This window comes from Podarcis cretensis (genome assembly GCF_951804945.1).
Source record: "Podarcis cretensis genome assembly, chromosome: 2".
Taxonomy (NCBI): domain Eukaryota; kingdom Metazoa; phylum Chordata; class Lepidosauria; order Squamata; family Lacertidae; genus Podarcis; species Podarcis cretensis.
The window spans coordinates 5,837,290-5,956,601 of NC_137171.1; the positions used below are offsets into that span (position 1 = coordinate 5,837,290).

Sequence of the window (119,312 nt, forward strand, 5' to 3'; positions counted from 1 at the left end):
GAAAGACTGGTTTCAGTTGGATTGTGGATTTTATTCTGTTTCTTTTCATCATATATTTGAAAATTTAAAATAATGAATGATAGCTGTGCTGACCCTAAGAAAAATCCCTAAATCTATATCAGGGTAACTAAAACCTTTATTAGCACAACCAAAATATCATAAGGCTCTCCTAGCTCCCTTTCACTTCTACGGGACAGAAGCAAATGAGATATCAACATTACTGTGGTGCTTAAACTCAGTTACTTTCCTCCCCTCCCCCATTTTCTCCAGGCCGACTATTATTAATCTAACCATATTTCTCTCCCACACCACTGACATTTTAAGAACCATCTTGGAATGTAGGAAGGAAAAGTTTGTACAGCTAGGGGATTTTCTCTCTGTGGGGAGTTCCTACTCTGGTTAATGTTCAACGACGACATTGCAACATACATGAAATTCTGAATAAACCAAGCAAGGCTTAGGTGCTGAACTGAAACAAAGCAGGATTTAAGTCTGCCTGGAAGTTACATCAGCTTGAAAATCCTACCCCTAACTCAAAATGAGCTGAACACAGTGAGTTTTCTGCTGAAAATCCCCCCTATTTTTTTATTTTTTATTTTGCCCCTAATGATGCTATTTCCTGTTTACCTTTGCGGGGGGCGGGGGCAAACAGAAGGAGGGAATCATAGATTCCTAGAATTGTAGAGTTGAAAGGGACCCTCAGGATCATCTAGTCCAACCCCTTGCAATGCAGGAATATTCAGCTGTCACAAATGGGGATTGAACCTGCGACTTTGGTGTTATCAGCACCAAGCTCTAACCAACTGAGCTATCCAGGCGGTCGGTGTTTTTCACAAGGAAACTGGTGCAAGGCCCCAATCTGGATTGAGAGCCCATTCTGGATTGGGACCCCCAGCTGTTAGTTTTTTAATTCAAAATCAAAGTGGCCAGCTTAAGCACAATTTGGGTTTCTTCTTTATAGTATGAGAAATATAAGGTGTATTTTGGCGACAATGTTGCTGGAAGTGAAGGCTACTAAATTTGGGGAGAAAATGAATTTGAACCATTAAGATAAAAAGGAAGGGTTGAGAAGGCGGAATTTTGATGTTATGTAGTTGGTTATTATTAGTTCCTATTTCTTTATTTTCACAAAAGTTTGAAATGCAGTTTGCAGGGAACCAATAACCAGCCTTACCATTGGATCACCTTTGGTAGCAGGGAACCAATACTTCTGAGTGCTTGTTCTGCCTTGGGAGATGTATGTGGAACTACTCAGGAACAATGTCCAGAGCCAAATTTAGTGACAAGCTGCCCAGCTGACTGCTGGGGGAGCCAGCTCAGCAGATAGTTTTCATGGGCTCTCTGCTCATCTATGAAGACCTGGAACAAAGCATTTCCTCTATTTCTACCCTGTTCCGACCTGCTACCAGGCATGGAAACCTCTGAAGACAAACCCAACACCCCACAGGTCAAGAACCTTGTGGACGAGGCAGTGTTGAGGCAGTGGCAGGTCTTGGGGTCTTAAATCTCTGCAGCGCCCTGTGCAGTGCCAAATTCTGGCGCCCCTCCACCTGTCGCGCTCCATTGTAAATCATGGTTGTGGCATCCCAGGGGCTGGTTGGACCTGCTGGAGAATCCCTGGGGCTGTGGAGGAGGAAATGGAACCACCCCACTGGTTCTCAAGGATGCTGGTGCAAAAAGGTTTGGGTTCAGGCTGAAGAGCAATGAGGCTGTAGGCCTCTACAGACCAAAGCCTATTTGCGAGTAAGCATTCCCTGAAACTCCTTGACCAGCACCTGAGGTCAGGAGGCCAGAGTACATAAGGCGTCCTCTCTCTTGGAGGTTACCCTTTCTGTTTCTTTCTTAACGGAAAGTTTTGAGATTGGTCTGGTAAGAAACAAAGGAATAAGCCAAAACTTGGCAAAGGCATTTTTGGCTGAAACACCTGAAGAACCCATCCCTTTTCTGGCATCTGTGAGATTCGTTTCTATTTTTTTGCACCTCCTCCCTCTGGAGCTTTCAAGTTGTTGGTCTAGTTTCCCTGCCTTACTGAACTCTCTGGGATATTGATATTGGACTGGTTCCTGAGCTTGCTTCCGAATCATGTTTGAACCTACACTGGTTCCCTGCATTTGACCTTTATTTGATTTAGACTGTACTGCACTGGGAACTTCCTGAGTCAGTGTGTGCTTAGGTGAGAGGCTTACAGTGCCGGATTTACATATAAGCTAAACAAGCTATAGCTTAGGGCCCCACTCTCTTAGGGGTCCCCAAAAAAATTAAAGGAAAAAAGAACTGCATGTACATTTCCAAAATATAAGATGAAAAAAAATAAAATAAAACTTACATACAACAACAGTATTTTGTGTTGTGTAGGCTCCTATGATGTAAGTAATGGGCCCACCTGCTAGCCTGCTCCCTAAAATATCACCAGTTTGCTCATTTCCATATAGCATATATTCAACACAAAAAACAGCGACACTTTGTTGTTGACAAAGGACAGCTGGACATATAAAGGGCCCCATTACCTTCAGTAGCTATGGGCCTCATCAAACCTAAATCCGGCCCTGGAGGTTTATACCTCCTGAAGCTAGGACCCAAGTCTCTGAGGGCACCTTCTGGAGAATGACAATTTCCTAAGTTCAGGGTAGGAGTGTACATCCTTATGCAGCCAAAAACACACAAGAGGGAGGTATCAGTGGGCTCAGTGGAACCCCAGGTTTTGCAGGGGTACAAAAAGTACTGTAGGCAAGAAGCAGAGCCCTCTTTCCTATTGGGCTTACTGGCGCGTTGCGCCAGGGCACTGAACTCTCAGGGGTGCTCCAGCGAGTGGGGGAGCTGCCGGGTTTGCCAGCAGCCTCCCCTTTCCCTGCACGCCCACCAGCTGCGCCCTGCCAACTGTATGGCTGGCGGACGTGCAGCTTGCCTCCTGTTATGTACTGAGTTGAATAGGATCCAAACTGCAGCAGTCTGATTGGTCCTAGAACAATAGGATCCAAAAGGCAGCAGTCTGATTGGTCCTAGAACAATAGGATTCAGAATGCAGCAGTATGATTGGTTGGCAGGAACCACCCAATCATGCTCCAGATAGAAGTGAATCCACAACCTGATTGGCTTACAGTAGAATTCCGGAATTAGCCAGTCATGTGCAGCCCATTGTGTAAATAATGTATATAAAGCAGATACTTTGAGGGGACTTTCATTCATTCCTCCTCACCACTATGAGCTGAATAAAGAGCATGAAATCACTTTGCGACGCTGAGTATATTTCACCTCCCAAGCCTCCGCGGGCTAGGGGAAAGGTTGACAACTCTGGGAATCGGGGTGGGGGTGCGCCGGAGGCATCTTTGCATTACGGCGCCAGATATGCTTAATAATAATAATAATAATAATAATTTATTATTTATATCCCGCCCATCTGGCTGGGCCTTCCCAGCCACTCTGGGCGGCTTCCATAAAAACCAAAAATACAGTAAAATCACACGTTAAAAACTTCCCTGAACAGGGCTGCCTTAAGATGTCTTCTGAATGTCAGGTAGTTGTTTATCGCTTTGACATCTGCTGGAAGGGCGTTCCACAGGGTGGGCGCCACTACCGAGAAGGCCCTCTGCCTGGTTCCCTATAGCTTTGCTTCTCGCAATGAGGGAACCGCCAGAAGGCCCTCGGCCCTGGTAAGGAGAAGAAAAACTAAGGGGAGGGATTGCTGCAGAACCAACCAATCAGCATTGAGCATGCTCAGTGGACACAACATGTTGAGTGAATGTTGGGGGGAGGGGGAGGAAAACCCCAGAGATTGGGAGAGAGAAGGAATGAAGTATCCTGGAAGAAGGTTGTGTGTCTGGGATACTGAACAGGAGCATTCCACGCATTTTGTGGCAGGTCCCACTTGTAGTCCAAATCGTTAATTTTCCCTTGTAAAGCTGGTGGCACTAACCAGTGTTGCCAGCATTCCACTGTTGTTCGTTTATTTTATTTTATTTACATAATCAATGCCTGTTTGAGAACTGGGTGCACACACAAGCAATTGTGATCAGATCAATGTATGCAAATGTGATCAGCTTGTATTTAAACTACATTAAAATCATTAAGTGGGCTGCATATACAACACAAGGTATCCAAAAGTTGAATTAATAGGGACGGGACACGAGATGATTTCTGTACAGTGTGCCATTTGGTCAAAGGCCACTGCTGGCCACACAAAGGAGATTGAGAGCCAGCAGGACTGTTTCTCTCCTTGCCCATCTTCGAAATGGGTCCAAGGGCTAAAGATATAGGAAACAGGTGTCTGTATAATTGATCTCAATTTATTGCCTGTGTGTTGTCGGGAAATCACTTCTATAGCTCTGTGCCTCAGTTTCCCTATCTGTTCTATGAAAGGCGATTCATAAGCTCAACTGTTTGAACAGCAGAGAGCAAGCTCTTTTCATCCGGTCCCCAAATGCTCAGACAGATTTGCAGCCCAGCTGCAAAAGTGATGTGAATTATCTGATGTTGCTAATGACAGGAACTAGACTGTGAATCAACACCTAGAACAGAAAGTGGAAGATGTCACACCTCTTTGACACATGAGGGCCAAATCTGTTTCAAATGACTATCCATGATAAGCTATTTTGGAATTCTGCTTCTTTTTTCTTTTTTTAAAATAATATTTATTGAAATTTCCAAATATGACAGAAAAAAAAGAAAAAATAACATTTACTTTTAGGCCTTATTTTCATTAACGTCTTTCCAGGACTTCCCCACCTCACACCCTCTTATATTCCAATTCCATTACATTAGTTCAGCAAGTTCTTACCCCAAATTTTATGCTCATTATCGTCGACCCATTGTTGAAAATATTTTTTCTCCTAAAATCGACCCCTGTTCTCTTCCACGAGTTCCCCTCTTTAATACGCAGAGCAGAATGAAATAACAAAATAAAGAACAGAATATAATTTTACACCCTTTGGATTCCAAATTTCCCTCCCCCCTTTCCCGGTTATGATCCCCAATGTCCATCAATGTCTGCTGTCAACCTGGAGACCCCACATCTATGTCCAAATCTCTCTCTGTTCCACTTTGCCGTCTTTTTAATAGTCTTTGCCATCTTTTTGGTAATCTTTAATTTCATACACCCAATCTTGGAAGGGTTCTATCTCAAGAAGGTCCATTTTCTCCATCCAGATCTCTATATTTCAAAGTAAAGCTCAAATTTTATTTCTTAGTCCTTTTAAATCTGAATGTCCCAAATGTTCCCACTTCCAGCTTTGTTCAATTTTTGTTGTTCTCTTTCCTCACTTTCCTCTGGTTTCTTTCCCTGTTCCACTGCAAAAACGTTCTAATTCCAAAAGCTTGTAATTCCTCTACAGCGGCTTTATTTGTTCAGGAACAAAAACTTACGTCAAGTCCCTTCCATTCTTCAATAGATGAATCTATTGTCTCCTTTAGTGTAGAGACCTCTGTAGACAAAATAATGTTTCATTTCTGCAGTTTTCCCAGGAGATAAAAAGTCCCATTGGATTCCATGCGTAATTTTCCACTTGTAGCAGTTCTTGTAGTGTTCCAAAGCCCCCTCTAGAGGGATTATGGTAACTCAGTTTCCTTCCAGATCACTCCCAAATGTCAAAGTAACTTGTTATGCCTTATTTTCAACAATTTATATCGAAATTGTAACAAATATAACCGGCAAAGTCATTGTAACAAAGTTCTCTTTTTATTCTTCTACTTTGACAGCTACTTTGACAGCTGTCAAAATCTCTGTGTCTCCTCACCAGGCACTCTCTCTGATCACTCCCGGTTCCCGGGGGGGGGGGGGGTTACGCTTTTGCTCACACATTCCACTTTTCTCCTCCAGCACAGTCTTGTAATTTTCCATCGTGAAATTAATAACTTTATCAATAAAAAGTAGACCCTTCTCTCGATCTTAGTTGCCAAATCCTTGCTTTAAATCCTCTACAACAGGGGGGAGACGGACTTCCTTTTTGCACCTCCCCCGCTTGTTCCGAATTTAAAATTTTTTTTCCTTTTAAATCCGATTTCCCAATTACTCACGGGTTATTCTTTTTAGTCCAAATTTTCAATAGAAGAAGTCAGCGCTCTCCGTCAAATGGCATGTGGCTTCGCTCGGCAGGGGAAGCGGAGGACTCATAGCACCACACCACCCCCCATCCCCCGCTCCGTAGCCTTTAAAAAGGCTCCTTCGCGGGTCGGGGGGTGCAAACGGTGCCCGCCGAGTCACCATGTCCATGGGTTTCAGCGCCCATGGTTTTTGAGGGTCCCCGCGTCGCCGGCGCGGTAGGACCCAGCCCCTGCCGAGCAGGCTCCCTCCGGAGCTCGGAGGGAGTCCGCCATTCGGCGATGGCGCCAACACGGAAGTCCTGGAATTCTGCTTCTTGCTCAGTTAATGGGAAGAGCCACTGGGAATTTCCACGGCATATTGGCTGGCCAGGACCAACCCCCCTTTGCTCTCTGCAGCAACATTGGTTCCCTCCCAAAATAAATCCACTGGGCCAGATCTATTTGAATTTTAAGAAAACGAGTCTAGGCTTTGGGGCAGGGTGGGTAGATGAACAACTTAATATGTTTTATTTGGCTGTTGGCATTATTCTCTTTTTCTTTATTGTTTTGTCATCTGCAACAAAACATTGTAACAACGGGTTGCTGTGTTTCACTATTCTATTTCATAAACTGTTTTGAGCATAAAAATTCATAGTATAAATGAAAACTAAATCATATTACTTTTTTGAAATTGCAACTTGTATCGCACTTTCTCTCCTATGTTGAAAAGAAGGTGGGCAGTTCTGTTTCATTTCACTTGGCACCTCCGTTGAATTTCTTCTTCCTGCCCAAACTTCCTGAAATGACAGTCATGAACATTGCAGTCCTATGCTTGTTTACTCACAGTAAAGCCCCACGGAGTTAGAAACACAGGAAGCTACATTATTCCAGACCAGAATATTTGTCCACCAAGTCCAGTATGGGCTACTGGCAGCTCTTCTCCAAGGTCTCAAGCAGAGGTCTTTCCCACATGACTTGCTCCTGGAAGCTTGTAACTAAAGGCGCCAGGGATTAAAACTACAGCCTTCTCCATTCATAGCATTTGCCTTCACATGGCACTGCAGGCCACCCCCAGTATCAATGTGCAATAAGACATCCTGGCAAGCATGCTTAGGATTGCACCCTTAACCTCCCTGCAACACATGCACATAGTTGGAGGGGATGTCTGGTGTTGGCAGCCACTACTTTTGGTGAAAGTGGGTGGCCCTTTACACATCCTCCAACATTTTTCCAATGAAAATAGGGACATCCTATTCCATAATTATAATAATTTTATTATTTCTACCCATCCCATCTGACTGGGTTGCCCCAGCCACTCTGGGCAGCTTCCAACATAATAAAACATAATAAAACATTAAACTTTAAAAAATAAATCTTATACATAGCTGCCTTCAGATGTCTTCTAAAGGCTGTATATTTATATCTCCTTGGCTTGGGGGGGGGGGGGTCGCATAACTCCATACCCTCCAACATTTCTCTGATAAAAATAGGGACATCCTAAGGAAAAGTGGGACATTATGGTGAAGGACTTCTGGGAAATGATTTATAATGAGATAAAAAAAGGTTGAAATATACATTTGTTAAAAAACCAGAAGCCCTTCTATTGGGTATTGTGGGTACAGAAATTCATAAGAATGATAAAAAACTGTTTTTATATGGAATAACTGCATCAAGGACACTGTTAGCCCAAAGATGGAAACAAAAAGAAATACCAATTAAAGAAGACTGGCAAGAGAAATTGATGAACTATGCCAAGATGGCAAGACTAACTGGGAAAATTCGGAACCAGCAGGACCAGACTTTCCTAAAGGAATGGAAGAAGATTTTGACATATCTGGAAAGCAATTGTAATCAATTGATACCGCTTGTAGGGTTAAAAGAAGTTTTATAAGGAGTAATTTATAAATTATTGTGAAGAGAACTAAGAACAGATGTATTGGAAATCTGAGTTTATAGCAATAACTATAGTAACAAAAACCATAATTAGAAAGACTTTAGAAAACCATCAGTCGAGGTTGAAGGAAGTCTCAGGCTGTGATAGCCAAAAAATTCGAAAGGATGTTTAAAGGATGTTATGCTGGAAAATATGTGTAAAAACTAATAAAAAAATATTTATAAAAAAAGAAGAAAAGTGGGACATTCTGGGATCAAATCAGAAATCGGAATGGCTTCTTTAAATTTGGGACTGTCCCCGGAAGAAAGGGACACTTTGAGGGTCTGTACTTATTCTCTCCTTTGTTCCTTCCTCCCCATAGAAGGGCCCTTCACTCCTAAATAATACATGTCACTGCACAGGGCAATGGGCAGAGCTGCTGCCTCCCTGCCTCAAGGAGAGGGACACAAAACAAACTCGGAGGGAGTTGCCTCTTGCAACATACGTGAGAGACCTAAGGCTAAGGACTTAAGGGGGAAATAACCCAAATCAATGCTCTGCAGCTGGCTATTGTGCGCTATTGTGCAATTCACTTAGCCACCAGCCCCCCCTTGGGTGCCATCAGTGAGCAGCAGTGATATGTGACATTATTAATAAGAAGCTACTGGTCACAGGGGCTTTCAGGATCTGAGGCTGCCTCTGAATTTCAGTGGTTGCAGAAACAAGAATAGGAGAGTACAGTTGGGCTCATGTCCTGTCTTTGGGCTTCCCGGAGGCAACTGGTTGGCCAGACTAGATGTGCCATTAGTCTAATCCATGGGTAGTCAAACTAAGGCCCATGGGCCAGATCCAGCCCAATCGCCTTCTAAATCCAGCCCAGGAATCAGTGTGCAGTACTACTCTACATGAGTAGAATGTGCCCTTTTATTTAAAATGCATCTCTGGGTTATTTGTGGGGCATAGCAATTTGTTCATTTTTTCCCTCAAAATATAGTCTGGCCCCCCACAAGGTCTGAAAAAGTTTGCTGACCCCATCCCTGGGCACCTTTGGGAGGAAAGGCAGGGTAGACATGTAATTCAGTACATTGAACAAACAAATAAACCCAGAAGGACTCTCTTTCTGTTCTTATGATCTTTGGCAGCTTGATGCCCAGCACACACTCAACAGCTCCAGCTTTCCTTAGCGTGCAATGGGGGTCTTGTTGTCTGGGCAACCTTGGACCTCCATATGCACAGCATGGCTTGCGCCCCAGAGAGGTCTCTTTGGTGCTTGTTGTTTGGTCGTTTAGTCATGTCCGACTCTTCGTGACCCCCTGGACCAGAGCACGCCAGGCACTTCTGTCTTCCACTGCCTCCCGCAGTTTGGTCAGACTCATGCTGGTAGCTTCGAGAACACCATCCAACCATCTCATCCTCTGTCGTCCCCTTCTCCTTGTGCCCTCCATCTTTCTCAACATCTTTTCCAGGGAGTCTTCTCTACTAACAGCAAAAACCACTAGGGAGGCAGCAGTTACAGCTTACCGGTCTCCGCAGGCACAGAAGGCACTGTGATTCTCCAGTAGTTTGACTTCACTCCTGGAGATGCATTTCATTGTCTTTCAAGACTGTTGGATGCCAACAATTGTTGTTCTTCAGTAACTCATAATAACTGAATACGATTTTGTGAGACTGGGAAGCTGACCAGTCTCCTGCTGTATGTACAGTGGTACCTCGAGTTAAGTACTTACAGTAATTGTTCCGGAGGTCCGTTCTTAACCTGAAGCTGTTCTTAAGCTGAAGCACCACTTTAGCTAATGGGGCCTCCTGATGCCGCCACACCGCTGTAGCACGATTTCTGTTCTCATCCTGAAGCAAAGTTCTTAACCTGAAGCACTATTTATGGGTTAGCGGAGTGTGTAAACTGAAGCATATGTAACCTGAAGCGTATGTAACCTGAGGTACCACTGTACAGGCCCAGGGCAACTGTGTGTTGGTACTTATGTGTTCTTTTTGACAGGGATGTTGAAAGCAAACTCTGTATAGCTTCTCCTTCTCAGGACGGTGGACGGGGCCAGATGATTTCTCCCTCTGCCATATATAAGGGAACTTTGTAGGAGAATCTCTAGTTGAAAGAATCTAGCTGCAATTTAAAGCCTAGGTAAATTATTGAGATCCTAGGCATACACCAAGACAGCTCTTTAAATTGGGTGACATTATTGTCAAATTACTCAGTTTAGTTAGTGAGTCTCCACAGCTCAGACAGTGAGCCACTTAAGCGAACATGAGTCCAGCAAACATGACACAAATTTGGATTCCTCTCTGCTGGAACATGGGAATGTAAAAACTATCTATTAGAAATGCAACAAAGATTACCTCCCTCTCACCAGAAAGACACTTGGTCAGTTCACAAGCATTAAGCAAGGTGAGAAGTTCACTTCAGCCAGTTCCAAACATCAGTGGCGTTGGGACCATTGACTAAAAAGTGGCAACCAAATGCCCGTTATAGCCTTCAAAACTCAGCTTGGTTCAGTCACCGTTTGTGGACAAGTGTAAGAAGGCAACATTCTTAGATCACTGCTGGGAATAGGATGAGTGTGATCCCCCTAGATTAGAGGCAGGATCCCATTCCGGGTCTTGGTCTTATTGTTTATCCCTGCCCATTCCTGGGCAGTTACATCATCATATTTACCCTGGAGCCATTTAAGACACAAACACATCTAAAACGGTATGTTTTGCTGAGGCAACTTGGTCCTTAGAAGTTGCAAGCTTGAAAACTACACGTCTCCCCACCCCCCTTAGGTAAATGTGTTCAAAGCAATGTGCCATCATCTGCCATGTTGTCATATTACACTTAATTATGTGTATGGTCCTCAGGACTGCTGCTGGGCTCATATCCTGTCTGCCATCCAAGCCCTACATGAGTTCCCAGTAAAGTCTGTTTGCTTCTCCTGCTATTAGAGCAACCCGCTTCCATGTCTGAGACAGAGGTGACTTTGCGGGATGCAGGAGTGGAATTTGCCACGGGACGGATTGTTTGGAGGGGCAAAGAATCAGGGTTTGTTTTGGGGGGTTGCCTGACAATTGTTGGTGTGACAACAGAGATGGCTAACATTACACACATGGCCATAATATAATGGTGCAGCTTGGCCCTTAATCACCAGGTCCTCCAGAATTTCCTTGACAGTGAAGAGGGTTAGAATGTTAGTCTGTGTTTTCTCAGTCACTGACCCAAGGTCCAGTAAAGGTGTTTCAACTGCTTCACATACTGGTCCCCAAAACAAAAAAGGTTGGGACACTTAGTTATTTTAAAATACTGATCTGATTCACCATTCCTAGCCACAATCTGACCACCATTCACCAGTGACCATAAGTCTGACTCAGCATAGAGTTTCTCATGGTATATACGCACTTGGGAACCTCAGATCCTCCAAGTGTCCCTATTTTCAAGGGACATCCCTGATTTAGAGAAGCCGTCCCGGTTTCTGATTTGATCCTGGAACAATCTTGTTGTTTTTTTAATGTTGAATGTTTTATGGTGTTTTTATATATGTTGCAAGCTTCCCAGAGTGCTGGGGCAACCAAATAAAATGTGTGGGGTATAAATGGTGAATTTTTCATTATGGAATGGGACATCCCTATCTTCATTGGAGAAATGTTGGAGGGTATGGAACCTAAAAGGGACGCAGGTGGCGCTGTGGGTTAAAGCCTCAGCGCCTAGGACTTGCCGATCGAAAGGTCGGCGGTTCGAATCCCTGCGGCGGGGTGCGCTCCCGCTGCTCGGTCCCAGCGCCTGCCAACCTAGCAGTTCGAAAGCACCTCCGGGTGCAAGTAGATAAATAGGGACCGCTTACCAGCGGGAAGGTAAACGGCGTTTCCGTGTGCGACTCTGGCTCGCCAGAGCAGCGATGTCACGCTGGCCACGTGACCCGGAAGTGTCTCCGGACAGCGCTGGCCCCTGGCCTCTTAAGTGAGATGGGCGCACAACCCCAGAGTCTGTCAAGACTGGCCCCTACGGGCAGGGGTACCTTTACCTTTACCTTTATGGAACCTAAAAATTGGTTGAATGTGGGATGAGGCACATCACTCACACTATACCTTTATTTTTAACCAAAAGCAGGCATGTGGGACCACACTCATGATCTGGATGAGTGCCTTTGCTATATACTGCAAACAGCACATTCAGCAACCAATCACCACCAGGAAGAGCAATTTTTGGTGGGAAAGTGGTGCTGGGACCAATTTGGATCAGGAGGTCAGCATCAGATTGGGCCCCACCCTCTATGACAGGAGCAAGACTGGTAAAAGAAAAGTAAAGAATAATGTAACAAGTAGGTTAGCTTGCCACAGAAACTGGTATGCATTAACCAGAGCAGCAGAAGGACAAGTCAGGACTTGATCTAATTTAGATCACGTATCAGTTTCGCTTTGTGTCACTCTGCTGTTTCTATGTGTTTCCTACGGGGGGCGGTGTTTCCTTTTTTTCCCTTAGAGCTAAAATGAAATTTTGTATAAATTTCTCAACATTTAGAGAAACAATAGAGAAAACTGAATGTCTTTCTCAAACTTATTTTATTGAACCTACAAATATTATCAAAATATTCTTTCTCGTCTGAAATACAGACTCAGATATTGACAGATTATTATCTGGGAACATCTGGAGCAAAGGGGAGGACCAACCATGACTTTAAAAAAATGTTTTTCATTGAACTGTGAGTGATATTCAACTAAGTCATATTCAGAGTACACCCACTGGTGAATGGACTTAAGCCCACTGCTCTGCTTATAGCCAGCACTGGATATTATTGCCCTGTATAATTCTATCATTAAGGTGAGATCACATAGACTCACACATGCAGACTCACCAAGTATCTCAAAGCACATATCTCAAAGACTGTACTTGAGGCTTACATCAAAAATGAAAATACAAATGCAGATGTTGAGATTTCTAGATTTAGGGGTGGTTTTGAAAGAAGAAAAAGAAACAAAGCATACAAAAGATTACTCAAGACAATACTCCCAGGAAAAGATGTACATTGACAAAAGTGTGATTTGTTGTTGTACAAAGCAAGGCAGATCATCAAAGCATTCTTGACGGAGCAGGTTACAATATTGTGGGGAAACACCTGGCATTAAGATATCCATTGCTTCCCCATCACCTTCCTTTTCCTTCCCTTCTCATCCCACCTAATCAAATTAAATCAAGCCCAAGCCTTCTGTATGTCTGGGTTGGTGTTTGCTCTGCCTCTGCCTCATCGACATACAGAATAAACCTATACCATAAAAATGTTTTGTGTTCCCAGTTCCTCTACCTGCTACATACAAAACAAGTTATGTTTTCCAGCCAGCAAAACAGCCATACCCTCTGAAAACTACCAACCAGCTGATTCTGCCTTCTGCCTCTTTCTATTGTTGAGCTATTTTTAACCAGGAAGCCGGCAGCAAATGAATTATTAACTTGCTATAAAAAAAACCCAGGCCCGAATTAGGACAGATTTCGGGATCTGTGTAAATGAATTCAAAGTTGAGCATTTGAATGACACGTGTTTGGGGAGCAAGACTATTTGGCAGGATGTTGTCCATTTCCTCCTACGTGTGACACTGAAACAAAACAAAAAAAAACAAACATGGTTTGGTCATTAAACCAACACACTTAGTCACTGGTTGATTAAAAAAAAAATCCTGGCAACTCCTAGGACAGCTCAGTCAATAGAGCATGAAGCTCTTAATCTCAGAATCGTGGGTTCGAACCCCATGGTGGGCAAAAAGATTCCTGCTTTTCAGGACTAGATGACCCTTGTAGTTCCTTCCAACTCTACAATTCTATGAATCTAACTCTCTTTCCAAAACCTAACCTTCAAGCCTGCTCCAGTTCGAGCCACATGAAAAAGCAAACACCAAGGACCCCCTTTAAACGATTTACACTTAGAACCATAGAACCTCTAGACCTGGAAGGGAACCCCAGAGGCATCTAGTCCAACCCCCTGTAATGCGGGAATCTCAACTTCGTTTGCCCCACGGTGCCTTGAACGCTCTTCTTTTGCCGTAACCCGCCTCTCCCCCATTTGTACCCTGAGCCCGAAAGCTGAGAAATCCTTCAAGGCCCGGAATGTATCTTTAACCTGAGGAGGAAGGAGGGAAAGAAACTCTGACTCAGCCACCTTGGTCTCTATCACTGGCCACCAGGTTGGAGCTCGGCCTCTCCTGGTTGGCTGCGCGGAGTCCCGCCTCCGCTGGTCATTGGCGTCTCCTATCATCTATAAAGGTAGCCTCCCCCGCCCCGCCGGGCTTAGTTAGAGTCCTGCAGCCGGGGAGGGAGGAGGCAGCGCGCGCCAGCAGCCGGGAGTCGCGCAGGGATTTTCTCGGTTCCCTTTTGCGCTGCAGAGACGTTGGCCGGTGCGCCCCGCTTCGCCCCTCGACGCCGTCATGAGGGAGAGGAGAGCGCCTCAGCCGGTGGTGGCCCGCTGCAAGCTGGTTCTCGTCGGGGATGTGCACTGCGGGAAGACTGCCATGTTGCAAGTGCTGGCCAAGGACTGCTACCCGGAGGTAAGTGGACCAGCCGGGATCGGGGCCTCCGCTTGCAGGAGGCGTCGGGGGTCGGGCCTGGGGCTGGCCTGGATCGCCGGGGTGGGGACGTCGCATCGCCCAAAGCGCCCCATCTTTCTTCGGCCGGCGCGCTGCTTTTCACTTTCGGGAAGCTCCGACGCAGCGGCTCCCGATCCGGCGGAGACCGACTTAGCTTCGACGGCGTGACGGCGTCCCTCGCCTCCAGGGACTACGATGCGACGTTGCCTCCCCGGCTTTCCAGGCCCGCTTCGGGTTCTGCCTTGGGCACCGATTCTCTTTTCTGTGGAGCTGCGCGCCGGAGAGGGCTTGCTGTTTCGGAAGGGGCGCGCGCGTTGCTGTCGTATCTCATCTGCTCGCATAGCGGGCAATATGGCCTCGGCGCCCCCCCCCCCTTTCTGTGAAATGGGCTTGATGCACATAGCTGCGCACTAACCGGCTTCTGCCCATCGGCGTCTGACGATGCGTGGATTGGGTGTCCGGACACCCACAACGTCGGGTGACCCCACCGCTGTTGGTACTTGAAGGTACTGACCTCTCTGCCCTCCAGATCCTTGGATATCGGTAACGCTCTCCTGGCAGAGCTTGACACTGTAGCTGACAGTTCTTCCACCCCCCACCCAAAAAGTTATAGCTAATGCCTTTGTGTATCTTGTCTCCATTGCTAGACATACGTGCCCACGGTTTTTGAGAACTATACGGCGTGCCTGGAGACGGAGGAGCAACGGGTGGAGCTCAGTCTGTGGGACACTTCTGGTGAGGCTCCCTTTCCCCTTCTGGACTATGCCCCACTGCTAAGGACCAAGCTACACCCTTCGGCTATGCTGCAGTCAAGCAGCCTTTCTAGAGGGGGTAACTTGTGGCAATAATAAGAATAATTCAACTTGTATACCGCCCTTTTAATAAGATCCCAGAAAGGTGAACAATACAAGTGAATCAGTTCTGAGAACAGATATAGATGAGGAAGTGAGGACTTCTTAAGGGCTCAGTGTGGGGTGAGGCGTGGGGAGCATCCTGTCTAGTCGATGTTTCTGTCTCTCTACCTTAGCTTTGGGTATGGGAGAATACAGTGATAATAGTGGGTGCGGATTAAATTCTGTTCTACCCACCTAGATCTAAGGGAAGGATCTTGCTAGCCTGAGTAAATGGCTTTGAATCATGTGTGTGTTAGTTAGAAGGGGTGGGGGGTTTCTTCATAATTCAGAGCTTGCGGGGGGGAGAACGTATTATGCACTGCAGTCCTGAGCTGAAAAAGGGGGACATCTAGCATTGGTATGCAGAGCTGATGGCTCCTGCAAAGGAGGGAGGAGTAGGTGAGGCAAAGACTTTAGACCATCTTAGAGTTGGTATTCTGGCCAAAAAAGAGCCAAGACCCCGTGTTTAGGGGATGCTGCCCTAAAAAGCAACTTGTTTGTGTGTGTGCACAGCTGGACAGCTGTGTGCAATATCTTAAATCTGCCCTTCTAGCTGTTAGCATGAGAGGCTCCAGTCCCTCAGGGCTGAAGTAAAAATGCAGTAATCCTCTTTCCTGCCACCCCCACTCGGCTTCCCCAACACTCCCGTTTGTTCCCACATCTTATGCAGCCTCTGAAAGCTGCTGAGAGGTCTGTGATCTTCCAGCTTTGCCTATTATTTCATCCCCCCCCCCCTGTGGAATGCAGAGGGGAGGAGATTTGTCCATTGTGTGCATGTTAAGGAGGAGGGATCCCAGGGCAGAGGGGGCTTGGGGTGGACTTTGGTCGTGAAATTGGGAGGAAATGGACACTAACAATAAGGGGCTCTCAAAGGGTATTGTGTGTGCGCGCATGGAGAGGGGTGTAGTGGAGTTGCCCTAGCAACCAGGGATGGGGGAATGGCTGCAGCATCCCCTCTTTTGAAGGGGGTTGGAGGTGGTGGGGGTCCCTGGCTACTTGGATCCCCCTTGTTGCCATGGTGATTGTGCTGGTGCAGGGAGCCAGGGGCTGCTTGCTATTCTGGGCACGCAGCGTCTGGGCTGCAGAAGCATTTTGGATGCTGCTGCTGCTGCTGCTGCTTCGAAGAGGGGGCTGCTGTGCGATCCTATTCCTCTTCTTCCACCCCTTTGCGTCTACGCAGCAGTTCCCCACCCCCACCTCCAGTTCTTGCATCCGTAACATCCCTTGCACATATGCAACCTTTTTTAAATCTATTCTCGCTGATGAGTGGGTTGCTAAGCAACCCGTTCCTCCCTGTATGTTGCATCCCCCCCCCAAAAAAAAATCCCTGGGAAAAATGGGAGCCCTGCACCCCGCCCCCCCCTCCTGCCCTCAATACTGCTTGTGCAGAAGGGTAGTGGAGAGATGGCCTTGGTTATATAAACCCTGGTGAAGCTATTCCTTGAGAAGGCTGAATATTAAAATGGGTGTGAGTGAGCATGCAGAGCCCTGCAATGTGGAGGGGAGGGTGGGTGGGTTCTTTTTACTTGCACCTAAAAGGCTTATTCGAATCGGATGCTGCTTTACTGGCTTTGATTTGGTGGAGGTGGGAGAGAGTGTCCTGAGCTGGTTTATGACCTTCCTCTCTGCACAGGATCCCCATACTATGACAATGTGCGCCCCCTGTGCTACAGCGACTCAGATGCGGTCCTGCTCTGCTTTGATGTCAGCCGCCCTGAGACCATGGACAGTGCACTGAAGAAGGTGAGAGAGATGTGTGCTCATCCCCATTCCCTGCCTCCCCCTTACGATTGGGGGTACCTGCTGGCATGGAGTTTAATGCTCCACAAGCCAGACTTACATGCCTCCTGGGAAGAGAGGCATCCTTAAGGGGGTCATTGGTCCCTGACCTGCATGGGAAGCATCCATGCTTCCTCTCAGATCTTGTGAAATCCATGAGCATCCAGGCATAGTTATACGGGGGGGGGGGGGAGAGAACTCTAATGCAGGTCCCCCAGTGTAGATTCATAGAACTGTAGAGTTGGAAGGGCTGATGAGGGCAGGGCCTTGCAGAGCCAGGCAGAGGCCCAGGCCAGGTAAATAATGTGCCCCCTCTTTTTTTACCCTGGGGATAACTGAAGTCTTACAAATAAGTAAGTATATAAATAATATTCACAAAAGGTATGCTGACAAATAATTTTATTTCAAGGCTTGAACTGTATCTGCATATAAAGACAAAATGGAAAATTTAGATATACAATAGTGAATATGCTGACCGAGGCCCCCTTTGGAATCGGAGGCCCGGGCCAAGTGGCCCATATGGCCCCCCCTCTGTCTGGGCCTGCATGAGGGTCATCTAGCGCAACCCCCTGCAATGCAGGAATCTTTTCGCCCAATTTGGTCTCGAACCCATGACCCCGAGGTTAAGAGCCTTATGCTCTACCAGCTGAGCTATCCCAGCTGTACTTGTATCCGGATCTCAGAGACCCTTTTGTCAAAGTATGGTACACAGGGGGAATTGGCTCCATGTTAATATTTCTTCCGTTTTAACTTTACATGCAGATATACACAATACTGAGAGCTATTTACGCCTGGGCATACACAAGCACAATATAAACGAGGTGCCCAACTTTATTATGGAGTCTGCCCATTCCGCAAAACTCATCCCTGTGTTTCCTCCCACCCCTCCCCAACCACTGTTTGGAGAAGAATGGCCTTCAAGACTACAGATGGTCTTGGAGATCCAGGTTGTCTGGGAGAATTATGGGACAATAGTTTGAAAGGCCATAAAACACAGCATGGGAAGCTGCCTCACCCAGTGTTGTCTATTTTGACTTGGCATCCGCTCTCAAGCCCTACCTAGGGCTGCCGTGGATTGAACCTGCAACCTTCTGCATGCAAAGCAGGACTGCTGAGCCCAGGGCCCTGCCTAATATCTTGTGTCCCCAGAGCTGAAAGTGACTTGCCACATCATCTAGTTATTCTCTCCTTTCAGCCACCTAAACAAATGCATGTCTGCCTCTCCTTAAAGGCCTCCAGCACCCACAATTTCTACATCCCATATGGACAATTGAAAATGGATAGTGCTGCTGTTTCCCTTACTTAAATTTTCCTCCCTGGTCTTCAATAAATACTCCAGCAAGGTATCCCTAAAGTCCTGGTCTCTATCAGCCTAACATATAAATAACAGTTTCCAACTTGAATTTCTTGCCACTTTGAGCCGTTATATTTAGAAACATCTCTGTTCACCATCCCTTCATGTTTGTACGTACTTGCTGCTTTAAATCTATGTGGAAAGTATTCTAAGCTGGCACTCCTTGGATAGTAAGGCAGCCAATGAGTCCTGTAGTTGAGTCCCATTACTTGTGAGCCATATTGGTAGCATCTAATGGATTCTTTGGTGGGTTAAAACACATTAAAAGCACAAATCCGGAGAAGTCAATTGCAAAAGGAGTATAGAATGGCTATTAAGGGGGAAATGCTATTAAGGGGGAAATGTGAGCTGATCCACTTCTTCAGGAAGCTGCAGAGTATACGCTGCCTGACAGCTAATCCCAAAGTTAGTGTTACTTTCTTCTGTTAGAAATTGCATTTTTTTCATAGCCTATCCTGCTCAAAGAAAGAGAGGAGGTCTTTAAAGTCTTTTGAAAGAGGTTTGGCCTAAGATATTACTATATTAACACCAAACCAACTGATCTATAAAGGATATTAGCTATTTAGGACTGTGATCCTGGTTTTTTAGGTTCTGGGGCTGCTTCTCTATTCTTATTTCCACAAAGGCTCTGTAATTCTTGTCATGCATAACTGTTCGAACTGTTGGATGGTGAGGGGGCTATAGAGATTGCTTCCAGGTGTCTATGGGAGTGTGGGGGGGGAGAGAACACGTGTTTGAATTTTCATACAGAACTCTTGACACTCTGATTTTTTAAAATCCCATGCCCACTGCAGAAATTAAGCAATGGCAACACCAAGTTAGACTTCTCCCAGTTAGCAAAACAGCTTGTTAAGTGAGCCCCAGAGGACAGGACAGCTTGTGTCATGGTGATGTGGCAATATCTCTACCTGGGACACGTTTTGAGTCTTGGAATGCTAGAGGGTTCAATTCCTCTTTGGTATGTTTTTCTAGTGGAAGACAGAAATCCTGGACTACTGTCCTAGCACCCGTGTGTTGCTGATTGGCTGCAAGATAGACCTGCGCACCGACCTCAGCACCTTGATGGAACTGTCCCACCAAAAGCAAGCCCCTGTCTCTTATGAACAGGTAAGGTCTGCATTTATAACCTGTAACATACTCCACACCTATACACCCACCCCAGTATGAATCCCTTCCTTGAGCAGTAGATGCCTTCGTTTTTTTAGTCTTCTGTGCTTAGGGTTTTACTTGCACCTGTAGATATGATGGCACACATGATTAAATTCAAGCTCAAATTCCTTCCTCAAATCGTTATTTTTTATTTTTTTGTTTTAAGTTATCCCTCAAGGAATTTGAGCTTGAATGTGCTTCCTTGCAAACTGAAATTAGCTTTGTATACAACTTAAAAAGGCATTCTGAACATACCCTCACAAAATGATTCCAACTAAGAATGATATTTTCAATCTGTAGATAAGTATAGATATATATCTATGCAGTCTTAGAAGTCCTAAGTTGGGTAGAATAACACTCCAATTGCATATACCAACTACAAACATTTCTTTAAAATCCACTGGTTATATAACCTACAAGCCTCTCTGCAAAGGCTTACTCCAACTATAATAAAGTGGCCTTGCTGAAATACAAATATGCTGAGGAATTTGAAATTTAATAGAACTTCGATATCTTGTATGTTGGGGGTATGGCCCTTTTGTTGGAACTGTCTTGGGAGGATCAAGCCACCGTGGGAACATCCCTCCTTGAGGTGGATATTGGCAGCTTCATGGCACCTGGGCTGTGTTTTGGCTGCACTGGCTATAGGACTGTTTCAAATCCGATGCCCAACTGCTCAAGTGCGATGCATTTCAGAAGGCTACATTCTGGCATCTGCATCTTGGCTTTACTGTTTGTGGTTTGTTTTGGGGAAAGCAAACCATGATCCTAGTTTCAAATGACAATCCAGACTTTGGCTTGTTTCCCAGTGGGGCAGGAGCGGAGTGAGAACTTTTCATCAACATGCGCCAGTGCGCTGCATGTTCATAGTAAACCACAGTGCTCCATCTAACAATGGCTTAATAATTTTATTTAGCACATTTCTATACCACCCTTCATTGCAGGACAGTTTGCAGTATAAAAACACAAAAATATATAGCAAACAAAATCAATGATGTGCCAACCATCTTGACATGTGTGTCCTAATTTGGAGCAGTAGCTCTGCTCCTTGGCTTGGGTCCTCATGCTCTTCTTTTTTTCTTTCCCTTTTCAGGGTTGTGCTGTGGCCAAGCAGCTAGGAGCAGAAACCTACCTGGAGTGTTCGGCCTTCACATCGGAGAAAAGCATCCACAGCATCTTCCGGACAGCAGCGTCCATCTGCCTGAGCAAGCCTGGCCCCCAGCCCCCCAAGAGCCCAGCCCGAAGTTTCCCCAAGAGACTCCTCCGCTTTCCCAGCCGATCTGAGCTCATCTCTTCCACTTTCAAGAAGGAGAAAGCAAAAAGCTGCTCTGTCATGTGAAGGGGCCGCCTACTTCCGGGGAGCAGGGGGTGGCGGTGGCAGTGGAACCATTGCGGACACTGGGCCCTCCAGCTGGCCCTTCTGGGGTGGGGAAGGGCGAGGGCTGCCTGGCTCCCAGGGGCCAGGCCTGGAGACTCCAGAACGATCCCATTCCCAACTCCCTCGCCGGCTTGAGCAAGCCTGCCGTCCCTTCCGCATTGCAATGCTTCCCTCCATGCAGCTGCAGTGTGCGCTTCTTCCAGACAGACGTGAAGCGGGGAGGGGGAGTTTGGCTGGACTGCAAAGGTGAAGGCTGGCCCAAGACCAACCCTGCTCCGGAAAGCCTTGGGCCTTGGCATAGCAACATCGTGGACAGCAGTGGCTCTGGTGGTCGTTCCACATAGATTTGGAAGGTTCTAAAGAATCGCCCCCTTTCTGATGCACAGTTAATATCTTTGTTTGGCCCTGATCACCTCTTCCCATCAACTGCTTGTCTCCATTGCCTGTGTGAAGCAGGCCGAGTGCAGATCACTTCTCCCTTCTCTCCCCCCCCCCCAAAGCCTGCCGAATATTGTGTCCTTCCTTTTACCCTCCTCCCTCTAGCAGAGAGGTGTCCGGGTACCCTCTCCTTCGCCTCTGCAATTGCGGGTGGAGGGGGGTGGAGGGCAGGACCAGGGAGTGGTTGTTTTATAGACATTGTCTCTTTGTGTATGGGAAGGAAAGGAAATGGGGCAAATCTGTTAAATGTTCAGTGTTATTAAAAGAAAAAACTTATTTATTAATGAAAATATAATGCAGATTAACATCCACATTTGAGGGGTTTCTTATTTGTTAGTATCATTCTTGGATTTTCCTGGTCATGGAGGGAACTGGGAGCGATTGACTTGCAGATACCAAATCCAAACCAAAGTGAGCCTTTTAGGGAATCCTCATTGACATGTCTTACGGTACCTCTGTAGATTCTGGGGCATGTTGAGTGAGCAGTCAGTTGGCCAAATCCGCCTCATTGGTGCTATGCTTCAGTGCACTCTAGAACATACCCAATGCTCTGTGACAATGTGTGTTTCAGGAATAGCTGTATTTCTAGGACAGGTTGTCTGCTGCTACAGATCTTCTGATTAGGGAATGATACAGTTCCTGCAGCAGTTTTGATTGTCTTAACTGGCCAGTACAATGGACGGGTCCCCATACAATTTCTTCATACCAAAGCCAATGAATACAGCTAGAATATTGATTGAGGGGCATACCTTTTGCAATCTCTCTAGCTAAAGTTAATGTAAGATGATGCTAGCACTATCTAATTAAGCTGGGATGCTAGAGGTCGTGGCTCCCTTTTAAGCATCAACTATGGAAGCGCACTTCAGTACAAAGTGGTTGCAGGTAACAATGATGTTAAATTGTATATAGCCTCCCTTCCTAGTGGTTATCTAAGTCCTCACCTGGTTGTGTTCCACAGTTAACCCGCACTACAAGAAGCCTTAGCTTGAGCTGGGCTGGAATTCTGCATCCTTTCACCATGCCTAAATTTGGCTAGTGGAATATAGTATGGAAGTTTTAATCCTGTAGTTTCAAGTGGAATGGAGTGCTTTGAGTAACAGAAGCTTCTCACACGAGGCTGTCTGTACTCTTCTCTTTACCCAAAAGAGCTCACTGAGGCCTCATGCCTACCTGACCCCTGCTGCTGGAAGTTAACTTGAGAATGTCTGAGGCCAGCTATTCTGCAGACAGTGGCACGCCTATATAAGTCGTGATCTTGCTGTTACTGCCTGGCTGTGCTTGTGTTGCAACTGCAGCTCTCAGGAAATGGGCAGGAGCCCTACCAGAGTCTCCTGAATTCCAGCTTTTCTCATAAGGATTGAAGAGTCCTAGCCCTCCTTATGATGCCCTACCCAATGTTTGTTAAAAGGGCTCTGCATATCTACAATTAGAGTACCTGAACAAGAGAGTACGTTTGAATAGCTTGACACTTACAGAGTTGTGTTTCACTTGCTGATCATTACTTGCTTAGTTTTTACATGTTTTATTCTGTTTGGAGCAAGCTTTAAGCATTTTGCTTTCCAAGTGGTTGGTTCATGAATATCCTGTAGCAACCTAATTCTGTTACAGGGATAAAAATTATTGAAATCCAAAGCCCTAAGTAATCCCTTGGGTAGACCTGGCAGAGATCCTTCAGAGAGAGGGAGAAATGGTGGCAGAAGGGAGGATAGACATCCCACTCCAGCTCTCTTGGCCCAGGGTTCTTCCACATATCTTAGTTTTACTATGCAAGGCTGTAGCCAAGCAAGATCTCATGCTGTGCTTGGACTTTACCCTCTCAGCAAATAGAGGCCTACTATCACATCCGGCATACTAATTCTCTTAGTTGCAACAGCAATACCGCAGGAGGGAACTATGTCATGGGAAAGAGGAGTCACAGCTTCCACAGGTGTGCCCTTTCTTAGCTGCTGAGGTGAAAGGTCCCTGGTTTTCATTTTTGCTTTTAACAGTAATGATGGTTTTTGGATCAATTGAAAGGACCAGCTAGTCGGTAATGGGAAAGACTGTGACCACGGTGAGTCACTGTTGGTTTGTACAGACAATACTCAGAATGCTGGACTAGCTAGGCCTTGGAGCTGATCCAGCAGGATGAGAAAACAGGCTGACCTGGGGTATGGCAAAGTTAGCTAGACCACCACAAGTGTGTACTCAGAAGCTCAGGCTGCAACAACTGAACCTCATCCCATAAAACAGCACTCTGGGAGCCTCCCTATGCACTGTCCCAGCCACGGCATCAAGCTCTGAGTTGAGTGACTTCCTCTCGCACTGCACTGCAAATCCATCATGGCAGGCCTCCCAAGATTCTGGTATCGCTGCCTGTTCCACTGAATGGCACTATGTAATGTGGATGTAATGGAATAAGTTTTATATGCTGGCATCACTGCCGTACATTAGACTATAAGCTTTAAGCTGTGTTCTGTCAACTTCACTACAGGACCTGCACCACCAGTCATACTTATTTCATTGACCACAGAAAACGAGGGAGCCAGCTGGGCTCCACAGTGCTAGAGAAGGGATTTAGGAGCAGCTGTGTAGATGACGCCTCTCCATCTTGCAATTGTGCAACAAGACTAGGGCCTTGACAGGTCTGTCAAGTCATGTCAACTGGAATCTCAGAAACGTAGAGATGGAAGGAGTCCCAAGGGTCATCTAGTCCAACCCCCTGCAGTGCAGGAACCTCAGCTAAAGCATCCATGACTGATGGCCATCCAGCCTCTGTTTGAAAACCTCCAATAAAGGAGGGTCCACCACCTTCCAAGAAAGACCATTCCACTGTCAAACAGCTTTTGCTGTCACAAAGTTCTTTCTGGCATTTAGTCAGAATCTTTTTTTGTGTGTAACTTTAATCCATTGGTTTGGATCCTACCCTCCAGAGAAGGGAAAACAAGTTTGCTCCAGCTTCCATGTGACAGCACTTTAGATGTTTGAAAATGGCCATTATCTCTTAGTCTTCTCTACCGGGCTAAACAGCCCCAGCTCCCTCAACCATTCCTCATAAGACTTTGTTTCCAAATCCCTTATCATCTTGGTCACCCTTTTTCGCACATGTCAATAATCTTAAAACTGCCCAGAACTGGACACAGCACTCCAGGTGTGGTCTGACCAAGGCAGAATAGAGCAGTACTATTGCTTCCATTGAACACGCCCATCCCAAACATTCAGGAATATTAAACGATCCCCCTAACACCACAAGAGGGAATAACAGCCACTGCAAATCCAAACCTCACCAGGAAATGATACATACATAATGGTGGGGTGACCTGTAGTCCTCACTTATTACCAGATCATTCCCAGCCCCTCCTCCAGCAGCATCTCTAGAAACGTATAGGCCTGGTGGGGGGAGAATCTTAGGGGGGAAATGTGGAATTCCCCCCCCCCAGGCCTTCACATCTCTAACCACCACCAAGACTACCTGCATCAGCTCAGGAAGGAAGGCTGTTGAGCAGCAGAGCAGGCTTTACACCAACCAGATCCCTGTTCAGTCTCTGATCTGGTGTCAAGAAAAAACACCCAATTCCAGATTCCAGACACAAGGCTTCCTAGTTAGATAGAATTCCTATGAACGATGGCAACCTGCACCCAGTGATGGGCTTTGGGCTCTCAAATTTATGCTAAAATTGGTGCCCTCCCACCTCTCTCGGGCTCTGTTCTACAGCATTGTTGTGGCACACTGGTCACACTACCCTGAAACTGCCTCTGCACCCCCAGTGTTGGTGCTGCTTCAAGTATCGGGACGGAGGGACGGTGAGCAAACTGGGTCAGATCAACCTGCCCAGCCCATCCACACAGGTGATACATGCCAGGTGAGCCACCTCATCTACAATCAAACCATGGGTGAGAGTTGTTTGCACTTTGGACTGACTTGGCTTCTAACACCAGGTGAGAGATGGCAGGTTGGCATGCCATCCCAAATCTTGTCAGGTGAGGAATGGCCCTGAAGAGGCAACCGCCTTAATACATTGGATACTCCTGCCCTTCACTGACCATCTGCCATCCCCCAGCGCCATAACACGCCGTGCCTCTTAGAGGCCCCCAAGTTCTCCCTCCACTCAAACACAACCTCCACAAGCAGAAATGCTTTCTAATGCCAGCCCTTCGACAAGCTGAGAAGCCAGCAAACCTCCAAGAATGAAATTAATCATGGTGGCACACAAGAGTTTGTGGTGTGCCATGTTTTTATTGCTATTTTTTTGCTCTGCTTTATGCTGACAGGCACCTTGTGAATCCTTAAGAGTTTAAAGGGGGAAATATGGGGAAACTTCCAATAAACAAAAAATAAAATAAATTTGAACCCGCCAGTGCCCGTAACTTTGATACAGGCTGGGTGCGCCCTCTAATGCCTGCTGCACCAACCTGCAGCTACAAATCAAATTGAACTCACAACCAAAGGTGGCACCTCTGGTTGGCTGGCTATTTCAGACATTTTAACCTATCATTCCGTATAGTAAAGCTATAAAGGTCTGTATAGTTAAAGCTATGGTTTTCCCAGTAGTGATGTATGGAAGTGAGAGCAGGACCATAAAGAAGGCTGATCGCCGAAGAATTGATGCTTTTGAATTATGGTGCTGTAGGAGACTCTTGAGAGTCCCATGGACTGCAAGAAGATCCAACCTCTCCATTCTGAAGGAAATCAGCCCTGAGTGCTCACTGGAAGGACAGATCGTGAAGCTGAGGCTCCAATACTTTGGCCACCTCATGAGAAGAGAAGACTCCCTGGAAAAGACCCTGACGTTGGGAAAGATGGAGGGCACAAGGAGAAGGGGACGACAGAGGACGAGATGGTTGGATACTGTTCTTGAAGCTACCAGCATGAGTTTGACCAAACTGCGGGAGGCAGCGGAAGACAGGAGTGCCTGGCCTGCTCTGGTCCAGGGGGGCACGAAGAGGCGGACACGACTAAATGACTAAACAACAACAACCTATCATTCAAGTCAATTTCAAACATAATTACGAATTCACAATAAAAATCAAACCAGCACGTAGTCAAAGTGGTGATTCAGGTTTGTTTGTCTTTTGCTTGGCTGGTGGGGTGTTTTTTTTGGTGGTAGTTGTGGTTTTGCGGGGGAGGAGGCGGGGCTGGCCCCATTTTGGCACCTGGGGGAACCACAAAAGGAAACCCCTTCCTTCCCACCAGGGGAAAAGGGGTGAGCGAAGATCCGCATCAGGAACAACGGTGTGGACGCAGGGCGGCGGTGCCTCTGCGGGGGGGTCGCTCCAGCGAGTTCCTTCGCAGGAAACCCGTCTCCATCCCCTCGCACGAAGGCAACCCTGAGCGAAGTCCCACGGACCCGGCAGAACAACATTTCCCAGTAGCCCCCATGGGGGGAAGGCGGCGTTAATCTTCCGTCAAGATGCCGAAATGCCCTCTGGGAATCGTAGTTTTCTTACTTACGTTCCGTTTAGAACGCACAGGCTGCGTACCCCGAGAAGCTTATTTGCAGGGCGAACAGAGCGCCTTCCGAGTGCGGTGCATGCTGGGATTTTTTTGTTTTTGTTTTTTCTCTCCCTGCCTCGCGGTTTCTATGGGAAATGTAGTTCTAAGCCTGGGCACTGAGGCGGGACGGATAGCCCGAGTGGACTTGCTTTCCCATGATGCCCCGCGGCAAACCCGCTGTTGTGACCGGAATCAGCTTTAGTAAGATGGCGGCGATGTTGGCGCCGCAGTGAGTTGCTGGTAACGTCAGGAAGGGCTACAGGTGAGGCGCACCCGCTTCTCCCCCGGCCACCGTCGGTCTTTCCAGCGACTCAAGTGGGGAAAGCTATCCAAGAAGAAGGGCTGCCGGCTTCAGGTCAGCGGTAGTTGCGGGCGCCTCACGCCGTCGCTTCCCTCGCCGTGGTTTGTTTCCAGACGCTCAGCCCTGGCGGGGATGGTGCCAGAATAAACACAGAGGTTGGTGCACCAGGGTTCGTGGGAGGAAGAGACGTTGTCGTTGTTTGTTTGTTAATTTTGTGTCCTACTTTTCCTCCCCGTTTTATCCTCACAACAACCCTGTGAGGTGGGCTAGGCCGAGAGTGTGTGACTTGGCCCAAGGTCACCCAGTGAGCTTCATCACCAAGTGGGGATTTGAACTCTGGCCTCCTAGGACCCAGTCTGGCACTCTAACCCAGGCATAGGCAAACTCCAGCCCTCCAGATGTTTGGGACTACAATTCCCATCATCCCTAGCTAACAAGACCAATGGTCAGGGATGATGGGAACTGTAGTCCCAAACATCTGGAGGGCCAGAGTTTAACTATGCCTGCTCTAACCACTACCCCACATGGGCTCCCATGCAGAGTGGGGCATTCCTAGCCTGACTTGAGCTCCACTGTCTTACCTTCTACAACACCAAACCCCCTCCAGCCCAAAGATCAAGTATCCCTCCCTCCTTAGGGAGTGAGCTGGGTGAAATAATTTGAGAAGAGTGAAGTCTTGATTGTTCTTTTGAGGTTTGTGCAGAAATAACAGTGATTGTCATTGTGCATCACATGCCACTTTTTCTGACATAAAATTTTATTTTGTACTCTATTTTTATGTTAAAATATGTTTTATTTGTTACATTTTATTATATCCCACTTTTCTTCCAAAGAGCTCATAGTAGTATTTCCCCCCTCTCCCAGCTTTTATCTTCACAACCACTCTGTGCATGACTGAGGGGAGATATGATCCCGGGTCTCCCTTTTCTCAGTCAGACACTTTTGTTCCTATACCATACCTGCAGTCATAGAACCAGCATGTGGGTCATCAGCTGTAAGAACTGCATGTTCATGTGAACATGCAGCATGCACCTGATCATGACTTTTTATCATGCCTATATGCAGAAGAACTACATGTTGTTGGACATGATGATTTGTGTGTGTGTGTGTGCGTGCATGCATGCTTTTTTCCACTACCAGTCTACAGTATATGAATTTGAAACAATTTCTCATTGGCAGACTTTAATTTATTTCAGTCTATGTGACATTTATAAATTTGTCCTGATCAATTTTTGGGCTTCCCCTCTAAAAACAGGCCAGCTGTGTTAAAACTGGTAGCAATAGCCTGTTTAATCAGTATTTATTTATTCTAAGAGGACCATGCTGAGAATGGAGTAGAAGGCAATATGCCAAGACTGCCACCTTCTCAAAATAGCCTGCCAGCAAATCCTCTTTCAGAGATGCCATCCCCTCCACAGATTCCTTTTTTGTGTCCAAATCAGTAACTGGGAGGGGTTCAGGTTGCATTTCTTTGGGAATCAGGGACTCCAACTGTTGGTCCCTCACCAACTTCCACACCTTGAAAACTTGCTCAGGATTTTAAGAATGACATAATTGGTGTATAATGCGAGGAGTGAGATTTCAGATTCTTAATTAAGCTATATCCACAGACAGTTGGGGCAATTCCATACTTAAGCAGGTCTCCAATCCCCCTTCCTCTTCCAAATAACTTCTGTATACTAATACCATCAACAAAACTTTTTTAATCCAGATGGCTGGGGAAACTGTTGAAAAGAGAGAGAGAGATTCTTCACCCCTCAAGGAAGAGCGGAGACGCTCACGTTCAGCTGAACGAGAGCGAGACAGGAAAGGCTCCCCCGTCACAAAGGACAGGAAAAGGCACCGTTCCCGTGAGAGAAGGAGAGGCAGTCGATCAAGATCCCGATCTAGGTCCAAATCGACTGAGAGGTAAGGCCAGATTATAGGTCAATTTGGTTTGCTGCAAGGATGATGAAGGTTAGTCAGCCTTGAGTGTCTTAAGTAAGCAGGGAATGCTGTTAGCTTCAGCTGTTTTTATTTGGCTATTAGTAGGATTCAACAATCCAGCACTGAACTGGATTTTGGACTCAAACCAACGATTTACCGAGGTAGCATCCAGTTTCTCAGAGCAGTTACTTTCAAATGCTTTGGGGGTGCACTTAGTAACAGAGTCACAATCCATTCCCAACAGGAATGGTGCTTACATAAGTTTAAGGACACCCAGTGCATGTCCTTTGTGGACATACTATTCTGCATCCCTTGTTACACTGGGGCTAGGTAGTCGGTATTGTTGGTTTTGAAATAAAAAATGGGTACAAAGTTTTCCTAAACTACACTGATAGAGCTTGGTTTCTAAGACCTGCAAACATGCATGCTAAACAGATTACAGTGTATCACTTTACTTGATATAACGCATCTGCTGTCTTTGGGGAAGGGAGCTAATAATAATTAATAATTTATAATTTATAATTTATACCCCGCCCATCTGGCTGGGCTTCCCCAGCCACTCTGGGCGGCTGTAAAATGCTGTAATACATCAAACATTAAAAGCTTCCCTAAACAGGGCTGCCTTCAGATGTCTTCTAAAAGTCTGGTAGTTGTTGTTCTCTTTGACATCTGGTGGGAGGGCATTCCACAGGGAGGGTGCCACTACCGAGAAGGCCGGCTGCCTGGTTCCCTGTAACTTGTCAGACTGCAAGTTATTGAAGCCCAACCAATGAAAATGTTGCTCTGTCCTAATTCTCTCCTGAATTTGAGCTGTGGCTAATCTTTTTTTTCTTTTCATTTTTAAGAAAGAAAATGGAGGTTCTTATGATGCTGAATTCAGTGCTCTGTGCCAAATTCAGCACTTAAGAGGCACTGTTGCAGAGTTACATCCACTCAGTCTTGATTACATTTATTGTCAATTTCTATGCCTTTCCAGGTCTGCTGTACAGATAAACCACAGCTGTACCCTTTATATAAAGGCTGAGTTGATGGGTGTGAGCAAAACATAAAGGGACTATATCCATAGGAGGATGCTAATTTAATTTGGTGGGACTGAACAGTTTCTACAGTTGGTTGGTTGATTTCTATTGATTCAGGTTTCTGCTGTCTGATGGAAGGGGTGGCTTGATCTATGTGCATTGAAATCAGTTATTCGCATGTAAACCATTTGTTTGTAGAGAGCGGCGATATAAAGAGCGGGAGCGAGACAAAGAGCGGGAGCGCAGCAAGAAGGACCGGGATCGTGAGAAAGATGGGCACCGGAGGGACAAGGACCATAAACGGTCCAGGTAAAACACTGTTTCCTAGACCTAGATGATGAATGCAGTTACTTCTGAGGTGTCGCAGCTGTTGTGGAATATAGCATTGTTTCATGGGTAGCTGGGGTAGAAACATGATGAAAAAGTTACCTACAATTTCACCATTTTAGCCTTATGTTTTAATTTAAAGAGAAGTTTCATCTAAATTTTTGGGTTAACAGGTTACTATTACGGGAATTGGGCTCAAGGTACAATGCCTAGGTTGCTGTTGAAAGGGCAGTAGCAGCTACAGTTACCATGAGTGACTGGTGCTGAGGATTTGTTCAATAGATTTATTTAGATTTGGATATATTTAAATATTTATAATCCATACTTTCATAAAGTAGATCAGAATGGTGAGTAACATACAAAATATAATAAAATCAGCAAAGTAGTCCATAAAAATATGATTAAAAACATCAGTGAAACATCAGCAGATACTAGTTGGTTAAAAAGAGAAATTCATATTTCAAAGGCCTGTCTAAATAATTGAAGACATCTAAAAGAAGGGAGGGAAAGTTCCTGCTGAACCTCTACTAGTAGGGAGTTCGACAGGGCAGGGCTTGCCACACTAAAGGAATGGTCCGTCACTGAGGCCAGCTGAACCTGAGGGGGACTGAACCTAGATCCACCCAGTGAAATATGGTAACCCCAACTCCTGACTGTTCTATCCCTCTGGCACAGGAGCTCCTCTCCAAGTCGGAACAAAGACTCCAAATCCAGGAAGAACAGAGATTCTCGCAGAGATGATGATGATGATTCATTGTCAAAGAAGGAGAAGGTAACTGCATGTACCTTCTAGATGTCCAGTGCTTGTCAGAACATGTACACTTTGGGTGGGTGGGTGGGTTTGAATTCCCCACAGCACCCTGATTCTTTTAATTTGAGACCTCTTTTTATTAAAAATTACAAGTCCATTTATATTTTTCAAAGTGTGTTTCTAGGATGGCATAGATCCTTTCAATCTTTTGTTGGTTGAAAGGCCTTATACTATAAATCTCTGGTATGTTTCAGTTCTCTGCTTCTTTATACAGTACCTCTGGAAAGTGCTTACTGTGAGATGAAAGGGCAGCTCTTCTCAATTAATCAGGCTACTTAAAAACAGTTTTTTACATTCTCTTTCAACCTTGCTACTTTGGAACTTTATAGCATAGCACTTTTTCCGTACAGCCAAAAGTATAGCTTCAGTGACAGCAATTCCTACTTTTTGGGTTTCTCTCTCCCACCCCACTCACCTCCACCCCTGATTTTAACGTTCACTTATTTTGTTCACAGGCCCAGCCACTTTCTCTGGAGGAGCTTCTGGCCAAGAAGAAAGCTGAGGAAGAGGCTGAAGCCAAGGTAAGAGCATGGGGCATGCCTCCACTTTCTTTTTCCCCACCTACCAATTCCATTTTTGCCCGGGTGAGACCAGCAGGTGGGTGTATTGGATTACAGCAAGCTGTGTGTGTCTAAAGCTGAGCTTTGCTTCCTGACATCTTTAGCAATTCTTGATGTGGGAAGTACACAGGGTTTCCTTGCGTGCTCAACATCTTGCTCTGATTTCTTGCAGCCGAAGTTCCTTTCCAAGGCAGAACGAGAGGCCGAGGCCTTGAAGCGACGGCAGCAGGAGGTGGAGGAGCGGCAGCGTCTCATAGAAGAGGAGAGGAAAAAGAGAAAACATTTCCAAGAAATGGGGAGGAAGATGCTAGGTAAAGATTACCTCCCAGGAGATCGTCAGGTACAGTGGCACCTCGGAAGTTGAACAGAATCCGCTCCAGAAGTCCAGTCGACTTCCAAGATGTTCGGAAACCAAGGCACGGCTTCCGATTGGCTGCAGGAAGCTCCTGCAGCCAATCGGAAGCCACATCGGACATTCGGGTTCCAAGGAACATTAACAAACCGGAACACTCACTTCCAGGTTTGTGGCGTTCAGGTGCCAAAACTTGCAAGGCATTCAGGATCCAAGGTACAACTGTATTCAGCTTCGGGGGCATGATGTGATTCCCTACTCTGAGCATGTGTCCTGATGCCACATTTCCTGACATTCTGCCATTTACTACAGAAGATCCCCAGGAGAGGGAGCGGCGTGAGCGGAGAGAGCGCATGGAACGAGAGACCAATGGCAATGAAGATGAGGAAGGGCGGCAAAAAATCCGTGAGGAGAAAGATAAGAGTAAGGAACTTCATGCCATCAAGGTAATGCTAGGCCATTTCATTTTCTCTCTGTAAGAAGTATGGAGATGAAGATTAATGGGTTTGAGCAAGGGGACTGGGATAGGAGAGTGTCTTTGATGTGCATCCAAGTGGCTGAAGTTGAATTCATTGATCAATTTAATGCAATCATACCAGTTTTTTGAGTGAATCATCACAGTTTTCTATGTCCTGAAAAATATATTATTGGTGTGGGTTGATTGTCACAGTAGACCCACTCACAAAATCAACCTGACAGTGCCAACGTACTTTCATTCTCCCTAAAAGCCAGCTTTAGAAAATGGTCCGTAAAATTGTTTGATCACTTTTCATCACTCATATCTTGTCCTTTACATGACTTCATAACCTTAAGGCTAGGCTACTGTAATGACTTTTCTTTGGGGGTTCCTGAGTTTTTGAAATGTACATCTGAAGAAGAAAGCAACAGCCCAGTTCTTAACAGGAACACGTCTTCAGACACAGCTGTTTGGAGTTTTCAGCACTGGAATAAAAGGCTTTTTTTTTTCCTTTGCTGCGGCAAAACTGGGCTGCGGCAAATTTATTTTTCCTGCTTTTTCCTGGGTCTTTGTTCCCAAAGTCCAATGATGATACACATGTTTTCTGGGCTGGGAATGAAAAGGATGATCTGAATATGAGCCCAAGTGAGCAAAAAGCTGATTTGGGAACCAATGCAGAGTCTGAACTGTTAGCCAGGGTGTCCCTTGTTCAAAGTGCACTTCTGTCGCTCCAGGGCCTTAGGGAAACTCTTGTCTTGTCAGCCTCAGGGACTTATCAGAAATATGAGGAATAATAATACTGACCCACCTTACAGGGCTGTTATATATGAAGCGTCTGGAAAACTTAGAAAGAGCAGCATACGTGTTTATTGTAACTTTGATCCAACCGGTGTGTGTATTGGATTATAGCATGCTTTAAGGTATATTTTGCTCCTTAGCGTGTTCAGCAACAATCCTTGTCTCTTCACGGTCAGACTGAATTCTTGCAAAGGGAGGCACATAGAGTTTCCTTGCAAACTTCCTTTGTGTTTCATTGGGAAATGTTGCCTTGTTTTTCCTTTGGAAAAGTCTGAGAGGGTATGAACTGAATAAATACCATGTCCCCTTAGGAGCGGTACTTGGGTGGGGTCAAGAAGCGGAGACGCACTCGGCATCTGAATGACCGCAAATTTGTCTTTGAGTGGGATGCTTCCGAAGACACTTCCATTGACTACAATCCCCTGTGAGTATTGCTGTGGGAGGCGGGTTCCGTATGGGATGCTACTTCAGAATAGAGAGACTGGTGTCCGCAGAGCCACATATCTATCCTTGCTCCTGGGAAGAATCTGAAAATCCCATTTCCTCCTTAGCCAGTATAGCTGACACAAATGAACCAGGAATATTCCCAGCCCTGTGAGAGGAAGATGACTAGAGGTCTGGGATTTGGGATTTGTAGAAAAACTACATCCTTGTACCCTAAAAATACAAATTCTCACATGGCAGTGAGTTGTGCAAATTAAGTAGGGCTTGTGGAAAAAATTGAGATAGGGTTCTGGGAGTTCCTAAGCAAATTCTAACCACCTACAGTTTGGAGTGTATACAGTACCATCTGACATTCTGTTCAACAGGTACAAGGAGCGACATCAGGTTCAGCTGCTGGGACGTGGCTTCATTGCTGGCATTGACTTGAAACAGCAGAAGCGGGAGCAGTCGCGTTTTTATGGAGACCTGATGGAGAAGCGGCGCACGCTGGAGGAGAAGGAGCAAGAGGAGTAAGTTACATCCAGGGCGGGAGGGAGGCAGGTGCTGGTGTTGCAAAGTTTATGATGACATTTCCCCATTAGATGAGGGAACAGTAAACTTTTGTGGTTTTGCTGGATGTTGGATGTGGGAAGACATTCTGTGCTTTCATCACATGTACAAGGATTGGTGGTTTGTTTGTTTTTTCAATTCAACCAACCAAAACTCTCTGACAGGGAAAGTCAGACTCTAAGAGTTCATTATGAGGAGTGTAAATCATGCAAATTGTTCAAATTATATGCATACACAATTAATAGATCAAATCCATTGTTGGTGTTTTTAGCCACACATGCCATTCAGCATCTACAGAAGTAATGAATAGGTTACTTGAGCCAGCTTGTGCTCACCAGTTTTCTTTTCTGGCTGGAGTTTTGTGCCTTTAGCAGTGTGGCTTGCAAAACCTCGCCACAGTGGCAAAAAGTGGCGGCAGTCTGCAAGTTCACCTGGCGGTAGTAGGAGGTGGTGGTAGAAGCTGCGGCAGCCTGCCTCAGTGAGGCCTTGTAGGCTGCCACTACTGCTGCTGCGACTGCAAGACCTTGCAGGCAACCATTACTGCTAATGCCATGACAAGGCCTTGCAGGCTGCCACCACTTCTACCCCCCGGGCATTTCTGATTCTACTGTTGCCAGGCTGCTGCCGCTGCTGCTGCCTAGTGGGCATGCTGGCAGTCTGGCATTCCCAGATTATTTGTATTCACTATGACTCATTGCTGTACTGTGGATTGTCCTGAATACCACCATTGGGTAGCCAAGCCCAAAACTAAAAGTCCTGTTTGGATGCCTTGACTAATTAAAGTGATTAAATCAGTGATTAAAGTGACCATGAGGTGATTGATAATATTGTCATTTATCCGTTTTAGACCCCTAAGTAGCAGCAGTTGCCAGGACATTGTCATTTTCGCCTTTGCGTAGTTCCATGCTTATTTCAGACCTTGTGGTAGATTGTGATGTTTTGCTGGTCATAACATTGCAATGTTGAAAACTAGATGTCGCCTAATCCTCGCACATACTGTGATTCGTGATATATTGCTAGGTAAAATATTATGAAACAGTTATCGTGATGTGAACGTCTAACCGGTTTTGGACGATATCTCAATATATCGCCCAGTCCTATTCCTGACATAGTTAATAGGTTGCAGTAAGCAAAGTTTTGTGCAAATGTAAGAGCTGCCCTCTTCCAGTTTGCTGGGGTTTTTCTTTGCTTTTGTCTTCTACCATTTTGGCCTGCCTATTCTGACCCTGTTGGGATCTTCCTTCTTCGTAGGGCACGTCTGCGCAAGCTGCGTAAAAAGGAGGCCAAGCAGCGCTGGGATGACAGGCATTGGTCTCAAAAGAAACTGGATGAGATGACAGACAGGGACTGGCGTATCTTCCGGGAGGACTACAGCATCACCACCAAAGGAGGCAAGATCCCCAACCCTATTCGTTCCTGGAAAGACTCTTCGCTGCCCCCTCACATCTTGGAGGTCATTGACAAATGCGGCTACAAGGTGAGATGCAAGTCACTTCATAGAGATGGATTGGCCCTTCTGTTAACCATTGAAACTTCAGTTTATTTTGAGAGACTGTATAAGTGTATATTTTAAATGCTGCTTTAAAATATAAAAGTTTATATTTTAAAATGATCATTTTTTAAAAAATGATCATTTAGTTTATGGGGGTGGGTGTTGTTGAACAGGGACTGAGCATCATGGCTTCTGGAGATCAGCTTTGTTCTTGAAAAGACATAATTGTTTTGGATGTTGGGGAGGGCTAAGAGTCAGGATTCCTGGTTCTGTTGCTGACTGTTTGAATTCCCTTTGATTCCTCCCAAGAAGCCTAGTGCTTTCCTGATAGGTTTTATGCCCCGTTTTCCACAGGAACCAACTCCTATTCAGCGTCAAGCCATTCCTATTGGTCTGCAGAACCGTGACATCATTGGCGTGGCAGAAACTGGCAGTGGTAAAACAGCTGCCTTCCTTATCCCATTGCTGGTGTGGATCACAACACTTCCCAAGATCGACAGGTGAGGGAGGGAGTGATGGGTGCTGAGGCAGGTCACGCCACTTTTCCAGAGGGGGGGGGCGGAATGAAATGGACTTTTGAGGGTCCTGGTTTGGGTCTGGGTCAATGCTGACATGCAAATGATTCTTCAGCACCACAGTTTGCACTGGTGCTCTCAACAGCCAAACATTCTTCTGTGAGGGAGTGATATTTATCTAATACCACACATCAAGTACAGTGGTACCTTGGTTCTTGAACTTAATGCTTTCTGGGAGTCCGTTCAACTCCAAAAAATGTTAAAAAACCAAGGCGAGGCTTCCGATTGGCTGCAGGAGCTTCCTTGCAGCTTTTGTTGTGCTCAGGCTGTGATAAGACCTGAATGGCTGGTGCCAACTTATGAACATAGAAAACTGCCTTGTTCGGCAGTTTGGACCATTGGTCCGCCTACCTCAGCATTGTCTACACTGACTGGCAGTGGCTCTCCAGGGTTTCGGGCAGGTTCCTCTCCCAGCCCTACCTGGAGATGCCAGGTATCAAACCTGGGACCTTCTGCATGCAAGGCATGTGCTGTACCAATAAGCCCAGGGGTAGGCAACCTAAGGCCCATGGGCCACAAGCAGCCCACAGGGGTTGTTTAACCAGCCCATGAGCCACCCCCGAACTGAGCCGCCCACTCAGCAAGTCCCCACATGCTGCCCTAAACTAGCACGGTGCAGCGCAGAGACTCGCTTCTGCGGTGGTAAAAATTGTGTCTGCACATGTGCAGACGCCGAAAATCATGTCTGCACAGACGCAGGCACCAGAAACCTTGCTGACCCCTGCACTAAGCGATGACCCTTCCCCAGAAACTGTGGCTTCTAGGTGAGCTTGAAATAATCTGGTTCAGTTGGAACCCATTTACTTCACTGGGTTGACACTTTGGGGGGGGTGGCTTGTTTCCCCTTCTCCAAAAAAATTGCATGGCACCCACCCTTACTTAATTTTGTTTCAGTGGTAGTCACAAATGTATACATTTCTCACAGTCCAATCTAGCAGGCGGAAACCTGGGGCATTCTTTGGTTGGGATCCTGCCTTTGCTGCGAAGTCACGTAGGCCAGAGAGGGATGGTTTCACCCTGTCTGCTTCAGCTCAGCATGTGTTTTTTGTTCACTGCAGGATTGAGGAGTCGGATCAGGGACCCTATGCCGTCATCCTGGCTCCCACCCGTGAGCTGGCCCAGCAGATTGAGGAAGAGACCATCAAATTTGGAAAGCCCCTGGGCATCCGCACAGTGGCTGTTATTGGTGGCATCTCGCGTGAGGATCAAGGCTTCCGCCTGCGCATGGGTTGTGAGGTGAGAGGGCCACCCTTCTGCTTTAAAAGTTATGGTGGGTGGTCTGTAAGGGCCACAGCCAATGCTGCATCTTCTGACACAACCAACTTCTCATCCTGCAATGGAGCTGCTTCTTCCTCTACTATACCCCCCTGCACACCCTCAAAATCAGCTCCAGAGGGTAGGGGGAGATGTTAGAGTAGATTTTAGGGGCACACAGTGGGAGGAGAGGAAATGGAAATCCTGTTGTACCAGCAGAACACTCTTGGCATATTGTTGGCTACAACCCTAAATGTTCACTTTGTGCATTAGCACAGTGCTCCTGTGAGTGATAAATGATGACACCCAATCATAGCTTAATATTCTCTTAACTTCATGGCCTGGCTCACCTTCCTTGCCTGGATAGTACATTGGGAAATGTTGCACTGTTTCTTGAGTTCATCAGGGAAGGATGGGGAAAAGTTGTATGGACACAGGTTGCAAGGGTCATTTCCACCTCCATGTATCTGCTCTCTCTCACTAAATGCCACAGATTGTGATTGCTACACCGGGCCGTCTGATCGATGTTTTGGAGAACCGTTACCTGGTGCTGAGCCGCTGCACCTATGTAGTACTGGATGAGGCTGACCGCATGATTGACATGGGCTTCGAGCCTGATGTGCAAAAGATCCTGGAGCACATACCTGTCACTAACCAGAAACCAGATACGGACGAGGCTGAAGACCCTGAAAAGATGTTGGCCAACTTCGAGTTGGGCAAGCACAAATATCGGCAGGTTAGTGGGGTTTGGATGCCTTGCTGTCACATCTGGTGTATTGTAAAAAGTAAAGCACTGGGGTTCAAGTCCACCATTGAGTTCCACCCTTTGACCCAAACACCCTTCCTTTAATCTGACCTGGTTAGCAATGTTTTTAAATTCACATGAGAAATAAGGCACTTTTTTTTGAAGGGATGGAGGGTGTGGTTGGTGGCTGCTTGTGGGCAGGGAGATGCTTTTATCTGAAAGCTGTTTCTTAGGAAACCATGTTCATTCCAGAGGGCGGTAGCCCACTAAACAGCACAAAGACTTTTAGTTGTGCAATGGAGCTTCCCTGTCTGCTCTTCTCTCCCCATATGCCCCCTGTGTGCCCTGTAAATTTGTCCTGGGGGTTACCTCTATCCTCCAGAGCTGATTTACAGGGTGTGTGGGACGCGGGTGTCACTGTGGGTTAAACCACAGAGCCTAGGACTTGCTGATCGAAAGGTCGGTGGTTCGAATCCCCGCGGCGGGGTGAGCTCCCGTCGTTCGGTCCCAGCTCCTGCCCACCTAGCAGTTCGAAAGCACCCTTAAGTGCAAGTAGATAAATAGGGACCGCTTTCTAGCAGGAAGGTAAACGGTGTTTCCGTGTGCGGCGCTGGTGCTGGCTCACCAGATGCAGCTTCGTCACGCTGGCCACGTGACCCGGAAGTGTCTTCGGACAGCGCTGGCTCCCGGCCTCTTGAGTGAGATGAGCGCGCAACCCTAGAGTCGGTCATGACTGGCCCTTACGGGCAGGGGTACCTTTACCTTAGGGAGAGGAGAGGGCCCTGAGACCTATGGGTATAGGGCTGTATAATAATAATAATAATAATAATAATAATAATAATAATAATAGTCCTTGTGCTAATGGAACTGACCACTTGGGTTCCACCCAGAGTTCAGATTCATAGGCACAAAAGGTGAGGCGGTGAAGAGGATGTTAGTGGCCATTCCCTTTTCCGTGGAACATACTGAGTGCTTGAAAGTGTGCTTTGAGAGGGAGCAAGGCAGAACAAGGAGAACATTTAAGCTTGGGCACCATTCACAGTAAAAAAACCCAACTTACCAGCCAGAAGTGGTAAAATGGTAGGATTAGATGTCCTTTGCAAGGTGAAGGGATCATTGATTTCCTTTATTTCTAGCTAAAATACCGCAAATGGAAGTGTGGAGACTTGTTTTAGCTATGATTGGAGGTAACCTTCTTAATAAAAGAGCTCTCTTTGTACATATTCCCTGCAATGTGATATTTGTGAAAATGCATCCCTCCCCTTTTCTGCTTAAATTGGAGGAGTTCCATTATGTGGGAGGAGAGGCAGACTGCCTTGCACTCATGCTCTCTCTTTTCTCTCCCCCCCCCCCCCCCGCAGACTGTGATGTTCACAGCCACCATGCCCCCTGCTGTGGAGCGCCTGGCCCGCAGTTACCTGCGCCGCCCAGCAGTGGTCTACATTGGCTCTGCTGGCAAACCACATGAGCGTGTGGAACAGAAGGTCTTCCTCATGTCAGAGTCGGAGAAGAGGTAATCGCTGGTGTGGGAGGTTGCGTCAAGGGGCTTGGTTTGTCTAGGTCAAACGAGGTAACGGAAGCCTTTGAGGTTTGGGCCCTCAGGTGTGGTAGGCATAGAACATAGAACTGTGTTTGTTTTGATTGGCACAGGGCTCTGTGCTTAAAAAGAGATCCCTTTGCAGAGGCAATTCACATCCATTTTATGCTTTTATCTTCGCTCCTTCCAAATTGTGGCATAAGCACATTTCTGGCTATGAAGTAAAGCCTCAACCCAAACATGGGGCTTCTGCCGTAATGTAATTTCCAGAGATGGGCTACGTGGAATGAGCCAGCATTCCTCATGACTTGAACCATGAAACAGTTCCCAGATTACTCAAGCAAAGTGGGTGGAGGTCCAAAGAAACCATGTACCCTCTTGTCGGGAAACTGAAAATATCAATGACTTGAAACGTGTGGAGAGAAACATGGTCTTGCATTTACTGTGGGGTGGGATCAGTGGGTCAGGATAACGACCAGTGCATCCTTTCCTTGGTGGGAGTGCAGAAAAGAGAACGTGGCATGTGGCTTAGAGTTGCAGAGGGACCCCAGAATATCATTCAGTCCAGCCGCCACCCCCATATGCTTACTTGAATCTGGGTGCACCTTTTAGTTACGTGTTACAAGTTCTAGCCCTCCTTTCTGCCAAGGAGCTCAAGGCTGTACACATGGCTACCCCTGCCCAGTGTTATTAGTGTTGTTTCTGGATGTCATGGTACTGAACTGTTCCAAATGATAATACAGAGATGAGGCATGTTTTTGGCACGGACGGTTAGCGATGTGTGCCAGAGGGCAGGGGTACAATGTAACATTTCTGCTGAACAAATTGCATCTTCAGACCCCACCATCGTGCCTCACCTGTTTGCTTCTCCTCACCTTTCCCCTGTACAGGAAAAAACTGCTGAACATTTTGGAGCAGGGCTTTGACCCACCCATCATCATCTTTGTGAACCAGAAGAAGGGCTGTGATGTGCTGGCTAAATCCCTGGAGAAGATGGGGGTAAGTGGTAATCTCAAGAACTGTAAGTTCAAGAACTGCAGGTCCTGTGTCAAAGTATTTGAGGCCCTTGTGCGGTTAGCCAGCCCATCTTTGAGGCTCCCAGAATTGGCGTCCTTGTGTCCTTTGTCAAACTTTGGGAAGATACGTAGGTGTTTCCTCTCACACTATCAGCAAATTATCAGAATAATGTGGTGTAGCTGTTGAGTTTATGGCAGCTGGTAAGACATCTTCTGGCTGACTCTGCTGAGCCCTGAATTGGCAGAGTTCAGTTCTCATTCTTGGTCTAGTAGTTGCCATTCCCCCCCACCCCACAAGCCCCTTGCAAGGTAATCAACATCTCTTGATATTCACTAGGAATGTCTGGGAATGATAGAGCACTCTGCCCCGGTGTCTCCTTTTGAAACACTTGGCTGTCTTTGTCTCTGGAGGAATTGTTGCTTGTTCATTGCCTTCTTGTTACTGTCCTCCTTGCCCAAACAAACATCTGGCTTAATGTAACCTGTTGCTCTCCCATCTCTGCAGTACAATGCCTGTACCCTTCATGGCGGCAAAGGTCAGGAGCAGCGAGAGTTTGCCCTCTCCAACTTGAAGGCTGGTGCCAAGGATATTCTGGTGGCCACAGATGTGGCTGGACGTGGTATCGACATCCATGATGTGTCCATGGTGGTGAACTACGACATGGCCAAGAACATTGAAGGTGAGCTGTCCAGTGCTCTCTGCCTTTCTGTAGAGATCTTCTGGGCACTTCCTGGGTCTTAGAACAGAAACCTCTGTGCCTGTGAGGCATGGCTTCAGTAATTTGGGCCACTGAACGGGGGAGGCGGGGTGGCTGTGGTTGGCATGCTGTGCAGTTGAAGTCACAAAATTGATGTAGGTCCTTCAAATTTCACGTCTGGGAGTTGGCAGTGTATAGTCACAAAGTGCACAAGTTAGAAAGTCTGGGTCAAAACTTGTCTCTGCTGCTTTGGGCAAGCCCTTCTGCCTCAGCCTCCTCTGCAATATGGAGTTGTTAGTGATGGCCTACCTTTTTCTAGGACTGTTGTAAGGATTAATGTGATGTATGAAGGGCTTTGAACACTGAAATTCTATACTAATACTTCATCTTCATTTTCATCTTTAATGACTTATCTGTAACTGTTAAGGGGTGATAGATTCAGGCAGGTAGTCGTGTTGATCTGATGCAGTAGAAATATATTTTTAAAAAATTAAAATTGTCCAGTAGCACCTTAGAGACCAACCAAGTTTGTTCTTGGTATGAGCTTTTGTGTGCGGAGACACACACACACACATATATATAACAGTGTATATATATATATATATATATATTCTGTTAAGGAGTGGTCAGTCTCTGTCCTTGACCCTGTAGTATGAGCCATCATTTAGATTTTCCATCCAGCACCAAAGGTTAGCCACATTTTAACACCTTCCTTCCTCCTTGCTTACAGATTATATTCACCGCATTGGCCGAACAGGACGAGCTGGCAAGAGCGGTGTAGCCATCTCTTTTGTCACCAAGGAGGACTCTGCTGTCTTCTATGACCTTAAGCAGGCTATCCTTGAGAGTCCGGTGTCTTCATGCCCTCCAGAACTGGCCAACCACCCAGATGCACAGCACAAGCCGGGAACCATCCTTACCAAGAAGCGGCGGGAAGAGACTATCTTTGCCTGAGTCCTGTAGGGTTGCTATTCAAGAGGCCTATATGTGATTGCAGCCAGGGGACACTCTGGGCCACTGCCTGGAGCCTGGAGCAGACTGAGAGCCTCCTGGTGAAATGGCTCTTTCAGGCCCACTTGCCTAGACCTTAAAGAGGCAGTGGCTTTTAATGTGCTTCCCCCTCCCCTTCAAACGTAGTAGGTACACCCCTTGAGCCATTGTTGTGACACCCAGGAAAGAATTCAGGACCAAACAAACAATGAAGACTTCAATCTAAAGTTTAAATGTCTCCTTGGGAATCCTGAGCTAGACAATTCTCCCTCCTTCCTTTTTCCTGGAGCCTTGCTTTACATTTGAGTTGGGAAGCTGAGCTAGGCTAGGCCTGCAGACTCACCTTACTGATTTGTGTCACTTGGCGGCTTTAAGCCTGCCACCTCCTCTACTCCATGATCAAGCGAGACTCTGAGGTTTTGTCCCAACTTTTTTTGGGAGGGGGGGTGATACAACTTGTGGCACTCAGGCTGGGATGCTGCAGGGCCCTCCTTTCCTTCTCTGGTGAGAACATCACCCTGTTTCCAGTACCATGTATCAGGGTGGTAATTTCATGAGGAAGGGTGGGGTGAATTTCTTAAGAAAACTTGATTTATTCAGAGGTTAGTACTGGCTACTTTCAGTAGAAGGGGACAGGTGATGTACAGAAAGACACTCATATTTTTCAATGATGTTTCTGTGCTTCTATAAATCCATGTGAAATGTTACTCAGGTCTGTCTCTTCCTTTACTCCTCCCTTTTCACAGATGCAAGTTCAAACTGTGTCTCCTCTGTAGAACTTGTATTCCTCTGTGTCCTGCTTCTGTGCCTTTTAAGTGTAGCAATTGCCCTTACAAGCTATTTTTGAGACTATGAGCTAGAAGCAAGATAACCAGTTTTGCACTAGTGATATAGTAAATCTTGTGTGTGTGAGGGCAGTAGCAGCATTTGGAACAAAGTAGTGTTTGAAGCATGACAGCTGGAGGTCTAGAATAAAAGGGCAACTTATTTTTGTTAAAAACAAAATGTGTAGAAATTGTTTGTTCTTTATGTCCCTAACGCAAAAGGTTGATGGCATATTGGACTTAAAACAAACAAAATATTTCTAGCTCAATATCCTCTACACTGCTCTCCAGGGGTTTCAAACAGAAGCTGCCTGGGATAAAACCTGGCATGTCTTGATGTCACTGCTGAATGTCTCAGCAAAAGTGTGCACAAGTAGATGTTTGAAGAGAAGTGGGACCTTATGTGTGTTGCCGTAAAAGTGAACCATTTGCAGACACCATGAGGCACATGTATTTTTGCAAGTGAGTAGCTCTATGTCTGGTGAGCTGCAGCCCTACACTCCTGTTGCAACCCAGTGGTGGTCGTTTTTGGCAAGAGTGCCCCAAGAGTGCCCCAAATGAAATTCAACATACAGTGGTATCTCTGGTTGCGAACGGGATCCGTTCCGGAGCCTCGTTCACAACCTGAGCAGAATGCAACCCGCGTGTGTGCGGGTCGCGATTCACCGCTTCTGCACATGCACGTGATGTCATTTTGAGCATCTGCGTGAGCAGTGAAACCTGGAAGTAACCCATTCTGGTACTTCCGGGTTGCCGTGGGACACAACCTGAAAAGATTTAACCCGAAGCGTCTTTAACCTGAGATATGACTGTAATGTGACTGGACAGCACCCCATTCGATTTGTGTAGCCCTCCATGATTTGGGGTGAGTTTACCTTTATTTCCTGGCCTGCTCAGCACTGGATACGGCAAGAACTGCATGTTGAAAAGCTCCCTTACTCTGCTGCAACTGGAACAAGTGATGCAATATTGCATAATCTGATATGTAAATAAAGTGCCCAGGGCAAAGAGTATGGATTTTCCACCAATAAATTTGCATTTCCACCAGGAATTGTGATAATGCAGAGATGAAGACATTTATGGTAGAAAGCTGCAGTGCTGAGTTCACTAACTACGGAGTCTGGTTCATTGAAAGCAGGAAGGCCTGTCTTACGGATGCTTAGGACTGTACCACACGGACTTTGAGGACAGTGTGTTATTGGACCATCTTTGTTCTCTGGGACTGGGTAGCCACTTCCACAGCTTCATTTGCATATCTGCAGACTAAATTCTTCAAATGTGCTCTTTAAAAGAGTCCCCAAAGCAGGTGCTGGAGTGCAGAGTCCTGAGTGTGTGCACGGGGGGCTTGCAGGGGTGGGTAGGAGAGAAGGTACTTCATGTGATAGTTTATTGTGAGGGGAACTAAATAATTACACAAATTCCCCTTTTGCTCCTGGTATACATCTCTGAAAACCAGGACACACATACATTAGAAGCAAAAGTGACATGCAGCCATTCACATACCTTGCTTTGCTCGTTTAACCCAGTAGGAGTATTAACACCTGAAATGCGAAAGGACTCTTGATATGCAGACTCAAACCTTCCTTTGGCTAAAGTGCACTTTGTGCTGTGCTTCAGGTAGTGCTGATGGAGGGCACGGTGTATGCTGCTGAATTGATAGGCTCCAATTTAAGGCTTGGTGGGAAATGCACATTGAATTATCAGCACACGTGTCAAATGTCAACGGCCTCCCTCACCTGCCCAGCTTTTTCACAAGTGACAATCGCTTAATGTGTGTGTGTGGCCTTGTCAAGTCCAGCTACAGCCAACTGAACTTCTTTGGGCTGCAGCTAAGCTCTTGAGATTTTCCATTTGATTTATGTGTTTTTCTATACCACATTAACTGCCATAGATTCCCTTAAGGAATCCTTGGGAACGATGGTTTTGTGTGGCACAGCAGAGAGCCTTAGTTCCAGGGAGAGGAACACTTTTTGTCCTGAGAGCCACATGCACTTCTGTGCAGGCTTCCTGGGCAGCGTGTTGGTGGTGGATGGTGGGGCAGAAGTAAAAAATGTGTGGAGCAACAGATGCAACTTTCCCCCTTGTATGGCAGGCTATGTTCCTGCTCCACAAAAACCAACAGGTGTGTCTCTATTCAGCCAAGCAAGTGGCATTGTTGCAATTCAAAGACACATTCCAGTCTGGCAATGTCCAGCCTGGCAAAAGCAACTCGGGCTGGGTGCCTAGGGAGAGTCCTGAGGCCTGTGAAAGACTTGCATTTGCCTCCTGGGTCTGAGGTTTCCCCCAACCCTTTCCTGTCCTAGGCTCTGCCTCAAAGAACTAAACAATGCAGCAAAGAGCTGTTAAGCCTCTTTGAAGGTTTTTGCAAGAAGTATCGCGTTTGTGAGTCAACACTGAACACACCTAACCCAGTTCACAGCCGGCCCTACCCACATTGCCTTTTTGTTGTTGTTGTTTAGTCGTTTAGTCGTGTCCGACTCTTCGTGACCCCATGGACCAGAGAATGCCAGGCACAGTGCATAAACCATACAAAACATATTAATTTCTGCTCGCTGGTTACCCACTGAGCATCACTGTTCTATAACCGTCATATTCCATTTAAAAAAAGACAAACCAGCCTTGTTTTATAAACAGCAAACGCTTGTTGTTTCAAACCGCTTACAAGTTGTCAGGGAAATAAGTGCTCTCTACAAAAGAATAGTAACAAAGCTCTTGCCATGGCCGACTGACCGGCAATTTCAGGGACAGAACCCGGATATCCCTGGCCCCTGGAGCCGCCTCAGTTCCTCCGGCCAGCCCAGGGCGTAGGACACACACTCAACAACTCCTGATGGTAGCATGCAGTATTTACAGGCTGATTTCTGATAGCTGTGTACGTGGTTTTAAAGGCAGGGAGCTGCCATCCACTGCCCAGTGAAGTGCTGGAGGAGGCTGGAACAAGGGGCGGCGGGAGGACTGAAGGCAGGTCAGCTGGGCCTTTGGGGTAGGAAGGGGGCTTGTGCATGAGATAGGAAGCAGGGAATGGTGGGGTGGGGTTGACTCTAGCCCTATGCCTCCCTCCTCAAAACAGAATCTGTGAGTGATGCAGGTGGGCATTCACTGCCAAGCAGCAACGCTGGCTGGTACTCGCCCACCCCTCCCAGACAGACTATGGAAGATCAAGGCCTCATGCAATTATAGCAGAGAACTCCAGGGAGGGTGAAGAAGAAGAATAAAAAAGTTATCACATTGTGGCTTTACAACTGATTGTTATCCCACCAGCTCCTCGACAGAGGAAGGGTGGATGTGCACTGAAAGGAGACGGAGAGTCTCTGTGAGGGGAAGAGGGGGTGCAATGCAAGCAAACGCCTGGACTGTGGCTCTAAGGAGATGCACTGCTCGTTAGTTACAGGCTTCTCTTCTGTGCCAGGGAAAAAGTTGAATATTATATCCCCTGGTCTCTGGAGGCTGCAACTTTTTCAACAGCAGAAGGGTGGAAAGGAGTGCTTCATCTTTTCTCCATTGCCTGTTCCCAACTCAAAACTGTACTCTCCTCCCACGAAAGAACATGCTTCCTCCACCTGCCCCCTCCACCCATCTCCTGTGGATCTGGAACCCCCATCACTGGAAAAGCAGCTGGGAGAGCATTTTTAGTGCAGCCAATTTGCAAATGTTTGCGCAAACCTGCTGCTCCCTATCCAGAATCATACCCTCCCAAATCTGCTTTAAATATATATATATATCTGAAGTGCAGTAGGATTGCAACTTGCACACATTTAACTTGGACGATCGCAGCTTTATGCACTTGGCAGCTGGCCAGCTGATATCGTACAAATTAAACACACAAAAGGCAGAAAATGCTTTTAAGCTCTCATACTTTCCCACTGGGTTCTGAGAAGGTCTTGTGAGATCCTGGACAGCCCCACAAGATCTCGCACCGTCTCCTGAAGGTAAAATTGCTTGCATGATGGCGTTTCCAGGGGGTTGTTTTGACGAGACACAATTTCGGCTTTATGTGCTACCCCCTGGAAATTAACCCGTGTGCAAGACATGATTCTACTATATCAGGACTTTATTACACATGTTTGTGTAAAATGTGCAGTTTACCTCTCAGGTTCCTAGGAATTAGGAGGGCTTCCACTTCACAGAAGCCAAACTGAGAGAAAAGAAGAGGAAGGAATTTGGGGCAGTTCTTATGGTTACTTTGGAGCACGACTTTGCTCATAGTGGCATCAAATCTCATGGTGCTCACAGGAGCAATGTCAGGCAAAGGCCATGTAGGGCTCTCCTATTGGCCTTAGCCATGCCTGTGAGTGATGATGCTGAAAAAACAAGCACCCCCACTTATCAGGAGAATATCTCCAGGTGGAAAAGCCGCTGTGGGGTGGCCTCTATGACTGCATGTGGATGCTGTCTGACATTTCACAACCCATCATTCACCTCTTGGATTATGCCACATTTTTCCACTGCCATGAATGGAATGGGAGGAAAAGATGGAAGAACAGTTTCTAGACTGCTACTTTAAGCTACAGGTAAGGGAATCACATTGTTGAATACATATATCTCCCTGCATACAGAAACTAAACATGAAGAAGAAGCATCATAATCTAGCCTTCTCCACACTAATTTTCTATATGAGGGAAATTCCTTTCCAATATGTTTAACTATGCAATTCTTCTACCCCTGCAACTTGAAGTGGTTCAGCCCAGGGGACAGTTAGACCCCCCCCCCACTGCTGCATATGGCTGTGTGTGACGCATCAAAGCACCTGCACAGTCGCCAATGCCACAAAGCTCAGGTGTCATGACTTCACCCACTGCAACTGCAAATCTGAAAATCTACTCACAGACCACACCCATTCCCACAGCAGACATTTGCGTTCCTCAGCAACCCCAATCGTATTACTTCTGAACTGGCCTACAGCAAAGCATGAGAACGATGCCCGAGTCCTTTCAGCAAAAGCCCACAATCTTGTCTTTCTGCTTGTAATCCATCTACTCCATTTTACCAGGAAAACTGATCCTGGTGTTGCTCCCTGCTAAGCCTCCTTTGTCCTAACAGTAGCCCTGCTCACCTGGAGTCAGAAAAAAGAGAATCACAGCCCTTTCTTCACCCCCTTTTGTGTGCACACACACGCAATTGCCTCTCTCCTAGAGATGCCCGAAGCCCAAAACCCTCCCCCCAAAACAATGGACCTGGGATGAGAAGCTACCAATGGAATTTACCCTGCAAGGACGTTATTGTGGCCCTCATTAACCCAAAGGAAAGGTGAGCGAGAGATTCCACCCGTCCTGGGTGTAGGAATCAGGCAGCTGTGGCTGTGTCTGGGGTTCCATGGATAGCACCTGTATACCAGGGCAGGACCTGTATACTGTGGGGCTGAGCTGGGAGGGGAGGAAGAGAGGAAGGCTTAATACCAGGCAATTGATGTGACTCGGGAGGAGAAGGAGGCCCTATCCCATTTCCCTGGCTGCCTGGCCCAGGGAGGGTTGGGAGGTGCCCGGCCAGGAGGCCTCAGTAGCTGTCCTTAGCCCAGGGCCGGTTGCGCTGCCAGTTCCTCTCATTGTGGTTGTGCTCTGTCTCGCGCTCCAGGAGGCGGTCCTGGGAGTCGTGGCCGTTGGTGCTGTGGAGGCCGCTGTTGTGGTTGCGGTGAGGCTGGTACAGGTCAGTGTAGGCATCCGAGTATTCTTCCTCCAGGTGCCGGGAGCTGCGCTGAGAGGCCGCCGTCCAAGTCTTGCGGGAGGCATCGCTCGCCTCGTCCGACTGCATCAGGCTGTCATGCTCCACCGGGGAGCGTTCGTTGCCGCGCTCGCCCAGCGAGGCCTGGTTCTGGAGTGGGGAACCATAAAGCGGGTCACAAAAATCACCCAAGGACACAGCGCCATCTGGGGGCGCATAGCGCGTCTGGGCAGGGCCCATGAGACAGTTACAGTCACTCACACTTAAATCCCATTGAAACATTTCAAACTAAAAATGGCAACCTTGAGCCAACGTACCAGGAAGCAATTCCCACTGGGTATGGAATTGTGTTGCATCTCGCACAGCTAGTTCCAGTGGCGCTTAAGGGAGACTTATTTTATTTGGCCTGCTATAAGGTTGAGGCTTCTGCACTAACCCTCCCCCTCTCAGCAATTTTCCCCATCAGAATCAACAGTCAGAGATTATGGGACTTGCAGTCCCAACACCCGGAGGACCACAGCTCCCCGCCCCTGCCCCAATTGTTAGGTTATTTGTACCTGCAGGCCTGGAATGGCAGTCGAAGGTGTGGTGAGGTTTTGGGCGCCGGCAGCATGCGCAGGGTGGTGAGTTGCCCGCCAATATACTTCCAGGTAGTCTGCCAGGTGTTCGCAAGCATCCTCCAGCTGGTTCTCGTCCAGGATCACATCAAATAGTTCCTTGGGGGAAAGGGATGAGGCGCAAGGGTGAGAAGAGGGAGAGAAAGGGATCAGTTCCTCAGAGACCCAGGCACAGAGGGCAGAGAAGTGGGCAGGATAGAATATGAGGCTTGCAGTGTTGGGTGGAGAACGTAAGCAAGTACCGGGCGACCTGGCATGGTGTATAGCAAGGGCACGGAAGTGCCACCTTCAGCTCCAACCTTTAAATGTTCTCCCCCAAATTTGAGGATGGTGGACTGCAATCTTAAGATTGTCTGTTAAATGAGGCGGGAGCACTTCTTAATTTCTAGACGAAAAAGCTCTGCAAAGGAATCTCTGCCACTTGTCCTGGAAGGATGTTCCTGAATTCTAAACACATAAGGCCAGATTCAGGTTGCTCAGGGGCGTGGGAAAGGCGCTCTGCACATGCTCAAAGGCACGTTTTCCCATATGAGACGACTTCACATCAGTTTCTTAAAAGACAGAGTGTGGCCATCGATGGCGAAAACACTTGCCTGGGGTTCCTTCTGCCATTAAGAGCAGAACCAGGAGGTGCCGAGTGGAGGAAGTCAAGTTACAGGAGACACAGAAGGAAAGTGAAGAGCCAGACAGAGCCCAGGGCAAGACAGAGGCATGTCACACAGAGAGAGACAGACAGACAGAAAGACAGACTCACTGGAGGACACTGCACAAGCTTGTCAGCTGCCATCATCTGCACGTTGAGATGCTTCACTTGTGACTTCCCTCTGGACTTGATAAGCCTCTGCAGCACCTTCCAGAAAAAAATAAAATTAGAAGAGGACACAGCTACAGAGCTGAAAGGCTCCCAGCAGGCCACCTAAAGCGGGCGGGAGGGGTGCATTGGCTGAGATGACTGAGCTGTGAAGCAGAATTTACTATGAAACTATCACATGGTCTCTCTATCAGCCTCCTCCCTCCACCTCACCCTCTGCAGCTCCTAAAACTTATGAAGCCACCGACCGGCAGAACCATGGGGCTAGAAGAGGCAGCAGGGAAGCCCAGGCTTTCAGACAGGGAGATGCGTGGAACTGAACCAGGAACCTTCTGCATGCAGAGCAGCTGCTCTCCCACTGAGCTATGACACTTCCTGTAATCCTAAATGGTTTATGGGAGTACCATTAATCCCACACACTCTCATGGGAAGACTGCATGCTACATGGGTCACCTGACACTGCTGAGATTTTCAATGGGAAAGTTCCCGCTGTTGCCACAGCCACCCAATAACTGAACCTCATATGGAAAAAAAAAAGCAAACACCAGGAAATCCAAGCACACATTTCCCATGTAGTATTGCTGCCGTCCCTCACAGCACGAAGCTCGACCTGGGCAACCAGCTTGGTTAAAGAGAAGACCTTCTGTGTATAGTAAAGGTAAAAGGGTTGTGCGCCGGTGCGGAAAGTGAGCCAACCTTGTGTTTTTCTTTGGCCCAGCAGCTGGAATTAGAGTGGCCAGGTCTTCACTCAGAGACCTCCCCTTTATCTTCGAATATCCAGAGTAAGAGAGCAGCATTTTCTCTCCTCACCTGCCACCAGGAGTGGACTTTGGTAATATGGTGTCCTGTGTGACGAGAAAATGTGGTGCCCCCACCTCAGGTTTCTTATTTTCACAATAATTCCTTTTGGTACTTTGAGTAGGTACCAGTATTATAAATATAGGTATATTAATATAGGAAAATATTAATATATTAAATATAGGTATATTAATATAGGAAAATTATAGTATAATAAGATAAGATATAAGGATAAAAATAAGATGAAGGATTTGTTGAAATATTTATATGAATTAGAATATAAAGAGGGGAATTATAGTATGTTAAGATAAATTATTGGGATTAAAATAAAGTTGGAAGGATTTGCTGGAATATCTAATTGAATTAGAATACAAAAATGGGAGGCGTGAGGAAGTCAAGGAAATAAGTGAATGTAAGTAAGTGAGTTAAAGGTTTGACTTGTTTTTTTGTGTTTTTTTTCTCTTATCTTTTTTCGGTTTTTTGATGATGTCTTTTTTGTATGTGTATTGTTTCTTCTTTTTTTCATTTTTGATTGTTCTCTTTTTATTCCTTATTATTCTTTTTTTTCTGTAACCTTTAAAATCTTAATAAAAAATTATTTTAAAATATATATATATAGGTATATTAATGATGATGATAATAATTTTGCACCCCTCAGTTCAACACTGTGTGGGGGAACCAGCCACACAGCCTTAAATCAAGTGCTGCTGCCACTTCACTGCCCGGTTCCCCTGCTGGCACCTGTTGGGCAGCACACCTGGATTCCTTCTCAACAACATGCAGAGTCAGAGTTGGGTTTCAAGGTAACTGGGTGCTGTGGTGATGAATCTCTGGGTTGCAATCTGGCTGTCCTAGCGGAAACAAAACCCTGAGCTAAAATGCTAACTTTGCAAATTGGGGATTTCAGGGAGGGGGTATATATAACTCTTTTGGTAAGGTTTTAAAACAGGACTGTGGGACCTGCTGCCCTCCAAACATTGCTGGACTTCAGCTCCCATCAGCTCCAGCCAGCATGCCCAATAGTCAGGGATGGGGGGAGCTTAATATTTGACATCTGGGGGGCCCTAAGCTCCTATCCCTGTTCTGAACATGGTCCTGCCCATTCAGGAAAACGTGGGGTGGGCATAAATTAAACTAAGCAGAAACCAGCTTACCTAGTGAGCTGGGGAACAGCCTAGAGACGGGAGGAATCCATCTCCCACTGCAAAACTAGGAGATAGCAGAAAACACAGCTGGGGGAGCTGAAAGGGGCTTCAGAAAAACAGAGAATGATTCAGAGGAATCCCCTTTGTCTCTGAGGAGCCTTTTCCTCCCCTGCTTACCTTTGGGGAAGAGACCTTGACGTAGACGATGATTGGGGCCAGCGAAGTTTTGGCCAGTTGTGCTGGGTGGTTGATGGTGTCCGCATCCAACACAACCAGCTGCAGCGACTTGGCCAGTTCAAAAATTCGCTCGATCTCGCTCTGGACTTCAGCTGTGAAGCAAGCAGAAGGACAGTTGGCTGGACGCCCCTTTGAATAGGCTCTGTCTGCCTCCTGCCTCAGGCATCTCTCTGGCATCCACACACACTTGCCTCCCTTGAGTCTCACCTCCACAGCTCCTCGCCACCTTTGAAACTACAGTTTTTACTGTAGGCTGGAAGAACTACCGTCTTTTTCACTCTATAAGACGCACCAGACCACAAGACACACCTAGTTTTTGGAGGAGGAAAACAAGAAAAAAAAAAATTCTGAATCTCAGAAACCAGAACAGCAAGAGGGATCACTGCGCAGTGAAAGCAGCGATCCCTCTTGCTGTTCTGGCTTCTGTGATAGCTGTGCAGCCTGCATTCGCTCGATAAGACGCACACACATTCCCCCTTTCTTTTTAGGAGGAAAAAAGCGAGTCTTATAGAGCAAAAAATACGGTACTTATGGTAAGCTTCCTTCTTGTTTCTAAAAGGATTTATAATTGCCTGTTCAGGTCTCTAGACCCTAAGTGTCTGGGATGGAGCATTGGTGAAAGTTTCAGTTAGGATAGCAGGATGGCAGGCTAGGTTTCAGAGGACACAGCTCTGTCCTCTCATCATTTGGGCACTGTCACAGCAGTATCTACTGCCTCAGCCAGCTTCCTCACTCTGCCCAATGGCAGGGCCCTTCTCTGGGTGCAGGGCAGGGACAGGAGCTTGTGGCCCTCCAGATGATGGGAGTCAATCACATGTAATCCTAGCTGGGAGTAAGTCCCATTAAACTCAGCAGGACAGAGCTTCTGAGTAGACAAGTATAGAACTGCCCTGTAAGGGACAGGGAGCCACACTCCAGAACTTCCTTATTTCAAATCCTCCAATCTGCCAAGGACTAATCAGGTGACATTGGGAAGGTTTGCTACTTTCTCCCAGCCTTTATCTGCAATTCTATTGACCTATCTGTAATGAATGTATGGGGGTTGCTCGTGCGTAAGTTGCCACCATGCCTGGCTAGGTAGCCTGGTTAAACCTTTCCTGACTGGACAGCCCTTCACTTCGTGGCTGTTCAGTCGCTAGCAGAATCCGTCAGTGGGCGTTTCTTAAACTTCTTCCAGCACAGAAGCTCTTTGACGCCAAGTCTACGCCTACTTTCCCTGCGCGGAAGTCTTCTGCGCAGGGTGGGTGTGGGCAGAGGAGGACCTGTGCTCTCCCCGCTGGTCTCCAGCGAAGAGTCCTGGAGATCCCTCTCCAATTCCCCCAACCGCCCCCCTTTATCCCTGGTGTTACGCTGATTTCCTTCCCCAGCCGATGAGTTCCCTCTCTCCCTGCTTGGCCCTTCTCCGGCATTGCTTGGGAGCCCTGCCTCCACTTCTGGCTCCGATGTCAGTTCCCTGACACTATCCTACAGGGGTTTTACAAGGATTACAAGGTAACACATCTGAAGTGTTTTGGGCATTTGAAGGCACTATATAAATGCATGGCTCATTCATTATTATATTGTTCCACTATTGCTTCTAGTCAAGCAAATTGTGCAGGGGTTTTTTTATGACATATACAATGCCCTGCAAAACCTGTTTTCCAGAAGTGAAAATGAGATAAATAACTATCCCACGTAGAAACCAGTTTCTAAAAGAATAATTGTCCCTTTTCAGACTTGGTGGGTCTTTGAGATTATTATTACCCTTCCCCGTAAACTTGGGAAATGAGCAGGAACCAATTCTGAAAATGCTGTGAGAGGTATATAAATAACAGCAGTGTGTTGCCTCCTGCAGGAAGCGGTGAAATGCAAGACAGCGGGTACATTCAAGGAGAATGTGGAGGCTGCTTCAGGTGAACTGACAGGATCCAGTTTTATAGTACAATGTCAACGTAAGGAGGGAAAAAACACCTTTAATTCTGCTAATGTTACTCATTTTTACAGGGTGACTCTGAGATGCAGCCACATGATGCTTTCGCACTGCGTCTGCATTCTGCGCAAGCACATTCCCACATGTGCAACTATAACTGCACAGATGTGCAAGAAAACAGCATTAGGGCACTTCACAGATAATCTAGCTCAGTGCTGTCTGCATTGACTGGCAGTGGCTCTCCAGGGTTTCAGACAAGCAGATACCATATTTTTCGCTCTATAGGACGCACTTTTCCCCCTCCAAGAATGAAGGGGAAACGTGTGTGCGTCCTATGGAGCGAATGCAGGCTCCTTGGCTTCACCGATAGCATCACGAAGCCTCCGAAGCACAGAGGGAGAGCTCCCCCCGCGCTCCAGAGGCTTAGTGTTGCTTTCGCTGAAGCTGCCTGAAGCCCCCGGAGCGCAGGGAACTCCCACTGTGCTCCGGGGGCTTCAGGCAGCTATCCGCAAGCCTTCGGAGCGCAGCAGGAGTTCCCGCCGTGCTTCGAAGGCTTGCAGATAGCCGCCTGAAGCCTGGAGAGCAAGAGGGGTCAGTGCACACCGATCGCTCTTGCTCTCCAGGCTTTGCTTCGCTGGGGAGGCGCTGCACAGTTTTCCCTCTCTGCGCAGCGCCCCTTCAGCGAAGCGGGAGGAAAAATGTAAGGGGCTCCATTTCTCCTGCTGCTTCGCTGAAGGGGTGCTGAGCAGAGAGGGGAGAATTTTTTTTCCTGTTCTCCCCCTCCTATGGCCCGGTGCATCCTATAGAGTGAAAAATACAGTAATTCTTAGCCCCACCTGGAGATGCCAGGGGGTGATGCCTGGGGCCTTCTGTGTGCAAAACAGAGGCTCTACCACTGAGCTGCAGCCTGTTACCAATAAGGATACATAGAAGGTCTGGTCTCTGCCCAGGAGATTTTAAAACTGTGTTTCCCCTGTTGTGCTCAGACGAGCAATGAGAGCATGACAGCAACATATACACAAACCAAAATGATCTCTCTCCCCTCCCCCCCCCAAAGTTTTAAAGTTAATAGTTTCTGCAGGCATTTCTGAATCCTTGAAGAGCGAAGCCTGTATGCTTTCAGGGAGCTTGCACCCAGGGCCCTCTGTGGATTGCGGCCTTTCAAAGCAGGACCCTGAATTCTACTGATGGGTGAGCAGAAAGGAAGAGCAGGAGGTGGCTGTGAAGGAAACAGTGATGTGAATTCTGCTTAGAAACTTGCACAATTTGCATCCAAGAGCGTCGCTTGAGACCTACCCACACCAAGAGGAAAATCTAGACAACCTTTCTCCCTGGCACACTCATTTTCTATAAGCAGGGAACCTGGGATGCAAGACCAAGGAACGCCATGGCTATGCCAGACAAGCTGCTCGCCTGCCAGCTCCGGTTGCCATTGTGCGACCTGCTGGGACTCACCGATACTGGACCGGGTTGTGGATCGCTCAATGATGGCCCGCTTGCCTGGGTTGTTCAGTACTGAGCGCTTGGCCAGTGACAAGTCAGCTGTGACCCGTGTGATGGAGATTCTGAAAGACAGGATGACAGGCGACAAGACCATTACCCAACACTCACTAGCGGCACAGGAACCAGGCAACGGGGGGGGGGGTCGAAATTGCTCTTCATTTCAGAGTAGTGCCTTACCTGCCATCGAATCTGTGCTTGAGAAAGTCAAAGAGAGCTTTCTGCATCATGTCTGTCACCTGAAAAGAAAGGACAGAGGGCAAGAGGGCAGCGGTGCTGGTCAAATGACTACCACAGCCAGGAATTTTTTTGTGACATGGGAGCTATTTTGTGCTGGTACCCGCAGCACTTTTAGGAATATACGAGTACTGGCAGCTCGTCTTCCCCCCGCCCCTACCAAAAATGCACTGGCTACAGCCATATTTCAGAATGTGCGTTTGGGGCAGAGTTTTGTCCCTTCCACGTTTCCATACCTCATATCCTTTCAGGGATGGCCCCACCAGCACCACCGGCCTCATGGAGGGCACGACATCGTAAGGTGGGATGTGCTCTGTCTGTAAAAAGGAGGGTGTGTCACAAAATGGCTTTTCCCTTCCTCTGCAGCCCAGAAAGTAGGAGAAAGGAGAGCAGTAATGACAAAGTGGGGGCTCTCTCCATTTCAAGCGGAAACGCATATACGCAATTCCAATGGATGATGAGGTATCAGATACCACCCCTATATCCCTTTTGCTTTGCTACAATATCATATCAGTATCAACAAGCTATGAACTCCTTGCAACATGAAATGGCCTCACCTGTTCAGCCCCAGCCCCTCTTCTCTGCCCTACACTGCCACCTCCTACTGCGCCCACAGCAGCCACCCAAACCGCTACATGTGGGCATTTTTCTGGGTGGAAGGGAGTAAAACACTGAAAGGGGAGAGCAAGCTAGTTTCTCACCAAAAAATGGGAAGAATAGAACCTGTACTCCCCCCTTTTAAATGAAAGCTGGGAATCAAGGAATTATGGCTAAACTAGGGACAGCAATTGTCCCCTCCTTCCTGTGGACACCCGGGCCACCAGCCTTCTCCTCCTCTCACATTTTTATGCTAAGCATGGGGAGGAAGCCCAATCAAAACAGGTTAAAAAGCCTGCTGCCTTTGCATCCTGGTCTACATGGGGCAAAATGCCCCCCAGCACACATTGAGGTGGCCCTGTAAGGGGGGAAGACCCCCATCACTGCAGGCTGCTCCACCCAAAGGCAGCTCCACCTCGAATGCCATTCTAGCATGGAATCCACTCTGTTCAAAGTTAGGTTGCATACACATGTATGTGCAAAGCACATTGGAAGCACATTCCGCGGGGGCCCCTCAAAGAATTCTGGGCACTGTAGTTTGTCAAGGATTGCTGGGAATTGTAACTCAAAGGTGAACTACAGTGCCCAGAATTCTCTGAGGGGGGAAATGTGTTTCGAATGTGGTTTAGAGGCATACTGGAAATGCAGCCTTGGAAAGGATGGCCTCATAGTTCACCCCGTCCTCCGCTTGTAGGACTGGCTAGCAGGGAAGAGACACAGCAGAGAAGAGGGTCATCCCAGCATTGAGTCCTTACCTGCTTTTGCTTCTGTTTGGCTTGTTGGGGGAAAAAGAAAATACGGGGTTGTCAGCAGTGAAGTATCAGCAAATGAACAAGACTACACAGAGGACAAGGGGCCCTGCAGTTTAAGAGCTCTAATCCCTTGGGAGTTGGAATTAGGGTGGGGGGGTGTGGTTGCCTTCCTGTTTCCCCTTCTCCCCGGCCTCAATCTCGCAAGGCATCTCTGGCCTCACTGTTGTGGCACCCCCTGCAGCACAGCACCAAGTGTGGCGCCGGTTGTGCAACCCTAAAACAACCTCTGATTTGCCAAATCATGTGACAGGGCAGGCACAAAGTAAGCCTAGGCCAGGCATGGCCAAACTTGTCCCTCCAGCTGTTTTGGGACTACAACTCCCATCATCCCTAGCTAACAGGACCAGTGGTCAGGAATGATGGGAATTGTAGTCCCAAAACAGCTGGAGGGCCAAGTTTGGCCATCACTGGCCTAGGCCAATTTGTCTTAAAGGGATACATTTGAAGTCAGCAGTGGCTTTTGCATGTATGACATTAAAAGCATTTAACATTTGGTGCTCAGGGCATTGCATCCAAATTTTGTGCTAAGGAAAGTGAAATCCAGACAAATGGATGCATTGCTGTGTTTCCCTCTTTGACTGCAATTCTCTGTTCTTTCAGCTTCCAGTGTGGTTGGCAACACTATCTATCTTTCCCCGCCTGCACTGAGAACCCGGTGCTCTTGTTTTACTTGGCATTATTTATTTGTCACATTTATTCGTCGCTTACTACATGTCTCAAAGCGACTTACAATGATAAAAGCGCACAATAATACAAAAGTGAAAACACACCAAAAAGCTAAAAGAAAATTACGGACTCAAAGAGCCTTTCCTGAAATTGCATGAGGACATCTCCCACTCCACCCTATTAAAAGAGAGCACCAATTCAGGCTAGGGGAATCATCACACTGTATAAGCCCAATTCAAAGCTAAATGTCTGGATGTAGAGGAATTTTATATTTTTTTAATTATTAAATTTGTATACTACCCTTCATCTACAGATCTCAGGGCAGTTCACAACATAAAAATAAAATATAAAAGTAGAAAATACATGATAAAAACCAGAACAAGAACCAACCAACCAGTAAGTCCCCCTCTTTGCCTGGCACCTAAAAAGCTGATAGTGATGTCGCCTGGTGCATCTCTCTAGGGAGAACATTCTATGGTCAGGGATCCACCACTGAGAAGGACCATTCTCCTGTCGCTGCCTTGTACACTTCCCTCCGAGGGAGGGGCACACAAATAAGGGCCTAGCCAGAAGTCGGCAAAGATTTTAGCCACGGGCTGATCCACCGTCCCTCAAACCTTGTGGTGGGCTGTAGAAGCGGCACCGGGGGGGGGGGGGAGAGCTGGAAGAAGAGGCGAGGGGGGCAAGTACTCCTCCTCCCAACCCCCCAACCCCAGCCGCTGCGCTTATTTTCTCAAGGGCTGCCACCACCACTGCCGCTGCTTCTCGTGGGTAGGCAGAAGGAGCTTGTCCTCTCCACTCTCTGGCCTACAGGAGCACCAGGGCAGCGGCGGAGGGGAGATGAGTGGCGCGAAAGGGCTGGCTCCAGAAAGGGGCTGCTTAAAATGGCGCTTAGCCAGCTCAGCCCAGCCCTCTTCCTCCTCTAGGCAGGGCGGGGAGAAGCCAGGAGGAGGGAGGGAGGAGGCGCCGCCGCGGTGTGTATGAAGTTGAGGAGGCAGGATGGAATGGCGCAGGGGGGGAAATGGTGCAGCCCGAACAAACAGAATCCCCATGCCGATCCACGGACAGTCCGTGGGCCGGATCCTGAAGGCAATTGGGCCTGATCTGGCCCCTGGGCCTTAGTTTGCCAAGCCCTGGCCTAGGCTGACAAATGCAAGGTCTGGGTGGGTTCAGGCAGAGAGAGGCAGCTCTTCCCTTTTGGCCCTGCCTGTCTAACTACCCCTCCAGCAAGATCTTTTTGGTCTCTCTCTGTTTCTCAAGGGGGAGAAAGAGCTGGCATAGGTGAAATGCCTCTTCTACTACAATATCTTCAAAGAGTGTCTTTGGGCATATGCAAGGAGCCTTGCCACACGTGAAATTCCCAAGACAATAAAAAAATCTTTTTGGTTCCAGCAGGTGGTGCAATTTGACACTAGCATCTGGCTTCAGAGCAGTTTATTTTGTCAGAAATTTTTCACCTGGCGAGTACCTTCACTTTTTGGTGCCTGCTAAAAACATTCATGTTTAGGCAAGTCTACCCAAATATGTAGAATGCTGATACGTGTTTTAAACTGCTTTTAGCTTATTGTTGATTTTAATTATTTTCTGAATATTTCAAATAGCTGTTTCAAACTGTTTATATTGATAATTTTATTGTTTTGTTCTTTTTGTAAATTTCTTTTAGAGTTTTTTCCCCCTTACAAACAAGTAGTATATCAAATTTAAGAAATAAAGAAACCAAACCAAACCAGAATTGTTTCAAAGAAAAGTGGGGGTGGGTGGTTTTGCTTTGCTTTTCTGTCTGCAAAAACATGCTAAGATTTCACCAGTCATTTTCAAGCGTATCATTGCAGCCGTAAGGGCTAGGATCTTGCTTCTGTGGTTTAATAAAATCTAAGGTTCTCAGGCGGTTGCATTCAGGGCTCCCACAGAAACACAGCAGACACTCAAACCTGTTTAAGGTTTTACCTAGTGATGGGGGAGGCGATCGCCTGTTGCTGATGGCGGGATTACCAGACTGCCTAATTGAGGAAGAAAAGAGAAAGTCAGTGTGGCAACTGGAGAGAAATGTGGAGCTCAAGCTTGTGTGGATGTGCTTGTTCCGAATAGGAAAGCAAAGTCTGGAAGATTCAGCAGCTGCCTAAAGAAAGCACACCCTCCCACAGTCCAGTTTTCTCAATGGAACAAGGGCCAGTGCTGTATACTGAAGGTGGCTCACAGAACCTAAGTTAGCATCTCACGTAGCTCTTCACTGATGCTGAACTTAGAATTAGCATCAGTGTCCCTGAACATGTATATTAAAAACCATGCACAGTATCACACAGCGGTTTGAGTTTAGCTACCAAAGAACTTAGATGGCGGGGGGGGGGGGAGGTACACAGGACTACTGCCAGTTTTACAAACCTGCCTCCCACCACAGAAAAGCATAACACCCCTTTCTCTTGCTGGTGTGGCTGACTGAGCCAGAGTTATGTGCCATCCCACCCACTGAAGGCCCTCTTACCTGGCTTTCTGCTCCTGCTTCAGCCGAATGGCCTCCAGCCGCTGCGGGCTGGGGATGAAAGCGATGTCTCCCCCCTCCTTCACTAGCCGCCCGATCCACCAGTCATTGCTGTACTTCTACAGAGACATCATGGTAGAGGGTCATGAATTAGACTTAAGGCTTCACAGATCTGTAGGGTCATAGACCCGTTAAAGACACCTTCCTACCATATACAGTGGTACCTCGGGTTAAGAACTTAATTCGTTCTGGAGGTCTGTTCTTAACCTGAAGCACCATTTTAACTAATGGGGCCCCCTGCTGCCGCCGCACCACCGGAGCACAATTTTTGTTCTCATCCTGAAGCAAAGTTCTTAACCCGAGGTAATATTTCTGGGTTAGCAGAGTCTGTAACCTGAAGCATATGTAACTTAAAGCGTATGTAACCCGAGGTAGCAGTATAGAAAAAGAGGGAGGGAATGCGAAGTATCTCTCACTTGTTAAACTACTAATGTAAACAACTGATATATTTTTTACTATTTTTGAATCCTCAAGATGAGTAACAATATGTTAATTTTAAAAAAACAAAAAACCAAGCCAACATCTATAAATCTTGCAGTAGCTAAAGATCTGACCCTTCAATACCAGAAGGCTATGACCAGATTTCACGTCACATATCAGCCAGAAGAACCACTGGCTGTAGCAATCAGAGAATCGGCAGGATTTAATAGATGAGAAGCTAGCACTGTAGAGGAAGTGAGGAGCAGATGGAGCTCATTCACCTGGAAAGGCATCCCATCTGGGAGAAGGAAACCTGAAATTAAACCTTCGCTGCCTTGGGGGATATCTCTGGAAGTAGAAGAAAAGTACCCTCCACAAATCCAGAGTGAAGTTCCTAAAACGGTTGGGTGGCGCCTTGTGAGCCTCCTTCCACCAAACTGGTGCCAAATGTCTTGCTTTGCTTTCTGTTTGAATGACATTGGGGGGGGCGGTCCTTGATGTGTGCAGCCCAGGACCACCATACACCACAATATGCACCAGGAAGGTCACTTCGGTGCTATTAATTTCGCCCCCCAGAGGCTCACTCCATTGTCTCCCAAGTCAGATAGATGCCAACAAAAACAGCACTAAATTCAATAATATCCAATCTAAATTTGGCCCACCTGGTCCAGCATCCTGTTTTCCACAGTGGCCATGTCAACTCTGATTTTGGGGCTAGTACACAGTCATCAAGACTAGTAGCCATTATGCTCCATGAATTTGTCAAATTCCTTTTTAAAGCTGTCCAATTTGACAGCCATCACTACATCTCTTGGCAGCAAATTCCATTGTTTATGCGCTGTGTGAACAGTACTGATTTTGTCTGCCCTGAATCTCCCCCGATTCAGCACGTGGCATCGTACCTCCAGGAAAAAGAGGTACTACAATTGCAAGCTGTTGCTGAAAACTCTTCTCCCTATCCCCATCTCCACCCAGGCCCCACCTCTTTGATGTGCAAGAAGTCTTTGGCTTCAAAGTTGATGGCAGAGTCACGCACAGGACATTCCTCATCCAGCGTCCCACAGTAGCTGACATTGGTACGAACAGCAAATGCGACCGGCTTGTTCTGAGGAGGAAAAGAAATCAGAGAGGGAGCCTGTCAGCGTCAGGTCAGATGGGACTTCCCTCTCAAGAACAAATGTGCAGGATCTGTCACTCTCGGGATTATGCCCAGTTCCAAAGGGTAGTTGATGGACAGTTGATGGGGCAAGGGCCAAGGACCATGGAGCCCTTTACTGAGGAAGCTAGACAAGGAAAAGTTCCCCTTAATGAGGTTTGTTAGTTCTCTAGAAAATTCTCTAGACTGAACAAGGTTTGACTTGGCTGTTGGAGTCATCTGAGGAAAGGACTGATGCTCACTCAGTTTGTATATTTCCACACACCTGCTCCCACTCTCACTGGTTAGAGAGCCCACTGATGTCCTCTCTTCTTGTAGGTGTTTAAAACACTTTATATGCAATCCTTGCAACAGCCCTATAAAGTAGATTCACACCTTGCAGGTAAGGGGAACTTAAGGAGAGGGGGTTGTCTCGTGAGTGTGGGGTGTGAAACACAGAGCAGTCACATACAGCATTCCTAGAGTGGACATGAAAAGGGGGGTGTCTGGACCAGCCAGTCGGAACTTCCTGTTTCCTCCTGGGCTGGGACAAACTTCCTGTACATGTGACCAGAGGGGGCGTGACCTCACCTGTGCAGGTAACAAAATAGCACAGGGGAGGCAGCCATCTCTCTCTCTCTGACTCCATTCCTCAAAGAAGCAACATCTCCTTAGCCTGAGATGCTCTCTTGGCTTCCAGCCAAGAGAGGACAAAGGAACTATCTCCTTATGGGATAGATTCCACATGTATATATCTTGTAACTTAAGTTTGCCTTCTGGGATCCATCTGTGAACAGAACGTGTGAGTAAACTCTTTTATATTTTTGTACAAGACTGTGTCATATCTATTCTTTTTAAGAGGGAACAAAGGGGAATTACCAGGAAACTTATTTTAGAGGCTTATACAAGCCTGGCAAACCTATCCGCTGTGTAAGTTTAAAAGGGGAATGTTACTCTTCTAAATTGTAGAACTTGTTAACACAAGTTGGGAAGGATATAATAAAACAATATATCCTCTCCTGCCTCCCTGAACATTCCCACAGTGAGTTCATGGCTGCAGCAAGGCTTGAACCAAGAGCAACCTATATTGCCATGATATCATATATGTATCACAACTAATGTAATATGGATTATATAGAAAAGTGATTTATGAGGCCAAATCCAGTATTACATTTAACAGTCTTCAGACTCCCGTGCTTCCTTTGCGCAAGTGACAAAAAGAGTTGTGGGAAGCAAATTTGAGCAAGAGAATGGCAGGAGTGGAAAGGCCAAAGCAACCCCTCCCTCCCCCACTCCTCAGATCAAACCCACAGCCTCACACAGTGCTTTTTATTTATTAAAAAATACACAACAACCACGATCAGGAAACTATTGTCTGAATCTGCTTTGTAATATCTAGCTTGGCCCTTAGTGTAGTCATTAGCTGCAGCAACAGAACATGCAGGGCAGCCCAGATGTGCTCCCTCCCATACTGGATTGTAGCCCGTTTCTCTTTTATTCACTAATAAATGCCACCCCATTGGCTTGTGCGTGTTGTGTATGATGTCTTTGGAACACACGGGTGAGGATTACATCAATTGTAATCTACAGAAAGGAGAAGAAACCGCAGTCATGGAAACCAGTGAGAAGAAGGCCAAAAATTGCTCGCTCCCCTACTCTCTGTAGTCTTCAGAAGCCAAAATGAAGGGCAGATGTGGGGCCACCAAGAAGTCATTGAAGAGCAGCCCACCCCCGTCATCATGGATCATTTTGAGGTCACTGTTTGAGGGAGGGCTGAGGCGCCGTTATCCTGAAGGCAGATTGGAAATGCACTAGTCCTTTCCAGAATGTTCATGAGAAAGCAGTATGATGTTTACATAAAACATAATGATTATTTTCTGCTCCTTACAGTCCACCCCTCCTGGCCCAGGCCAGGGCTGGGGAATCTGTGGCTCCTCAGATGTTGTCTTGGACTCCCACTCCCATCAGTCCCAGCCGGCATGGCCAGTGGTGGGAGACGATGGGACTTGTGGTACCGAAATATATGGGAGGCCACAGGTTGCCTCCCTCCCTGCATTCAGAGCTTCTGGGGACCAAGGGAAGCTGTTTTGTGGACAAAAAGGTCCTCACCCAACATCTGCTTAGCTGAAACCAAGGCTGGCGTACCCTCCCCTGCCAGTACCTTGGCTTTTTCGAGTTGCTGCTGAGCCTGGTTCTCCACTTCGCGCTTCACCCCCTCGCGCTCCTCCTCGAGCGACACGTCGGAGTCCAGCGATGGGCGGCTGGTGTACGAATCAGCGGAGCCCTGAGGAGAAGGTTCAAAGCTCGAGTGAGGGGAGGGATTTGGCCATACTGGAAGTCAGGATGCAGCCTGATTTGAGGAGGCCTGCCAGAGCTTCTCTCTGAGATGGGACTTTTCTTTCTGTAATGGTCGCTGAAAGGAGAGGTACCTCAGCCGCACAGTTTCACACTGAATTCTGAAAAGCTGTGCATTTGGACTCCACGCGCTTTTAGGCTGAGAGCCTTGCAAGTTGCTAAGCTCAGCAGGGGTGGATCTGATGTGTGTCTGGATGGGAGACCAGATGGGAAATCACATGTATATGTCCTCCAGTTCCATGATGGAAGAAAGAGAGGATAAAAAATGTATTAACCTCTTGCCCCCCCCCCCCGCCCCCGTGCTGTTTGAGGTTCCCCTGGCAGGGTCAATACAGTGGGCCAGTCATATCAGAAGCTACAGTGCTAAACTATAGCGCCTTAAGGCACTATTCTGTTCAAGGTGTAATATAGCCTATAGTCCAGCCTTCGCCAACATGATGCCTAGCAGATGTTTTGGACTAGGACTCCATCAGCCCCAGCCAGCGCAGCAGTGACCCCATCAACTCCAGGATCAAATAGTGGGGCTGGTGGGATTCATAGTCCAAAAGATCTGGAAAGTAGCAGGCTGGGGGAAGGCTGGTACAATTGGGAGCTGCTTTACAACGCCAATGGTGGATATGTTAAATCAGAACTCTTAAAGCTTGTTCCTCAGCTAACATTTCCTCAGAAGTATATAAGACTGCAGCCTTAATATTCAAATTAGATACCCTCCAACAGCTCTCCGGAAAAAGAGGACACTCTTGTATAATTACAGCACCCTTGTCTTTGAACTAAAAATCACTGCCAGAAGGCTACCCGCTTCCCCAAACCCCAATACACACACACTATTATACACTGCTGAAGGCTCTTAGCTGTATGCTATATTTATTTCCTATGCAATCACCTGCTTTGTGCTGGTTTTGGATGAAAGCTTATTAGTAAAGCCAAAAAAAATTAAAAATCTCCTTTTTTAAAACAGCAACCTAAACAATATTTTATAGCATTTATTTTCACAAGATATATAGTCAGACTTGTGGAACAGCTGCAACTCAGATGCATTCAAGGAAATGTTTGCAGCATGGCTGAGGTGCAAAGGAAGCTTGTGCACTGTGCAAGAACCCGAACATAGCTTGTGGGGAATTTCTTTAGATCACCAAATCTCCCCAAAGGCAAAATGCAGGCAACCAAGGTACCAGGGACAAGTAAATAGGGAAAGCTGGAGCATATAAGGGGAAGTGGTAGAGCATCTGCTTTGTGGCTTCAATCCCATCATCTCCGAGTAGGGATGGCAGATAACCTTGGTGACATCTTAAAGAGCCACTGCCAGTCAGTGCAGTACTGAGTTGGTGGAATAGTGGTCTTTCTCAGCTTAAGGCTGTTTCCTACGTCCCAAAGTCAGAGCAAGTTCTGTTCTAGTATAGAATAGCTCAGTGGTCCGGGTGGCAGCTGTGTTGCTTACTTTGCACCAGGACTGCTCCTATACGTTCACAAGAACTGCTGTGATAGCTCAGTCAGTAGAGCATGAGACTCTTAATCTCAGGATCGTGGGTTCGAGCCCCATGTTGAGCCAAAGATTCCTGCACTGCAGAGGGTTGGACTAGATGGCCCTCAGAGGTCCCCTCCAACTCAATAGGTGAACCTTTTCCCACCATGCACCTTGATCCCAGGAAACCACCAACTCTACATGTTTGGGTATCAGACTGTCCTTAAAGGTACAGGAGCAGGGCCCACCACAAAAAGATGGCAAAAGTCCCTCATTCCTCAGGCCCTTCTCTCCTCAGTCACATATTCACTAAGTCAGCTTTTGCCAACCTAGCAGCCTCCAGACAGGTGAAGCCTGCTCCCCCCCCCCCCAATCTGCAATACGAGGACAATAATACTGGCATCCCCTGCAGGGCTGTTATTGTAAGAATTTCTCAGAAACCAGACACATGCTACATAAATGCTAAATTATATCATTGGTGCTGTTGGTATTTATTGGTTTGCCTAAAATCTTATTCCTATGGTAGCCAAGCTCTCCTTTCCCATTTCTCCACTGCACTTCATACCATATATTTTATCTTCCTTCCTTCAAATCCCTCCTCAAATCCTACTTTCCCCTTAGGAAACCCAGATGAGTCTCCATTTCTAGCTTCAATCACATCAGTTGCCTTTGCCCACATCCCTTCCTTGCTCCCACTTCTCTCTGCCTTGTGTCATCTTCTCCTTGGCTGGTTTTCACGCGCAAATTCCTTGAGGGAAGGGGCCTGCCTATATCAGCTTAACAAATTCTGTGCATACAATACTGAACAAGAAAAGGCTGCCGGAGGTGCTGCTGCCCCACCATCCCGCCAATCTAAGCAAGGTGGGAATTCAGAGAAGGAAAACAGAGGGGGTTCAGGTAAAGAAAGTATGAGGATGTGACCTGGGCAGCCACTGACAACCTGACTGCTTTGTCTTTAAAGGTGGAGATGGGGTTTCTCAGTCTGTCTAACAAGTGACACACCGACAGCAATGTCACTAGGGAAGCATCTGGGAATGCCATCCTATTAGAAGTCAAAAACAGCCGCCACCATTATTAATGCCCAGTATCCCTGAAGGAGCATCTCCACCCCCATTGTTCTGCCCAGATACTGAGGTCCAGCGCTGAGGGCCTTCTGGCGGTTCCCTCGCTGTGAGAAGCAAAGCTACAGGGAACCAGGCAGAGGGCCTTCTCGGTAGTGGCACCCGCCCTGTGGAACGCCCTCCCACCAGATGTCAAAGAGATAAACAACTACGTATCTAACATTTAGAAGACATCTGAAGGCAGCCCTGTTTAGGGAAGTTTTTAATGTGTGACATTTTAATGTGTTTTTAATCTTTGTTGGAAGCCGCCCAGAGTGGCTAGGAAAACCCAGCCAGATGGGCGGGGTACAAATAATAAATTATTATTAATACTGCATATTTGAAATGTCCCAACACTTTGTGTACATTATGCCAGCAATCCTCCACAACAGCCCTGTAAGGTGGGCTATAAGTGGAGCATCAGCTCTGGGAATAAAAAGATGATTCGGTTGGCAACTCTGAAAGATCCCAAGAAGGTCTCATCAACACAGTTCAAAGGGCTACATCGGTGTAGGAAACCTGTGGCCGTCCAATTGCTTTTGGACTCAAGGTTCCCCATTATCTGACTAGTAAACCTGTCTCAAGTCCCCACCGCCCTCTGCTACATTAAATGTGGTGTGTGTGAGAGAGATGTACTTCTATAACAGTTGCACCGGATAGGGAGAGTTGTGACAAAAGCAGGGAAGCTTCTAATAAGTGAAGCTCCATTTCCCAAAATTCTCCTTTTTGCCCAGCAATGTAAGAGATGCAGGATTCCCCCTCCCTTAAAAAAATGGGAATCTGAAAGTCCTGGCTGCTTCCCCCATTAATTCTAAAAGAAAAGAGGTAGTTCATCAGTGGGGTTTGCACTTTTAATCCCCCTTCTGCTTCAGTTTTCACAGATTAATAGTAGGCATGTCTACTCAGAAGCAAACCCTGTGGAATTCAGTGGGGCTTACTCCCAGGAAAGTGAAACTAGGGCTGCAACCTAAGCTGCAAGGAAAACATAGCAGCAGCCTATGCCTGGTTTTGGCGCTAACTGCTTCCAGAAGGATACGTTACACCAGGGGTAGGCAACCTAAGGCCCGTGGGCCGGATCCGGCCCAATCACCTTCTCAATCTGGCTTATGGACGGTCTGGGAATCAGCATGTTTTTACATGAGCAGAATGTGTGCTTTTATTTAAAATGCATCTCTGGGTTATTTGTGGGGCATAAGAATTCGTTCTTTTTTCTTCTTCCAAAATATAGTCCAGCCCCCCACAAGGTCTGAGGGACAGTGGACCGGCCCACGGCTGAAAAAGGTTGCTGACCCCTGCCTTACACACATAAAATGTGTATTTATTATTTTGGTATTTTACAATATTGTAAAATACGCAATGGGTCAGTGTGTCTGGCTGTAAACCAGAAGGTTGGTGGTTCGAGCCCACCCAGGGATGGCTGTGGGCAGGAATAGATGACTCTTGGAGATCCTTCCAACTCTACAATTCCATAGTTCTATGAACACCTATCTTGGGTGCCCTGCACCCAATTAAATTAAAGGAATTAAAGAACCTTTTATTGAGGGTGAAAGAGGAGAGTGCAAAATATGGTCTGAAGCTCAACATCAAAAAAACGAAGATCATGGCCACTGGTCCCATCACCTCCTGGCAAATAGAAGGGGAAGAAATGGAGGCAGTGAGAGATTTTACTTTCTTGGGCTCCATGATCACTGCAGATGGTGACAGCAGTCACGAAATTAAAAGACGCCTGCTTCTTGGGAGAAGGGCAATGACAGGCCTAGACAGCATCTTGAGAAGTAGAGACATCACCTTGCCAACAAAGGTTTGTATAGTTAAAGCTATGGTTTTCCCAGTAGTGATGTATGGAAGTGAGAGCTGGACCATAAAGAAGGCTGATCGCCAAAGAATTGATGCTTTTGAATTATGGTGCTGAAGGAGACTCTTGAGAGACCCATGGACTGCAAGAAGATCAAACCTCTCCATTCTGAAGGAAATCAGCCCTGAGTGCTCACTGGAAGGACAGATCCTGAAGCTGAGACTCCAATACTTTGGCCACCTCATGAGAAGAGAAGACTCCCTGGAGAAGACCCTGATGTTGGGAAAGATGGAGGGCACAAGGAGAAGGGGGCAACAGGGGACGAGATGGTTGGACAGCGTTCTCCAAGCTACCAGCATGAGTTTGACCAAAGTGCGGGAGGCAGTGGAAGACAGGAGTGCCTGGCGTGCTCTGGTCCATGGGGTCACGAAGAGTCGGACACGACTAAACGACTAAACAACAATGAACACCTAAGTGTGACTCTCTAAGATTCCAGTGGGAGGGGGAGGATGGGTACCCCCTCACCTCACCTCTCCCGAAAGCCATCTTCTCTGCCCTCCCTCCCCACGCCCAACAGCCTGGCACCAAAAATGCCATGAAAAAACCCGCCATGCTGAACCAGCGCAGTGGCAGAACAGCAGCCTCCGATCTTCCCTCGTCTCGAATGCGGGGAAGGTGGCGTCCCTCCCCGGGGAAGAGGCGGAGAGGGAGAAGGGAATTGGGAGCGAGCACCACGGCCACGCGCAACGCCACGGGGAGGTGGCAGCACTAGAGCCCGTGTGAACGCGGGAGAAGAAGCGAAGCCGGGAAGGGGCGAGGGCGATGGAGGAGGAGTGGGGCACCGTTTTCAAAACACGCCGCGCTGGCTGGCTCAGAGCTGCGGCTGCGCGCCCAGCCCCTTTGGTAAGGATGCGCACCAATCGCCCACGCGTGTCTCTGCCTGTAGATTCCACAGGGAGCTGCCACAACCAGGCGTGTGTCCCCCGTCGCGCGTCCACACGGGCCCAAGAGGCACGTGGCAGAAGCCGCGCGCAAGAGGGGCCAGCGACGGAGCTTAGATCTCGCGTGGAAGTGGGGGTCTCTGGTGCAGTGGCGTAGCGTGGGGGGTGCAGGGGGGGCCGGCCGCACCGGGCGCAACATCTCGGGGTTAGGGTTAGGGATAGGGTTAGGGGGCGCAAATCCACGGGTTAGGGGGCGCAAATTACTTGCCTTGCCCCGGGTGCTGACAACCCACGCTACGCCACTGCTCTGGTGCAAACGGGAAAGGAGCCTTTGCGTCTAGGCGCCCCCGCCTCCGGCCCTCGTGTTCAGCCTTCAGACCCTCTCCTCTTCTGCCCGCCCCACACGTGTACGACGCGTGCGTTTCTGCTGGCTGGAGCTCGGCGGCCCACGGCTCTTCCGCCACGCGGGAGTCTGGAAAGGCGCGCGTGGGTGAGAGAGAAGATGCTTCTTCGCGCTTCCTCGAAGCCCTGCCTGCTCCTGAGCTTCGCGGTGCAGGGAACCGCCTGCGATGTAGATAAACTGGGGAGGGGAATCGGGCCTGCGAAGCACAGGGGGATCCAAAAGGGCTTCGTTTCCCAGGGTTAATTGACAAAAGGAGACGCGCATCTGCCTTGAAATCTTTCCCCAAAAAGCCAAATGGGGGGCGGGGGGCGGGCGGGTTTGAAAAGGCATGGACATTTTGCACATGCGTGTTGGCGCTCTTCTTCCACCCCAGCCCCTACTTTGGTGTGGGTTTTCATTTGCTTGAGACCAATGCTGTGGTGCAAGGACAAAAGGCTGACTTGCAACTTGCAAGCCGCTTCCTCTGGGCTTTACGTCATGGGGATAGTAATCCTGGCCTACCTTACAAGGTTGTTGTGCATTGGGAAGTGAAGCACTTTAAAACACTCTGAAGTGCTCTATGCAGCTAAGCAGGAAACTCAGCACCAAACTTAGGAAACAATGTTAAATTAACATGGGAGAGTGTTGATGAAGGGAAGAAATGGAAATCAGTAATTCATGTGGGTTTTCTGAAGTACATTCAGGTCAACTACATTTTGGATTATGTTTCTTGTGTACAGTTGGCCAGTTTAAATGGGGGGCGGGGAGAGAGAGAAAGAGAGAGAGAGAGAGAGAGAGAGAGAGAGATAACACAAGGTTTTTGAGAGCCTCTTTCATATTCTTGCTTCCTATGAGAAACTTTCAGAACTGGTGACTGAGTTTGCTTTCTTCATCCTCCCTCTCCCTCCCCTTTTCCTTTTGTGTTGTGTGTTTCAGATTATTTGCCTAATGACACAGTCTTATTTTTTTATTGCTCTAGGGACCTTTTCAGCTGAAGATCAGGGTAAAAATGCTTTAAATAAATAAATAAACACCAGATTAAATACAAATGCTTTGACAGCTTCAATCTGCAGAACTGGCATTGTTCTGCACTTGTAAGAAATCCATCTTTGAGTGTGGCAGCACCTGCAACCTGGAACTCCCTGCCTATGGACACCAGACCTTCACTTTTCAGCACCTGCTTAAACGTATTTTGTTTAGGCAAGCCTATCCAGACATGTAAAAGTTACATGTGTTTTATTTCTTTTTCATTACTGTTGGATTTAACCATCTTTTGAATGTTTTAAAATACCTGTGTTTAACTCAAATTGTCATGCTTTACTTTATATTTTTGTAAACCGCTTCAACATTTTCTTACAATAAGGCAGTATATAATTTTGTTAAATAAAATAAAATAAATGAAATGTCAAATGCATACCATATTGATATGTCACCCTCTGCCAGTACAGTATAATAAATGCATTTTGATTTCTCAATACAGGTTCAAATTCAAGCATCTACAGCATATTTACAACGACTGTCAGACTGGTGCCAGACACTGCTCATTTCAAAAACTCATGAGCAAACCCCCAGTAATCTAGCACTTATTAAACCATTATTGTTCTTTTCTTACTTTTAAGAAGACTGGTTTATGTTATTGTCCCAAGACAATATTATTATACTGTATTCAAAAATAGTTTTAGGCCTAAACCCTGACTCAAATTAGAGGATTCAGAGTGTTTTACAGGGCTCACTTTATCACTAGATGGAATGAGGCCTAGCATTGCATCTGGGCCATCAACAGACAGAAATACCCTTTTCCCTTCCCAGTTATACCTTGGAACTCGTACCTTTGCTGTTCACTGGCACAAGCAAGGCAAGGCAAGGGTGTGGCAAACTCTGTGGTCCTCCAGGAATTGATGGACCTCAGTTCCCATCAGCCCCAACCGGCACGGCCAATGGTCAGGGATGAAGGGAATTGTAGTCCAACATCATCTCTCCACTGTTGGTCTAAAGCCACGTGATGCAGCAACCTCACAGTGAAGCTAAGCAAAGCTGGAGCTGGACACGCACAGTGGGCCAGTATGTCTGGATGTTAACCAGAAGGTTGGTGGTTCAAGGCCACCCAGAGATAGCTGTGGGCAGGATAGTGGCATTGCAGGGATTGGACTAGATGTCGTTTGGGGGGATGATTCTACGAGACCATCTAGGAACCCCACTTATGCCATCTTGGGATCCACTCTGGAAGAAAGGTGGAACATAAGTGCAATGAATAAAATGAAGCAGGGAGTGGGCCAGTTTCCAAAGGGGAGGTGGGAAAAGGTAAACAGCATTTGAACGTCCAGAGGAGGGATCTGGGCAAGACTTGTTCAAAGACAAGGATGCGATGGGGCCCATCAAGGACGCCCAGAAGAGCTGACTAGTGGGGAGCAGGGATGCATATGGCAGCTTGTTGTGATGCTACTGGGATGCACTGCTAAGCAAGAGAAGCTCCCGAAGCGAATGAGGGAACAGAGCGCATAGCAAATTTGCATCAGCTAGCTCGGTTAACAAAAGCGGGCCATGGCAGCAGGAACAAAAGCTGTAAATGCACCCTTTCAGATTTAACAAAGAGAGCAGAAAGTCCAAAGTGATCAGATGCTGCTGCTAGCGAAAAGGGGTTATTACAACCTGCTCCTCTTCTTGCATTTCATCCACCCTGACACAGAACATTTTGGGCTACAGGAAGACTCCAAAGCTGTGGTCTGTGTACCCACTCTGAAGCCCATAAGAGATTATCATGAGCTGAAGGAGTTTTGGATTCAAAGCCCCATTTTGCACTGGCATCAGATCAGTGATAATAGGACACTGTAATTGCTGTTCCAAGCATCCAGAATGTGATTTTCAGCCTCCAGTAAGGGGGGGGGGGCTTCAAAATAGGACTGCCTGAGCAGCAAATGCACAGTTGTGTGCAAATGGATACGATGGAGCTCTCAGAGCTTTTGTTCTGCTTCACTAAATTAAAGCGGCTTCAGGTATACCTGAAGGAGCGTCTCCACCCTCATCGCTTAGCCCAGACACTGTGGTCCTTCTTCAAGGGTCTTCTGCTGGTAACTTCACTTCTTGCAGTGAAGGAACCAGCAGAAGACCCTTGAAGAAGGACCACAGTGTCTGGGCTAAGCGATGAGGGTGAAGTGAAGTTACAGGGAACCAGGCAGAGGGCCTTCTCAGCAGTAGCGCCCTCCCTGTGGAACGTCCTCCCTTCAGATGTCAAGGAGATAAACAATTGCACACCTTTTAGAAGGTGTTTTATTATGTTCTTAGATATGCTGTAAGCCACGCAGAGTGGCTGGGGAAACCCAGCCAGATGGGTGGGGTATAAATAACATTATTATTATTATTATTATTATTATTATTATTATTATTATCATAATCATCCCCACCTCTGAGTTGCAGAAACAGTGTTGAGGGGCTACTTAAGCTGTTCCCTGTGTTCTCCTTTACTCCTGGTTTTGAGCAGGAAAAAGGCTGGTGATGAAAGGGTTAATCAGCCCCTCCTGCTGCTGTTCTCCCCCACAAAACTACAGCTTCCTCAAACCTCATTTCATTTATTTAAAAACTCAGGAAATTGCCACATACATTTGCATGTGCCATGTGCCTGGACAGCTAAAAACCAACAGTTTGGACAGGTATTCAAGGAATACTTTTTGGGCTTCTAGTGTGTCGATGTTTCCTTTGGGACTTTTATCTGCCTGTGTGCTTTGTAATGCTTGCTCTGCCTATCCGTGCATAAATGCAGCATGATGAAGAGACTGTTAAAGTCTCCAGTGCTCTCTCCTCCAAAGAAAATGGACCTTGTAAAACCGGGTCCTCCAAATGTTACTGGACTACAACTCCCATCAGCCCCTGCCAGCACAGACAAGGGTCAGAGATGATGGGAACTGTAGTCCAAAGCAACGCAGAGGGCCACAAATTCCCTATCCTTGTGCAAAGCTTGCTTTATGGAACTCTGACTGCCTGGGAAATGAGAGGGAGTGGGGGATGTGGAACAAGACATGAAAAACATCTATTATGTTTCGATTCACATTCAGTAAGACTCACTGAAATTAATAACGACAAAAAAGTTGGGTCCATTAATTTCTAGTACAGTACTCTGAGGAAAACTTAGTTGAACACAACCCAAGGCGTAGAGAATCAAGCCTCCATTCTACTGATATCTGAACCTCTACATTGGCCAGGGAAAGTACAGGATGGAATACCAGAGGGAGAGGAGTGACTCTAGAGCAGCGGTTCTCAACCTGTGGGTCCCCAGATGTTGTTGGACTACAACTCCCATCATCCCTGAGCTCTGGCCTTGCTACCTAGGGGTGATGGGAGTTGTAGTCCAACAACACCTGGGGACCCAAAGGTTAAGAACCACTGCTCTAGAGTCTAGAAACAACAGGGTGATATTTTGTGCTTCATCAATCACAGCTAAAGCGAAACAAAACAGTTGTGCTAGATCCTAGTCAGAATTCTTGCCCATTGCCCTGGATGCCAGTCATCCTAATGTCAGGTCAAATGCATCCAAAGTGTATATTTTAATCAGTGGCGAGAGAAAGGCACATTGCATGTGGCTAAGAAACGCGTCTCCTTCATTCACCACCACCTTAAGATCCCCTACCCTGGAGTCCTTGCCCAAAGTAAGCCTTAGAGCGGAGGCTCTGAAATTGTGATCCATGGATCTCTAGTGACCTGCAAGGTCCATTCAGGCAGTCCACAAAAATATTGCAAAACCATCACAAATCTCTCTACTGGCCTCGACCAGGGCCAGGGCCTTTTCAGCCATGGCCCCAGTCTGGTGGAATGCTCTGTCACAAGAGACCAGGGCCTTGCGGGATTTGACATCTTTCCGCAGGGCCTGCAAGACAGAGCTGTTCCGCCAGGACTTTGGTCCGGGCCCAGTCTGACCCCCTTCTTTCTATGGGACCCTGTATGTAAGTAGCCTCCATAGCTCTTTCTATTGGCCCATATGGGACCAGCTTGGGTGAGCGGGCCTGGTGAACTTGTAATTCCGTACCCCTACGGTTATGATTCATGGGATCCCACTTAATTTTATTTTTATTTTAAATATGATTCGAATTGTATTTTAAACAAATCATTTGATTTTGTTTTTTCAATGTATTTTATATATTTGGTGTTATCCACCCTGAGCCCAGTCTCGGTCGGGGAGGGCGGGGTATTATTATTATTATTATTATTATTATTATTATTATTATATTTTTATTATGTTTGTTCACAATGGATTTCACCCCTTAAAACTGACCCATATAAGTGGCCCTCCTCAACAATCTGGCCTAGACCAAACAATTTGTATAAAGCAGCACTGGTTCTGAAGCAGAGGCTGAATGGGGAGAAAGTTTATGAAGTGATCCAACAGTTTTGAGAACTGTTGCCTAAGAGAGCAAGGGGTGAGCAGCTTGTGCCCCCCCCCCCCAAGCCGATGCTGCTGGGCTCCAATTTCCAGCAGCCCCAGCCAGCATGGCCCAGTGGTCAGGGATGATGGGACTTGTAGTCCTAAGATTTGGAGGGGCTTCCCACTTTACAGACACGCAAAAGATGAGCGCCTATGTACTCACATGGCATCCTCCAGACAGGCTGAAAGGAACTGGACTTGGAGGCACAAAATGGAAAATCCTTAAAATGTCACCCTCTCTGCTATGGCGGAAGAGAGAGAGGCTCTTTCTGGCCCAATCTGTGTTGTCACAGCTGCAACCACAGTCCCCCCCTGAGAGGAGGATGAATCTCGGCCAAAGAGCTTAAGATCCAAGCTGTCAGCGAGCAACAGTCCCTCGCTCCCTCTCCTCTCCTCTCCCCAACGAAAAGCTCCACCACTTCACCCAGCTCCCTTCTCAGTCTGCCTCTCAATTTTGCAGGGGGGGAAACACTCACCCACCCTGGGAAGGGAGAGGAGCTGCACTGTCAACTTGCTACTCCTACACCAAGGAAGGGCATGAGAAGGCGAGAAGGAAGAGGACCAGTGCAGTGCCTTCCAGATATTGCCAGACTGCAACACCCATCGTGGGAATTATGGGAGTTGGAGTCCAACAACATACAGAAAGTGCCACAATGACAATCCCTGGTACTCTGCCTCTCAGACACCAGAGCCTTAAACAACCCAGGCCCCCAAATATCTGAAAGATTTCCTCTTTCCCTACAGACCCTCCCAGGTGTTAAGGTCTGCAGAGAGAACTGTCTTGGTAATTCTCCCTCCCTTGGGAATTGGGGTGTGTGTCTGTGGCTTGGGATAAGGCATTCTCTGTGACAGCCCCTAGGTCAGGGGTCAGCAACCCTTTTCAGCCGTGGGCCAGACAATATTTTTTTGGGGGAAATGAACAAATTCCTTTGTCCCACAAATAACCCAGACCAGAGATGCATTTTAAATAAAAGGACACATTCTACTCATGTAAAAACATGATGATTCCCGGACCATCTGCGGGCCGGATTGAGAAGGTGATTGGGCAGCATCCGGCCCACGGGCCTTAGGTTGCCTACCCCTGCCCTAGGTTGTGGCATTCCCTCCCCACCCCCAGTCTGACTTCCTCACTTTACAGCTTTCAGCGAAGGCTGAGTCTGCCCCTCTTCACCCTGGCCTGCAACATCAGAAATGTGTGTTTTCACAACACACCTGATCCTTGTGATGGTAATTTGTTTTTAATTCTGAATTTTAAACTTGAACAATAAATTTGATGATGATGAGCTAAATAAGAAACCAGCCCATCTTCTGCTCCCTTTCCAGACTGTTGAATCAGATTACCATTACAAGGATTGGAGGATTCAGAATAGCCTGAAGACCAAAGCTGGCTGTTGTCTGGACCCCCCTTCCTCCTCTCCCTTTGCCGCCAATTCAGCTCCAGTTCAGCCTTGCTGTCCACCCCATTCCTACCTTGCCCTTTGAAAACCAGAGTTAGCATGTTGTGTAGTCATTAAGAGCACCAGTCTGGAACGGGAGATTGGTAAAGGTAAAGGGACCCCTGACCATTAGGTCCAGTCGTGGCCGACTCTGGGGTTGCGGCGCTCATCTCGCTTTATTGGCCGAGGGAGCCGGCGTACAGCTTCCGGGTCATGTGGCCAGCATGACTAAGCCACTTCTGGTGAACCAGAGCAGTGCACGGAAACGCCGTTTACCTTCCCGCCGGAGTGGTACCTATTTATCTACTTGCCCTTTGACGTGCTTTCGAATTGCTAGGTTGGCAGGAGCAGGGACCCAGCAACAGGAGCTCACCACGTCGCGGGGATTCAAACCACTGACCTTCTGATCAGCAAGTCCTAGGCTCAGTGGTTTAACCCACAGCGCCACCTGCGCTCAAATCACTACTCAGCCACATTGAGATCCCCAGGAAACCTTGGGTTCAGTCACTCTCTCTTAGCCTAACTCACCTCACAGGGTTCTTGTGAGGATGCAATGCAGGGAAGGAGAGCCATGTATGCCAACCTGAGCCTGAGAAAGTCAGATTACAAGTGTAACACAGGAACATAGGAAGCTGCCTTATACAGAGTCTCTTGGGTAGGGGCTCTCCAGGGTTTCAGACAGGGGACAATCTCAGTCCTCTCTGGAGATGCCAGGGACTGAACCCACGACCTTTTGCACGCAAAACAGATGCTCTGCCACTGAGCCAAATTTGGTCCCCCGCCCCTGCAAAAATAAATGTAAATAATCCAGCTCCCATAAACCAAGAAGTAAGATTGGAGATGGAATGAACCAGGAGCGAGGATTTCTGGGCACAACTTGATTCTGGTTCCCAGGAATTCAGAATGCGAATGGAAAGTGCGAAGGCCTCTAATAACTCGCAGCCCTAGGCTACCACCCGCAATTCTGCACCTTCACTCTCCTCCCCTCCCTCTGCATATGGAGTGTGATCAACAGACACTGAGAAGAAAAAAATACTTTGCAACAGTCTTTAAAAAGTGCTTTTATGACTTAGGTAAGAGGTGCTAGAAATGGAGGCGGGAGGAGAGGTGAACATCTCGCACTTACAGCATGCAGTGTCTCTCTTCTCTCTACCCCCCCCCCAGCTCAGGCAGACACTAGGAAATGCCAGCCCCCTCCCCCCCTCCAAAGCCCAGTTCCGTCATGTCAGCTGATCATCCACCTCCTCCTGCCGACACCCACCCACACATTTCAAAGCGGAGCAGCTGTGCCTGCTGTGGATGCCTAACCCCAACCAGGTGGGCAGGAAGCCCAAGGACCGGGCATGATAAAAATTGTGCTGGCATCACACAGGGGAGCCCCCACACCTGACTTATAATTGATGGGCTCCTACAGAGGTTGACAAAGAGGCTTGTTCCAGACCTGCTGAACTAGCCTACTGGGTGGAGATTTTCCTAGCCATGTGTCCTCTCCCTTGCCATCTATCTAGATTATAGCCCCTGTTTGCTTACACATGTTAGGTGAAGGGCCATTGTCCAGGGGCTAGAGCATCTCTTTTGCATGCAAAAGACTCCAGGTCCCATCCTCAGCATCTCCAGCTAAGAGGAAGATCCCCGGCTGAATTCCTGAGGAGTCTTGCTGCTAGTTAGCACAGCCAGTAATGAGCTAGGTGGGCCCAATGGTCTGGCTCTGTACAAAGCAGGTTCCTTAACGCCCACATCCTCCAGCCAAAGCCCTCCACAAACTCTCCATCCAGGATTTCCGCAACTCCTCTTTCGAGCTCTAATGCCTGGGTGACAACAGCCAGGAAAAGTGCAGGAGAGAAACACCTCCTCCTCTTTCAGGAAGGAGTTATTTTTGGGATCCCACTTGAAGGGAGACGTGAGACTTTCTCCACCCCTTACCCAAGCCATGTCAGAGGACCTCCAACCAAGGATCTCCCCCAAAACAGGTGCATGGTCTGAGGGACTCTGCACTCGCTCAGGAAAGCACAAGCCCTTCCCAAGAACCAGCTGCTGACAAGGAACACCATGCCAGGGTCCGGCCAATGCCTCTCCATGTGCATCTCTAGGCATGGTTGGGAGAGGGTGAAACCCTGTGCTTGCTAGGGTAGGCAAGACTGAGCTGGATGAAGCAATGGCCTCACTAGGGATGCAAGGAAGCTTCCCATGTTCCTACCTGCTGGATTCACCCACCAGCAGGGGGAGCTGTTAGGGGAAAGAACACCGCTTCCCTAGAATGCCAGGGCACCATCCTACTGCCCGCTTGCACCCGGACATATTTAGAGCACCCCATCTATCCAGAACCATTTTCCTACACTCCTTGGAGAGGACCAAGCCTCCAAGTGCCTTCCAGCCCTGAGCCAAAGAGAAGCCAAGGAAAGCAACTTACCACCACCCCATAACTAAGGGGTACCCTTAACATGCCTTGGTCCTCCTCCACCAAAGGCGCCCAGTTAAACCCTCGTGGCATCTGTGATTATGCCCTGAGCTCAGTCGCCTACTCCACTGTCTCCCCACTCCCAGCCACAACCCCCCAGCACCCTCATGGCTCCTCTGCCCCAACTTTCTAACACCTAGTCACCCCACCTTACCCTCTGCCATCCAGCCCTGCACCCAGCGAACCAGGACGATGCCAGGTTCTTGTAAGTGGGCGGTTCCCCTGCTGAAAATAGCCCCTGGCTTCTGCCAGACTCACCACCTCGGAGTCTTCGAATCCATGGAGACAGGAGTCGTCATACATGGGGGATGAAAGAATCGTTCAGGAACCAAGACAGAGGTGGTGGTGGTGGCAGCAGGGTGAAGGGGGGGGGGGTGAAAAGGGGCTGCTCTTCCAATCGGAGGGATGCCCAGCGCTGTGCCCCCTGCCCCAAGCTGGGTTGGGGGCAGCGGATGGCACGCAATGGCAGAGCTGCTGTCTGCTCCCCGAGAAAGATTCCCCACCCTGGATGCGCTCGCTCGCTCGCTCGCTCGCTCTCTCCGCTCAGCAACGACGGCAAAAACAATAGCGCCCACCCACCAGCCCTCCCCTGGGGGCAGGCATTGAGACAGGCAAGCACGGAAGGAAGCGGGGAGGTGGGGGGCGGGCAGAGAGAAAGACAGAGAGAGAAGAGAGAAGTGGGGCAGGCAGCAGCTCCTGAACTGTCCGGATGCGTCTGCACCCACCTGGGGCAAGACCAAAGCGGGGGGCCAAGGGGCGCGGTGCAGATAGCAGAAGGGGACCAACAGGATGGGGAGAGGGAAGACACGACCGGAGGGCATGTGATGTGGGTTTTTTGGGGGCAGGGGTCGTTCTCAGTGCATTCTTAGTGCCCACCAAGCTCTGCCCTTTATTCTGCCTCCAGAGACAGGGAGGGCAGAGAAGGGTGCCTTGCTGGATATTCAGCCAAACAAAAGGGAATTGGCGGTTGGGGAGACACAGCCTTCCTGCTTGGGCCAGGAGAAGTCCGGGCACCGAGACCGCGCAAGCGAAGGAATGTGGGCAGTGAAAGGGTGAGAAGTCCCGGCCACCACCACGACACGCCGTGCCCCCCACCCGGTTCCTTGAGTGCCCCTGTTTTCCTAGCCCCGGCTGCCTTAACTGCCTGCAGGTCACTGGATAACCAGGGCCAACTGGGAGCCTCTCCGCGCGACCCCTGGCAATGCCACCCTCTGCCTCCCTCCAGCTTCTCTGATGCAGCGCCTCTCCCCAAGGCATCAAGGGGGGGTCTCTCCTCCGGCTCTACGCTCCGGATTGCCCACCCAGACGGTCTCACAGCTCCATCCCTAAAGGGCAGATGGGGACGTTCGCCTCCCCCCCCCCTAACTTCGGGGCAGGCGCTGCTGCTGCTGCTGCCCGCTGATCTGGACTCGGTCCTCCGGCTCTGCCGGAAATGGGGCCCGGTGGGGTTCCCCCTGCCATCCCCCCAAGCTGCGTCTCCAGATGCCTCTCCAAGCCCGGTGCCAGGGGTGCAGGCGCTAGCTGGACCCCCACCCCGTCCCACGGAAGTTGGGCAGTCCCTGCAGAAAGAACCCCCTCCGCCCTTCGCCAACGAGGACGCAGCACCAATCCTGACATCCCAGCCGCGCATCTCGGAAGCGCGACGGGACTGAAGGCGCGGGAGAGAGCGAGGCGAAGAGCCCGGCGAAGGGGCGGGAGAGGCGCGCAGCCGCCCGCCCCTTCTCCCTGGCGGGCGCCCTGGATCCTCCCGGCGCTGCTGTATGGCGCGCGTGGGGGTGGGGAGGGATGTCTGGGGCGCGGGAGAGGCGCGCGAGAAAGGCGGGGCGGGCATGGCGACGGGGCTGCCATGGGGCGGCGGCGGCGGCGCGCTGCCTGGTCGGTTACCTCGTTGAGCAGGAAGGTTGCGCTGGAGTCAGAAAAAGACATAGACGGCGGGGGAGGGAGCCGGCCGGCCGGCGGGCGGGCGGGCGGGCGGGCGGGCCCGGGGTGCGCTGCCCGCTGGGGAGAAGGAAGGAGGAGGGAGGAGGAGGGAGGCGCCCCCCGGCCCCGCTGCGCCGCTTCCGAAGCGCCTGCCCGGCTCTGGCTGCCTGCGCTCGTCCGCTCGCCCGCGCTCTCCTCCTGCTGCCGACGAGCGCGGTGCGCGCCGCCGCGCCTCGCCGCCCTCCTCCCGCCGCGCTCCACGCGCCCTTCCCAGACTGGCCTCGGGGACGTGCCAGGCGCTATATAATCACGGGGGGAAGGGGGGGCGAGGATGCGCCCTGCCAAGCAAGAGCCTCTCCGATGGCGCCTTCCCCGCGCGCGCAGCTGGGGGCTTTCCGCCGCGGGCTGCCCTCTCCTCCTCTCGCCCGGGTGGGGCGCTTCTGGGCTGAGCAAGAAGGGGGCCGAGCTGGCGTGCAGGATGCGCCTCGCTCCAGCCGTCGACCAGCTCCAGATGCTCATCCAGCAGACAGAGATCTCCAGCTTCCCGAGGTTTTAAGGCCATGGCTCCCGCTCCCCCGCCCGTCGATGGCATTGCAAATCCGAGAAGCTGGAGATGGGGGAAGCCGCTCACCCGCCGCCGTTCTCCCCTGCCCGTATGCTACGCCTTTCCCCGGGGTTTCAGCCGGCCCTGGCACGGCAGAGGCTCATCCCTGGGGGAAACGGAACAGGGGAAAGGGCCCCAGAGCAAGAGCAGAGCGCGCTTCCGCGGAGTGGCTGCAGATAATTGCCACATATCAGCCACCGCCGGAGAGTTGTGTCTGAAGGCCCTCCGGCCCGAGCATCTCTTGAGTTAGAACTTAAGCTTTGCCATTTCCCGCGGACGCCACCCCCGCCCGTTAAAAAGCAAGGCACATCAAGGCACATTATTCTCTCTCGGCTGCTCGAGATCCTTCCCGCCCCGTTTCCAGGGATTTCAAGGTGGCTGCATCTCGCCCCTTGCCCCGGCTCCTTGGGGCGCCTCCTGGTGGAGATAAGAGGATAATCGGGGTTCGACTTCCCTTGCTAGAGAATATTTGGTGCGGGTGGGTGTTTAAAACAGGATTAATAAAGCAGATCCCTATTTTAATCTCAGTTTGAGGCTTTTGTCATCAGGGAATACAGGCCTCGGCCAGGAAGACTGGTGTGCAAATGCCGGTCATAACTAAATAAAACCCCATATTTGTTTACAGTATGAAAGAACAGCTGGATTTGAGAAGGGAGGAAGAGGAAAGATCAGCTATGCCACTGGACCCTCTTGCTGAGGGTGGGCGATGGGACACAAATCACTAAAAAGCTTAGCTCAACCTAGGCAGGACCACCACTCTTAACTTGTGGTGGGAATGAAGCCCAGGGGGTGAGGAGGGAAAGGAGGGCAAAACAAACTTTGGTGCCACCCTGGTCAGTGAAATGGAAAATTGTTCAGAATAAGCTTGTGAAAATAACATTTTAGAATGGAGCCTTTGTAGTTCCAGCCCTGCAGGGGGCACTATGGATTGAGGGTCAATAGTTTTAGATTTTGTGGAGGGGAAGCTTCTGGCTTTGCTGTGTATAGGATGAAAACTGCAGAGAGCACAGATGGAGGAGGAATATTTTAGTTACTACAGGGGTTAAAGCAGAAAATATTCAGCTGCTGGACTCCTCTGTATGGGGGGGGCAGTGCTCCTGCCTTGGTGGTCTTCACTCAGCAGGGGCACTATAGGGCACAGGCCTTGAGTTCAGGGCAAGGGGGAAAGGGGGCAGCGGATGGCACAGCAGAGCTCAAACACACCCATGAATCGCTGCAGCGGCTGGTGCCATCTGAGTACCTGGGAAAACCTAACTCTTCTTGACAGCTCTGGCGAGCCTCTCAACCCACATCTCCTGCATCTAACTCCACTTTCTTGTGCTGCGGTTCTGCCACCCAGGCGGCCCACTCGCCAGGCTGCTCCCTCACCCCCTTCTCACCCGCTCCTCTTTTCCCAGCCCGCCCCCCAAGAGACAAGGATGGCGCCACTTTACCTCGTTGAGCAGGAAGACACTGGAGTTGGAGAGAGACATGCAGAGTGTCTGCTTTGCTGGACTGTAGCTGACTCTGCGTGGCTCACACACCTCCTCTACCTTCCTCTCATGAACCCAGCCCAGCTCACGGGGCAGACAGGAAGCCCTGCCCACAGGGACTCTCTCGTGGGATGGAGAGCCAGCAGCCTGCAAGCTCAGGGGCACGAGCAAATTGTGCAATGGTGCACGAGCATTACAAGTCCGTCCCCCCTGTGCACACTGATGTCTTGTGGCGCCGTATGCAAGCATCCCATTGGCTCCCAAGCTCTTGTGGGACACTGTGGGTGTGGATGGGTGTGGGATTGCGCATCACAAAGCCAGCTTTGGGAACCATCATCTTTTAGCACCAAGCACAAACAGCGCACCAGCTGCAGCAATGCATTTAAACACCACGCTGGCTTCAGGCATCAGCTTGCAGCTTATCAGCTCACAGCTTCTTGTGGGGCCCAACAGGAGCAGTTTCGGTGGCAGCCCATGACTATCACGCGCCTATAGTGCAAATGGCTTTTGTGACAAAGATTCTCACAGGGTGGAGGCAGTCGCTTGGCAGGATCTCAGCGCCATGGGTCTCTGGGCTGTCAAAAGTGGCTACTGAGAAATGATGCAGTCTAATGATGACTTCTGGATCAATTGTTGAAACTGGTAAGTGAGCCCAATATGACTGCAGTGGAGACAGACCAGAGGAGGCATGACTGATGGGAGGAGTGCAGAGAGAAGAAACGCCATAGTGCATCTGCAGCAGCACAATTGGACGCCTTCACCTGCCCTAGCTGCAACAAAACATGTCTCTCTTGTATTGGTCTCCCTTCCAACAATTTGACTTTACTCCCAAAGGAGCACTCCTCCACTGTCTCCCAAGATGCCAACAAGTGCCCAATAAAAGCCTAAACCAGGGCTTCCCAAACTTGGATTATCCTTAGCTAGCAGGACCAGTGTTCAGGGATTATGGGAACTGTAGTCCAAAAATAGCTGGAGACCCAAGTTTGGGAAACCCTGGCTTAACCTTCCTGAGAGATCCCTCTAAATTGTAAAACTGCTATAAGATGGTACATCATCAGCAAGCCACCCAATTCAGCAGCCCCCACGTTGGTCGACATTAGTTCCCCTCACCTTGCTGGAATTTCTCTTCCAGCTGCGGCTTCTACCCATCATTGGTGCAGTTTCTAGACCACGGATGGGCTCTCAAATCATCCTCAACTGGACTGATATTTATCTTCAGTACATGTTCAGCAATTAGCATATTGGGAACCCATCAGATAGAAGGTGAGAGCAAGAGGAGGCTCCCTTGCTCTCTCCACTGCCTTTCCTTCCAGGACTCCAGGCCAGCTCCACTGAAGGCTTGCAGCCAAGGGGAGCTTCCGGACTGTTGCTGCTTTGGGCTGGTATTCAATCACACACGGGTTGTAGTGGATTGGGTGGTCTTCCACAACAAACTCGCTTCCCCCAAAAGATCAGACTTTGCAATCTGGAAAGTGAAGGTGGAAAATGCATTCTCTAACATCCCTGCAAACAAATCAGAGAGCATGCTCAGTGAACATCTGGTCATCTGGAAGAGCCCAGAGTACCTTCTTCCCGGATACCAGCTGTTCCTTGTAACCACCCAGCAGAAGATCCAAGTTGCCTTTTATATGAAAGATGAGCAAAAGGCCTTTGGAAATATTGTGGACAGCATGGTGGGGAGGGGGAGCGCTCCTTTCACTCCTGCATCCTTTCAAGGCAACTGCTCTTCTGTGCTTTGCTGGTAAGCCAGAAGCAACTGCATGCTGGTCTGCAACTGAGACTCCCCCCTTTCCCTACAGCACACGAGACCAGAAATACTGAGGCCCCGCCCCCTCACCATATTCAACAACTTCTGCTTTATTCTGGCGGATTTTGGCCTAAGTAAAGACCCCCGCCCCATTTGGCAGATTGAGCTATTTATTTTCCCAGTGAAATGGTTTTTGAACCACTGAGGGATTGCTGGGAAGCCTTGCAGATCTTTCATGGGATGGCACCTTACTGAGAAAACCCACGGATTCAGTAGGGCAGGCTTCCCCAACCTAGTGCCCTCCAAATGTTTTGGAATAAAACTCCCATCACTTCCCAGCTGGCACTGGAGGGCATCTAGAGGGCACTTGGTGGGTGAAGGTGGTGGTCCTCCAGGCATGAAGAACTCCACCCCAGCAGCAGAAAACTCAGGCCATCTCAGGTGCCTGAGAAAGCCCCCTCCATCTCCTCCTAAGGGACCCTTCCTCTTCTGCCCCAGTGTGACAGCACTGGGGGACTTGTGTTTAGTTATACCCTGAAGGCGTAAAAGGATAAGGAGCCTGGATCTAAATTATTTGCCCCCCACACACACACACACTGTGAGTCACTCCGCTTAGAAGAGTGGGGGAGGCAGAGCTGGAAGTGTGTGTTGTGTGTGTGGAGAATCCTTCCATTTGGCTGCCTCAGAGCAGCTTCATAAATAAGAAAACACAAAGCCAGGCAGGGCGAGGGAGGGGGCCCTCAGAGTGGCCTGCTAATGGATGCTTTCCTATGCCAAGGCAGGCCCTGGGGATGCAAGAAGCATCTTCACTTTCCAGGAGAAGGAGAAGAGGGGAAGGGAATGCGGGGAGGCGGGGGGGGGTATTCGCTCCCTCCCGCTGCATTTGGGGGAGGGAGGACAGATCCTGAGGTCGCTTTTGTCAGGGATCCATATTGAACCGCGTACACAACCGGTGGCTCCCCAGCCCCCAGCCCTGTTTGTGGACAACTTATACTGGCAGCCCCATTAGGGCTTGGGGTACTTGGCCAAATGGGCCCTACCAAAAATAACCTCTCTGCTGAGAAACACTCAGCCATTCTTTTTAATGTCCTAGTGCTGCCAGATCTTAAGCCAGAGATTGTGCTTATGCAGGAGGGCCATTTAGGGAGAGTATTTCCCTGCTTTTGTTCCAAATTATAGGACGGTTCCTCCTAAGCAGCTGTGTCAGTATCGCCAATCTTTCAGGACCTGCCCAACACATTTTGCTGCCTGGTACAAGATGGCGCCTTCCTGTTCTACATTATAGAACAGGGGTAGGCAACCTAAGGCCTGGGGGCCGGATGTAGCCCAGTTGCCTTCTCAATCCAGCCCACAGACGGTCCAGGAATCAGTGTGTTTTTACATGAGTAGAATGCGTCCTTTTATTGAAAATGCATTTCTGGGTTATTTGTGGGGTATAGGAATTTGTTCATCTTTTTTTCCAAAATATAGTCCGGCCCCCCACAGGGTCTGAGGGACGGTGGACCGGCCCACGGCTGAAAAAGGTTGCTGACCCCTGTTATAGAATCAGGCTGGACTGACAGATGAATGTTACTTCTACACAAGCCGTGGCGCATCACACTTGGGACAGCAGACTAGGGGGAGGAGCCGGGGAGCCTAACATACGGGACTCAAGGGAATGAGAGAAGGGCATTCCCAGTTCTGCTTGGAGATGCCAGAATTGAGCCTGGGACCTCCTGCAGGCCCACCAGATGCTGCCCCACTAAGCGACAGCCTTTCCCCAGGGTAAATTGTTGTTCTGTCAAGGTGGCCCCTTCTGGATTCAAAGGACACAGTGATGACATGGACCACTAGAACAAGGAATTCCCAGTTGTGGGATATCGGGGCCGGGGCAGATTGTAGGCCTGCAGGATCTACCTTTCCCCCTCAATAGAGCCCTGAGATGCATCAAGTGAAGCTGAATGCAAAATGGTGGTTCAGGTGGGCGGACGCGAGGCACTTTCAGACTGCTGTTTTGCGGGGTCTTGAACAACAAACCTGCTTCCTCAAAGGAACAGGCTTTTTGTGATAAGGGAAATGATATGGGGCAATGCACTGGAAAGTTTGGAATGGCACTTATTTCAACAGAATGTCATCTAACCTCCCCCCAAACACTTAACCCCAAAATTAAGTTTTTGGTACCAGGACTGGAGCTTAAACACAAATCCTTTTACCTTTTATACCAATCTTCTCCTGCTTCCCACCAAGGTTTCTTGACTGCACCAGCTTAATTTAGGTGAGGGGAAAGGCTTTTTGTTCCTGCTAACAGTTAAGACATTAGGAGTCTAAAACCCTTGTTGATCTACTTCAAATTACCCAGCAGAACCCGTACACCTTCTTCTCATTCTGGGTTGTATTACAGAGCAAGGCAAGGTTAATTTCCCCTGGCATCCTGGGATTTAGGGGCCCAAAAGACTTAAACCTGATGGGCTGGAGAGCTCTTGCCAGTTAGAATAAGGGGCTAACAGTGCAATCTTATGCACAAAAGCAAAAACACACACACAAAAAAAACCATAAGCAAATCCCACTAATTTCAATGGGACTTACTCCCAGTAAGTGGGGTGGGGATGTAGCTTAGATGGACTGGTGTTCTGACTCAGTCCATGGCAACTTCTGATGCGTGGTGCAAGGGAGGAAATATCGCTTTAACGTTTCACCAAATGTGCTAAAACAACCCGCAAGAACTCCACCGGTGCTCAGAAGGCACACTGTGACTAAACATTCTAACATGCTCCCCCACCATCACCATCAAATGGCGGCATTTGGATTGTTAACTCGGAGGTTCATCCTGGGCTCCACACGCACCTCCCTCCTTTGTCTCCAGCTGGGCTGAGCGCAACTGCCCACCTTGTCACCCTGCCAGCTGGTATTTCAGAAGGCTCAGCAGCTCCGGATGCTGTCCTCTGACACAGCATTTGCTAGATATAAAAATAGCAAGACAGATCCAGGCAGTGCTATCTGGCCGGCATGCTTCCTGCTGACTCTCACAAGCTTTGACGGATGCCACAAAAGTCCTCCGTGGCTCCGCCATGTGCTTAGCAAAGTCAACGCTGGCCCCTTCCTGGCTGATATTCCAGAGGCCTCACCATGGTCTCCTTCAGTGTCACCACCACAATGGAGTCTTCGTGGGGACGTTTGACTTCAAACAGCTTCAGCAAGTTAAAAAGAGATGAGTGGGAGCTAAGAGGTTGCTTCTGCTTCTGCAACCTCAGGGATGAGGATGCTCTAACCTTGGCAGAAGTTGCTGGGTTACAGTTCCCATGATCCCTGGCTACAGAGCCATGCTGGCTGATGGGAGTCCAAGCACAGCATCTGGAGGGGCCCCCACCCATGTCCTAGCATACTGGATATGGAGGGCAGCTGGGAATTAAAGAGTGCATGTAAGAACAGCAAGTGATGGGAGGACAACACAGAGTTTTATGCCCCTGGTTACTCCAGCAACTTCCGACGTTTCTTCATCATCCTGCAGAACAAGGTTAGGAAGAAACTAAAGGCGTGGGGTTTTTTGTGGGGGAGGGTGAGAGTTGCTGCCAGTTTGGATCATGGCCCAATATTCCCTGTGATCCAAAAAGCAAGAACTGCTGCAAATTCACAATGTCTACCTATTTATTTTTATTTGTTGTTGTTGTTTAGTCCAGAGCACGCCAACTGCCTCCCGCAGTTTGGTCAGACTCATGTTGGTAGCTTCGAGAACACTGTCCAACCATCTTGTCCTCTGTCGTCCCCTTCTCCTTGTGCCCTCCATCTTTCCCAACATCAGGGTCTTTTCCAGGGAGTCTTCTCTTCTCATGAGGTGGCCAAAGTCTTGGAGTCTCAGCTTCAGGATCTGTCCTTCCAGTGAGCACTCAGGGCTGATTTCCTTAAGAATGGATACGTTTGATCTTCTTGCAGTCCATGGGACTCTCAAGAGTCTCCTCCAGCACCAGAATCCAAAAGCATCAATTTTTCGGCGATCAGCCTTCTTTATGGTCACGCTCTCACTTCCATACATCGCTACTGGGAAAACCATGGCTTTAACTATATGGACCTTTGTCGGCAAGGTGATGTCTCTGCTTTTTAAGATGCTGTCTAGGTTTGCCATCGCCTTTCTCCCAAGGAGCAGGCGATTTATTTTTATAGAAAACGTTATACTGCTTTATGTACAAGGTATCCAAAGTGGTCCACAACCTTATGAAAACAAAACAAAGCATAGCAATAAAAATAATTAAAAACTGCATTACCATTCCAGTTATAAAAGCAAACTTTCGCTAGGTGACAGCATGTGCAGCCAATATTAATGACCAGAGGATTCCAGGGTAAACAAGGAGGGCAGTGTATTTTAGTGGTCAGAGTGTCAGGCTAAGACCTCAAGACTAGGGTTCAAATCCACACTTGGCCATGAAGCTTGGGCTCAGCGAGGAGGGGGAGAACCATGTATGCCTCCTTGAATTCCTTAGAGAAAAAGATGGGCTGTAAATGAAATAAACAACTTAAAAAATGTGATGAAAGCACCTCCTGCATCTCCAGACAGAAGATGCTTTAGGAAAGAAAGGTGGGGGGAATCTGCTGAGAAGATGGGTTCTAGTCTGGATACTAGCATCTAAGTGGAGTAGACACAGGAATATCTGCACTAAAGATTTACTTACCCAGCTGCAATCCTAGACTCACTTGAAAGCAAGTCCTGCGGAATTCAATGAGGCTAATTTTTGAGTAGAAGAGCTATATAGGCTTGCACTGTGCATCTGGTTTTAATAGGCAATCCCTCTCTGCAGGGAACCATTGGAACTGTTTTGTGAGGGGCTTAGCTGGCAAAACATAGGGAACAACCATGTAACATCTACCTCAATACCATCCACACTGACTGGCAGCAGCACTCCAGGGGTTTTCTCCTTGCCACACTTGGAAATACCGGGGACTGAAGGCACAAGCTCTGCCACTGAACTACAGTCCTGACCAACAATGACCACTTGCAAAGTTGGCAGCCCTAGTTTAAACCCCTAGCTCAGCTTCAACAGGCCAATAACAGAGCTTCCTCACATTCCAAAATAAATCCCTTCTTTTGCTTTCCTTCCACTTTCAGTAGGCCACTGACTAATTGGACATCTGGGGTGAAATATATTTAATTAGACATCCTTCGCACTGTAGAGTTAAATGTTCTGGTTTAAGGCCCATGCAATAAACACACAATCAAGCTCATGGCAGGTCTGTCTAACTCTTGCCCCAAGGCACCAAAGCCCAATGTAGAAATGACAAGCTGTGTGTGTGTATGTGTGTGTGATCATTCTCCTTCTAGTCTCCCTAATATTTCATTGCATTCCAGTGTCTCCTGAATTCTCTCTGTTGTGGTGGGGGGGGGAGTGGAGAGAGAGAGAGGGAAGGAGTGGGGAGGAGCTGCTCCCCAAGCCAAGACAGTCTCAAAAATTAGGACATCTTGCAAAACAGCTTCGGCAGCATATGAATTATTGAGGACTGTAGAGAAAAAGAAGTCTGCCAGGTGGTTTGGGAAAGAATGCAGGCGGAAGCAGGCTAGGGGGTTGCACAGCAGGGCCGGGGGGGGGGGAGGGGGAGAATCTGGGCAGAATAGGATGGGTTAGGATGCAGCTGGCAGGGCTGAGAAGAGCCCTAATGTGCAGAGCACTCTGCGGCCCGACCACATCAGTCTCTCTTGGTGGCAGAATTCCAGATAATCTGGAAAAGTTCTGCCGGGGAATCACAAGTGACCTCTGCCCCACTCCGCCCTGCTGCCACTAATCCAGGTCTCTGAAACTACCCAGTCTGAGGTGTGTAGGGACGGTTGTGAGAAAAGGGCCTCCCATTTGGAAGCAATTTTTTTCTATTTTTGATCTGAAGTTCATATACCTGTTCACTTGTTTTAATTTGCTTCTATGCATGCAGTCGGTTTAATTGACGTTATAGAGGCGATTTGTTTTGTATGTGTTTTTATTGTGCAGTGAAATTGTTTTGCGGTGCTTCCTAAGCAGCAATTCCTAAATGAAATTATGTGAACTGCTATCAGGAAGACCCTTGTAGAAGAAACAGAATTACCTTCCCCACCTCCTCCCACCCTTTGCTAGATAAAACTAGATGTAGGTGCGGAGCAGCAATTAAAAAAAAATAAAAATCAATTTTTGCCAACGTCAGCAAAATAGCTTGAGCTAGCCCTGGCTCCAGACTGTCTGTTCTAGAGAAAGGACGGGTGGGAGCTGGTTGAGAGTGTCATAAGATGGGCATTTGGGATAGTGGTGGAGAGAGCAAGCAGTACTTGGGAAGTACTGTAGCTGGAAAGCGGACCTGAAAAGCCAAAGTTAAGAGCAGATTAGTCCTGTGGACTAGTGGCCACACAGACTATGGCAGAAGTGACCACAGGGAGGGAAAAGAGACCTGTCTCACAGCATGTGGCTTGTCCAGCTCATTTGTTGTCAGCTTACAGAGACAGCCAATGTTGTGGTCATTGAACTACAACTCCCACCAGGCCCTAATGTCTCCTGGGCTTGCGCCAAAAGCAGCAGGACACCTGCATCTTCCCCTCTATTCTCACAGCAGCATCTTGTAACACAGCAACAGCAGCTGCAAGGTGGGATGGTGATGTCATCGCACGGCGAGTTTCCCTGCAGTCAGCAGTCAGTTGAATGAAACATGGAACTGGGAAAGCCAGAGCAGGGTGACATCACAGTGACGTTTTTGGGATATTGAGATGCTACAGAGAGACTGTAGGGGGCGCTGTGACTTTTAATGGCATGCCAGGCCTGCTCAATCCATCCAGGTGAGTTCTGTAATGTACCGTATTTTTTGCTCTATAAGACTCACTTTTCCCCTCCTAAAAAGTAAGGGGAAATGTGTGTGCGTCTTATGGAGCAAATGCAGGCTGCGCAACTATCCCAGAAGCCAGAACAGCAAGGGAGATTGCTGCTTTCACTGCGCAGTGATCCCTTTTGCTGTTCTGGCTTCTGAGATTCAGAATATTTTTTTTCTTGTTTTCCTCCTCCAAAAACTAGGTGTGCCTTGTGGTCTGGTGCGTCTTATAGAGCGAAAAATACGGTAGGTTGCTTCTGGACGACCAGTTTACTGAGCATTCATTCTCACTTGCTTGTGGGTAGGCCAGAAGACGTTGGGTCAAAGCATGTGTGAGCCCACACCCTCCCGCAAATCTTTGCTGCCATTTTTCCTTATCGCAAAAAGTCAGATCTGTCGGGGAAGTGGATTTATTGCTCATGACACCCCCCCATCAACTCTAACCTTACAACCTGAGTTTGTCGGCATGTGGGTGAATCTCGCCAGAAAAGAGCCACAATCTGCACACCCCCACAGAGAAGGCTATTTGTTCATCTAGCCGAGTGCAGCCAGTTGGCAAGCAGCGGCTTTGCAGGGTCTCGGCAGAGAAAGACTTTTCTCATCACCGGCTCCTTTGGACTTCCATGCAAAGCATGTGCTTTGCCACTGAGCTGAGGCCTTGCTGAGAACCAGAAGCAGCTGGCCCTCAAGAAATGGAGGGAGACAAGCCGCTTGTTGGCTTGCAAGCCCAGAGGCGAATTCCAGAAGACTGGCCATGTTAGGGCCAATTTGTACAACCGCTCCACATGTTAGATCCAGATGTTTTGCTTCCTTCCTGGACTGTGTATCCAGCAGGGATGGGATGGGAGAGAATTTCATTTCCATTTGCAATTCTAAGGTGAATCCACTGACTTTTCACTTTCAGAAACAATTTGCAAGCAGACACACAGCCTTCCTTTGAGATTACATGACTCGGAATTTGGAATGCAGTTCTCCGGTGCAAAAATGTGTCTGTTAAGGTAAAATGTGTACAGAGATGCATCTATTTGTGAACATAACCTACAAGATGCATTATATTAGGGAACAGTGCTTTGTAAAAATGTGCGTGTTGAGCAAAATTGCATACAAAAATGTGTCCATAGAGGAAAAACCTGTACAAAAATTGCCGGCGACTTTTCATGAGGACTTTAAAATCAAACCACCACCAACTAACATGGAAAAGTGAAGAACTGAACTTCGTAATTGGAAAAATGAGAAGCGGATATGGACAGAATCACCCACTTGGGCTTCAGCATTCACTCAAATGACACGTTCTTCACCTGCGCAGCGAAGAAAGAGCAACGGCCTTTAACATGTTGTGGCAACAGGCAAGAGGCCACAGCAGCACCCAGAGACTAGCTGGCTCCTTGCTCCATGAGCACAAAGCCACCCTACTGCCATTGCCGTCCCCAGGGCATCAGAGCGCCAGGCTTCAACTGGCTTGTGCCTCAGGGCAGCTAGAACTAATAGGGTGTCTGCTGCCTCAGACAGAGTATTGGACTAGGACTGGGGAGACCTGGGTTCAAATCTCTGCCCAGCCATGAAGTTCCTTGAGTGAATTCCTTTTTCTCTCAAAACAACCTACTTCACAAGAACCATCACAAGGATAAAATTGGATCACACATACCATGGGAGGCCAGCCTTGAGGGAAGGGGAGAAGGCGTCCGTGAAAAACAGATATTAATCACCAACAAGTGGTTTTTCACACTTTGTGTCAGGTGAACTCTGGTGTTCCTCAGGACTTTCGTAGAGGCTTCTTTGTCATCATCACTGCAAGGGCTGACACAACTTCCACTGTCGCTAACTATTACCTAGAATCTGTAGCTGCAGAGGAGCACCGAGAGTATTGTATCTAGGTTTCCTGTTTAAAGGAGCGTGGTCACTTATGCTTCACCCAAAATAAATAACTAAATAACTAACTAAACCTGCTTCCTTGGAGGTTTTTAAGCGGAGATTCGATGGTCACCTGACAGGTATGATCTAGTTGAGATTCCAGCATTGCAGGGGTTGGACTAGATGACCCTCAGGACCCCAACTCTACAATTCTATGATTCTGTGAAATAAAGGCAACACACTGCTGAAACTTGCAGATGCTAAGTGTTCTGGTCAGATGTAAATTTAGAAATAATTACTGTAGTTTAAATAGGAAGACCATGTTGTTTAGTCGTTTAGTCATGTCCGACTATTCGTGACCCCATGGACCACAGCACCCCAGGCCCTCCTGTCTTCCACTGCCTCCCACAGTTTGGTCAAACTCATGTTCGTAGCTTCGAGCACACTGTCCCACCATCTTGTCCTCTGTCGTCCCCTTCTCCTTGTGCCCTCCATCTTTCCCAACATCAGGGTCTTTTCCAGGGAGTCTTCTCTTCTCATGAGGTGGCCAAAGTACTGGAGCCTCAGCTTCAGGATCTGTCCTTCCAGTGAGCACTCAGGGCTGATTTCCTTCAGAATGGAGAGGTTTGATCTTCTTGCAGTCCATGGGACTCTCAAAAGTTTCCTCCAGCACCATAATTCAAAAGCATCAACTCATCAGTGATCAGCCTTCTTTATGGTCCAGCTCTCCCTTCCATACATCACTACTGGGAAAACCATAGCTTTAACTATACGGACCTTTGTTGGCAGGTGATGTATCTCCCCATAGGGGTGTTGGGGGTGGGAGGCTGTGACCTGGGTGACCCCCTGGGTGAAGCTGCTCAGGCTTCTGCCTAAGCACTCACTGCTGGGGGGCAGCTTCATGGCCCCCTTCCCTGCTCCCTCCTGCTTCTTGACCAGACATGCCTTCAAACTGAAGGAAGGGAGAGTTTAGCTCTGTTGCAATATAGATTGCAATATAGATTGCCTGAGTAGCTTTGGCTTTAGATTCCAATAAAGATTGCTTAAGCAGGTTTGGCTTGTGACACTGGTCAAGTAAAGAATAAGAGAAGCCACTTAGGCCCAAAAGACAGGGAAATGGGTGAGGAACTTGCTTAACGTGATTATCCTCCTAAGGTAAGATGCTAGGTTGGTGATTGGTGATTGGTGGAAGGAAGGTGTACCTATAGGTTGGCAATTGGTGATTGGTGGGGAAAGGTGCACCTACAGTATAAGAATGCCTGCCAAATGCCATGTATTTGCGGCCAGTCTTTGAGAAGTGATTCCACTGGTTGTCCCTGCGCAGATCTCAATAAACTATTTTCTCCGAAGAACTCTGGTCCCTGGTGAGTTTGTCTCCTCTGAGGTCCTGGGGAAGCGGGCAAATGAGCCTTGGCTCAGGGTCCCTATAATATAATAAGGCTTCAAAACAGAGGACCGTCCCCTGAAAAGTAGGGTGCGTGGCCACCCTGATTAATAGTGGCCTTGCATTCAACCCCTGTGTGATTGTATCATGGGGTAGGGGGGCCAGCCAGTGTTTCAAATTGACTCTGATATCCAATAGCAACCTAAGGCACAGACATTAGCAGACGAAACAGCAGATAATACCGTAGGTTGTGTGCTGGGAAAAGCTTCCCCTTCTGATTCCTGCAGTTCAGAACCTCTGCTAAAGAGACTGGGGGAGCAAAAATCAGTTGGCAGTTTGCTGTGCAGACTAGATCTGGACTCAGATAAATGGTGGAGGATCTGCTAGAACCTCTCCAAGGGCTGTTTCCCAAGGGCTCAAGCAAGGTCTGACACCCCATTAAAAGAGAGCTTAGCCAATGAATTGCACAACTGGGTTTTTTTTACTGTTGATGCAGTTAATTAAACTCTTGATTAAATTTACATAGGGGTAAAAACAATGGCTCTCACAGCACCAAACTTACTCTCCTCCTCCTCCAAAGCAATAATGGGGGGGGGGGAGCAGCAGAAGGGCAGCCTCCAAACACTTACAAGGTTCAACATGGAGCTTAGGTGAATCGTGCTGCCACCAGAAGACACCAGCCCTGACCCTCCTGAGGTGTGTTAGAACAGAGGCCTCATAGCCAACCCCCACTTTGAGCCATATAGGAGGGGAGTGGATGAGGGGTAGGTGGTTTTTTGGGGTGGGTTGCCATCTCCTCCTGCTCCTCTACCTCACTATGTCTGAGAGAGTTCCTCCCCCCCCCACACACACTCTGTTTGTTATATTTTTATCCTGCTTTTGAGCAAAAAATTGGCTCCCCAAGCAACTTGCAGCAATTATCCAACACAATATGCAGCTGAGGGAGGTTCTCAGCTGGAGCCGAATGCAGGAACAATGGAGGGGCACCTGGCTACTGCTCCCCCCCCCATGGCTGCAGAGCAGTTGTTGAAGTGTGTGTGCAGGGGGTGAGAATTTGGCCCCAGATCTCCCCCTTCCCCCTTATTGTTTTTTTTTCTCTGAAGGGAAGTAGGTGGAGGAAATTGCCCGTCTCTCCATCTTGCCATTGCCACAATTTGCAACCGTTCACAGCAGAGGGAGCCAATGTTGTGCTCTGCATATGTTGTTGGACTCCAAGGCAAAATGGGCAATAATCAGGGATGGAGGCAGCTGGAGTCCAAGCCATCTGCAGGGCACCACCTTGACTATCCCTGGTCTATAGGGATGCTGAGGAGAGGTTGGAGGCACCAGCTGGGGAACCCCAAAAGGAATCCCCAGGAGAAGAAGGCTCAGAGCCAGGGGGCTGGTGGTGGGGCGAGAATGAGCAGTCAGAGGGAGAAGAGGCAGCAGACTGGGAGGAGGAGGAGGAGGAGGAGGTGTCAAAAGCTGAAGAGCTAATAGGACTTAGTGAGCAAGAAGAGCCTGTGGCAGAGAGCAGTCCAGAATCAGAGACAGGAGGTGGAGATGAGGCAGGCTGCGGAAGATTCTAGGGAGTCTCTTCACCCTCCTGAGACCCGCTCCCCTCTCCCCTGGTCTCCCCAAACATGAAGAGGGCAGAACAATGAGATACGAGGCAATGGAGGGGAAAGACCCTGGAGGGGAGGATCCTAAGAGCATGGTGGGAAGGTGGGGACCTTCAGGCCTCCTTGCAACAGCCTCATTGGGGCAAGACCTACTGGGAAGGGTTGCTGTGATCACTAGGCCTGCACTGTTTCGGTTTCTTTCAACAAAGAGTTAACTTCACTGACACTGGTCTTCTTTATTGCTGACCTACACCTGACTCTGGTTTCTGACCAGGTGGCAGGTGCTTTATGCATATGTAGCACCTACCTGCTTGGTTTTCCTTCCCTGTAAAAACAATATAACAATATTTTCCTGTATATACAGAATTACCACCCACCCTGCCTTTTTTGTTGTTGTTTTTAGGGCAGCCACCCATTTCACTGATTGACATCAGGCCACTTAGCACGCTAACAGAAGGAACTAGTGAAACCTGCAACAAAATCATTATTATTATTATTTGAATTTATATCCAACCCTTCCTTCTGAAGGAGCCCAAGGTGGCTGGCACAACAACAACAACAGTTGCAATACCACCCAGAAGTGGAGTGTCCCTACAGTTCAACAAAGCCAAACACCCTTTCTGTGATTATACTGGTTGATTATTGATTATTTAATTTATATATGGCTTAATACATTAGAAATACCTCTAAGTGGTGTACAAAAAAGAAGCAACAACAGACAACTGAAACAAAACATTACAAAAAAACACAGTTGCATGTAAAAATGTTACATTAATACAAAGTTTTATATATATATATATATATCAATACGTTTTTCTTCTGACATACCCTCCCTCTCAGCCACCATGTTTTCACCCAGGGTCCAAACCTTCAACGAACCCACAGAAGTCTTACAATAAGAAGAGTTCTTGGAAACAGCGGCGATCACCCTGGTCTCTCATTCTAGACTCACTTTTTATCGACAGGGCCAAGGCGGAGGGCAGTTCCTCAGGCTGCCCACAGCTGCACTCTGCACACCCAGTTCCAGGGGCAGCAGGTTTGTTGAGCTTCCCAGGGGGTCCAAACCATGGGGAAAGGGGGTCTCTCCACTCCCAGCTCTATCTTCACCCTCTGTTCTCTCCTACTCCAGCTCCAGGTGTACAAATACCCAAGAGAGGGGACTCCATTGGGAGCCAAACCACACAGGGTACACAAATGCACATATAACTGCAACATGATGGCCCCTTTTCAGAATGAAAAACCTCTTAGGAGAGAGTGGAGAAACAGCAGGATAGATGTTTGGCAAAAGTTGTGCATACACAAACCAGCAGCAGGAATACTCTGGGAGTGGACAGGAGCAGACCCTCAAAGTGTCCTTATTTTCCAAGGACAGTCCTGAATTTACAGAAGCCGCCCCAGTTTCTGATTTCATCCCATAATGTCCCGTTTTTCCGCAGGAAGTCCCTATTTTCATTCGAGAAATGTTGGAGGGTATGGAGTTATGCAATCCCCGAGCCAAGGAGATAAGTAACTATGCAACCTTTCGAAGACATCTGAAGCCAGCCCTGTAGAGGGAAGTTTTGTTGATGTTTAATGTTTTATTGTTTTTATATATGTTGGAAGCCGCCTAGAGTGGCTGGGGCAACCCAGTCTGATGGGTGGGGTAGAAATAGAAATAGAATAGAATAGGATGTCCCTATTTTGACTGTGGTGTAAACCACTGAGCCTTGGGCTTGCCGATCAGAAGGTCGGCAGTTCTAATCCCCATGACGGGGTGAGCTCCCATTGCTCAGCCCCTGCTCCTGCCAACCTAGCAGTTCAAAAGAAATCAAAGTGCAAGTAGATAAATAGGTACCACTCTGGCAGTAAAGGTAAACGGCGTTTCTGTGTGTTGCTCTGGCTTTGCCAGAAGCAGCTTAGTCATGCCGGCCACATGACCCGGAAAAACTGGCTGCGGACAAACGTTGGCTCCCTCGGCCAATAAAGCGAGATGAGCGCCTTAAACCCCAGAGTCGTTCGCGACTGAACTTAACAGTCAGGCAGACCTTTACCTTTTTATTTTCGTGGACTCCTGCCCAGTGATGCTAGGAGGGTACTTACAGTAGCCCCACAACCACTTTGTCTTAATACAGTACTATGCAAAAGCCTTTGACTGTGTCGACCATGGCAAACTATGGCAAGTTCTTAAAGAAATGGGAGTGCCTGATCACCTCATCTGTCTCCTGAGAAATCTCTATGTGGGACAAGAAGCTACAGTTAGAACTGGATATGGAACAACTGACTGGTTCAAAATTGGGAAAGGAGTACGACAAGGCTGCATTTTGTCTCCCTGCTTATTTAACTTATATGCAGAATTCATCATGCGAAAGGCTGGGCTGGATGAATCCCTAGCCGGAATTAAGATTGCCGGAAGAAATATCAACAACCTCAGATATGCAGATGACACAACCTTGATGGCAGAAAGTGAGGAGGAATTAAAGAACCTTTTATTGAGGGTGAAAGAGGAGAGTGCAAAATATGGTCTGAAGCTCAACATCAAAAAAACGAAGATCATGGCTACTGGTCCCATCACCTCCTGGCAAATAGAAGGGGAAGAAATTGAGGCAGTGAGAGATTTTACTTTCTTGGGCTCCATGATCACTGCAGATGGTGACAGCAGCCACGAAATTAAAAGACGCCTGCTTCTTGGGAGAAGGGCAATGACAGGCCTAGACAGCATCTTGAGAAGTAGAGACATCACCTTGCCAACAAAGGTCCGTATAGTTAAAGCTATGGTTTTCCTAGTAGTGATGTATGGAAGTGAGAGCTGGACCATAAAGAAGGCTGATCGCCGAAGAATTGATGCTTTTGAATTATGGTGCTGGAGGAGACTCTTGAGAGACCCATGGACTGCAAGAAGATCAAACCTCTCCATTCTGAAGGAAATCAGCCCTGAGTGCTCACTGGAAGGACAGATTGTGAAGCTGAGGCTCCAGTACTTTGGCCACCTCATGAGAAGAGAAGACTCCCTGGAGAAGACCCTGATGTTGGGAAAGATGGAGGGCACAAGGAGAAGGGGGCGAAAGAGGACGAGATGGTTGGATAGTGTTTTCGAGGTTACCAGCATGAGTCTGACCAAGCTGCGGGGGGCAGTGGAGGACAGGAGTGCCTGGCGTTCTCTGGTCCATGGGGTCACGAAGAGTCGGACACAACTAAACGAGTAAACAACAACAACTTCTGCACTGCCTTATGCTTGTGCTGAGCAACCGGTTTTGTTAAAGCCCTGTAGGATCTCTGGAATGTTCGGGGGAGGATTCCCCAGCTGGAGTTCATCAGCCAGGAAAAGGAGGGCGGAGGGCGCCCCCGTGTGGGGAAAATGCGTCACTTCATCCAGCACACCAAGCACTCTTGCTGTCTCAGACTCACAGGCTGCAACTGCAGCATGCACACGCAAACCTGCATGCATAGGCCCACAAGCTCTTTTAAAACACACAAAACAGGGCGTTTCCTTCCTCACGTAACCGATGCGCTCCATCCATCGCTGACACTGGCCAGGGCTCAAGCCGTTTCCAGCCCCGCCTCCCGTGCTTTTAGGAAGCACTGAGTCAATGCACAACTATTCCACGAGGAGGCGCTGCTGCCTTAAAAGTGTGAAAAGGCGGTTGCTGCTTTGATCCCAACAGGGCAAATTATCCCCTAAGATCTAACTGCAAAAGACCAAGTGCCTTTTGATAGCAGGGTTGCTGTCATGGCTCACCTCAGATCACCTGACCTGAGGCAGGAGGGAGGTGGCGGCAGGTGCCTCCAGGCATGACAGCTCATGAACAATATAGAAGCACAGAATTGTAGAGTTGGAATGTACTCCAGGGGTCATCAAGTCCAACCCCCTGCATCTGATCTGGATCATACAGAACAGATGGCCATCCAACCTCTGCCTAAAAACCTGCAAGGAAGGAGAGTGCGCCACCTCTCATGCGAGTCTCTTCTGCTGTCGAACAGAAAGTTCTTCTTGACGCTTAGTCAGAATCTGTAACTATAAAGCAGAATACACCTGTCTCTTACAGTTTGCTATGGGGAAATCCCATGGAAGCCATAATGGGCAGGAGGCCAATTGCTCTCGAAAGACAAGACAGCATGCCCTGCTCTGATGCTCTGAATATTGCTGTGCAACAGTAAGCTGGTGAAGGTTTTGTTTTGCGGCATGGAAATTAATGTTGTTGTTGTTTAGTTGTTTAGTCGTGTCCGACTCTTCGTGACCCCATGGACCAGAGCACGCCAGGCACTCCTGTCTTCCGCTGCCTCCCGCTGTTTGGTCAAACTCATGCTGGTAGCTTCGACAACACTGTCCCACCATCTCGTCCTCTGTCGTCCCCTTCTCCTTGTGCCCTCCATCTTTCCCAACATCAGGGTCTTTTCCAGGGAGTCTTCTCTTCTCATGAGGTGGCCAAAGTCTTGGAGCCTCAGCTTCAGGATCTGTCCTTCCAGTGAGCACTCAGGGCTGATTTCCTTCAGAATGGAGAGGTTTGATCTTCTTGCAGTCCATGGGACTCTCAAGAGTCTCCTCCAGCACCATAATTCAAAAGCATCAATTCTTCGGCAATCAGCCTTCTTTATGGTCCAGATCTCACTTCCATACATCACTACTAGCAAAACCATAGCTTTAACTATACGGACCTTTGTTGGCAAGGTGATGTCTCTGCTTTTTAAGATGCTGTCTAGGTTTGTCATTGCTTTTCTCCCAAGAAGCAGGCTTCTTTTAACATTACTAGCTGCTAATGTGTTCCCAGTGGGTGCAACGGTGCCCTTGAGAGCTTTCCCTCTTCACTCTCTAAATTTCTAAGCTCACCAGACCACCTCCCCTTTGGTCATCAGGTGGTAAGGATGCTGTCCTTTCTTTCTCTTGAAATGTACATCGAGCCAAAGAGGGAAGTTGAAAGAGTGATGCTCTCTCCCACTTCCTTTTTCAGCTCTAGATGCTTCATAAGACTCAGATTAAGCATACATCTGGTTCCAACTGTATCAAACAGAGAAGCAAAATTTGTGTGACATGCTTTCTGTCTTTTGGGGGGGGGGGCAGGAGGAGAGTATTGATCCAGGGGGGTAATTAACCAAAGAGGGTGGTGCCCACAAGTCTGAGGAGGTCAGTAGACCCTGTACAAATGACTGCACACCTAGTTGGAAGAGGCACAGGAGTGGGGAGGGACAATCTTTAAAAAAGTTGGCAACCCTATTTGCTGTGAGCAGAAACTTCCACAGCTTCAGATAGGACAGTCACGCGCACCATATTACACAGGGTCAGGAAGGCCTCTGTTGAGCCGCTACTCTCATGTGGTTGACTTAATAATAATGATAATAATAATTTATTATTTATACCCTGCCCATCTGGCTGGGTTTCCCCAGCCACTCTGGGCAGCTTCCAACAAAATATTTAAATACAATAGTCCGTTAAACATCAAAAGCTTCCCTAAACAGGGCTGCCTTCAGATGTCTTCTAAAAGTCTGGTAGTTGTTTTTCTCTTTGACATCTGGTGGGAGGGAGAAAATAAAGTCCAAGGTACGAGATTGGCTCCATTATTTTCAAATAATGGAGGCCTACAAACAAGACAGGAAAATTGGTTTCCAGGTGGAGAAATCGAAACTAGAAACAGAACTGTTAGAACCCAATACTAAGAATTTATCAAGAATGTATAACTTGCTGTTGAAGTGGAATACAATAGATGAGACAGTGAAGTCAGCTATGGTTAAATGGGCACAGGACATAGGTCATGACATTATGTTTGCTGACTGGGAGCAGTTATGGACCACAGGTATTAAATTTACGGCATGTAATGCCTTACGAGAAAACATTATGAAAATGATTTACAGGTGGTACATGACCCCAGTCAAGCTTGCGAAGTTTTATCATCTGCCCAATAACAAATGTTGGAAATGTAAAGAGACTGAAGGTACCTTTTTCCACCTTTGGTGGACCTGCCCAAAGATTAAGGCCTTCTGGGAAATGATTTATAATGAAATTAAGAAAGTGCTTAAGTGCACCTTTAACAAGAAACCAGAGGCATTTCTCTTGGGTATGGTCGGCCAGCTGGTGCCGAAGAAGGATAAGAATTTCTTTTTGTATGCTACTACGGCGGCAAGGATTCTTCTAGCAAAGTATTGGAAGACACAAGAGTTCCCCACGCTGGAGGAATGGCAGGCGAAAGTGATCGACTTTATGGGACTGGCAGAAATGACCGGCAGAATCCGCGACCAAGAGAAAGAGACTGTGGAAGAAGACTGGAAGAAGTTTAAGATGTATCTTAAGAACTATTATAAAATTGAGGAGTGCTAAAATGCTGAGGGAAAAGAAGACGTAGAATTGCAGCGGCAAATTATGTTTAACTTTAGGGTGGAATTGAAAAGGAGAATGAATTTATATTTAATTGGATAAGAAGGGTTGCTGAATAATGGTTTAAAATTAAGGATGCAAAAAGGGGAAGGTATGGGGAAGTCCGGGAAAAGAGGGTTATGGAAATAAGGTTAAGAAAATATGATTTTTTGTGTTTGTTTTTATGTTGCTTTTGTTTATGTTAAAAATTTGGAAATTAATAAAAAATTTATTTAAAAAAAAAAGACATCTGGTGGGAGGGCATTCCACAGGGCGGGTGCCACAACCGAGAAGGCCCTCTGCCTGGTTCCTTGTAACTTGGCTTCTTGCAGTGAGGGAACCACCAGAAGACCCTCAGAACTGGACCTCAAGTGTCTGGGCAGAATGATGGGGGTGGAGAGGCTCCTTCAGGTATACTGGAATGAGGCCGTTTAGGGCTTTAAAGGTCAGCACCAAGAGGAGTTTGAATTTGATATCCCACTTTATCACTACCCTAAGGAGTCTCAAAGCGGCCAACATTCTCCTTTCCCTTCCTCCCCCACAACAAACACTCTGTGAGGTGAGTGGGGCTGAGAGACTTCAAAGAAGCGTGACCAGCCCAAGGTCACCCAGCAGCTGCAGGTGGAGGAGCGGGGAAGTGAACCTGGTTCAGCAGATTACGAGTCCACCGCTCTTAACCACTACACCACACTGGCACCAACACTTTGAATTGTGCTCAGAACCGTACTGGGAGCCAGTGTAGGTCTTTCTAGACTGGTGTTATGTGGTCTTGGCGGCTGCTCCCAGTCACCAGTCTAGCTGCCACATTCTGGATTAGTTGTTGTTTCCAGGTCACCTTCAAAGATAGCCCCACGTAGAGCGCATTGCAGTAGTCCAAGCGGGAGATAACTAGAGCATGCACAACTCTGGCCAGACAGTCCGCAGGCAGGTAGGGGACTTCAAGGGTTTTCCTCACTCACACAACAGGGTTTCTTCAAGCTCATTGTGCAACTTTGCAACATCCTGTCACAGAGGAAGGGAAGACACTAGAAGGAGCAAGAGGCAATGGGTTACCGAGATGGCATTAATTCATGAATCACAGAATTGTAGAATTACAATGTTGGGTAGGGTCATCTAGTCCACCCCCACCCCCCGCAATGCAGGAACCACCTTATTAACTTGCACACAGACAGGGTGCCCAGCTGCAAAAGAGGTCAGGGTTCCTGCAATCTGTGCAGAAGAGAGAATATCAGCAGGTGCATTCCCCTTTTCTATACAACAATGAAAGTGCAAGAGCTCTGCCTTCTCCTGCACCCGGTCACCCTACGCTCAGAGGAATCCTTACACTTATCAGACAGAGAGCCCATTCTTACATTCAAATATTCTTGGGCCTATGGTGTGCAGTACTAGATTTCCCCCCAAAGCCTCTCTAATATCGATCCAGAAGGCTACAAATTATGGGTACCTTCAGATGCTGCTGGAGCACAAATCTCATCACCCCCGACCATTGTCCATGCTGGTGGGGGCTGATGGGAGTTGGAGCCTGAGAACCACCGAGAACCACATTGCCTATGCCAGCTCTAAATATTGCGAGAAGTTGCAACACAGCACTGAGCAAATTGCTCCATCGGCGCAAGGATTTCTGCTTCTGCCTGAGGGAACTACCTGCCCTCCCCTCCTCCCCTGTGCTGTTCTGGGGGCTCTCCCGACTCCCCCTCCCACACACAGGCAATTTTGGGAGTGCAGGGGACAGCATATCCTACAGCACAGTACGACCTTAAAACAGGCATGGCTGCAAATGAGCATTGATGTTGTCTGGCCATAAATTGCAGGTGACGAGCACTAATGCCCAGACACCACAGGAATGAGGCTTTAGCTCATCAGGAAAATCACATTTGTGTAAAAGCCTCCATGTTCCACCCCTGGCGCTTCAGCACTGAGCTGGAGGCCCAGTGGTCTGACTCAGTATAAAGGCATCTTCATAGATGTTCCCAGTTTTCCTTGCACCTGTCAGCCCCTGGATCACTTTCACACAGGAGTTGATTGCATTGCTCACCTGCTTAATGTGCTGTGGAGAGGTAGGCGTTCTACCAAGAGTAACACCAAGGTAGCCTGGCAACGGTTCCTGGGCAATTTCATACCACAGTAACATATTTCTATACCTTTGATCTCATCTGCACAACTTGAGATGAAATCCCAAGAGCAGCGTTTTGTTGTAGTTATCGGAACTATGGCACATACAGTTGAGATCTTCACACCAAAAGTGTTTCTTTCCTTGTGGCTCAGTTCCTTCCTCCTGCTAGATGGGTGCTTGCATTGCTTGAAGGGTACCCACTCTAGCATTGTGGGCACAGCAGAGATGGGGGTGCGCGAGGCTCTTTGAGCCCATGGATCACATTCCCTCTTGGGCAGCTTCCCAGAGGCTGTAATAGCAGGCGGACCAACCAGATGTGACTCTTGTCATAAGAACCCGAGAAGAGAGCTGTGCTGGATCAGGCCAATGGTCCATCTACTCCAACATCTTGTTCTCACAGTGGACAACCACTGCAAGCAGGACCAGAGCACATCTTCTCTACTAGACTGACACTCTAACCACTACTCCATACCTCCTGGCTTTCAGTTGAGCTCAATTCTTTGCTCTGTCTTGTGAGTTGCATTAGGAACTGTCCCAGGTCCTAGCCTTAGCCTTCCCAGAGATGTAGAGGAAGGTGAATGCAAGAGAGCAAGCACATCTCCAGGACTATTTTTCAGAACAGGAGTGTTGGTGTCATCAGAAGGAGTGGCAGGGCCATTGATGGACCCTTTTTGCCCTGGAAAGTGAATGAGGTGATATTGTGGCTTTGAAGTTTGTTTGTGACTGAGCAGCATAGAGCAGGCATGGCCAAACTTGGCCCTCCAGCTGTTTTGGGACTACAACTCCCATCATCCCTAGCTAACAGGACCAGTGGTCAGGGATGAATGGGAACTGTAGTCCCAAAACAGCTGGTGGGCCAAGTTTGGCCATGCCTGGCATAGAGGAAGGCAGAAAATTTAAGCCGAAATACCCATTTGCTGGATTGTAGGCATTTCTAATTGAAAGCTAGAGGTTGCAGTTGGCAGACCAAGTGTCTTTTGTTAAATGCTGGGGTGGGGAGCCTGTGGCCTTCCAGGGGTTGCTAGACCTCAGCCCCCATCAACCTTGACCACTGGTCAGCCTGTCTGATAGGAATTCCATGAACACCTGGAGGGACACAGTTCCCCCACCCCTTCTCAAATGTGTTTTGTGAGTTGAATCTATGCAGTCAGTAGTAAACACCCCTGGATTTAATGGAGCTTATTCCTCGGCATGTGAAGACAGGCTCTGGCAGACTGAGCAGATGAGACCAGTCATGGGTCCAACTTGTCAAGAAGGCAGATTCTGCACATGCTGTGAGGGCCAAATGGGGCTCATCCACCTGGGAAGGGAGCCCATCAGGGAGAGAAGTATGATCCTAAACCTCCACTGCCTTGCGGGAGATCGTCAGGAGAAGAAAAGGCAAAGGAGCAAACCCTACACAAATCGAGTGGAGTCCCTCAGATGATTGGATGGTGCCTTGGACGCCTCCTTCCTGCAACTCCTGCAGCCAAGCTGGTGCCAAATGTATTGCTCTGCTTTCCTTTGGACCACTGCAGCCCAGGACCTCCATACACACTTGCCCAGGATTGTGCCCCAGGGAGGTCCCTATGGTACTGCGAATACCACGGCTTGTCTTCATCCTCGGAAGTGCTCTCCATTGCCTCTCAAGACAGACAGAAGCTAACAACACCCAGGAAACCATGTATAGGATTGTAGTCATGATGATCCTATTAAATGGGTATTGTGCTATCTACCGCTCCTCTTTGGTATGTGTGTCGTTTGTCTATGCATGTAATCATAACGGATTGACACAGCTGCCTACACTTTTGGACTCTCGCTGGGGACTTGGCTATTGACGCTTCTCAGCGGGTTGGGGTGGCAAAGCGGGACTGTCAAGAGAAGCAATTTTGCTACTAGGCCACTGCATCTGTTTAGCCTGGACTCCATACAAAAATGCTGCCTCTTTGAATCTTCTCTACTGGTCCAGTTTTTACCAGAAGCACCGAGCTGCCCCAGTCCCCCAGGCCTTGGGTGTTGGCCGTGTTCACACTTCTGAGCAATCAAACTGCTCCTACACATTTCGTGAAACTTCAGCAGTTGACCGTTGTCTGCAGAGGGGCTGGATCGGGATCACAGGAACGTAGGTAGCTGCCTTACACTGAGTCAGGCCATTGGCTGATCTAGCCTGTCATCGCTCTAACAACATATGCTCTACCACTAGGCAAACTCTTATAGCCAAAAGCAACAGTGGTTTTAAAAATGGCAGCCTGAGTTTAGAGGCTCTGGGAGTTTTGCTATCATTGGGCTTATCTGATTGTGCAACTTAACTGGCAAATCTTGAGAAGCTTTTCAGAAGGACCTGGAAGCCTGTATGAAAAAATGTGTTTGAGGAATGTCTAAGCCAGAGTACACAGGTAAAGGGATTGTTTTCAAATCTAGTGTAAACATCTAAGTCCTTGTGTACCGGCTGTACACAATGGTTATTCAATGGCGAGGAAGTTTCCTTGTGACTTTTAGCAAACTCAGCCACGGAGTCCTGCCTCCTTGCTGCCTGCTCAGCCCTGCTTGTCATTTACCAAAATATACCCACAATAGCTGGGAAGAAAGCATATATAAATCATTAGCTTATTTGTTTTTATGGCATCCAGTAATGTGATGACTGCACATGTTAATTTTGGGATCAAGCTTTCCTGTGTGTGATTGTTCCCACAGTGCATGGCTATGCTCAATGGAAAGAATTTCACTTGGCAATGAACAATACCTCCATTTTACAAGCAACTTAATAGGCGGGCTCAGGGCTGGAGTTTCTGACTCAACACAATGTTCGTGCAAAGGTTCCCCGGCAATCAGGTTGCCAACTGATCAGAAAATAATCCTGACAGGCCTGCTCCTCTGCCTGAAAAAGAAAAGACAGCTCAATGGGAAGAAAGAAAAAGGTGAAGCTCATGTTTGTGCATCAAGCTGCTTTTGCAAACACAGCTGCAGTGCCCAGGGGGAAAGTTGGCAACATTACATGGCAAAGGGCATGGTGTAGTGGTTAGAGTGCTGGACTGTGACCTGGGAAACCAGGGTCTGAATCCCCACTCAGCCAGGAATGTCACTGGGTGATCTTGGGCCAGTCACTGTATCTCAGCCTATCCTACCTCACGGGGTTGATATGGGGGTAAAATGAGGAGCGGAGAACCAAGTACTCGACCTTGAGGTCCTTCGAGGAAAAATGGGATAAAAATGCAATAAATGAATAAGTAAAATGTAGGTTACTGAGCTAAGCCTTACCTGGGCTGGACCAATTCTGGTATTTGATGTGCAAATGTACAAATCCACTTACAAACATGCAGGCACTCCCACACAACCAAACATTCACATATACACACTTGCAAACACCCTCAGCAGGATTCAGTAGTTAACTAAAGCATTTGGTTAGAGCAATAGGTGCACCTGCCGTAGGTGTGACCCAATATGGTGATGGGCCATATTGAACATCCAAGATAATACAATATATTGACAGTTATTAAATGAATGCTAAATAATGCGGTCTTCTCTTGCTCGGAGGCTTAGTGAGGGCAACAGACCAGACTGGTTGGCATGTTTCCATTGGCCATGTGCATGCAGTCTAGCCCATAAAAAGACATCCAGCCATTGTTTGGAGAAGTGGGGAGAGACCCTGTACAGTAACAGCTAGCAGGTTTTTTCACCCAAAGGCTTTCCATGCAAGAGTAGTCTATCTGAGCAGCAAGAGCATGGAATTTCAGCAGCAGTATGGCTACACTCCACAGCCCCTCTTCCTGGTCCCTGAACCATTCATCCTGATTCTTCGTTTACAGGTTCCCCACCCCTGGATTAGACCAAGGCTAGCCTCTTTTACCTTCACTCTCATCACCTCCTGAACCCACACGTGGGTTAGATATAATCCTGCCATAGTCCATTCAAATGTCAACCAAAGACATCCCATGGACACCCCCATGGACTTCTTTCCCATGGAGTGATAGATGCAAATGTGCAAAAGGCAATGGAGAACACGAGAGGCTTTGTTGCCCCTGAGGGTTTCCACGGACTATTATGATTATTGATTGAATCTGTATACTGCCCTTCATTCATAGATCTCAGAGTGATCCGCATCCGATTGGTTCTCTGCATTTCCATTCTTTCTCCCCCTGTGCTGGGGGGCCTTCAGCCCTTCTTGAAACAAGATGTCCTCCACCAACTTTCACCCCCTCCACCGGTTGCCACAGCAACTTTGTTGACAGCGTAATTTGGAGCAATGGAATCCCAAGCTGAGCAGGCAAGGGGCCGGTTGCTAGGCGACAAGAAGCCCTGGATGCCTGTGGATCCTTGATGCTGGCTCTTCCCTGTCCTCCAAGTTGGGGAGGTTTGCTTTGGGAGCAGGGTTAGCCCCTTCAGGCATGGTGACTTTGCAAGAGAAGCCAGGAAGCCTTTCCGCAAGTACTTGGGCTGGTGGGCGCCACAAGGGACTGAATTATTAGTCAATCCCGATGGAGGGCACTGTGGTGAACACAGAAACTCTTCACTTTCCACAGTATGCTTTGCCCTCGTGCATTTTGCTTCCTTTGGCCGAACAGGTTTTGTGTATTTGCATATTTTTGAGAAGGTACAAAAATATGCTTTCTGTAGGCAAAAGTGGTACATGCCCTAGGAGCACAATCCCTTTTCCAAACTGCCTACAGCTCTCTCTTTAGAAGAAAAATAAAGATAATCTGTCTGCTGTTTAGGCAGTCTGGGAGGTCGTTTGCCTGGGAGCCACAAGTGTATGTGCTTTCTTCTGAAGATACAGTTAATACGTTTTATATACTAAATGATGCTGTGTATCCTTCTCACCTGAAAGGAGCACTTATGGTCCAAGCTTCCAGGCTGCCTTTTCCCTTATAGAGAAACCTTGTTTTCCATTTCAGCTTTCTAACTGAGATGGTTCTGCACTCCATGCTTAGCTCACTGGGCCGTTGGGCAGATTTTATTTTATTTTTAATTCCCTGCATACTTTGGTTCTCATTCTCACGTGCCGACATCTCCCTTCCGTTCCTCCGTAGAGCCAGTTCAGCACTATTTCCGTGGGCTGCTCGCCGCATGAATTGCGCATAAGAGGAGTAAACTACACAAGCAGTCACTTTTGGGTGGGGGTGAGAGGAAAGACCATGAATCCTCCTTTCAGTAAAACTCAGGAAAGCGTCTGGCGTGGGAGGAGTGGAGAAGAGAAAGTTTCTTCAAAATCTTAAAATGATTCATCTTTCAAGATTCCAATCAGGGTTGGATTCTCTCTCCCACTCTCCTCCCTCCCCCACCCTCATCCCCTGAAGTCCCCGATGGTTTAAGCCTGGAGAGTTCCGGGTTGGCACCATCTCTGATTGAAACCCTTGGGGACATGGATTTGCAAAGGGCTATTGTTCAAGCGGCCCGTTTCCTGCTTCAGCTGCTGCTGTTTTAAAGCTTGGCACAAACGCACTGCAAACAAGAGTTGGGAAGAAGTCACTTCTGACCTCTGCTCCTCTACACAGAAGCCATTCAGGGAAGTCAGAAGCCCCCTTAGATCAGATCGCTCAGGGTGGGAACGCAGCGCAGGCCAGCCCAGGGTCAAAGCTGCATTCCATGACTTTTGGTCTCCCTCTAATTCTCTCTAATGGAATGAGAGGCTAGCCAGAAGGCTGTGACCTCCGCTCATTAGGGGGGGAGAATTCAGAGTTGCCCTCTGCCATCAGAAATTTGCAGAAACCAAGTCCAAGTTGGGTACTGCCTAAATCATGGCAGCTCTCCTAACGCCAACCCTTCCAGGAACCTCAAACGAAAGGCTTTATGGTGTAAAGGCTCGCTGGATCAGATAAAAGGTCCCTCTCGTCCAGCATTCTGTTCCCACAGCAGCCAAGCCAGATTTGCCTCTGGGAAGCTTATGAGCTGAGCACAAGGAGAGCACTCCTTCCCCTTCTGTGTGTCCCCAGCACCCAACATTCACATACGCTCCCTGTTACTCTTTACCAGGAACAGTCTGTCTTTTCTGGTACATGTCCCAAGTAAGTCACACGCCTTTGTGGGAAGCCCTTTTCAAAATGTTTGCAGCATCTTCAGGCGTGTCCTAGCTGCCCATTCACCACCACCACTCACAGCATGTTGCTGATGTGCTTGAACTGCAGTTATCCCATCATAAGTACAACCAGACACATTGTTAGATGAAACAAACCATTTCAGACCCTGTGAAATGAGGCTTTCTTGGTTGACCCAGCATTTGATGGCGGAAAGATACGGTTTCTGGCAACCTGAAATCACTGGCTGAGAATACATTCAACTGTTTTTAGAATGTTTCTAAGTGTATTTACACACACTTATTATTCATGTGTTTTCCACCCTGGGCTCCTTTGGGAGGAAACTGAATGAATAAATTGAATAATATATATTCTGAAGCAGGCATAGGCAAACTCTGGCCTGCCAGATGTTTGGGACTACAATTCCCATCATCCCTGACCACTGGTCCTGTTAGCTAGGGATGATGGGAATTGTAGTCCCAAACATTTGGAGGGCCAGAGTTTGCCTATGCCTGTTCTAAAGGTTTGGGATTTGTTTTTAAAGGGGGTATTTAACACACATTGTAAGTCAGGCTATAGCAAGGTAAATAAATATGTTATTCAAAAAAGGGCATCTTACAGAATGAAGTGAGGTGTGCCTTATGTTACTTTGGGTGTGGACAGTTTACAAATGTCCGAGTTTTTGCCTAGGAAATGTTGGAGATTTTCCTTGTGTGATGGGGCCTTATCTTCTTCTCCTATGTACATTTGCGGGGGGGCGGGGGGGCTCACAACCCACCACACTTCTTGGTACATCACAGAATCACATTGGGGGATCTATTTTTTAAAAGGGGGGAGCGTTTAGGGCTGCCACCTTTATCCCAACCTTATTAACCTACTGCATGTGCACAATCCTGTTCCATATCTAGTACAGGGATAGCTAACTTCTTTTGCACACCAGATTGTTGTCTGCATTTGAATTGATCCATTGTTCACTGCCTCAGAATTAAAAGTTCCTAGGAAGAGGGAAAGGCTATGGAACTGGTTTATGTCTGTAGTGCAGATAGAAGCCCAGGACTTTGCTTCAGCTGTCCATTATTCTCTCATTCTGGAGCACCACTGCATTGTAAGGGGAAGCACGGAGGATGGTTCCACAGATAAACAGCAATGCTTACATGTGATGTGACACATTCATTTAACTCCAGATTCCAGAATTGAGTCTCAGTGTGGAGAATTCCATGTCGGAAGACCTAAATTACAAGGAAGAAAAACAGATGGCTGGAGGCCAGGACCTAAGTGCTGCTAAGGGAGTGGGGGGGGGAGCATTAAAAATAAGTTGTGGTGTCTGTTCTCTGGTGCTGTAGTGTTCTGAAATGTTCCATCAAGTTGCAATGTTCTGGGGTAATAGGGACAGTCCCTTTAAAAACATGGTGATTCTGGCAAACCTTTCTGTTCCTGTCCTGCCTGATGAATCACTCTGTGACCTTGGGTAACTCTCCCACCCTGGTTTCCCAGCCTCAGTCTCCCTTCCTTGACACAGGAGAATTGGTTCAGCTTGCTTCATCATGGCAGACTGTGGTGTTCAGTTAATGAACGCTAAGCCCTTTGAGATGTGTTGGCCAGTTCTTCTTATCACTGCTCTGGAATCTCCCAGCAAAAAGAAAGAAACAGAAAAGGGGGGAGAGCTGTTGTAATAATTAACCTCACCAAGCTCTGTAAACTGAGCTGGCAAATTGCACATGGCCGTGATTTCCCGGCTCAGGAGTGGGACGCAGGCCTCTCTACAGAGGAGGGGAGTGATGCAGTAGCTGCATAATGCAACAGAGCTACGCCACTGTTTGGAATAGGAGGCGACGGAAGATGGGGAGCAAGCCTGTGTCGCTATGCATGGCAAGCGAAGATTCCAAAGAAAGACAGTCCCTTAGGTGGCAGATCCTGGTTGCTTGTGCTAGGCAGGGGTCAGCAAACTTACTGCGCCTCGGGCCAGTGTCTCCAGCGCCAATCTCGCGGCGGGCCAGAGGGTGGGGATGCGTGAGCCCATACGAGTGCGCACACGCTATTTCCAGCGAACTTCTGGGTCAGAGGAGCACTGGAAATAGCTTGTGTGCATGTGCACGGGCCTCCCCCAACCCGGATGTGCACCGGAAATAACACTTGCACATGCACAAATAATGCTTGCGCATGCGCACAAGCTATTTCCAGGGCTCCTTCGACCCGGAAGTGGGCAGCCACGCCGCGCGACGCAGTGCAGCGCTGGTAAGAGCGGGCGGCGGGGGTTACTGTGCGCTGGATAAATGAGTCCCTTGGGCCTTATACGGCCCGCGGGCCTTAGTTTCAGGACCCCTGTGCCTGTGGGAAACCCACGAGGAGCACATGAGTGCAAAGGCACACTTGTGATTAAGGTAAAGGTAAAGGGACCCCTGACCATTAGGCCCAGTCATGACCGACTCTGGGGTTGCTGTGCTCATCTCGCTTTATTGGCCAAGGGAGCCAGCATACAGCTTCTGGGTCATGCAGCCAGCATGACTAAGCCGCTTCTGGCGAACCAGAGCAGCGCATGGAAACGCCGTTTACCTTCCCGCCAGAGCGATACCTATTTATCTACTTGCACTTTGACATGCTTTCGAACCGCTAGGTTGGCAGGAGCAGGGACCGAGCAATGGGAGCTCACCCCGTCGTGGGGATTCGAAATGCCAACCCTCTGATCGGCAAGTCCTAGGCTCTGTGGTTTACCCCACAGCACCACCTGCGTCCCCCACACTTGTGATTACTAGCTACTATTATACAGAGGCATAGTGCAACTGCTGGCGACTGAACCCAGTACCCTTTTCCCTGCACCAGGGAAACATACCCAAACTATACATGATGGTGGAGAGCCAGGAGTGCATCTCCAAAATCACTTTCTCTTTTGAAAAACAGCTGCTCTTTGTGTGTGTACACATGAGAGAGAAGAGAGAGCTTTGGATCAAGGAAGCAAAGTGGAGAGGTTTAACCCTTTCTCCCCTTTCCCCCACATCCGTTCCCTGATGCAAACCCTCCCACCCCACAAGAGCAGCTATTAGCTGAAATGGTGAAAACAGATGCCATATTTTAGCTCAAATTAAGATCTGTGAAAAGCTTGATTTGAGCCAGGGCTCAGCTTCTGAACATACTATTAGTGCCAGGTCCCACCCCAGAAATATGCAAACAATTCAATCATACCTGATGAACAAATGAACCAGAATTACCAGCCATCATAGGAGGTTGTCTGCTGCATCTCTGCATGAGTTACTATTTGGGGTATGATTCTTTTTAGTCTTTGCAGATCTAAGAGTGTTGTGTTTCCCTTTTCAATTCAGATAGATTTTGTGCCTCAGCTATCCAAAGTTTAGGAAACACTGGCCTAGAATCCACACCTTGCAAGTTCGCTAAACCCGCAGGATAGCACCATAGAATCGACTGAAAAAGGAGCAGTATTTCTGTTTGTTGTTTGCACCCTGACATCCCAGTCACAAATATTTTTACTAAGAAAAAGTTGCACTAAGTTCAGTGGGAGAAATCTTGGTGGTAGGGCCTGATCTCTGCATATTTAGGGTGCAATGAGTGCAGTGAGATTGAGTGTTTGTGGGGGACAAGGAGGAGGCTCAGTTAATTTCATTGTACACAGGTTGTACATTGACAATAAAGGCATTATTATTATTATTATTAGATGGAATTAAGTTCCAGTCAGTTCAGTGAAACTACCGTAATTCCCTGGTGACTGAGCAAAGGCTTGCAGCCTTACCTATGTCATTCTGGTGCACTGCATTCTGTATTGGCTCTTAAATTCCCATTGTGCTTCATCCACTGGCGGAGGAATGGGGGGGCGGGGAAGCACACCCCCCTGCACCATCAGAGAGGGGGGTACCAACACAGCCACACCCCCGAACATGCGCTGCACCCCCCACACTGTGCCGGGCCCCACACCCTCGGGACACATGCCATGCCCTGTGGGCGATGTGTCACACCCCTGGGATGCATGCCACCCCCCCGTCTGCTCTCCGCCCGCCCCCCCGCCCATGCCGGAGCATGTAGCTTCGCCACTGGCTTCATCTACAGCAGGGGCAGGGAACCAAGGGCCGCAATCTCCAGAGCAGCCTTCTGAGGGCCACATGTCAGTGGGGTGGTGGAGCCAGAGACAAAAGTAGGTGGAGCAACAAATGTCAATTTCCCCCTTGTACAGTAGGCTAGTTTCTACTTAGACAAACATGTTGTTGTCCTCCACTCTGGCAAGCAAGAGATATCCAGATTCAAGGATGTTTTCCAGCAGGCCATGGCAGCCTAAGGAGAGCTCTGAGGGCCAGCTAGAGAGGCTGCATTTGGCCCGCAGGTCTGACTTTCTTCTCTCCTTCTCAGTGCATGTATCTTTGCCACCCAGCCCAAGACCAGTGGGGCATAATGCTCAAAAAGCATTTTAGGTTTGATGCCACATGCAATCATCTAATGTCAGAATTTGAAAAATCATTTGCAGCAGGCTTGGATTATTCCAGGATCAGGCTCAGGCTGACCCTAAACATTTGGCCTCTGCAGAGCACTCTTCCCGCCATGGTGATTGCTCCCAAAAACTTGCATCTCTTACTTAACACCCCCTGCCTGCTAGTCCTGGGCTTTAAGGGCTCCTTCATCCCCAACCTGTGTAGCTTTGGGGATCTTCCAGACTCCCTGAACAATCACAATCACAAATAATCACAAGCAGGCCTTTGGGGCAGTTGTTCTTTAAAGATGGGGAAATTCCATTATCTTCCCCACTTTCCACTGGAAAGGAAAACTCAGGCACCAAGAGACCAATCCAAGTGAGAGGGCAACTGTTAATCAGAAATTTACAGCTCAGTTGGTTACATCTACTCAGATGTAAGCCCCACTGAGTTCATTGGGGTCTACTCCCTAGTAAATGGATATAGCGTAGCAGCCTTACATTACTTCCAGGTGAAAGTTTATTGTGGAATTGTTGCTGTTCACACATGCAAGGTTTTTGCACCGTCCGTATGACTGTTCTTACCACCAAAATGGCAACACAAAGTCTCTCTTTCTCTTTTTTTACATTTAATCCATATCTCCTGTAGAAAAGCTGTTCAGTACAAATAACCTATTATATACCTGCAGTGACTACTGGAGCAGAAGCTTGCCAGCAGATGGGGGGCAGGGGGGCTGTTTGTCACATGCGTGGTAAATGTTTTAGTAGGTTGTCCCCATTGCCACACTCCTGCTTCTATCTGCTCCTCACCTGAGTGCAACTTGGCGATTTTGTTTCCCATGACCCAATTTTATTTTATTTTACATTTTCAAGTTCAGTTTCCCCACCTACTTCCACCGATGACCACATGCTGAAGGCACGTCAAAATTTTCAACAGCCCAGTTTGGAGGAGCTGTTTTCCCAAGATCTCAGTGCATGTGAGGGAGTCCCTTGAGGATTGCAATCACAACACATACATCAGGTCTTTAAAAATAATAATACAAGGTCTTGCACTTGACCTATGCATCAGAATTTCTGTATAGCTAAACACAAGCTTTTCACAACTCTTAAATGAATATAAATAAATAAATAAATGGAACCAGATCTCTCTGCACAGCACAAGCCTTCATTTTGCCCATAGTGAAGCATGATAACGAGAGGTAAAGTTTGCTCTTGTCCTCTACCTGTGATTTTTTTTAAGCTGTCTGCGGCCCAGAACAGGATAAGGTGGCATTGGGGTGGGGGTGGGCAGTTGAGGGGAGAAACAAAAAAATATAGCATTCCATCAAGATGGGAAACAGCTGAATAGCTATGAAAAATCTATAACTAAAAATGGAGTGTGTTGATGGTTGCATGCCAATCACGTACACACAAAAATCAGATCTGAATTACCTGTTCGTGACAAAAAACAAAACAAAACAAAAACCTGTCTGGAAGCACGTAGTGTTTAACGTTTTCAAAATTCAAATAAAGACTGTTTTTGAACAATTAAGCACAAAAGATGCATCATGAGATTATACTGGGACATGTGTTACTCAGGGATAACCCCACTTTTAGAACAGGGAGGTGATGTCCTTGAAGTGGGACAATGATAATGTTTGCAGAACCTGTGTAAGCAGATGCTCATGAATCTTAAGGTTTTCATAAAATCCTGCTTGAAAACACTCTCCTATGACACTCATTGGAGCAGGAGTTAGAAAGCTTGACTCCAAATAACTGCCACCAGCCAGGTGAAAAGGGAACTTGCAAAGAAAACACCATGTCAAATTCACAATCTGGTGAATTTTCTTCCATACTCGGTTATTAGAAAAGGAGTTAAAATGCATCCATATATTTAGAGTAGCCATGTTTGAGCTCCACCAGGAAGAATGGAGATGACGAAGAAGACAATGGCTGTGTACATAAGACAAGTTTAGAGTGCATGACTTCACACAAAGAATCATGGGAACTGTAGTTTTGCTAAGGGTGCTCTGAAGTGTAGCTCTGTGAGGGTTAAGCTACAGTTCCCAGGAGACATAGCGGAAACAATGTGCTTTAAATGCATGATGTGTACGCAGTCAAAGAAAAGAAAAGAGGCACCAAAGATATGTTAATGTGACAAGTTTCTGCCACATTTTCTGGCTCTTGTTTCTCTCTGTGTCCAGTTATAGTCTGGGAAGGGTTAAGGCCATCACATGACACCCAGTCCTAATCCCCCTGCCATCAACTATGATGCAATGGAACATTCAGGAGAAAGGCTTCGGAATCAATTAATGCCTTTCACACCCCCTTCCCCTCTTCCTTGCCTGGGGAGAAGCCAAGCAAGAAGGCCCAGGGGAAGCCCAGACCTTCTTGCGCAGGGGATAATCACTCCCCAAACAGCGCTTTAATAAGTCACTCGGTTAAGGAGATTTGGTGGCATTATTCCATAGCCAAGCCAATCTGCAAAGCAGGGAGAGAGTGGAGGCTTTGTACACACCCAGCGGCACAGGGGCAGGTGCCCTGGAAGAACCGCTCCACTGTGCCCTTAACAAAATGCCTTCCTTGCCACTGCGGGCACTTCCCTGGCCCCGTGGGACTCACGGTTAATTAACAATTAAGCTTACCTCTTCGGAGGATTGTGCCACGGGGAGGCCTGCCTTCCCCTTTCTCCCTCGCTGGCACAAACTAAGGGAGTGGCACGAACAGAAGGATTTAGGGCTTGTCCTCTGCCTGGCACTGTCCCCATGCCAAGGGCAAGCTGCTCACTAACCATTTCCCTTCCTCTGCTTGTATGCTGCTAGCAAGCTTGCGGGGGGGGGGGGGAGGAGAGAGAGACTCAAACCAGCCCTGAGAGATCGCTCGGGATCGGGATCTGGAGCGGAGCAGAGCGGCCTCCAAGTTGGGCCAAACAGGCTGGCGAGCCACTTGTTGATGGATGGAGTGCATCTGATGACTGAAGCCGTGGGCATCCAAACGGGTGGACGCTTATACGGCTGGCAGAGGCATGCCTACTCAGAAGTAAATGCCGTTGTTTTCAGTGGGGTTGGCTCCCAAGTAAGTCCGCACAGACTTTCAGCCTGATATTTCTGTTGTGCGT

At 48.0% G+C, this 119,312-nt stretch overlaps 3 protein-coding genes across 6 annotated transcripts; 2 read left to right on the forward strand and 1 right to left on the reverse strand.

Annotated features, from left to right (window-relative positions):
- The first annotated feature begins 14,163 nt into the window (after positions 1-14,163).
- On the forward strand, positions 14,164-21,751 carry RND1 (Rho family GTPase 1). The gene is made up of 5 exons (XM_079966466.1): positions 14,164-14,410; positions 15,097-15,184; positions 16,976-17,085; positions 19,448-19,582; positions 20,718-21,751. Exons 1-5 carry the CDS (start codon positions 14,291-14,293, stop codon positions 20,961-20,963), a joined length of 699 nt encoding a protein of 232 aa, XP_079822592.1. The 5' UTR covers positions 14,164-14,290; the 3' UTR covers positions 20,964-21,751.
- Positions 21,752-27,061: 5,310 nt separating this feature from the next.
- On the forward strand, positions 27,062-43,471 carry DDX23 (DEAD-box helicase 23). Of its 2 annotated transcripts, none has more exons than XM_079966676.1 (17): positions 27,062-27,175; positions 28,926-29,122; positions 30,358-30,468; positions 31,162-31,258; positions 31,753-31,818; positions 32,030-32,168; positions 32,522-32,655; positions 33,776-33,888; positions 34,274-34,417; positions 35,709-35,934; positions 36,304-36,449; positions 37,583-37,760; positions 38,272-38,514; positions 39,885-40,036; positions 40,951-41,059; positions 41,582-41,756; positions 42,505-43,471. In XM_079966676.1, the coding sequence occupies exons 2-17, from the start codon at positions 28,926-28,928 to the stop codon at positions 42,726-42,728; spliced, it is 2,454 nt and encodes an 817-aa protein (XP_079822802.1). In that variant the 5' UTR covers positions 27,062-27,175; the 3' UTR covers positions 42,729-43,471. The 2 variants fall into 2 exon arrangements, with proteins under 2 accessions (XP_079822802.1, XP_079822801.1); XM_079966675.1 differs by having other exon boundaries at positions 27,087-27,369.
- Positions 43,472-46,207: 2,736 nt separating this feature from the next.
- Positions 46,208-84,162, reverse strand: CACNB3 (calcium voltage-gated channel auxiliary subunit beta 3). 3 transcript variants are annotated; one of them, XM_079966708.1, is made up of 13 exons: positions 83,969-84,162; positions 64,831-64,953; positions 62,517-62,639; positions 61,058-61,173; positions 60,523-60,575; positions 57,853-57,872; positions 56,737-56,817; positions 56,444-56,502; positions 56,219-56,328; positions 52,795-52,946; positions 50,618-50,713; positions 49,804-49,962; positions 46,208-49,396 (listed from the first exon to the last, which is right to left on the reverse strand). In XM_079966708.1, exons 1-13 carry the CDS (start codon positions 84,005-84,007, stop codon positions 49,082-49,084), a joined length of 1,446 nt encoding a protein of 481 aa, XP_079822834.1. In that variant the 5' UTR covers positions 84,008-84,162; the 3' UTR covers positions 46,208-49,081. The 3 variants fall into 3 exon arrangements, with proteins under 3 accessions (XP_079822834.1, XP_079822832.1, XP_079822833.1); XM_079966706.1 differs by lacking the exon at positions 83,969-84,162 and adding an exon at positions 81,896-82,114; XM_079966707.1 differs by lacking the exon at positions 83,969-84,162 and adding an exon at positions 80,270-81,355.
- Between the last annotated feature and the right edge of the window lie 35,150 nt (positions 84,163-119,312).

Excerpts from the sequence above, each read along its gene's own strand:
- RND1 (XM_079966466.1), top strand. The coding sequence starts at position 14,291 with ATGAGGGAGAGGAGAGCGCCTCAGCCGGTGGTGGCCCGCTGCAAGCTG. Across the intron at positions 15,185-16,975 it reads CAGTCTGTGGGACACTTCTG|GATCCCCATACTATGACAAT; the intron begins GTGAGGCTCCCT and ends CTCTCTGCACAG. Across the intron at positions 19,583-20,717 it reads CCCCTGTCTCTTATGAACAG|GGTTGTGCTGTGGCCAAGCA; the intron begins GTAAGGTCTGCA and ends TTCCCTTTTCAG.
- DDX23 (XM_079966676.1), top strand. The coding sequence starts at position 28,926 with ATGGCTGGGGAAACTGTTGAAAAGAGAGAGAGAGATTCTTCACCCCTC. Across the intron at positions 33,889-34,273 it reads TCCATTGACTACAATCCCCT|GTACAAGGAGCGACATCAGG; the intron begins GTGAGTATTGCT and ends TCTGTTCAACAG. Across the intron at positions 41,060-41,581 it reads AATCCCTGGAGAAGATGGGG|TACAATGCCTGTACCCTTCA; the intron begins GTAAGTGGTAAT and ends CCATCTCTGCAG.
- CACNB3 (XM_079966707.1), bottom strand. The coding sequence starts at position 80,314 with ATGTATGACGACTCCTGTCTCCATGGATTCGAAGACTCCGAGGTG. Across the intron at positions 57,873-60,522 it reads ATCGCCTCCCCCATCACTAG|CCAAACAGAAGCAAAAGCAG; the intron begins GTAAAACCTTAA and ends TCCCCCAACAAG. Across the intron at positions 56,329-56,443 it reads AAGCACAGATTCGATGGCAG|AATCTCCATCACACGGGTCA; the intron begins GTAAGGCACTAC and ends CCTGTCTTTCAG.